The sequence below is a fragment of the Pollachius pollachius genome (assembly GCF_949987615.1).
Source record: "Pollachius pollachius genome assembly, chromosome: 4".
Taxonomy (NCBI): Eukaryota; Metazoa; Chordata; class Actinopteri; order Gadiformes; family Gadidae; genus Pollachius; species Pollachius pollachius.
Genome location: NC_136937.1, coordinates 8,494,646 through 8,614,910, shown reverse-complemented (window position 1 = coordinate 8,614,910; position 120,265 = coordinate 8,494,646). Strand labels below are relative to the sequence as shown.

Sequence of the window (120,265 nt, the reverse complement as noted above, 5' to 3'; positions counted from 1 at the left end):
AAATAAAACACAGTATGAAATACATGCATCCTCATACACACAGGGTTAAAACACCTGCTTGTGAAACAGCAGCCTAAAGTATTGATGAGCTAACAAAACTGTTAACAAACTATACCCAACTTCTGAGCAAAATAAGATGGGATATATTAATCAACAACAATGCACAATATAACATGCTACATTCCTGTACTCTAGGTCTGCAACCCACAAACAACAGTAACAGCATTAAGAACAGCATCATAGCCTTCTCTTTTAGAAAATTGTGAACAGATAAGATACAAAACAACTATATCCTACATTTAAAATTAAGAAAAAAACACTCATGTACTTACTTGCATAGCAACTTCATCTTCCATGTATACAACATTTAACATATTTCAACTTTTACGTAATTCTACGTTTATTTATGTACGCAACAGTACATAAACAAATCAAAACCAGACTGAAATCACAACTTAATGTGCTCATCTACCATACTAGTCAGTCTATATGTTTTCATCGGCTGAATGAGATTATACTTAGTGTGTTTATATTCCTGGATGCCTGTGTGTGTGTGTGTGTGTGTGTGTGTGTGTGTGTGTGTGTATGCGTGTGTACGTGCATGTTTGTGAGTGTGTGTGTGAATGGGTTTTTCTACGTTTGTGTGTTTGTGTGTGTGTTTGTGTTTTTTCCCTTTTTACTCAGTTACATAAGAGAGGATTATTGTATCAACGCAATCACAGAGACTCAAATTGAGCCTAATCCTCCACTGACGCCACACGTACGCACAATCACACACACAAACACACACACACACACACACACACACACACACACACACACATACAGACAAATCCAATGGTCAATGCTTTGCTTGAACATGGATTGTTTTGTATGAAAGCGGTTGACAGGGTTAATACATTTAGAAGATAAGTCATATCAAAAGAACATACGCAACATGGGAAGTTGTATTTAAAAAACTGCTCCGATCTCTTTGGTAAGTGCTGTTTTCTTTCTGCATGATTACTTCATTTATATGACTGTAACTGTAAGAAGAAACGAAATGAAGAAAATCTGTCGCAAATGCTGAAAAAAGAGTACTGAGTAAGAGCCTTATCGACCCAGAGATAACGAGGTGTCTCTTCCTCTCCCTCTCCTGAGAGGGAGAGGAAGAGACTGTGTGAGATCAAGACTGCATACTTTGCTCCTGTCAGAAGATACCAGTCTTAGCGACACGACATTTAGCACTGTTTCCTACAACAAGCCTCACCCTATCGCCGTGCCGACACACTCCCTCCCTAACACACTTCCTGGTATAACTGCACTCATAAACACTTCCCCCTGGAATGACTCAACTCACCGCAGACGCCGGCTGCTTCTGCCCCCCTGCAGGGCACTACGGGTAACAAGAGGGAACGCGGAGCAATGAGAAGAACAACAAGCAACAACAACAGAGGTCAGGTGCTCTGAGGATTGATGCACAAGTGCCCCTTTCCACAGTGTCCTCTGGAAACACTAAGAGCTGCCTGAGAGCCGGTTGTTCCTCTTAGACGTGTGGCAGGGAAGCTGCATTCCGCCACAGCACCGTAGCTGCATGCTAATATCACAGTAAAGACATTAAATAGTGATGAAGAAAGATAGTGGTCTTGTATTTGTGTATATGTCAGTGGGGAGGGGGGAGGGGGGGGGGGGGGGGGGGGGGGGGTTGAGTCATTGTGATGCTCCGGCTCCTGAATGCATGATATATTATTGAATAGTGGTGAGCATATTTTCTTATTTCCTGTAGCGAGCATACTGTTCAACTATTCAATGATATGTAGTGAATACATTCTACATGTTTTTCTGCAGTGAACATTTTATTTGTTGCTCTAACACCTCAGTGGATCTGATCAATTAAAAGACATCTTCTGCTTTCTCCAGCAGCCTTACGATTCATCCAGACCAGAATACAAGGACTTTCTGAGGTTGCATTGTCCTCTCCTTGTTGTGCCATGTTGTGATGCCGAGGACCACGGCCCCACAACACCACACTGGCCCCCCGGAAGGATCCACCCAACCTCTCAGCTCCCTGTTTTAAGGGCCACCGTGGTGTCCGAGGGGCCTGCACACACCCTAGTGCCTACATACACCCTCGTAAAGGGAGAGTATCTTTTAAATGAGGGCAAACATTCACTAAATGTTCGCTAGGAAGGTTCCTAACTGAGAGAAGTTTCTGTCGGGGGTGGGGGGTCTATTGGGAGTTAGGGATGTGACCGAGTAAGGAGGATAGCTGATTCAGTTCAGGGGAGGTGGCCTGACCGTCTCCCCACATTGCTGCAAACCTACAGTATTACAGTCCTCCCCAGCAGCACTGGAGCCCCTCCATGCTTTGTCTTGCGTGGGGCAGCTTTCTAGGTGTTGAATGGGTAACAGGTGTATCCCTTGAAGAGCAGAGGCAGGACCTTGAGGGCTGGGTCCGCTTCCAACCATAACCTTGGTGAAGGTCTACTGGCTATTTTGTAGTTGGATTTAGCATTGGATTGTGTTATCATAATGCTTGTTTACTGAGCTCTGTATCTTTTGTGTTATTCATGTTTCTAATGTTGTTATTTCATTCATATAATTTTGGATTGTATTGGTGTTGCAGCCTGGAATGTAGACCAGAAACCATGATATGATTTAGTTGCAATATCCATCTATCTATCTGTCTACCTGTCTATCTGTCCTTCTGTCTGTCCCTCTGTCTGTCTTTCTGTCGACAGTCAATAAAAAAGAAATAAAGCACAAATTCAATTAAGGAAGTAGCATTGCAGCATGACTGTTTAAAGCTGTATAATTTTATATCTAATTTTGTAGTATGAATAAGAAAAATATATTGATGACTTTAAACCAAGACTAACCACTGTTTATAAAAAAAATATCTTACCTGTTTATTTGTGGTCTGACTTCTGTTTCTCTCATGCCTTGCCATTTCCTTTATCTTCCATTCCTGAGCGAATGAAACGTGAATCCTTTTCTCTCTGGCCACCAGTATGGACTTCAAGTTTGTTTGAGAGCGAGGATTCATGTATAACTCATGCATATCTCCCGGACATCCACGTTCTCTTAAGCCCCACCTCCACTAGATAAAGGGTCAGTGTGTATTTTAGGCAGTAGGTCTAAGTAAGTAAGCACAGTACCGGGGGGGTTTAGAGTCACTCAACTCCCAAAGACGTTTACACTCTCTGTCCTCAGAGAGGCCTGCTGTGTGAACACATGGCCTACGTAAGAACACAAGCCCAGACACACAGGGAGGAAGTGGGTAAAGAAAAGATGAAAAGAGAGAGAGATTGCCAGCCATAATGTCGTCACAGTATCTAAATTTGGACCTTTCGGATCCCCTGAACACTTTATGCGATTTGAATCTATGCTGTGTCATTTGTGTGTTACTTTATTATCTAATGGTCAAATCCGACCAAATTACTGTCAAATATATTATCACATATAAATTGGAATAACCAACCTATATGACAAAATTTCAATATCTTAACTTTCTTTCAACCTTTTTATTTTTTTCCTATTATTTATTATCTATCCATCCATCCATCTAAAATAATTTCCCGATACAGGAGAGATACCTATTGGAAAACAACCGTGCCAGCTACCCTGACCACGCTGCAGTGAGTTCTTCAAGTGAACTCTAAGAATAGCCCCTGGCCCTGTCCGTGGCAATATGCATTGAAAAAGGTGGGAACACAACTCATATGGCGATGAGGCCAAACCAAACCAGCTGATGCTGCATGACAAATTACGTTTTGCATAATAAATATTTTTTTCGTTTTTTTTATTATATTTGTATTTTTTTAAATATTGAAAAATATATATATATTTATCTATGTAGCTAAGCCAGACTGCTGCCCACATCCTAGTCTACAGTGCTCCGAGACCAGAAATGACGTCACAAGTGCAACTCGGAAGGCTGCAGCCTCTATGAATTCTCTTTTTTTGCATTGGAAATTCCCTTTCCTAACGAGATGATCCAGAAGTACTTGGAGGAAAGGTGGTTTGAATTCTAAAAATGCTTAGGAAAGGAGCCTCGATGCATCCTTTAACCCTCCTTTAGCATAGGTTATCTTGAGCAATCTTTACGAAAGGAAAGGAGAAAGTGGTATCCCATAATCCTTTACAGCGGCAATATTTAAAGCAACATGCCACCAACAAAGTTTACGCATGAGAGACGCGGTAAAGCAGTAGAAGAAAAGAGAAGAAAATACAATTGATAATAATGGATACCAATTCCAGAAACATATTTTTTGAATCAAAATTAATTCATTTATTGCTAGTAATTAAAGGGAGCCATTTGCAGTATGGTTTGTATCGTTAGAAACCATCATTTCCCCCTGAGACGGGAGAGGTCCGTATCTACCTCTGACACTGCCTGCTTTAAATGACGTAAACAAAGCAGGAAGTGTCGATTTTTGCGTCATTTAAAGCAGGAAGTGTAAGGGGGGGGGCTCCAAAAATTACAAGCACATTACAGATCAGTGCCAGTGGCTGGGACTTAGGGGTGTATGGTGTAAACAGTATAGAGAGTACACCACTGTGTATTTGCGCTACGGTATGGATTTTGACGTTTCTTCCCCCAATTCCTTCTCCACCATGCCTATTCTCGGCATGGTGGATTTTGCAAATCGCACCCACCTGCACCCGGGAATTACATTCCACACCCTACTAGACCCGTTATAATTTGATACCGACGCCCGACCCGCACCAGAAGGAAATCATTAAATGTTAATCACTTTAATTTGTAAAGGTTCAGTATGATCTATGAAGCAAAAGGAGGGTGGATGCCCTGCCTGGAGCGACCGGCCCTTGGGCAATGTGTTGTGACTTCAATAATGGGCAGGCGTGGCCTCCGTAATGTGCTCTGATTGGCTAAGCATGGTGCTGAGCTCCCGCCTCCTGGATACCCGTATGTGTACTTGGTGCTTGTGGCTATGTGCGGGAATTACAGTTGTTTTTTGGCCTTGAGCGTCTGGGTTTCTCCGACACCTGGCCTGCTGGTATCTTCAGAATTGATACATGAATGGATGGCTCCTCACATGAGCCAGACGCCTCTCTAGTCGCCAAGGACATATGTGGCCAGTTAGTATGCGTCACAATTCCCTCCTTTGTCATCACAGATGACCATTCTACAAACCATATGAAAGTATAAAATATATAAATTAAAAACCTCATGGTTCCACTACCATGCAACAATCATCAACACCGCCAACTCCCTATTGGAAAAACTACGTCACGTCCCCCAAATGATGGAACAGCATTCACCTTGGTGGGTCACATGGAATACACAGTGGGCTGCAAGCCTCACTCAACAATGAAGCAGTAAACATACAATCATCACTAAATCAGTAGCCATAAAATAATTATGTGATGAAATCATCAATCATAGATTCAAAAAAGGCACACATATAGGTTAAATCATAAAAAACACATAATTGTAAGTATGTGTGACACAAAATTGTACACTTTCAGCATGCATTGAAAGTCAACACCACAAAAATAAGTGACATAAGAATACATTTTAGGCTTAAAAAATCCCTTCAGATTTGCATAGATTTTGAATGATTCAGGGGATCTTCATGTATTGGTGGGCTGTATGTATGTGGAGGGTTTTGGACATGTATGTGGTCCCTTTTTGTCAAGGGCGCGGCTCACATGGAGAGGTTACTAGCATGGTCACATGTGAGCCACCTCCTGGCGTCCAATCGTCAGCTTGCCCGTACCAGAAGTTAGGAACATGTTCCCAACCGTCCAGCCGGATCAGGTCGGGCCCCTCTGGCGGATCCTCATCTGTGTTCACCGGTTCATACTTGATCTCCATGTAAGCTTGGATGGCACCTGGCGCTCCTTGAGCGCTCACCGCAAACATTCTCTCCATCCATCCAGTGAAAGGATCATTAATGCCGGAGTTCTCTACCAACTCTAATCTGAGGGACTGTAACCCTGCCAGCGCCCTGGCCACCGACCCCTGTGTTGTTGGGGATAAAAGTACAACATTTCGTCCCCATCATCCCACACACCCCTCCTTGCTCTGCCAATAACATATCCAAGGCTAGCCTATTCTGATAGGTCATACGGGAGGTGGCATCTAATTGTTCTGATAGTCCCTTGATGTGGGGACAATGACAAACTGTTGCTGATTATAGTATATATAATTTATCCAATCAACATTTTTGTTCATGGTGGACCTTCAAAACAGAACTGATCCAAACCCTGCCGCTATTTGATTGCATCATGTGACTGTTGCTCCTGGCTCGGCTGGGTCTGGTCCTGGAGTAGTTGGTCGGCTCCGGGCGTATCTGCATCTGGCTCCTCCTCTGGCTCTGGAACTATGTGTTTCTCTTGTTGGAATACAAACTCATGTATAGCAGTGAGTTGTAAAACATATATTTCTTAATTCTATTTCTAATGCTCTAATGGAAGTCCCTTATGGGGCCCTCGAAATGTAGGTGAAGGCATGGGTCAACCCGTAAGCATTTCATGCGGGGTTAGATGAGTCATTCTGTTAGCTTGGATGTGATAACTCATTAGCGCTAGTGGTAGTGCATCAACACAATTTGATTGAGTCAAAAGTTTGATTACAGTATCCACACCATGATTTAATTTCTCACTACTTCCCTCCTTGCGCATGGCCAATGCCATGCACATTAAATGATAAGCAAACCTAACAACACCGTTGGTGCAACCAACTTTAAAGTCCCTAACCTTAACTATCTATCGGGAAGGGAAATGGAAGCCAGTAAATCCAAAAACAAAGGTCAATATTGGCGGGTTTACCATTAGCCGCCTTGAAACCACGCTGTTCCCGAGATTTAACAAAGTCATGTACTAAACCAAAAACGTTACATGAGTCAGTATATACTGTGAGGGTTTAATAAACGGAAACGCGACATGCCCCGTTCTAAGTCCACTGCTTCTGCTCCCTGAGCTGACATATCTGACTTCTGTTCCTCCTCCACCTTTCATCCAACCCAGCTCTTCCTATGATGGTTGCAGCTTCATGATCAAGTGCTCACAGTGACTCTGCCAAGTAATCGGGACTGTGCCTGCCTTAGGTTGTCCCTGGTTTCAAGGTGGGACCTTACCCGTTGTTGGCTAACCAGCCTTCCACACTGGCTTATTGCAGGATGCCGTTCCTGGAACACAATCAAGTCCTAACAATAAGATGGTTGCAAAGTGGAGGGATGGAGATAGAGTCTTCAGCCCCAGCTACCCAAGCAGCCAAGTGTGTGCATAATGGATACACAGCAGGGCGATTACCCTGTGTGTGTGAGGATGGATAGTGGGGGACGATGGGGGATGATGGGGCGTATCAAAAGGTAACTTTCTATCAGAGTTAAAAATATCAAACTGTTATAGCAGTAGTAGTGGCATTTGAAAGGTAAACCCACTACTTCTGAATGTAAATTGAGAACCTAGCATGTAGGATCCCTTCCCAGCAGATGTAGCGCTAATCCCCCTGTTGTCCTTGACCAAAAATATTTAAAAAAATAATAAAAATAATAAAAGATAAAAATTTGCATTTTCAATATTAGGCGACTCACTTCTGTGAGTTGTCGTTACTCTTAATCACAATTACTGCTACTCATAATCAGAATTCCCTTCATTATTCTACTCGATTGTCCTTCACTAACTATTTTAATTGGATGACCTAATCTTCTTTTATTCTACCTCTTGCTCATATTTGATGTTGTCCACACTTTGATTCACTTCTATGTACCTAACACGTCCCTCCTTATTCTCGACCGGTGCATACAACAACAAACGTGCATATGACTTATTCTAATAAAGTAAAACCCAGTTTCATCTTTAGGTATTATAGCTACACGAGTCCCTGACCTGTTGTAGCCCCCACCGTCCCCCCTCTGTAACCCGCAGGAATGACCGTGTGGCTCGGAGGTCCCCGAGGAGAGCCGCAATCCCAATGTCTAAACTTGGTAGAATAAAGAGTCATTGGGTCATAACGGTACGGTGACATACAATAAACAAAACAAAAACTGAACCGAAAGAAAAATAAATTAGCCATAATGTGAATATCTGAACATCTATTGCAAGTTAATAATTGGTTGACACAAATGTAATTGTAATAAATTATAGTAAAGACCATTGCCTGATTAACCTTAATGTTTTGAAGTATGTTTTCAGTACCCCTGTGTTCCACCACTCTGAGTAGCGTACTAACCTCGCTTACCCACACTAAAGGACCCTTCGCTCCCGCAGGGTCCTTTGGGCGGGTCCCATTTCCTCAGTTTAGTTAGGTGGGGATCTACTTTGTTTAAGAATGCTTGATTCTGATTGGCTTGGAGCAGGGCATTAACCCCGCAGGTTGCCCTCTGACTTGTTGGTTGTACTTGCGGCTGACTGAGCACAGCATCATCAAATAGTAGATCAATACGCCGCTTGTATTTTTTTATATTACAGAAATTTCAAACATGAAGTCCATTGTAAAAATAAACCTTGTTTAAAAAGTTTCTAAAATGTGTTGGAAATCTATCTGAGGGTCAGTCGATGCATAGTTTCGCAAGCGAGATACAATGTAGCAACTACGTTATTCAAGGGGAACTATGCAACTTTTTTTGGCTTAATTTACATTAACATAAAAGGTTAAGAGTCATTGTGATGGTTCTATAACACTTTATGGGTCGATTGGTCGCTGTTTCGACTCCCCCTAGCGCATCTTGGCGGAAAAAGGGAATATGCAAGTTTCTGCCGGCGACCCGCCGCCCAGTCTCGCGGGAGTCTCAGGTCTCGCGAAGCACCGAATTGCTTTACGGCACTACAGACCCACAAACACGGAGCCGGGCGGCTCGATATAAACCGAAGTAGTGAAGGGATTGTTACATTCATCATGGATCAGCCGACTAAAAGGACAGAGAAACCCAATGTCAGAGAGAGAAAAGGGAGACTGACCGACAGAGAGGCCAGACACGAGTAAACGTTGGGCGAGCTTCTCAGGAATAGCGTGAACTGAAAGAAAAAGAAGACTGCAAATCGGATGCCGACTTTTTTACTGTATTTTTTCTAGGCCTACACACATTTACTATGTTGTTGGTGTTATATGTTATATGGAGAGATCTTGCATATTTTTGAAGTTACCAGATCAATAAAGTTATATCTCTTATTATTTGAACTGCCTGTATGTCCTCTTGATTATAATTTTTGTTTTTGAAAACTGACGTGGGGCTGGCATCATCATATCTGTCTGATTTATTGCATTCACACGTTCCAATCAGAATAATGAGGTCAACAAACCAGTGGCTGCGTTTTACAGCTCTACAGTGCCTTCACCAACATTTTGCCCCTTTTATTTTGGAATTGCTCATCCCCGAGAATTTTAAATCACACTGAAGATAAACTTCTTCTACACTCACTTTAATCCATGATTATTCGTTTTAGAATCACGTTATTTGATTTAAAATGTGTAAAAGTTCTGGTTCCATGGCTTATAATAGGTCCATGTGGGTCATTACAGACTTCCATGTGGGTCATTTCAGATCCAGCTGATGGGTCTGTGTATATATTTGGTCATTTGATTCTCGTTTCAGAAACAGGAAACGATATTAAAAAACGAGTGGTAATTATGTGTTTTTTTTTATTAAGTGGTAATATTTTTGTTTTAAAATACAAAAAGGAAAATGTAGATACAAGGTTGTTTTCTTCAGGTCAAAAAGGGGCAAACTAATCTAAAATAATAATATGAATAATAATTGTATAATATAAAATAATAATTGAATAAACAACAGAGATATTTATAAGCTATCATTTTATTGTCATCGCAGTTTTAAAGCTTCGCCACCAGGGGATGCTGCAGCACCTGCCGCACCCCTACTGGTTGGTTTCTATTTAACAAAATCGAAAGTCAAGTCATCCTTTAAAGGCACAGTCGCTTTGCCTTCCGCCACACATTTGCGGAGTTTCTATCTCATCAGGGAATTCCTGCCCATTTCCCACATGCAGTCCATGGTAATGTTATTTTACACATGAGTCGTATGCATATTGTAACAGTGTGTTTTATCTCAGTTTTTAACACTTTTTAACATTGAACTAACATTGCTGAATAATTTCCCTATATGATTTAGATGACACAGTTTAATTGTTAATAGGTACAATGTACGTCGAACGGTTACAACTCTACCCGGATGTTATAACGACCTGCGATGGCCTCTGTCTCGCCCTTTGCAGGTGCCTCTTGGTAGAACTTTGGTCTTCTTTGACCTGGTGACCATGTTTGGGTCAGGTAGGCCAACTGCACACGGACACCTTTTCATCACTTTATCGCTCGTGATATTACATGTTCTGCCCCTCTGAATGCATTATGAGGTCATCACTGCATGCTTTTCAATAGGCCTACGTTTCCCAGAACTCCACATTTCAAAGCCAACTCCCGGTGATTACATGCTAAACCGCTTGCTGTTTAATTGTAGAGTTATTCTATGTGTTTCAACTTTTTTTATCTCACGCACCCCTCCCCTCTCAGAATCCAGGGGGCGTGATATCATCCAGCTGGCGGCCGTCAGCGGAAGACACAACTTTAACGTGTACATTATACCTCAGGGCGCCATCGACCGTTTTACCACGGACCTCACAGGCTTCAGGTACCTACAAGGCAAACTCTCCCAGGACGGTTCAGACGTTGCCACCATCACCACCGTCACTTTGCACAAGGCTCTGACCTCCTTCATCACCTTCCTGCGGGACTTAAAGCTACCTGTGCTGCTGGCTACGCACAACGCCAAAATCAAACTTGTACTGGACAGAGCATTATTCAGGTGTTGCCTCACCGAGCAGTTCCAGCACCTGGGCCCCAGATTTTTGGACACCTACCTACTCAGTAAGGCGCTCTTTCCGGGGTTAGACAGCTATGAACAAAAGGATCTGTCGTACCCCTTCCTGGGAAAAATCGACATTAACAAGAATGCATTGAGGGGTGTTACGGCTCTGCAGGAGCTGTACGGTTTTTGGAATCCTGACCAAGAGTCTGTGATTCAATGTTCATCATAGCAGCCGCTAGATCAATTTGGTATTGTTGTTTAATAAACAAAGCTTAAAATCAATCGATCTTTGTTAATTGTCTGATGAAGGTCAATGGATGGCCCTATGCAATTGGTTTGTCTCCCTGTATTCTCCCATACCCGTAGACCTACCTGTAGTGGGCTGTAGAGCACTCTAAATGTGGAGTTAAAAATAATTATGAAAGACTAATAATGCTACCTCACTATTCTTTTCAATTAAGCAATGTCGAACATTATAAAAAATAAAAAACTGAGGAAATGTTAATATGCCCAATTCAGGGTTCCCAATCATGTTATAGATGCCTGTCTGGGAGTCTTTCCAAAGATTTGTAGTTAATTTCACAAATTCAAGTCAATAATAATAATAGTAGTTGCAAGCAACCATGACGGGGTCCTACAGTATGACCGTATGAACGACATTGTGACCGTATGACCGACAGTATAACCGACAGTTTGACCGTATGACCGACAGTATAACCGACAGTATGACCGTATGACCGACAGCATGACTGTATGACCGACAGTATAACCGACAGTATGACCGTATGACCGACAGCATGACTGTATGACCGACAGTATAACCGACAGTTTGACCGTATGACCGACAGCATGACTGTATGACCGACAGTATGGACGACAGTATGACTGACAGCATGACTGTATGACCGACAGTATGACTGACAGTATGACCGACAGTATGACCTATTTTGAGAAATAGGAGTCTTCCGTACGTGGGGGTATGCTGAGCTTGGTCGGTGTGGTAAGATGGCATTGGTATGCCTTAAAATCTGGTTTACCGGAAGTTAACATAACAAAACGATCAACAGCCATTTTTTTAAAGCATACTGGTTCAAAATCCATTGTCGAACGGACGTTTGCGAAATTACGTGTGTACCTTTTTAAGGACCAGCCTGCATTGTAGAGAGGCCGCAGTTCAGAAGGGAGAACTTCAAACGAATGCATCCAATTTCAGATACAGACTTGAAATTTGGCATGGGTATACTATGGAATCTATCCTTTGTAGCCATATTCGACAGCCGATCATATGTGTTTTTGACGCAATGTTAGAGCACTTTAAACATCAGAGATATGCATTTATTTCACTTTGAAATGTATATCTCTGGCGTCTTTAGCCTTCTTGCTATACATTTCACACCATATAGTCCAACGCTCACCTGGTCCATGTGTGATGAGTTTGCAGCTTTTACCACTTTTGGCACCGAAGCCGTTTATGTGTGTTTTTGGTCAAGTAGTAGCCATTGCATGAAGTCTAAATGATCTGACTGTATGGGTTGTGATGTGAAAGTTGTTCATCATGACAAATGGTGCATGTATAACAAGTTTCATGCATATTGCACCTTGGTAATGCACCATAAAGCCAACTGCTAATAACCGATACGAAGAAGAGGCCATGTTACAGCAAGAGAAATATTGTCCTACGCAAAACACTGCAACACGTTTTCTTTTATGGTTGTTTACTACTGATTGCAAAAGATAAAAACAAATATTTTGCGATATTCAAGGATTCGGATTTGTGTAACTATTGTGTTACTATGTGATACCCAATCAATCAAATCGAAAAAACAGCTTGATATTGGTAATATTCACGGCTTCAGACTGATTTTTTGTGATGAAGGCCATAATGATGAAATGACAAATAAATGTACATTTACATTTAGGGCATTTAGCAGACGCTTTTATCCAAAGCGACTTACAATAAGTGCATTTGTTACAATAAGTACATTTGTCATAAGAAGTGAAACCTCTGAAATAAAGAACTGAAATAAATACATAATTACAAACACCAGTACAGAAATAAATGGGTTGCTTCGTATCTTTATATTTTGTCAAACTCCATGTATTAACCCAAATCATTTATTGAATGCATAATTTGGCTACAAAACATTGTATTTAGAAACAAAAGGTGTGTACGTTGCAATTTAAGCTTTTTGGTATAAAGTGTATTACCCAAGTTGACCACGGGGAGAAGCAGTGAGCATACCCGTTGACCGCTAGAGCCGAAGACGCTTTCCTGTTATGCTCTGATCATAAAAACATGGCGCCGGCCAAGAAGCGTAACGTGTGTTCCAAAACCACATCAGCCAATGCTGCAAAAAAAGCTAAAATCGACCCGAGTTTACAAGTTAAACAAATTATTGACAGCCGAAAAAACGCTAACGATGTTTTTGACGTTCTCGAGTGTCTCCAGGTATGTTTTGGTCTGCAGTGTGTCCATTCAACGTAGGCAAACGACTCCTAACAATTGAAACCCACGCTTCGACTCGATACTGCGTTATATGTGCTCTGTAGACATGACATTAACCACAAATTCCCACTTTTATTACAGTCAGAGAAAGAAAAGGAAGTCATATCTGCCATCAATGCATGTTGCAATTTATTTGTTGCTCTTCTTGAGAGAAAAGACCTGTTCATTGGGAAACTTATTGATGAAGAAGCGATGTTGACTGGTGAGTTGGTTTGTTTTCTTCATAATCTAGAAAATGAAGAACTGCATATCGCTAAACAAATGATGTGTTGCTACAAATGAAAAGTCCTACTCAGTTGTTTAACGCATGGGAGTTTCTTCAACGCCTGTATGTAGGTGAATAGGCCGAGTCCTATTTTGTTTCTGAGGGATGTTTTCAATTGTCTAAAAGGACCGAACCCCCCCGCAAACAGCTGGTCTCAGCTGAAGATCACGCTAAATCACACATCATGTATACGTTATACGTTCATGCGTGTATTTAACATGGTTAGAAAAGGATTGTTGCTGCTATCTGTGAAAAAAAATACTTTCTGACGAGCTTAACATAGGATTACATTTGTAACAGATTCAGGGTTTCCTCAATGTTCGGGGCTTAACCCACAAACCCACCGTGTGTGTTTATGTTTAACAGGGGAACACAATGCTCAAGATAAGTATTCCATGTTCATGCGGCATCGTTATAACGACTGTGTGGAGACGTTGCTTGAGCACCTCGTCCACAAGTCTTACGGAGTTAAGGTGAGCTGGAAAGTCTTTGGATACTTCAAGAAAACATCCCATAATCTGGTAGTTGCGCGGTGTTGTGCTAATGCAGTCGGTCCTTTACAGGAGTGTTCCCTCGTTGCCCTGATGAGGCTGGCCTCTGCGGAAGGACAGAACCCTCTGGAGGATTTGGATTGGAGCGAACACGTCAGCTTTCCAAGAACACTTATTCTGGTATATTTATACAAAAATATATTGCTATTAAAGGGAATAGTGTGCATATGTATAGCAATTTATTTAATAGACTGCTATACCTACGGTACTAGTTAATTCCAGGCAGTGGTCAGGAGGCTCTGATGATACTAGTGCTGCAACGAGGAGCAGATTAATCAAGTCGATCAACAGAAAACTTATCAAATCAATTATCTTAAAATTGATCAATTGTTTCAGTACAAATGACAAACACTTGCTGTTCAATGCTATAGTACAGTATTCAAATATTTGGTTAATGGATAATCCTTGGTGGTGAATGGTTTAGTTTTTCTCTGCTGCGTGTCAGATAAAGCAAGCCCCGTCCAACACTGTTATTTGCGGCCCTAGATCACACTATGTTGGCATGTGTTTCCAGGGGGTGGTTGGAAGGCTGCTCTCCAAGGCAGAGGACAACACTATGCTGATCTCTAGGTTCACGGAGTACTTGGAGATGGTGGACGTCCGCTTCTACGTCATGAGCTCCGTCCGGGAGAATGTGGGCTCGGTCATGGTTAAGAGCAAAGGGGTAGGTACTAGCCTTGTGCAACATTGAGAGGAAGCGCACGTACATTGTGTGTCAGGCCGTGGATGTGTTTGGATTGTCAGTCTAGCGCCCATTCACCTCTGGCTTTCTGCTAAACCTTCAGCGGTTTGCCGCTTATTGCCGTCGCATCCGCTGTTCAATTTTTGACTGCTTGACAAGGTGCTCATTTGGCCAAAGAATCGTGTCAGAGACTGGGGATACATCAGTGATTCTTTCGTGATTTCTCGACTGTGTCATCCGATACAAACACATCATGCCGCTGAATGGCCACAAATAACAAATGGGATTTGGTTACGAGGTCTGAAGGTTGTGATTGGTCAGATAATTAACAGCAATTCCACATTTTTACTTTACCGAGATACTGCTGGTGCTTGAACTTAGTGCGATCAAGTCTCCGCCTGAGCACTAGGAATAAATATTGGAACAGACCCTTGTTGCTTCATGTTCTAAATAATCCTGTTATGTCATACAGGAAGTGATGCCCGTGTACCAGAACAACGTGTTTACGTTGGTGTCTAGCATCATCATGCCGAGCCAAGAGTCTGAGCTCACAAACTTCATGGTCAAACAGAAAGGTTTGTACATAATTACTTGTTTATTGATTGTACAATAGTTATTAGTTCTAGTTCTTTAGTTACTTCATGCTTCAACCAGTTTAGAACAAAACCTACTACTACAAAACGTATTTAACTTGACCTCAATACCGCTTAATGTAAATAATATTGGTTACTAGTTTATATAAATCATTCATCGTTTTATTTCCAACCAGATAAGCATTCTGAGTGGAAAGCAGCTAAATTAAACGTGAGTATACCTTTTTTTTTTTAGCATTATAAATATGTGTTGCTCAATAGACTAATATGCTTTCCGGTGGACATTCAAAGCAACGATATGCAATCATTTGACTGGGAATCGCTGGACTTGTATATATGGAGCTGAGAAGTGATTTAATTCAGAAGAGGTTGAACAATAGTAACCCAATGACACCATGTTCTTCTACATCGCAGGAACACAAACGCTCCTTTGAGAGGATGTGGCTCGGATTTCTAAAGAATAAGGTAGGCACCGTTATTCAAACATCTTTTGGTTTCTATACTTTCTAAGGTACAAGTTATATACTATATTATAAGACCGTTTCTCTTATGTTGTTTCCCATCTGTTTGCTGTAGTTGCCAAGCAACATGTACAAAAAGATCCTGGTGATTCTCCACGACTCCATTCTCCCTAACATGAGCAACCCAACGTTAATGATTGACTTCTTGACGGCTGCCTATGATGTCGGTGAGTAACGGCTGAGTAGTGAGCGCTGTAGAGCAACTTCATCATGTCTACTTATTCAGAAACCATCTCCATCTTAAGAGTCCCCAAGGTATTAAATATTTTTGTAATGCTCTGACTAGTTCTGTTAACCCCAGCCATATTGTATGGCTAACCCCTAAATTGCAATAACCCGATTACTATGGCTTTCTTTTTTTATTACTTTTACTCCGCTTTTCTTCGGTCTTGAAACATCTCAATTCAAAGTCATTTGCTCTACTGTTATATCTTTATACAATGCTTTGGAAGTATAGGAAAAACAACTGTGATACCATCTATATTAAATCAACCTTATCCAAAATGACCAGAATTGTACTTTATTCCACTGAATGTGCTATGCAGGAGGAGCAATCAGTCTACTAGCCCTCAATGGCCTGTTTATCCTCATCCATCACCATAATCTGTAAGTATCTCCTTGTTTAGATCCATGGGGAATTATAAAGATCCATTCAATTCCAATCCCCTGCCTTTTAATGTATAAACAGTGATCAGGAGATGATCTCTTTGTTGTGAATCTATAGCACTGGCTGCTGAGTTCTACGTTGCTCATTATACGTTCTGGTGGAAAGCACACCTCGGATGCATTTCATGTGCCAACTGTGTTAGAATTACTGTGTTTGCAATAAAAAAAATTCTTCTGAAGAAACACAAATAGTCCACTCATGGACAACCGTATGACAACCATCGATTTTGGCTTTAAGGGATAATGTTTTGTATTACAGAGATTATCCGGATTTCTACAAGAAGTTGTACAACTTACTAGAGCCCTCAGTGTTCCATGTGAAGTACAGGGCTCGCTTTTTCCACCTCGCAAACCTCTTCCTCTCGTCCACGTAAGTTACCATTTTTTTTGAGTCCTCCCATTACAGTCCTATAAACAAAGTTCAATTACATATATACATCACATCAACGTTAACAGCATTGTGTATTAGAAGGATTTTTGTATTGTTTTCTGAGTTCAAACTAGCTACACCTATTCTAAATGGAGACAACCCTGTTAATAAATTGGAAATCCATACACCATTCAGCATGCACACATGTACCATATATATTGTCTTTACCACATACATATTTTTTATCATTACCCTATCTATTGTGTATATCCACCACATGTATGTCTGTTTTATAAACTGGATGCCTGTCCCCCCTCCAGCCACTTACCGGTGTACCTAGTGGCGGCGTTTGCAAAGCGCCTGGCCCGCCTGGCTCTCACGGCGCCACCAGAGTCCCTACTCATGGTGCTGCCCTTCATCTACAACCTCATCCGCCGCCACCCCTCCTGCAGAGTCCTCATCCACCGGCCCACCACCGCAGACGGTAGGCACGGGTCTGCAGAGAGGAGCCTTTAGCATGCCGGACAGTCTCTTTATCGAGAACTTTCTTATTGGTTAAGGTCTGCGCTTAGTTAAGCATGGTATAGGAGTTGGCGCTTTTATTAGGAAATGTGTTTGAAGGATTGTCTTCCACGTTTAAGAGAATACGTAGCAGTGTATATAGTCGAGACGTTAGTGAGCCAACCGGTACCCTTTTGTTACAGAATCATGTGAGGACCCGTATTTGATGGACGAAGAGGACCCTATCCTGAGCCATGCCTTGGAGAGCAGCCTATGGGAGATAAAGGTGCGCGCATGCTCTTCAATGTCCATTTGCTTTAGATCACTTTAGCGATACTTTTCCAACTAAATTAGCAGTATGTACATTTAAGTCCTACGCCAATGTTTTTGTATTTCCCCGCAGACCCTCCAGAGTCATTACCACCCAGATGTGACCAGAGTGGCCTTGAAAATTAACAAGCCTTTGTCAGTGCCAGAGGAGGACATAGATGAGCTGTTGGAGATCACGAATTTTGAGGTAATGTGGCATTTAATCGGAGTCAACATTCTTAAAAGGAATGGTACTGGCTGATAAGCTTTGCCGGCTTATCGTTCATCTTTTTAGTTATGTCTGCATATTAAGTATCATTTATATTGTCAAACTGTGCTAGCAGTGAACCAAAAATAACTCAAGTTTTTCCATCCTTTTTAGCTAATGGAAAGAGACTTGAAAGCGACTAAGAATGTTCCGCTGGAGTTTGAACCGGCAAAGAAGCTTCTCCAGGGAGGAGGGGGCATTCTTGGTCAGCACTTCTGCCTGGAGTAGGAGTGTGTTGGTGGTCCTTCTTTTGAAACCAAAACCTTTTGGGTCTATTGTCATATCTAGCCCCCCCCCCCATTTGAGAACATTTTGTAAGAACTGCTGTGGAATAAATGCTTTGTCATCTTGCACCTGATTTGATCTGCAATATTTCCTATAATTCACATTCCATTTAAAGGGGACATATACCACCAGGTGTGAGTGTGATTAGCCTTACAAGCCGTTTGGAAAATCTGCCCCATATGACATCACTATAGTGATGTCATGTGGTAGATTTTCCAAACGGCTTGTAAGGCTAATCACACTCACACCTGGTGGCATAGTATGTCCCCTTTAAAGTTTTCTAGTTTCTTATTTTGAAATCAATCTATCCAAAATTAGAAAATCCAACATTGCCTCCCTGTGCATAGATAAGGCAGTGCAGAACTGGCTTGGTTCTAGGCAACTGAAACCACAAGCCTGTTCAAGAGCGCAAATCCTGCTACCGAATGATCTTGTAATATACAGTATTTGTAAGTGAAGGTCCATTATACAATCTTCGTTGGGTTTGTTGTTCCACATTTGATTGACATGATAAATAAAATTGCCTTGAGTAAACACAATCAGGATTTAACAAAGAAGGCTTCTGTGTAAGTCAGTTGTAAGAGAACAGGTTTTTATTTGACCGCACAAAAATAAATCACGTGGTTCGCCAAAATAAAAATAAACTTGTTATTGGTCTAATCGGATTCATTCCCCACATCATTTTCCTGTAGAAAAAGAAAAAAAATAAGCAAATGAACAAATTGAGTGTATATAAATAGATCATGTATATGCCTTCGTTCTGCCCTTTATTTTCATCACATTGAACACGTTACCTGTTTCTGGTCCTTCTCCCGGCGATCCGCCGCCGATGCCTCATAGTCATGGATGGGAAGGGAGGCCATCCAGCTGATCATCGAACGCTCTTCCGACTCCGTGTCCACGATGCTGGGGTAGATGTGGGCCTTCTTGAAGCCCTTAATCGACTCCTCCTCCGCGGCCCAATCCAGGCGCTGGTGGAGGCCGTCCCCGCCGAAGCGCTGGTTGTAGCGGTCAAAGTGCACCCTCTCCAGCACCAGGCCCAGTCCGGGGGCCCGGGGGATGTCCACCTTGTCGTTGCCCCAGCTGCGCTCGAGCACCTCCTCCTTGGCGTAGCCCTTGATCACTGCGATCACCAGGCCGATCATCTTGCGGATCTGGTGCAGCATGAAGCTCTGGCCGCGCACCGTGATCACGGCAAACTCTGAGTCGCCGCTGAGGAAGGGCTCCTCGCAGGACATCTCCGTGATGTAGCGGCGGGCGCTGGGGTCCTGGGGGCTTTTCTGCGAGGTGAAGTTGTGGAAGTTGTGCGTGCCTTTGTAAAGGGAAAAGAGCGAGTTGGCTCTGGTGAGGGTCTCTGGGTCCAAGCGGAAAGCGGCCGACTTCTGGGTGTCATAGTCCTTTGGGGCAAAGGCCACAGTGGGAAGCATGTAGGAATATGTACGCGCATCACAGTTGTTTTTGGAGTTGAAGCCTTGGGTCACTCGTTTGAAACCTATGGAAAAAAGAAAAGGCAAAACATTTGAAGGCATGTATGCATTATATTCATTTAATCAACTTAAGTAGCATTGTGTAAGAATGAACCCCTCCCAATGAGTAGACGAGTGACATTCAGAAATCAACCAATTCAGTCTGCTGTCCAATAACTGGTGTCAGAAATGTGTGACTCCAACTATCGTAAATCATCTGAGTGGCATGAGTAGGACGAGTTTTGGGAGTGTCAGTAGTGCGATTATTTTAAACAAACAAGGTACAGGTAGGTTTTATTTGTAGGATATATCAGTATAGCATGTTCAACACTGAAATCACTATCAATCAGCATTGAATACCGATATGTTCAGGTTATTTTAAGCTAAAAGCTAGTTGAAGTTATACCCATCGTCAATTTAAAACGGGTCAGCCATAATTTAGAAGTAATTTTTTGCCATTGGTTGAAATAAGGCTTACAACCAAACGGCAATCAAATAAAAAGCCTGTCCAATCATTTCATCCAGCCCAAATGAAATGACTGCATGGTCTGCTTGTCGCACTTATTGTGCATGGCCGGTGCCCCCACAAGCTAGGAAGACCTTTTGCTAATAGCGAGCTTGTTACGTTTTTTGGGGGAGTGGTTTTAGAGGGAGGGCTGATGGGAGGGTTGGCAGTCTTTAAAAATCTAGCTGACCCTGGCTGGTTTCTCAAAATTGCCTACCCTAGCTTTAATACTTTAAATGACATTATGGTGCGTTCTGATGTGAACATCTGTATAGCCAGAGAAATACAAGTAACGGTTGTTCCATTGAGTGCCAACTACTCACTCAGTACTATGACATTTCCCAGCTTGTGACCAACTTTATGAAACAAGTTGTGTGATCCCAGTAAGACCAATTAACTAACTACTGCAAATCAACGCCTGAGGATTTGAACAAATGAGTGATGGATGGTTGTTCAAATTTGGCAACCAACCATCTTAAAGATGGAGATAGTCTTTCAGTTGTCTAAAGTAGTTTAACATTTCGATAACATGCACATTTAATTTGTTAAATCCCCTGTAAAATGAAAGAGTGAAATCTCACCTAGAATTCTGATTTGCGCAGGAAGATGCTTGTTGATATTTTCCATTATGTCTTCAATCAACCGCAGCTTAAGTGACACCACCTGGCCTGCTGCAGACACACCCTGACAATTATAAATGTTCAAGCATTAACAAGTGTACCACTGTAGACTATTGAATGTAATACATGAAATGAATAAATCAAAACAAAATATTGTTAAATTCATTGACCACTTTTGTTTCTCTTTTTGTAAATACAAATCCTAATTTTTGAATGGCTGGATACAACATTTGATAACATACCTTATCTGTTCTTGCACATCTTTGGAAAGACATTTTCTTCATTTCATCTCCATGGTTTTCAGGAATGCAGCCCGATTTAATAAGAGCGGAGACTAACTCATCTTCAATCGTTCTGAACTGCGAGGTTCCAGTATTTCGCTATAATACACAATTTAAAAACAATTTAAATAAATGCATTTCATATGATTATTCATGATTGATCTTGAGTTTGGCTACATACCTGCATCCCATAATATCCTTTTCCAGAATACGCCACGAGTAGAACCACCTTCTTTTTAGGATACTTCTTTTCATTGTCAACGTTTTCTTCTTCTAACTTGACCTTTTTTGTTATCTGCTCATCTTCAACAGAGATTGCCTCCTCGTTGACTCTTTTAGTTGACATCGTGGTTAGCAGCTCCCCTTGGCTCATCGTGCAACGTGATCTATGTTGGAAACCTGCACTCAATAGACAATCTGGTCAGGCCAATTCTCCTTTATCTCTCCATATGCCCAGTATATTTAGGCTTTTTTGACCAATTCAAACTTGAAGAATACGATAATTAAAACAGCCTACTGTCATCAACAATAAACCGGCGAGATTAAGACAGTGTATTGATTTACTCACCTTTGTAATTGAAATGCAAGAGTTGCGGGTTAGTTAAGGCACGAAGAAGATGTGGTATTTTCAGCATCACTCATTGGGTGGCCATAAGAGACTTTCAACAGAATGATGATAACGGCTGGACAAGTAGTTGCTAAAGCGTGGATCGTTTATAAAATATTCAAAATGAAAAGCATTAACACTGCTCCGTATATACTAAGTCCAGAAAAAAAGATGGCGGTCCTTAAACACAAAACATAATCTGGTTACCAATAAGTTCCCAATGAACTTATAGTATACTTTCTAAAGCTAACATTAGCACTTGCGGCCACAACATTCACATGGCGGTGGCAGCATTCAACTTTGACCCCTGATGGAAATATCGCGTGATTTACTGTAAAATGCATTTTTTTTTGACGGGATTTCATTGCTTTATGACTGGACGCAATAAAATGTTGGATTTTTTGTTACGGCAAGTGAGTCAATGTCATATATGTTTTATAAGAACAACGGTTAAAGCTCACATTATACGTAATTTTCGATGTTGGTACAATGATGATGACTATAATAGCTATTAATAATGTTGTTAATGATAAAATTGTCAAGTGCACATGGGACATTGGGGGTGATTTTGTAATGAAGATCTGCATATATAGGTCTACTCTGATTAAAGATAAAGAAAATTGCTTCTCTATTAACTTTTAAACATGCTTTATTTTAGGCAAGTTATTGTCTTATATGATCATACATGAGTTCTACAAATATTACAATAACAGGATCATTAGTCAAGGAAAATTATACTATAGTTATCTCAAAAGTATTTCTAGTATTGGTAGCAGTAGCTTAAGGAGGGTTAGTGGATATACACAAACATTGTATCAAACATTTTTATGTAACCTTTGAACTTTGCTCTGGGATGAGCTGACTTGTCGGTGTGATCCATGGTCCATACACCTTTATATGGAGTGATGGTTTTCTGTTTCTTCTGCAGAGCACGTCGTACCAAACATAGACCTGCTGTACTATGGGAGACTTTCGCAGTGCCGATCCATTAAAGCACTTGAGATACTTTTGTATGCAGAGAATACCGTTTAAAACTGTCATGTCATCGTTTTCCTACTCCATTCTGTCCGCATTCTGTTACTCCTTGCCGTTTTGCTTACATATTTTAGTTATCATTTTTTTTTTTTTTACCTAGAACCATTAGAGTTATTACAGGTTAGTTATGGCAGTATTGGTGGTTGGACAAGACAAGGGCATATATTGAGGATATTTATAACTACAAAAGTTTTACTCCATTTCAGTGTTAAGTAAAATGTAAATGTAAATTTATTTGTAAAGCACATTTAAAAAACAACAGTTGACCAAAGTGCTGTAAAAAAACATAGATAAAACAAAAAACAAACAACGATAAAACCAGTAGCAATCGTACATTTGAGACGACAATAATAATAGTAACAATAGTAATAATAATAACAGTAATAAAAATGATAATGTTGGCTAGAAGTTGCCAAAATGCAATGAATCGATATGCAATCAGGATCAAAAGACAAAAAGATGAGATAAAGATGAGGTAAAAGAAAGGTTGTACTGAATTAAAGGCAATAGAGTAGAGATGGGTTTTAAGATTTGATTTAAAAATAGCTACAGAGGGGGACAATTTAATATGCAGTGGCAAGCTGTTCCATAGTTTAGGGGCCACAGCAGCAAATGCCCTATCTCCTCTAGATTTGTGTTTAGTTTTGGGAACAGCCAGTAAGAGAGGATCTGGGACTTCTTATAGGGGTGTATTTGACTAGTAAGTCCGATAGGTACATTTTTTTTTTATTTAAATGTTAGTAGCAGTATCTTAAAATGTATTCTATGGTGGACAGGGAGCCAGTGAAGGAAATGAAGTAGTGAGTAAACAGTAATGTGCAATTGTACATAAATGCTGAATGACCACCAAGTATTGAAGTATAAAGCTATGCGATCTTTGTCAAGCAACGTTATTAATGTTGTATCAAAATAGCTTTCTAATGAATACTCTTTATAAAAACTGTCTGTGAATAAAGTAACAATATACCAGCTACCTAACCCTTTGAACTTGTGCTGAAGTTTTAGATTTACGTGAACCGTTATGTGTTCAGAAGCCTCTTAAAAAGCAGAAGAAGAGACACAGAGACAGGTCATCATTCCAGCTTTCCATCCCATCCCTTTCGATTCAAACTTCTTATTGGATTTGTTGGTATTAACAGAGCATAGGGATAGAGACATTGTCTTATTTCAATAACACTGTTTGACCCCTTAAGGTCCTGAAATTTATGACTTGTCACGTCATCATATTTAAAGAGACCCTATTTTACCACCAGGCGGAGTGTGATTGGCCATAAAAAAACGTTCAAAATTGTCCCAACAGTTGCCCTTTAACCAAATTATTATGTCGGTATATGTATACAATTTTGTAATAAATGTAGTAATTTCATGTTTAATTTTGATAATGGACAATTAATATATATATATCAATAGTATTAGAGAGAGAGAGAGAGAGAGAGAGAATATAATGGGATTTCCGGAATTTTCAACCAATGAGCGGATTCCACATGCGGACACGAAGCACTGCATGCGACGCACGCGAGAGGTGCAGCGGAGAGAGGCGATTGGTGCCCTATACAAGAAGACCCTAGCGATTCCGCAATAGTCAACCACAGCGGACGGAGAGAGAGAGATCTTAACGGGAACTTAACCACATGTTTAAATGAGCGTCTTGCGCACATTATTTAGGATCACATATTCACAGGAATATCCTGTCGTCGTTGTGGGGATGTGAGGATTCAACCATTTCTGTCAAAGATAGAAAAACGAAACCGGCGAGTTATCCCAACAACTAGCTAGCCAGCGTTTACTTAGCTAGCGTGCTAACCGTTAGCCTTCAAGCTTCGCAACCACCATTCAATTTCGGTCCGGGCACCAAACCAGCCGACCATCCCGTGTCGGTGTCCAAACAGCAAGCAAAGTGTGTAGCGGGACACTTCAAAACAAGCTACTGTGTCATTTAACGGAAGAAAGCGCCTTCAAAGGTGAAGGTTGGAGGCGTAGGACGAAGGGAAGCGGTGTCCTCAAGTGACCATTCACCATGGACAACGCACACACAAAGACGGTGGAAGAAGTTTACAGCTTCTTTAACGTTAATGAAAGCACCGGTCTGGGTCTAGAGCAGTTCAAGAAACAGCGAGAGAAATATGGACCCAACGGTAAGGATTGACACTGTGGGTCAAAAGCGAATGAGTTAGAGATCCCTATCGGCCATGACTTGGATGTTTTTTAAACGGGTGACATTCTGTGCTATCCTAATTGTCAACTCAACCGGCACGATTTAATGTGGACGTTGCATATTGAAATACTCTGCGATGAGAGGTCCGACACACGGCACTTGTAGATGTGTCTTACTTTTTAAGTTTCTTTAGATTTGTGACAACTCAAACGAATGTGCAATGATAGCTAAACATTTATTTATGTCTGTCTCTCTTTTGTCCATGGGGTGAACCGCAGAACTGCCAGCGGAAGATGGTAAGTGCGACACTATTTTTAATTAATTTAAAATAGGTGGTATTCTGAACCAATTGTATTGATTGCTGATGTATCGCAATAAAATGTCTTCTTGTATAGGTAAATCTCTTTGGGAGCTGGTGGTTGAGCAATTTGAAGACTTGCTCGTGAGAATCCTTCTTCTCGCTGCCTGCATATCTTTTGTAAGTACAAAGTATATTGTGTTATTTCACTATGTGAAATGTGTAAACGTACTTCAGTACACTGTGGTTTACAGTGACATGAGAAATATTTGAGTCATCTTGGCTGCATACCATTTCCTCAAAAGAGGTACAGTTAGTTGTGTGAGGACAGAAAAACCTGGCGTTCTTCCAGATGGGAAGTGTAATTCAGTTTATCGGACATATTAATCTCATTGACTATGTGCAGAACACAATCTACTAGTGACCTGGACATGGAGTTGGAAGGATCTAAAATATGTCCAGTGACGGAACATGGTTTATATCTGAAATTCAAATAGTCACTTCACATCCTACCTCCACTTTTTCTATTTTGTCATTGTGAGTGCACTTGCTCTGGTAGCATATCGTTGGTAAATGATCATCAAGGCATTCATAGAAATCACTGATACATGGGAAACGTTCATGTTCAAATCGTAGTATGTTAAGGATCTGTGGTTTGGCTCTTAAGGATCTACACCCACCACACTAGTTGGGGAACAGATCATCAGTCATCATTTGGATTTCAAATCATCTTTTGAAATTAACCGATTTCACTGTTTGCATTATTAAAAGAATTCTGTGTGAATTGTTAGTAAAAACGAGAAGCGACTGCTGACTACTCACTGTTCCTTTTTATTGTGTAATACTCACACATGCCATTTGTGCTTTATTCATGATAGTAGTTTGTAATGTCAGCAATAGCATCTGATTCATTTTGGTGGGGATTTGGTCAAGATCTTTATTGTGTATTCCCACTTCAACGCCTCAAGCCCTACCAGTTAGAAAATGCAGGGTAGAGTTTTCTGTATCACAAATAATAATTGGTTGAATCAAATCTTGACACCAGGAATTATTATTTAAATTCCCAAGTCTAATAAATGCTGAAAAATTCAGTATGATTTGCGATTCTGGTTTTTATGGAAAGCCTGAGGAGGTTTTGAAAATAATAGTCGGAAAGGTATGCTATCCTACTAAATTACAGAAAAATAGACTTGTTCCTGGAAGTTTTGTATTGTACATGCTGTATTTGAAAAGGGCATGTATGACATGATCTTAGAACTTTTGCCATCTCTTTTGTATTTTGTTTGTATGCAAGCGTGGTAGTGTGAATAATGCATCCTTGTTCAAACATGTCAATATACATTTCTTTATAGTTTTATAATAAAGTTGATATAATATGATCTTGTGCAGTTCCACTGCAATCAATTTCAGAGTGAATGAGTATTTGTATAATTCTGTGGTCTGAACCATTTTTCTTGTGTAGGTTCTTGCTTGGTTTGAAGAAGGAGAGGAGACCATCACAGCTTTCGTGGAGCCCTTTGTGATCCTCCTGATTCTGATAGCAAATGCTATTGTAGGAGTATGGCAGGTATGCATACTTTTTTCTTCTTCTATACCTTACTTTTTCTTTGTCCAATGCACAAATATGACAGACTGCCTATAATGCAGCCTATCTCTTATCACAGACTTGTAACTGCACCCCTCAGTCACTAAGGCAGTGAGCTTGCGCAATGGCGACTAAACACAGATTCTGGATGTGCTTACCTGGGTGGGCAGACAAAGATACAGCCATGGGAGCTGCTAAAAACTTGTTTGGAATATAGTGCATGCATGTCAATCGATTGCATAATACCGAATGTGTCTATACCGCAAAATGGGATGAGTTGAACAGAAATCATGGCTGATTTACATCTGGACATAGACAATGTCGCAGTTCTCCTGGGTGCTTAACAAACTTTCCTTAAAATTTCCTAGGAATGGTTCTGCCTTTCAACTTTAGTTGTATCCACTTGATAATCAAATGTAAGTATGGGGTAGTTAGTTTGAAATAAGTGTTATCTTTCATTTATTCTGTTATGTGGGGGATACTGGAGCACTCGGAGGCAACCCTCGTGAACCCAGCGAGAACATGCAAACTCCACATAGACATACCAGAATGGAACGGCCATATATTCTATTTTGGTATTCCATAATTGCAATCAAAGCTTGGAATGTGTCCAGTTGGTCCAAGTGCACCTTGATGCTGAAAGGCTAATGAGCTGATCCCTCGCATTAAGCTCTCCAGTCACAGCTGTTTATCTTGAGGGAATCTATCATTGCTAACTATGTCTACAACAAGCTATAGCAGTGCATAAGCAAGAACCCAGAAAATAATTAAAAATATAATTGAGAAATTGAAAATGAGTTTCACAATGCCATTCGTTTCCCCATAGGGCTCTTCTTTGAGTTGTTGCCTTGTGCTTGAGTTAATCTGATGGCTGCAGTGTGTGACTGAAAGAATAGAGGGGGAGAAAAAAGGACATATTAATAGACCTCATTTGAAGGCCTGCGGGTCCACACAGCGTTCCCCATCCAGGGTAAGGATAGATTTAGTGTCCCAACGGACCCCTCGGGGCAGCGAGACCAACCTTATACATTCTGATTTCCTTCTTTCAGTCAACGAAAGCCCTTTCCTGTCCTACTTTCGCTGGCCTGGGTTGAAGTAGTGTTATTAATTAACCCTGCTGACCTGGGACGTCCTAGTCTTAACCATTCACCGACATGGACCCTCTTAATTATAAATATTATAAAGACGACTGCTTTAGTGTCCGTCAACTAACCGGCTGCCTGAAACTGACTCTTATTCTCAAGTTTAGTCGACAAGGTACTTGGGCTGGCCTGACTACCTTATTTCAAGCTTTGGATAATCGTTAAAAAGAACAACGCAATTCAGTGTTTCCCCTAGGATGGAGTTGCATCAGCGGAGGTGAAATGTTTATTTTTCTGCTCGCAATTTCTTTTTTGTGCTCGCAAAGCGCACCCTGCAGGGAGGTTTCTATGTGTCAACCAGCACCAGAAGGGTGTACATACAGAACATTTGTGCACAGTAATGAGCAAAGGGAAATATGGAGAGATTGAATATAATACAAGTATAATCTTTTAAACAATTATTTACATTTATTTAACAAACATCACATAACACAAATACTGCAACAATCGAAAAGGTCTGTGCCTCCAACCAATGCGTCTTTCCACTCCCTCCCCTCTCCCCATCACAAAGATTGTAGTGGGACCATAAATTAACAACCCTCTATTGAACAAGTTTTGGGGATCTAGAGTCAATAATGGTGACACTACTGAAATTGTTGCTTAAAAAAAATGCTAAAAAGAAATTCCTTAAAAATAAGTAGAGATATATTTTTCAAGATCAGAAAGACCAGAAAGAGCCCATGCCTATATAGAAAACCTTTTGGGGCTCTACAGTCAATAATGGCAACACTATTGAAATTTTTCCTAAAAAAAAAAATCCTCAAATGTGATGAGATATATTTTTTTTTAACTGAAGGTTTTAGTGGGACCATAAAGAGGCCATGCCTCTATGGAAAACGTTTTGGGGCTCTAGAGTCAATAATGGCAACCCTATTGAAATTGTTCCTAAATGAAAAATCCTCAAAAATTTGATGAGATATATTTTTTTAAACTGAAGGTTGTAGTAGGACCATATGGAACAGGTTTTGGGGCTCTAGACTCAATAATAGCGTCGCTATTGAAATTTTACCATTGTGGTCGTTTTCAGTTTCACACTATGCAGACAGTCCCTAAACTCGCGGCGGAAAGCCTACAGCTCATAGAAGCCAATGCACTTCACCGTTCAATAAAGACGGCTCGTTTGGAGGAAAACAATGTTGTAGCTGGTTCTCCAGGTTACTACATTTAGCTAGAGGTGTCAATTGTGTCGCAACGATGTTTCACTGATGATCTATTGAACCGCAAACTCTGAATCTGCCAATTTATTTCCAACTTTACGGAAGTTCCTCTCCATTTGTATGCTTTACTCACAGGTGTGTGAATTGACCTGGATATGAAGCGTCGGTTGCGCAAAATAATATAACATTCGTTTTTTAAAGAGATAAGACGGAGCTCTCCTCTCCTCTCCTTTTATATGCTTTACTCAAGTGTGTGAATTGACCTGGATATGAAGCGCATATCCAGCGTCCGTAGAGTACGGAATGTTATATTATTTTGCGTAGCGCAAAATAATATAACATTTGTATTTTAAAGAGATAAGCTGAAGCTCTCCTTGTTAAAAAAAAGAAATTCAGCACCTAGCAGCGGCATATAGGGGATACACTGTCAATTCATTGTGCTTATCTTTTCCTGCGTGAATTGTAGTCAGCGGAAACCTCTGCTGCAGAATCGTGTCGATACATTTTTTTCTTTTCAGTGTCACAATTCTGTTTCAACCAATCACAATGCCACCTGAGAAAGAATCGCTAAGAAAGGGCGATCACTGGGTTCGGCGGTGCGCGTGGGCTGTGAATACTTGTAATGTATACTGCAGGACTGCTTGCAGTATACATTAATTTTAAATAAAGCATTTGATTTATTGATGATCGAAAACATACCTTATATTTGAAAGTTCAGCCTCAGCAAATCGATTTGTGTGTCTTTGTAAAATGACTAAATTATTTTTAATGCCTCGAACATGTTCTTAAGCCACTGAGAACTTGAATGTTCTTCAAAAGAAAGTATATGGATGACTGCTTCCCAGAAGGTCCTTACAACCATCCAGAGCATTGCAGTCCTGTATTTTATGGGTCCATTAAATGGTTGTGCTAATAATATTGTGTGCCTCACAGCAAGCAGGGTTGGTGCAACAAAAGCGGTGCAGGTGAATGATAATGACATCGAGGTATCATCGGCAGGGGCTTTAACCGAATACCCTTACGTTTCAGATGATGAATGGATTCTAATTGGATTCTAACTGGTTTTCGGCAGTCCTATTGACTGTGTCTGCACAGACCTGGTCGCTGGCAGTTTGAAGTCCCTTTTTATTTAGTTTTGACACTCACTGTTAAAACTAAATAATGACACTTGTCATGAACATGACTGGGCCAAATATTTGCGGACTTGTTGTACAACCAAATGAGGGATGTTTAAGTGTTATGACTGGGGTATTAATTAGGCCAGTCATGCATGTGGGAGTTGAGATCCTGTAATGAAGTGGTGTCCCATTTAGGCTTTGTTGAATCCTGTGATCTATATTGTGGCACGAAAACCAGCAATTAGTCCTACATTTACATAAATAATGATCTTCCAGTCTTACCGGCTCGGGTGAAGCAAATTAAACAAATATAGACCATCCAACCCTGCCTGTTATCACAATGGTTTTGCTAGTGTTTGGCTACCCACAAAACATAATGTATACAGTGTATAGGTACATACTAATTCTAAATAATAGGCAACATTTTAACATTAAAAATTGTTATATTAAAAAGGAATGAAATTCAAATGGGATTATAGAGGAAGAATGACAAATCTAGTCCATATGTTGAATCCAACACTTCTCAATGGCGGAGAAAACCAGAGAGGGAGGGAACATTTTTGTGGTTTCGTTTGAAATTTTGCTGTCTTCGCTACTTTCTTTACCCCTCTCGACTCTTACCCACATCACCCTTTTTAATTGTGTTTTTAGGAGCGCAATGCAGAGAATGCCATAGAAGCGCTGAAGGAGTATGAACCAGAGATGGGGAAGGTTTACCGCCAGGACAGGAAGAGTGTCCAGAGGATAAAGGCCAGGGACATCGTGCCTGGAGACATTGTGGAGATTGCTGGTAAGATGCTAAATATTCTTAAGATAGTAGTAAACCAAAATATGTGCTTTTAGACCCATGGGAATTGTTGCTGTGTTGTATATTATCTTGACTATCGGAGGCCTTGTAACATGTTCAGGGTGCCCAAAACCTTAACATTGATGTACGGTCTTACTTATCCCCTGAAATATATTTTTTTGCATCTGTAAATAAAAAACTTTTGTGCATTATTCCCTGAACTCGGTTGCTCCTTGATCTCCTGAACTCATAGCCTGGTGGAGCACAGTTCAGCTAAGAGTAAGAAGAGTCTTGATGATGTATGACGGCATTGCTAACGTGCAAAGTGGCCTGTCATAGCAAGCCTCTGGGATACATTTGTGGTTGAGCATGAATTATTTTTTGTTTTATTTTCCTGAAATGGTTAAACTCTAGATGTAGTATTATGTGTTGAAGCGTTAAATGTAGGTAGCCAGATTTGGTTTGCTGATAAACCATTTTGTCCTTTAATAGTTGCCAACCAGGGGAACCTATTTTTTTCGTGGTTCCTGTTGAAGGCAAGCCAGTTTAATATCAGGACTTCTCTGATGCATGGGGGTCCCAGGCAAGCTTAATCCCTGGGTGCCAGACTGGCAACCACTCCTGTATGTTTGTATTGAGTCTAGTATTTTTCAAACAGAGCTTTGGCTGAGTCAGAGCTGGGCGCTCCTTTCCGAGATAGCCTCTTTTAGTACTTAAAGAACTGTGTTTTTATGAATGCGTTTGTTCTCTCAAATCATTCATGGTCTATTTTTGGCTGTGTTGCCGACCCACTGCTGAAAAAACTCACCTGCATTTATTAAGGTGTCTTCTGTAGATAATTCCAGACAAACATTGGTAAATAGGCCGCAGTGGCCTGACAAAACCAGGTTATGCAAGTAAAACGGATAGTCATATCCATTTAATGATGAAGTCAGTAAAAGAAAAGAAACAACCCTTTTTTTTATGGGAGGAGCTTGCCATACACTTGGTCAAATGCAGTTTGCGTTGTTTTCTGAGCGTACTTGACGTCACGGTATAAAAATAATCGTTAATATGGATTTATCTGGCAGTCACCTTTTTTAAATGTGACGTCAAAGACTGTAATCTGTCACCCTGTTAGTGGGCCGTAAAGTTTTCTGAATCTGAATCCGTAGGTGTTCTGCAGCAGACAAAGGCACATGGTACTCTGAGAAGCCTATTCCTGGAAGAGAGAGGTCCCAGTACGTTTACCCTTTCAGTAGTGGAAACCAGAGAACTCCTCACTAACATGCTGCCCTAAAACACTTTCCAGGAAGAACACCGTATAAGATTGGCCTATAACAAACTAAAATGACAATGCATAATCATTTGGATGAGGCTGTTTTTTAAGCTTTATATTTCACAATGGTCATGCCTGCTTAAAAGGCTTCAAGCCATTTAAAATGTACATCCAACGGTCAGCTATCATTTTAGGTTGATACACAGCAACCTTATTTGGGCAATTGGACTGAATTCCTGTGAAGTAAATGATTGGGAAAAAATATGTTACGGAATTTGCAGGAACCAAACTCTAAATGGAGAATGTGCTTTTATTTGAAGTAGGCTGTCTTATATCAGGCATTGCTGACTGGGACCATCTTTCCAAATTTCAATATTCAAACGGATTATGTTGTGCATTTCTTTGTTGAATTGGCTCCACACACACAGTCTTACAAACTGCTTGCTTGTAAGAACTAAGTGTGTTCACTAACCACGAGAGTTAAGCAAATCGTATTCATGTCATTCTTTTTCAAATGGCATAGCATGAATGCCTGGCTACAAATAGTTTTTACCGGTTATCTTTCCCCCTAAGAAATCCTTAGGAGAACCCTAGAACAGTTGAATAAATAGCATTACCTCCACTAAGTTTTTAGTCTTCCCACACTGCAGATTTCTTTGTCAACCGCTCAGTCAACCTTGACGATCGAATGGAAGGTGTCAAAGTGGTATCGAAGTATTTAAAAAGTATCTCACCACGAAACTAATAAAGGATTACTTGGGTTTTTTAACATTTGGGGCCAGCCATTAAATATATATATTTATAGCCACATCCAGTTTTTTTTTTTTACCATCTTGGCTCCCAACACTGCCTGGATGGTGGATTTATCTTCTCAGAGGTTGTCAACGTTCACTTTGTCGCCTGGGGGAATAGAAAGGCAGGAAGTACCATTTAGAAAGGCCACAGATTTGGAATGATAATTAATTTGTCCTCCAGATGGCCACTCTTTTCCCATGTGTTTAAGAGTGTCTGATAAGTCTGTCTCCTGTCCTCAATCAAGTTATCCATCTGTGTTTTATCTCTGTTGCCGGTCCCTTCCTCTTGTCCCTGTCTCTTGTTTTAAGCCTCGGACAATCACTCACTAACTGCATCGCTCACTTTGACTTTACACATTCTTTTCTTCACGGAGCCCCACAGTCTTCCATGGGAAACCCATAGGGGTTACCACTGTTGTTAACAGAAATCAAAAGAAAACATGCATATAAAGTGTGATGTCTATTTGTGTAAACTGGAGGTTGCTCCGATGAACTTCCTTTTCATGAGAACAGCAGGAGAGTCCCTTGAGTGCTGCAGACTGTGTGAAAAAGACCCAGGAAGCTGTAGGCCACATGGTAGCATGGGCATAAAATAAACCGCCCTCTGAAGTTTGTTTTTTCAAAAATGTGTTCATGCACTTGTCGTGTCACTTTAACCTCCAGGATATGTGGTTCTCGTTTGTTAAAATGTGCTGAAGTGTATCAGATGGTAGTGGTGGTTCCCATTGTGTCAGGTGTCTATGGTTGTTGCAATGGTTTTCTCTGAGGCAGCCTTTTCTAACGGCAAGTCTGGAACACAGTGATTAACTGTCAAGAATGCCTACCTGTCAGGAAGAGGTCTTGATCGACATGCAGGCACGACCAATCACGGCCCGCACAGACAGTATTTACAAAAACAGACTATGGTGAAACAAATGTGATTCAGGGCGATTGGTCAGCGCTCCAAGGATAAGATAACACGGCCCACTGAATAGTCTGTGGATGTAACCAACGATTGATGTCAGGATGAGTTACATGTTGAGGAAATGCAAATGAAGGCAATAGGGTGAGTAGCGGTATTGTAGCGGTTGTCCATGTCATGGTTGCTATGTTAACAGATGCCTATGTGTTAGCAAGGGAGATATTGGAGCCCTAGGAGTTGTGATGAGACTATTCATTTAGGTATTGTCTTTCCTAGTGCGACTATTAAAAAATTGAGTCTTGACATGCGCCTCATCTCTGAATTCTGCAAAGGTAACATGTAACATGTGTGTAACATGTAACAAGACTTCCTTAAGCCATGCAGCCTGGGAGTGAGAAACATTTGAGGTGAACAAAGCGGAGGAACTGACGGTATCTTTTAGGAACCGTTGTGTGCACATATTTTGCAGAAACATTCGATAGGTGTCATATGTCCTCTGTGCTTTTAACCGATAATGTGACATGTCATGTAGTAGAATAAGACCACAAAGCTTTTAAACCATGCGTCATTAGAATTAGGGATGTTGGCTATTAGTCAAATAGTTGTAAGTCATTTCTAGGGGAAACCAGAAATAGAAGTCGGTTACAGAACTAGACGTCTTTCTTCCTGACATTGTGTATCCTTGTAGACTCACGGTCTGTGCTCTACTTCAAACAGAAAATCATTGGATAGTGCCACAGCCATTTCATAAAGGGGTGATCAAGCAAACAATAGGGACATTTATTGAAAGCAAAACGTAACACAGAAAATTGCATACAGGAAACTGAGTCAACACCAGAAGAAACATGGTGTAATTTATAGGCCTTTCCCTCCTAAAAGCCACGCAATGCTGAGACATCACTCATTTTGCACCCTCATCCTCCCTATAGAAAGCTTCTAGAAATACACATTTTCCGACACAACGATTCAACCATTAAAGACTATGTTCCTTAATTGTTCAAAGATTTGAGTTCAGACATACTATACAATAATAAAACATTGTACATTAATGGGGAAATCCTCGAGGTTGTGCATCCTTTTGTTGTTAATCCTGTTTGGATGATGATACTGCCACATTGGGCCTTACTGGCTAATTTAGTTGTCATTTTCATTGTCAGCTAAAAAGTCTGTTTTTGTAAAATGGAGAGATTACCTTTTTTAAGCTGGATGGTCTTTCCTGGTGTGTTTGGAAGGAGCTTAATTTACCATCATTTGTGAATATGGGGGATTGGTCTGAAAACCATCAGTTTCAAGTTTTGAGTGAGAAGTTCTTTACACAATGAAGCTTTTGTTATGAGACTGAATCCCAATCTTTGTTTTCCCACTTTGTCACATGCTAGCAAACATCAAGTTCTGTTTTGTGTTTTGGTATGACAAAGTGTTTGGTACTCTTTCATGACAATGTATGTTTATTGCATGTAGAACTCATGCCTTCATGCTCTCATTGTCAGTAAATTTAGGTTAGGCTACGCCTTGACCTCCTTTCTGAACTCTTGGTTTATATTGGGAATGTAATCCACTATTACTCTAGGGCCTATTACCTGAGCTTTTTTGTGGGTTAATTGTCATGGCAGAGATTATATAACTAGCTTATATAACCACTCTCCCATGGCTCTAAAGCCTGGACGGTCTGCAGACCTTTTATCTAGTATGATGGAAGTATGTTAATGACGTTGTTTTTGATAGCACCCAAGCTAGAAAACGCCCATATTTGGTATTAACCTTTTCATCACTAGGCCTCTTTCTCAGGGTTTTTTGCTGTATTAACCTACCCAATTCTAAACGGAGTATATCTCCACAATTATAAGGAATTTAATGTGTAATCTGGCTAACAAAAACATGTTAGCAGCTGTGAGATTGTGTTGCAAATGAAATAATGAATTTGCCTACTACTTGGTAAGATTGACTAAAGCTAGAATACAATCAATGTCATGCTTTAAAGTGAATACCACATAGTTCATTATCATTAGGTAGCACTGTGATAATGTATGGCCATAGCACAGCATCTGATTACATCTGAAACTAAACCCAGGGCTACGATTTGATGCCAGTAATGTGGATCAAAGTGTAGTAGGTTTAGAGCCTCAAATTAAATAAATCCACTGTTAAAGAATGCATATGTACAATACGAATGTGTCAATTAAGGCAGTTCTCTTTAATATAGTTTGTGAATTGAACACATGTTTATGAATACTGCTGGTGGAAGAATGGTATTTTCTTTGAATGTATTTCGTATTTCGCCACCTTCAAAAGCCAGTGGGAGACAGTGATATCCAGTACATTAAAATCTGTTCCATGGCAACAACCATTCCGCGCTCAAAGTTGTTCCTAATCAGTGGATGCCAGTGCAGTATCTGATCATCCAAAGCCCGCTCCAGGTCAGGTTGTATTATTATTTTATAGACTTTAAAATAAGCTTTAAATTTGCTTGCTGTAAGAGCCCACACAATGAGGGAGATGTTGGCATGTTTTCAACATTTTCTTCTTCACTCTGACACATTGTCTAATTTGGAGGAGGCAGTGTTAGTGTGTGAGGTCGGATTTCGTTCCTGATTGATAGAATTCAACCTACATTTTGTCTTTACATAAATCACACAGTCGAGAGCCCCTATACTACGAAACGGTAGACGCACCATCCATCTGAAATGGCAAGAAGGAATGGTTCTCACAAATAGTGTACTGAAACTTCAGGCAGTGTTTTCTAATCTGTTTCAGAATTCTCAATGAGAAGAATCGTAAGGGGTATATATCAGCCATTTAAAACCCTCGGGAATGGAAGCGGTTTCCTGGCCACAGAACCTCCATTTGGAAAGCCCCCCCAACTCTCTTGCTGCGCATGCATTACAACTGATCAAAATAGTTTTCCCATTTTTGGACTTGTGTTCTGCAGGTCTTCTCTAATCCCTTGTTCTCGCTTCTAATGCAACCCCCCCCTTACACACACACACGTACGTGTGTGTGTGTGTGTGTGTGTCTTAATAGAGAAGGTCATTGCAGGGGCCTAGGGTTTGGTTTACATGCGGGTCACCACTCTATCCTCTGTGGAGAGGGCTCTTGCCTAAGCTCCCTGGCTGATGGTTTTATTGCTTTTACCTTGCTGCATTTAAAAGCTGCATGACGCTGTCAGCAAAAGCTTACATTCTACTCTGGCACATCTTTTGAACCGCTGCACTGTTTGTTTCTGGTAATTAAGAGGAAACAGCGACATTTGTTGACTCATGGTCTGTATTAGAAAAAGTAGTGTACCAAAGATATTGGTTGAAAGAAATTAGACCTACTCTTTGAATCTGTTAATCAATGGGGAAAAAAGATTGCATCTCTAGATTAACAAAATTTGCCAGAGATCACTGAGTGCACCCTACTCTACCTGCTAGCATCAAAATCATGCAAGTGCTGTCGGAAGAATAAATTCATGTCTTGTTTGTGTTAATAAGCGGAGATAGTAGTGACTTTCTTAGATTAATGCGTAAACATTTTTTTGGGGGATAGTATCCGATAATGACAACTAGCTTACCCTCCTTATAGGTTTCATTATGACATTATCAAGGGGGAGCAACATAACGCCTGGTAGCTGATATGTCTGATGAGGAACCTTTAGCCTATGAAAGCATAACATGAAAAGAATTGTCCTCTGACGGGTTATCATCTCAACTGTCTATCCAGGCATGCCCCAGAGCTGCTCTGCAACTCTCAAACAAAGCTAACAAACGTCCCTGGCTTAAATAGGCCCCCTTGTCGGTGTCCACCCCGGGATGTGCAAACGCATGTATGGAAATCGAGGCGCTGTTTACATTGAGAATTCGTTTTACTGTGATTTACCCCCGGCCTTTCTGTTAGTGGAAAGAATGAGCGGCCATCTATTTCCGTCCGACGCCGGGTCGAGTGGAACATTAATATTGTTTTATCCATTGCTCACATGGAGCCGCGCTGTAACAGATAGTTTGATTATTTTATTACTCGCAAGAAGCATGAGCTGTCCCCACAACGCCGGTGTTGCCGCTGCCAAGCCTGCTGTTGTGTTTGTGTGTGCACGGGCGATTTACTTGCCTGCGTGTCAAAAACTATGCTCAACAGTTGCTGTTTACACTGTGACAGCCTGGCTGCACATCTCCCCGTATTTTAAATTCTACTCCTCAATGCGTATTATATTGTTTAGCCTCTCAGGAGGAAATGTCTCTTGTTCTTTATGTTGCACTTGTATGACAATAAAAAGATTCTCATTTGTATTTTTCTCTTGGTTAACAGTTGGTGACAAAGTCCCCGCAGATATCCGGATATCGTCTATCAAGTCCACCACACTGCGAGTGGATCAGTCTATTCTCACAGGTAACCACTTCCTCCTCTTGTTCACTGTGCATGCTACAGGTCTGTCGGTTAGGCCCTGTGGATCGCACTGGGCCAGGGGGTGGGTCGCACTGGGCCCGGGGGTGGATTTCACCGAGTTTGCCTAAAGTCTGTGGCAACCAAAAGCAGCAGCACGACACATTTATTCCAGAATCTTAAACTGAGGCAAGCAGCAGAGTGAGAGATGTGTGTTATTTATTTTGCTTTTGTTAATCATCATAAATCATAAATAATATTTGTCATTTATAGAAAAAAAAATCGGTTTGTTTTGAAAAAATCAGATTTTATTTTTAGGCCGAATCGCCTAGCCCTACCTGTTGCACCCTGTGGTCATCATTACCGATAAGAAAAGAGGCCGATGAAAGCAGAGATGAGAAGACGGACTGATGAATACAAGATGGATGCAGGGATGGGTTGCCTGTTAGTGGCAGAGATGATGCTTAAAGCAGCCGATGAATACAGACGGGAGGTTTATGAAAATCTTCTCAACATTAGGTTTCCCAGTCTGACTGCACCGCCTTAATTGGTATTTTTGTAGTGTTTTCCTTTCTTCTTCCCTTTCATGGTTATATCGTATAGTCTGAGGCTATCTCTGTTATCCCGTTGGAGCAGTGTGTTCCTTGCACGGGTTTTGACACACACGTCTCTCTCACTCTCTCTTCCCCCAAAGCCTGCTGCTGCTACTGGCTGTCACATACGCACGCACGCACACACACACACACCCTGTGTTTTCTTTGCGTGTTTTTTTTTAGGTTTGCACAAACAATTGTAGGCATACACTAGTCATGATTCATGAACACATCCCATGACTTGAAACTACAAGAGTATCTATTAGCAAGGCTCAGCTTATTCATTCTGCTTTGTGTGAAAGTAACTAGCTACTCACCTGCTGTCATGAAAGATGAGCCAGAGCGATTTCCAAAATAATTGTCTATAAACGGCATGTTTATAGACACATTTTGGGCAAAACGATTTGCTCTGCACAATTCCAAAGCAAATCGGTGGTTTGAACGTTGTGCAAAGCTCTGAGATTGCACGGCAGGGACACGGCTTTGTGAGACAATTATACCAAGTCTCCCCGTTTTCTTCCTGCCCAAGTCTTATTTCTTACTACTCCCTGCAGGAGAGTCTGTGTCCGTCATCAAACACACGGACCCGGTGCCGGACCCCCGTGCGGTAAACCAGGACAAAAAGAACATGCTCTTCTCGGTGAGTCCCTTCAGCACCAACACTGGACTGGGTTAACCATCCTTTATCTCCTCTATCGCCGCCCATTCGTTCTTCCCTCTCTGTCTGGCTGTGACCCAATCTCCTTCAACAACACGCCCTCCAGGTCATCTCTATCTACTGGGCTTGAATTTATATTATTAAGTCTTAATTTGCCTTAAATACAACACATGTCATGAGAGGCCTTGCACTGTAAAACATCACATCTTTGTGAAAGCGTATGTGACAGTGATAAATATGACTTGTGTAACTTCTGACATTTCTGTGTGCCTGACCTCAGAATTCAACAGGTTCTAATGTATTTTGGCAAAACTGCTAACTGCTGTTCTTTTATCTCTCGGCTGCTCTCTTCTCCGCAGGGCACCAACATCGCCGCCGGCAAGGCCATCGGCGTTGTCGTGGCGACGGGTGTCAACACAGAGATTGGTAAGATCCGTGACGAGATGGCGGCCACGGAGCAGGAGCGCACGCCTCTGCAGCAGAAGCTGGACGAGTTCGGGGAGCAGCTCTCCAAGGTGACCTTTGGATTTCAAAAAGGTTGAATCTAACAAGTCGAAATATTTCCCATACCTTTGCTTTTTTTTTCAACAAAGATGACTTTTACTTTTCTGACTTCTCCACTGTAGTGTAATGGCAATGGATTATTAATTATCAATTTAAGGTTGTCAGTAGACTAAAAATAGAATACAAATGTTTAATCGGCAGAGATCTTAAGTCCCTCCCCTTTCGCTGTCCCTATAAACTATATGTATGGTAGTGAATGGCGAGAGACCATTTTTAATAATAAAGCGCTTTCATAGCATATACATTTCCTCTTCCAGGTCATCTCGCTGATCTGCATCGCGGTGTGGATGATCAACATCGGGCACTTCAACGACCCGGTCCACGGAGGCTCCTGGATCCGCGGGGCCGTCTACTACTTCAAGATCGCAGTGGCTCTGGCCGTAGCGGCCATCCCAGAGGGTAAGCCACAACATCTGAAGAATGGGTCTGAAGTCTCGTTCTGTGTTTTTAATATTATGGCTTGCAATGGATGGCGTTGCGATGCGCTCCAAGATGGCATTTCTGATGCGTTCAAACCCAGAGCCTTTCCAGCGTTTTGAGGTGTTATACTTTTGTTTTGTTTTCGTCGTCCCTTTTAAAATATGTTGCTAGACCGACGACGTCTTTGGCAAGGTGTCCGTTAGTTTGGAGGCGAGTAAATGTTCAGTAAGTTCCGGCTAGCAGTCTTCCTTAGGTTGGGCGAATTCAAAGGTTAGAAAACGGAGGGTTTAACTTTCTTCGTCTTATATTCTATGAAATCATAAGCATTTGGAAATCATAACCAAATACATTTATTGAGTAAGATATATATATTTTTTTTTTTTCACCCTTAAATACATTGCTCTGCAAAAGTCCCCCAGCCCCCTGAAAATAATGGATGAAGAAACACTTTACTCATTAAGAACACCAGTGATCGTCCGACCAATGAGAATTTGTTGGAACAAGGGCATATCTCCCACTCTACCAGAACAAGTCAGCCCTGCTTATCTTACAGCCCTGGTTTCCCTGGTGGTCTCCGTCCAGGTCTGCCTGCCGTCATCACCACCTGCCTGGCCCTGGGGACCCGCCGCATGGCCAAGAAGAACGCCATCGTCAGGTCCCTGCCCTCCGTGGAGACCCTGGGCTGCACCTCCGTCATCTGCTCCGACAAGACGGGCACCCTCACCACCAACCAGATGTCTGTCTGCAGGGTGAGAGAAGGACGGGTCTAGAGGAGACCGGAGGAAAAGCAGGCAGAAAGTGACCGGCTTGAACATTGGGAGATCGGAAATTTCTCGTGTGTCCAAATCCAAAAGGCTTGTCTTTGTTTTTTTTGTTTTTTTTCTCCGTTTAGCAGTGGAGAGCTTTAAGAGTAACTTTTAACAACCTTGTTATTTTCAAATAATGATGGCCCTTTTCTGTTGAGCGGTGGCAGAGGTCTTGACATGCCCCATTGTGGTGCGATTCTGTCATCGTCTAATTCCCAGATGGTAGTCAGCTCTGTACCAAGAGGTAAATGGCCTGACGCACAGCATTTGTGTTTCGCTTTATCGTCCGTTTGAAGGCATTTCTCCAGACCGTTACTCAGTCAGACCAATCTCATAAATAGGCATGAACAGATGATCTGCAATGAAAGATAAATTAGCTTGAGAGGGGGGGGGAATTCAAGGGTCAGAATTTTCTAAAACATAATTTAAACGTCTTCACAAAAATGGTGGTAATGGCATTTTCCTCTAATGCAGATGCCAAACACTTCATGTAATTGATTAGTCTCTCAAATACTGTGCATCAGAAGGAGCAACTGTTGGCTGCGTCGCTGCAGATGGAGAACAATCAGTTAAGAGTATTAACTTTTTGCTGAGCAGTAAAGCAGGCTTGACAGCCTTTCGCTGACACCAGGGCTTTATCCCCAGGCACCATTGATGTTTAACGGCTAATAAAGGATAGTGAAAGCTGTTAGTTTGTATGCCAGCCTAATTTAAATTAGATTGGAAAACCACATGGCACTAAGTTCTCAGGTGGTTTGATTGGATTGGATGTGTGGTGTAATGTTGCCTTGATTCAATTAATTATCCTGTGCAGATGTAACATATATATGGCCTGGAGGTTGATGTTTTGCCCCCCCCCCCCCCCCCCCCCCACCTTCATTATCTATGAGATAATGAAAAAAATGCTTTTTAGGCTGAGGGTTCAAGGATGGTGGTGTGAGAGGTGTTATCCCCACGGCAACTCTGTGATAAAACATTTTTTTAAGCTAGTACGCGTGGCATGAACATGATAATGACCGATCGTGTCTCTGAAGTGTGCCACAAGCTCAATTATAGCTGGCACCATTATAATTGTCGGAGAAGGTCTTGGATGCAGCCAAGAACATAAACTGCTCCCCAGATGCAGAGCTCAGCACAGCCCTGGCAGACGCATACCCTCTCAGTATTAGAGCCGAGTGTAACGTTCAAAAACTGTTGATGGAGGCTGGCATAAAGGCAGGGCAGTAATCGATCTCCAAATACGACTGCGGTCTTGCGTTGTTAAACTGTTCAGCCAATCATAGTGACGTTCTTGCTTTCTTCGCTCTTGCCGGAACCGTTTGAAGCATAGACATATTCTAATCTGAGATGCCTTCCGTTCAGTTTTATGTTCATCCTCAACATTGTTATGCAGTCTATTTTGGGTAAAACCTTTTAATTTATCCGTAAAGTGCTACACTTTCCAAAGGCCCTGCCATTCTTTTATTTGGTCAACCCTGGCACTCAGTGTTTGTCATTAAGTTGAAGTCCCCCCCCAAGCACTGAGTGATCCTATCAATATTGGCTTGATCCTATCAATAATAGGCTTTCAACGGAATCAAGGCAAGATTGGTCTTCTGAGGCTATCTTTCATAGTTAAATCGATAGAAAATCTGTTCATAATACATAACATAATTTACTTTGTTAATTTCCCCTCTCTGAAATCGGGATTGTATCGGTAAAAAAAAACGACGTATTGGCTACAGATCTTTAATGACAGTCAAATGTCCCCATGAAATAATAATTTATCGCATGAAATTATATTCTGGCTATTCCTTATTGGCTGAAAAGGTTCAAAATGAATCAGGGACCATAAATTGAAATTGACCAAAGGCTGTTTCCCCCGATAACAAAAGCTATAAATGAAGCCATTAATAACCTCAGACTGGCAGCAATCCTGTTCCTCTTTCATTTAAACACTGAAAAGGGATAAAAGACCTCTATCACTGTATATTACCCATTGCGCATCTCTCGCCTTTTTTCCGTTTGGGCACATGTAGAAAAACTGATACTGGTCCAGGAAATGTGGCGATTATACTAAGCTTCAAAGTGGTTATTTCAGTATTTCTGAATACATTCCCTCCACCTCATCTCTGAAACACTGCTGATCAGTATGCAGCAGTCAGTCACTTGCAGCAATACCAGCAGTGGTTGCATAACTGACCTTGAGGTTTGAGATTTATTATTTCTCGTGGTGCGTGCGTGCGTGCGTCTCTCCCTCTCCTTACACTCAGTATGCCCTATTAGGATGTAGTCTTTTAGAAACGAGTTAAACCTGAAGGCACAGCGAGCCTTCCTTGGTAACAATGTGTCTCAGTGCTGCTAGTGGCTCAGATCAGAGTAGATTCACATGTTCCACTCTGCTGGTTCAACATGCACTCTTTTTTTTAAATGGTGCATAATCTTTAATAATTCCAACCACACCCCCTTTGTCTGATCGGTACGATAAGGTCTCAGTGTAGTGAGTGTGTGTCAGGGATTTTAAAGGGCAGGTTGAGGTCCAGCAGCTTGTATTTTAGATGCGTCTCGCGTATTATCCCCTCCTGTTCTACCACTCTCTATTCATTGCAGCCCACTGCTAGTTGTATTGTGTGTGTGTGTGTGTAGGCAGTAGGGTTATCCCTTACAGCCCACTGTGTATGCGTGTGTGTTCCCTTTTTATACTGGTCTTATGCCCACGCTGTAGTATCTATCTCTTTTTCCATTCCTTCCATGTTCATATTGGGCTGTATATGCTGTCCTGTCATTGCTACCATGGTTGACCACTGCTTATTACACGCATGCAAGCTATTGTTATAGTATAGCACACAGTAACATGTTCCTATATAGTGCTTTAAAAGCTCAAATATTTATTTTGGATTCACAATCACAACTTGCTTACAGAGCAATTGTGAAGGTACAGATGAATATGCATCCAATAAGCACTCCCTCACTAGCCTATAAGACTGCCCTGTCTCGGTCGTTGGCCTTATTTTGGATACGTGCTCTGTGTGTTTTTTGTTCCAGATGACATCTATTGGGTCTGCCCACCCGGGTGTTCAGTGCCTGTTGAGTTTCAGCCTCGGCGCTCTGTATTGTTATTCGGTTGACGTCTTGCCTGAGCCGCACAGTGGTCTGCTGCTACCTTGTGGCTGTTGACTGCATCAACCTGCTGTGTCTCAACCTTTCCATCTGAGTGCTGGGACACAACCTACCTGGGCCCCCTCAGTCTCCTCATAGTGTGGGATTACCTAACTAAATGTCCTGACATTAAAAAACCCTCTCTCTCAATCTCACTAGATGTTCATCATGGACAAAGTAGAGGGGGATGGTTGCTCTCTCAAAGAGTTCACTGTGACCGGCTCCACATACGCCCCCGAAGGACAAGTGTAAGTATCGACCTACAATCTATACTTCTTGGTGTACATCCCACAATGTGTTTTTACAGTAAGAAGTGGACCGGCTTTCTAACATGTGCTCGCTGTCTAGGTTCCATGATGGTAAACAAGTCCAGTGTTCCCAGTATGATGCCCTGGTGGAGCTGGCTTCTATCTGCGCACTGTGCAACGACTCATCGCTGGACTTCAACGAGGTCAGTTCCTCATCGCTGAATATTAATAAAGGATTAAAACCTTTTTATATTAAATTTTTGGTTAGCCAATTACATAAAATGATGTTTTGGTGTTCGACCCAAGGGGGACATGATGTGATATTGTCTATGTTGTGTTTGTCTTCAGGCCAAGGGTGTGTTTGAGAAGGTGGGAGAGGCCACAGAGACAGCCCTCACCTGCTTGGTGGAGAAGATGAACGTGTTTGATACGGAGCTCAAGGGCCTGACAAAGATTGAGAGAGCCAACGCCTGTAACTCTGTAAGTAGAGCAAACACCTGTAACTCTATATAGAACCAACACCTGTAACTCTATAGAGGATCAACACCTGTACCTCTGTAAATAGAGCTCTGTATAGAGAACCAGCACCTGTAGCTCTGTATAGAGAAACAACACCTGCAACTCTATAGAGGACCAACACCTGTAACTCTTTATAGAGAGCCAACACAGGTAACTGTATATAGAACCAACACCTGTAACTCTATAGAGAACCAACACCTGTAACTGTATAGAGAACCAACACCTGCAACTCTATAGAGGACCAACACCTGTAACTCTTTATAGAGAGCCAACACAGGTAACTGTATATAGAACCAACACCTGTAACTCTGAATAGAGAACCAACACCTGTAACTCTGAATAGAGAACCAACACCTGTAACTCTGAATAGAGAACCAACACCTGTAACTCTGAATAGAGAACCAACACCTGTAACTCTGTATAGAGAACCAACACCTGTAACTCTGTATAGAGAACCAACACCTGTAACTCTGTATAGAGAACCAACACCTGTAACTCTGTATAGAGAACCAACATCTGTAACTCTGTATAGAGAACCAACACCTGTAACTCTATATAAGCTTAAGCTTGCTTTAAATTCTACTTATTAAATGAGATAAGATGGTCAATTCCAAAGACTTCTTTGGTAGCTCTATAAAAGCCCATTTCTAACTGCTCGTAATGATTCTCCTCCAGGTGTTCAAGCAGCTGATGAAGAAAGAGTTCACCCTAGAGTTCTCCAGAGACAGGAAGTCCATGTCTGTGTACTGCACCCCGAACAAAGCGAGGGCCTCCATCGGCAAGATGTTTATCAAGGTAAGATATGAGCAGTCAATCATGAATCATTAGTGTCACCATATCCCTTATCTAGCAATGTATCGCTCCGTCGTCACATTTTGGTTTATGTCGATTCAAGTTTTATTATGATTTGTGTGAGAATGTATTGCCTAAATCAACCATACTGCACTGCTCTGTTTGGTATTAGTGCTGTACAAATCTGCCTTGTACGACTGTTTATCTGAACATTCCTCAAAAGAGTCGGAAAGAAGTCTTTAGCTGTTATATCGATTAAAAATAATCTGTTCATTATTAAAGTCCATTGATGTCGGTCTCTATTAATATCCAGGTGTAATTGAAGTTGTTAAATAATAAAAGGCGCACGTCTGACTCTGCGCTTTTTTGTGTTTCTGATCGGACCCCTTCCTGCTGTCCGCCGTGTGTCCACCTATAGGGAGCTCCAGAGGGCGTGATCGACCGGTGCACCCACATCCGAGTTGGCAGTAACAAGGTTCCCCTGACCGCCGCCATCAAGGAGAAGGTGCTGTCTGTGATCCGGGAGTACGGCACCGGCCGGGACACGCTGCGCTGCCTGGCGCTGGCCACCCGCGACAACCCGGGCAGGAAGGAGGACATGGCGCTGGAGGACTGCAACCGCTTCGTCGACTACGAGGTGGGAGAACACGCTTGTTTATGTGAACCGCTTCTGACATCCTTGTGGTTTTTTGGGGGTCTGTAATTGCATCTCTGATTAGGGCGGATTGTGTCATTCCCGTTAACAGACGAATGCATTGGTGAAGGCCAGTGATCAAAAGCTTGGATAAAAAGTGGATCAGCATTTGACTTGGCCTGATCTATAATCTCAAAAATTCTGAAAAGCGTTTCCATCTGTGTCCTCCTCCCGTAAAGAGACTTCGCTATTGCTTTGCATTAAAAAAAAAAAATCATAGTCCCAACCTTTACACAGCAAACCGATTTTACTCAAAGTACAATCGATCGTCTGTTCCAACGTTAGAGCAAACAGAGTATTCCCTACGATATGCTATATTTTTTGATTGGAGGGTGTTAGTGGCAGCTGCTACCTAGGTCCATCTAACTGAGACGCGGTGGGACACTGTAGCACAGCAAGTTTTCACACACAAACAAATCTATTGAAACAGAAGTTTACATTTTCACTCCCAAGCGTGTGGTACACTAGTCCATTCATTCTCTTGAAAAAATCTCACCCACCAACTTGGACAAGGCCCATAAAGTGTTGCTTGGCCCATCCCTCATGTCTATACATGCTCTCTTCCCCCAGACCGACCTGACGTTTGTGGGCTGTGTGGGCATGCTGGACCCCCCTAGAGCAGAGGTGGCTGCTTCCATTAAACTGTGTAGCCTGGCGGGCATCAGAGTCATCATGATCACCGGAGACAACAAGGGTGAGTACAGTGCTGCCGTCCGACCCCTCCAAACCCCTCGTTGCTGCCCCCTCTCGTTCTGTTTTTCCTAACCATACCTGGGCCTCCACAGGGACCGCCGTGGCCATCTGCAGACGCGTGGGCATCTTCAGCGAGGACGACGACGTCTCCAGCATGGCCTACACCGGCCGCGAGTTCGACGACCTCACGCCCGCGCAGCAGCGCGAGGCGGTGGTGAAGGCTCGCTGCTTCGCCCGGGTGGAGCCCTCCCACAAGTCCAAGATCATCGAGATCCTGCAGTCCTACGATGAGATCACCGCCATGGTAGGCGCTGAGACGCGTTGGTGGAAGAACACGGTGGATGTTGTGCGGATACTGTGAACTTTTGAAAAGATCGCATTCGATTTTATGGATCAGCTGTTCCTACGCTTTTTGGGCCTGTGACCCCGTTTCTAGTTCTGAAAACGTTTGTGATCCCAAATTTAACCATTTTTGTGCATGTGCTTCAACTCAAATAGTCTTTACCCAATCAACATCTACCGGTAATATCAATTTTCTGGTGATGTGTTCTCCTCCCTCTACTACACACTAGGTGATTAGAAGTAGTTTGCTCGCAGCTTATGCAGTCAGTTCCTGTATAAAGGATATCTATGAGACTTTTAAAAAAGATACATGACTTGCTATAGTGGATTATCAAAAATCTATAGCTTATGTCAGCCATCTCCTCCGACCCCATATGTATATCAGGGGAGCCCAAGTGGGGTCCCGACCCAAAGGTTGGGAACCACTGTTATAGATGATATGAAAAAGACCGATTTCTATCATCCATCTCCCATACACATTCTTGAACTGATGATCTTAATATACACTGTAGAACACTAGTATACATTAAAGCTCTGCTCACTCTAATGCTCTTCTCTCTCCAGACGGGCGACGGTGTGAACGACGCGCCGGCGCTCAAGAAGGCGGAAATCGGCATCGCCATGGGCTCCGGCACGGCCGTGGCCAAGTCAGCCTCGGAGATGGTGCTGGCCGATGACAACTTCTCCACCATCGTGGCGGCCGTGGAGGAGGGCCGCGCCATCTACAACAACATGAAGCAGTTCATCAGATACCTCATCTCCTCCAACGTGGGGGAGGTGGTCTGGTCGGTACTCTCTCACCTGCCTTGGTTGCTCCACCTTGATTTGATTCCACCTGAACAGTGGGGCATAGAATAGTCTGGTGGTCATGGTGTCCGACCCCCAGCCCAAACGTCCTGAGTCCAATCCCCATTGTCCCCAGCATAACTGTAGGTTTCCTTGATCAAGATAATCTGAAATCAACCTGCTCTGTTACGTCATTGGAGTCACTTTGGGTCCATGCAACCGGGATTTTACCAGTGTAGTAGTAAATTGCCGGTAAACATTTACATTTAAGCTGGAATACAACTGAAGATGGCTGTGTTCTGATATTTTGGGGGTAGTCTGGCGTGTGATTCAGGTTTTTACACAGCGTGTGTGTGTGTGTGTGTGTGTGTGTGTGTGTGTGTGTGTGTGTGTGTGTGTGTGTGTGTGTGTGTGTGTGTGTAACGTGTGCCATGCCTTCACAGCATCTTCCTGACCGCGGCCCTTGGCTTCCCCGAGGCTCTCATCCCGGTCCAGCTGCTCTGGGTCAACCTGGTGACGGACGGCCTGCCCGCCACCGCCCTAGGCTTCAACCCCCCGGACCTGGACATCATGAGCAAGCCCCCGCGCAATGCCCGCGAGCCCCTCATCTCCGGGTGGCTCTTCTTCAGATACCTCGCCATCGGATGTGAGTGGGGAGTTGGGGGTTCAATGTCAAAGTGGTTACGGTTGCACGGTTTGGCTGTTTGTGTGCTCTCTGTGAAAATCAAACCTAAGGGTATAGTGAGAAGTTTTTGCTGCAATGCCACTAAAATCCAACTAGTAGCCACCTCTGTTGGATCAATAAATAGTGCTGTGCTTTTGTTGCTTTCGTTGTTCTGTTTGCCTTCGTTGACCAGTGATGTCCGCAGTGGGATGTATCGGATTTATTAATAGTTTGGTACTGATGTGTTTTAAAGTGAGAGTAAGATTATTTTCGTTTTTATATTTGAAAAAAGTTCAAGTATAATATATCAACGGATAATTATGTAAAAGCACAAAGGGCAAACCTAAGGGATATCTTGGTGGGCAAAATCGTAGACTTTAATCGTGACTATAAATGATTTTACGGGTCAAATTAAATGGAGTGATGCTGCATGTTCACCTGAGCACAGCTAGTGGTGGCCTCCTGCTCATCAGACCCTGTTGTAAAGGTTTCACCGTCCGATGCGCCTGTGGTATGATATCTAACCGACTCTGCCCCTCCAGGTTACGTCGGCGCAGGCACAGTCGGAGCCGCTGCCTGGTGGTTCGTAGCTGCCGAGGACGGGCCCCGGATTACCTTCTACCAGTTGGTACGTACCGGCCATGACCAGCCACTCACACTCAGAAAGCTGTCTTACCGTCCACCACTATGCGTATACTCTTGGGCATACATTTTTACATGCATACATTTTTCTTTTTGCGTTCATGTATATTTAAAATTTCTTTGTGAATCTCACCATCTGGAAGATATAATTTTTTTTTTGCTGTACTATGTGCAATGACAATAAAGATAATGATACTATTTTCTAGTGCATACTCGTGTGTGTACTCTGAATTGCGTGTACTCTGCGACTCTAAACCACCGCCTCCCCACAGAGCCACTTCCTGCAGTGCGGCGCCGACAACCCCGAGTTCGAGGGCGTGAGCTGCGAGGTGTTTGAGTCCCCGTATCCCATGACGATGGCCCTGTCGGTGTTGGTCACCATCGAGATGTGCAACGCTCTCAACAGGTCAGCAAAAAGAATGACCCGACAAAGCACCAAACCCCTTGACCAGTGCTGTGCCTGCCATTAAACCGCCTTTAAATCGTTGACCTTTTTTCAGCCGTTTAATTGAGAACGACTCGTACCTTGTTATTTGAGCGGCGGTTGTGTTCTGCTTCCAGCGTGTCTGAGAACCAGTCCCTGATGCGCATGCCTCCCTGGGAGAACGTGTGGCTGCTGGGAGCCATCTGCCTCTCCATGTCCCTGCACTTCCTCATCCTCCACGTGGAACCACTACCGGTACGTCCAGCTTCCGTCCAGTGGACTCGATGTGGTCGTTGGGTTACTCTTCCTCAAAGAAATGGGGCCTAGCTTTAAACTCTGCAAACCTGACTTTACGACTTTGACGTCATACTGACAGTTTTGTGCCACAAGACTCTTGACTAAGCAAGCTTTCTACCGCAAATAACGTTTCGTTAAGGCAATGCTAAGCGAATGAGCCGTGAGCAACACGGCAATACAGTCCCTAGTACGGGACTGTACTGACTTGCAAAACGCCTGCGCTTAAAAATGGGAATTACCGGACCACGGTAGTATGTTGACGACCCCCATACACGGTTGACGAGTGAAACGCCCTTTCCCCCTTCGCAGATGATCTTCCAGATCACCCCCCTCAACCTGACCCAGTGGCTGATGGTGCTGAAGATCTCCCTGCCCGTCATCCTGTTGGACGAGCTGCTCAAGTTCTCGGCCAGGAACTACCTGGAGGCCGGTAAAGAGCAGGAGAAGCCTAAGGGCTGCCGCCTGGCTGCATGCATGGAGGGCATCTCCTGGCCCTTCGTGGGCCTCTCCATCCCACTGGTGCTATGGATCTACAGTTCTGACACTAACATGGCCGACATGTTCTGGTCTTGACTGACTCGAGCACCCCAGCACTGAGTTTTCTTCCGACACACCTGCCCCTTTCCTCACCACCACCGCCCCCACCCCACCCCTACCCCAGTCTCTGCCTACCTATGTGTGCATAGCTAGTATGTGTGTGTGTTTTGTGTAGGAGTAGAGTGTGTTTGTGTAGAGCTAGAGCGTATGCTTGTGTGGTTTTGCTGAGTGTTCACGAAAAGGACCAAGTTTAACACACACAAAAACGACGTAACCTATAATCTAAAATCGTGGCAATGAGAAGTTATTTGTTAATTATTTTTGTTTTATTTGGATAGATGAGGCTCTATAGTGGGTTCACCAATGAACATCACTCCCATAGCTGTGGACATATACGCTGGTTCAAACGAGAAAACAACAATGTATCAGGTTTTGTGTTTGTTATTGTCAATATTGCCTTTTTTTAAATGTATATTTTAAATGATTTGGGAATATTTTTCATCTCATTTCACTACAGTATCAATTGCAAACTCCCGTGTTATGTTAAGTCACCCTTTTCATACAAAACTAGATATTCCTCAGCAGTACATCGACCTGTACAGAGATTTCACACTATTTTATGCAACGGTTTTTGTTCTGTTTTTGTATTGCTTTGGTTTCTACCAAGCGTGGCTTATTAAGAGCGCCTTGATTTATTTTCTAATGTTTGCCATTGTGTCTTCAGTATAACTTTAGAAGTCTTTCAGAGCCAACGGACAAAGATCGTGCGGCAAGAAGGATGGGAAAGGTTTGGGGAGTGAGCGGTTGAATGCGGGAAAACAAATGGAGACATTAGTTATGCTCTAAAAAAACGAAACTAAACAAAGGAAAGCTGCATGTTCTGTGACCAAGCATGAACTGTATGTGGTTTCTTCATTTATTATTTTAAATTGACATGCCCCCCACCCCTCCCTTGTTAATGTAAAAGCTACTTCCGTGGATGTTAAGTGTTTTAAGAACTATGATTTGAAAAGCCAGTTTTTCTGCAATAGGCAGAGCACAGCTACCTCAGTACGACAAATTTTGCTCCTTTATAGATGCCTAATACGTGGCATTCCACAGTCGATATTTAACAGTTCGTTCAAATGACAGTATAGGATATGAGGTGTGCTCCTATTGGCTTGTGCAGAAAACAAAATCATCCTAGCCTCAAGCCTTTTAAAAAGAAAAAAAAAGTATTTGTTTTGATTGTTATTTTTCAACTACCATTAACTTTATTTGTGTTAAGAGACTGGCCTGGATATGGTTTAATAATACTAATATTGCCATTTCTTGACGGCAAGGGGTTTGATTCAAAGGAGACTGTGTTCAAAACTGCAAAAAAAAAAGGAAATATATAAAGTACTCTAAATATAAAACTTGGATTGCAAGTGAGATCCCAAATGTATTTTCTTCCATCTTCTACGAAAAATACACTCATGAACCCTTTGAATCAAAGTGTTTTCTGTCTTCATTTATTAATTCTATAGGGGTCTAAGATGATTAGTGTTTTTGTATGTCCATACAATACTTGAAACGGATCATGCACAGACTGATGAATGATTCACCTTTACTTGACACAAACAGGACTGGCAGGGGCTATTTGTAATTCAAAATAAACACAGATCTAGTGTATTTTCACCCTTTCCAGGGGATTAATTTAGAGATCTGTACTGGTCATAACCCTTGTAGTATCGTGTACATTTGCGTTGTCTCATTCCATCCACTCACAACCTCTTGAGTGGACAACTTATGCTTTTGTACATAAGTCAAAAACCCTCGAAAACAGCATGGTTTGGTGGATGTCTGGGTTTCTTTACATTTTGTGTTTGGTTTACTACTCACAACTGTGATTTCTTCCTCAATGCCTTCCACTAGTGGGCCCCTGTCACTTCAGTGAGTATATTCCCTTTACAAGTAAACACCGTATACATATGACATTACACTTACAGTGACGCCTAACGTTACACCAGCTAGATGAAGTCCTACACTTTTTTGACCTACACTATAAACCACTGAATGATGCTGTATGAAAACTTAAAGGTACAATTGAATTTGGGTTTAAAGGCCCCAATTTTGCCATAGGGTCCCCTTTACCGACACAGCAACACAGTGCAAGCAGCCACCTGATAACTAGTCGGTCAGAAGCCTCTTTAGCTTAACTTCAGTTAGACTTCAAAACTTGCGAACGTCCCCACCATCACTATAATCGAAGTAGCTCTAAAGAGATATCGCGCATTTTCTAGTCCCATCTCCATCACGCTTCACTCTTTTCACTTTTTTAAAAAAAAATTTACACCTGCTTAAAATCACACAATGAGTATCCAGGCTTTTCTTTTTTCTTTTCTTTTTTTACCAAATTGTATCAATGAAATGTTGATCTAGTTTGACTAATTGTGTGTCATTCCATAGGTTCGTTCTCATAAAGAAGTCCATTCCATGCACCGAAGATGCAAACGTCCAATATGGTAAACGGCATACATGTCAACACTTGTCATAATCAGCAGATGAAGGAACATGTGGTATGATTGTTTTTCACCGTTGGTTTTCAGAATGAAGTGCTGCAACGTGTTTCGTTGTTTTACCTGTTCCCACGTATTTACCCCACGCATGTTTTCCATTTATCCGGTTAAATGCTGTTTTGATGACAAGAGTATCGCGTACAGCCTACGGGGCAGTACGCAAGAGCCCTGACGTTCATCCTTGCATGAAGAACGACTGAAACCTTTCCAAATTCTCGACTTAAAGGACACTGTTTTTGTTTGTGTGGTTAGTTTTATATTCTTGTAGGCCTACTATACACTGTTGTGCACGCGCTTTTAGCTGTAAGTATGCTTGCGATTTATATTTATAGATTATCTTGTACAATGCAATAAAAAGGTACGTGATTGGTTTTACAGAGGAAGATACATCGTTATAGGTAACCACTGTTTTTTTATAACAATGCGTTGGGGACTTTGCACAAAATATTTATCATGGAGAAATGAACGACTTGACTTGGTTGAACAAAGAATGACGGATGGATGGGGATCACTGATCGACTTAACCTTTAGCATTTGAGATCATTGACACTCCTTCATCGGTGTCTTGCAATACAATACTGTGGGTCGATTGTTGAGTGTACTCTTTTCTCTGCATAGTTTTCCACCTTACAACTCAAAGTGCAGTAAAACCTATTGGAGAGATGGGTACCTCCTCACTACCTTGTCAAAGAACAATATCAACCGTATATGTAAAACGATCATTATCTGCGCCTAACAATGATTGTCCATGCATTACTGCAATTGTTCCAGGTAAATAAAAACCTTTATGTCTCACTGCCGTGTTTCGTTTGTCCTTCTTCAACCTATAAATCGTGTAAGATTAATAAGATGGGCCCGCAACGATCGTTTTCGAGTACGTCGTTTGCATTACAGAGCGGTAAACTATTTTAAAGAAATGTAAGCGTTCCATTATGACTGTCCCGTAAATTTGATAACACCCATTTGGCAAGTTCATTGTCACAACTCAACCACTAGGTGTCATTGTTGAGTCAGATTCCACCAAGCACTACCTGCACTTAATAACCTGAGGATGTGGCTCGTCGACAAGCACTAGTTGAATGGTATTTTAGTATTTTGATCTTGAGACATTTGGAGCTTAATCCTATACGTCTGTAAAAGGCGTAATACCCATCTAATCTTAAGTCAATAATGGTGTAATTATTTAGAAGTCATACAGCCTATATGTGTTTGGAACATCTGTGAACATAACCCAAGGTAACGTATTAAATTTAATTTATAAATATCGGTAGCCTACAAAACATTGTCGAGAATAAAGATTTTTTCAAAAAATATAAGCAGTAAACACTACATTTCGATTTGTTTTGTTGTGAAGCCAATAGGAAAAAAAAACCTTCAGGTAATGACCAAACACATTTTGCCCTGTCTCTTTAACCAGCAAGACTGTCAATCATATTTAGTCTGGTCCCTCCCATTTCTTGCAGCTCTCTGCTGCTACACTGAGATGGGGACACACAGCACCATCACAGCCAAGGAAATGTCTGTAAAACCACATATATCAGGATGGGCCACTGAAATGGGATAAGACGGCGGAAGAAAGACAAATTCTTCCAGGATATTTGAACGCGAGGCAGACTGGATAATCTTGATTTTTCTGCGAAAAGTGATTTTCTTGTCGCTTATTGCCCGTTTCTCCACCATTCGCCTTGGACGTTACTGGTAGGTACAAAGGGTTTCAGAAATACTGTGTTATGAATGAACCGTGGGCAAGTAAATGGCGAACGGCCGCATCGGCTATGTGGTGTGAAGTGTTGATGAAGAGTAAATAAATAAGGAGCCTTTTGGTTTTACTTCTCCCCACACCACGCTACAGTCAAAATCCAGGTCTGAGCGAAGACAGATGCTGTCATTGTGTTGCGTCTGAGATTTTTCTCTCTACAGATCGCCAAGGGACTCTTTTTTTCTTGGAATAATGCACGACCAACGGGAAGCCAATTCACATTTTCCCGTGTTATACACATCCCCCGATAATATTATACACAGGCAGCCGCTCACTTCTGCTCAGATTTATTATTGCCACTGCGAAACCGCGGATAAGTGTAAACAGTTAGATTGTGCAGTTTGGATCGGATTTGCTGTATTGTAATTATTGTTGGGTTGTGGGATTTTTTTTTCTTCCGTTTCGATACCGATTTCCCCGTGTCGAAAGCAGGACTGTAAGCAAGCGACCGTGCAGCCTGCCGCTGACATCATCCCCGTGTGGACAATGGTGGAACCGGTGGGATTCATCGAAGCGTGGAAAGCTCAGTTCCCAGAGTCTGAGCCCCCTAAAATGGAGTTGCGGTCTGTGGGGGGCATCGAACAGGAGCTGGAGAAATGCAAAGCCACTATTAGACGGCTGGAACAAGAGGTGAACAAGGAGCGTTTTCGCATGATCTACCTGCAGACTCTCCTGGCCAAGGAGAGGAAGAGCTACGACCGTCAACGATGGGGCTTCCGGAAGACGCCGATCAACGAGGGGGGCGACCCCAATGCCACACAGGGCGCCGACTGCCCGTCCCAGCAGCCACACATGCAGGAGACCGGGGGAGTCGGCGTGGTCGGCGGTACCGGGGAAAGAAGCCGCTTCCAGCCTGTGGCAGAATGCGGGAGGTCCAAGGCCAGACCCCCTCCGGCGAGGAAGTCCGCCTCCCACGGAGACGGCCTGGAGCTCCAGTCTGCGTTTGAGGTCCCCCAGCAGGCAGAGTCCTGCGACAGCCTGGACGGCCTCTCGCCCTCCAAGCAGCAGAGAGGGGGCGGAGCCTCGGTGTCCCCGCGGAGGCCCGGTCTGCCTCCCGACAAGGACCTCCCCATCGACCCCAAGGACAAGCTGGGCATGGGCCTCGGCGTGGCCGCCCTGCGGTCCAACTTCGAGAGGATCAAGCGGGCCAACTCCCACTCGGCCGGGGACGTTGCCAAGGCGACGGACAAACCGATGCAGCAGCCGCCGCCGCCGCCGCCGTTCTACACCAACATGGAGTTCCACCACGACCGGGGGCTGGTGCGGGTCAACGACCGCGAGGTGTCGGACCAGATCAGCACCCTGGGCACCCAGGCCATGCAGATGGAGCGCAAGAGGTCCCTGCACTCGTTGCCCGGCAACCTGGCCACGGCGGCGGGCGAGCTCCGGACCCGGCCCGTGTATAGAGGGCGGTCCACGGAGAGCACCTGCGGCTACGACGCCGAGTACGAAGACGGGGAGCCCAACCCGCGGCACCCGGCCCGCGCCAACGGCGGGAAGCCGCCGCCGCCGCCGTGGCAACCGTCGGACTTCCAGGTGTACTCCAGCGTGTACGTGGGCGGGGTGATGATGGGCGAGGGCGGGGGTGCCGGTGGTGTAGCCGTAGGGGGAGGGGGGGTGATGATGAGGGAGCACGGAGGGGGTGGCGACGACCACCTCCTCACCTGGCCGCGCCGCTCCTACTCCCCGGGGAGCTTTGAGGACGCGGGCGGCGGCGGCGGCGGCGGCGGCGGCGGCGGCGGCTACACGCCGGACTGCAGCTCCAACGAGAACCTGACGTCCAGCGAGGAGGACTTCTCCTCGGGCCAGTCCAGCCACGTCTCGCCCAGCCCCACCGCCACCTCTGCCAACACGGCTGGCACCACCGCCTTCCGCCGGCCCTACCGGGAGAAGAGCCGCTCGCCCTCACAGAACTCCCAGAACTCCCAGCACTCGTACGACAGCAGCAGCCCGCCCACGCCGCAGTCCCAGAAGCGGCAGCACCACCGGCCGCAGGGGGGCCACGTGGTGATGTCGGAGGCCACCATCGTCAGCGTGCGCAAGACGGGGCAGATCTGGCCGCCCGCCTCCCACCATGACGGCGCTCCCCACGGTAAGGCCGTGGCCCACGGGAACGCTTTTCCCGCTGGGTCGTTTGGTTGGTTTGCGGTGGATGTGTGTGTTGTGTTGAATCGGTCAAAGTGCTGCAAATGTTACAATTAACTCAATTGTGTCCTATTTGACTCAAGTGCTGAATGTCTTTTTAAAGGGAAATGTGTCACTGTTAGTAAAATAAGGCGTGTAGGAGAACCAGGGGTAAAATCCTATATTTTTGACAGTCTCCACTGCCAGTTTGTGAACGTTTAATTAGGCCTTGCATGCAGGTGAGGGCCTTTTCGTGAGGTCAAAGGGCCTTTTTAACATCAGGATGAAGGGACACCGGTGGTGAGGGGTGTGTGTGTGTGTGTGTGTGTGTGTGTGTGTGTGTGTGTGTGTGTGTGTGTGTGTGTGTGTGTGTGTGTGTGTGTGGCTCCGTCTGAGCAGGAGTTGATTTGGATATCAACCTACGAGAGAGAGTTAAGCTTCCCTTACAAAGCTCATACACAATACCGGTGTTAAAAAGAATCTCAAATGGGTTGCAACCAAGGGGATAAACCATCCCACCTTCTTCCCACTCTTGGCACATGAAGCCTTTTTTCAATCTCAGTGTTCCTGTTAGGGCTGAAATGGGGTTCACTTACACTTCAATAATACCTTTGTTACATCCTACCCTCAAGAGACTGTATTTTCCAGATCTTTTTCCCTAAAACATATAAAATGCTTGACTGATATATTTAGTCTGTTCTAAGTATATTGGCAGGCTAGTTCAAGTGTGTGTGTGTGTGTGTGTGTGTGTGTGTCTGTGTGTGTGTGTGTGTGCGTGGTCCTGGTCCTGGTTCCCTTTAGGGACTTTATTTTATAGATAATGTCACCCAACACAATCACAACCTGACCTGCCTTTTATACATGTTATTTTCAACAGCTCAATGTGTGATGTATTAATGCCTGTGACAATTAGAACACCAGCTTCTTGGCTTTCGCGGCCTGTAAGGCTCTGTTCTCCACACTGCTCTTTTTTTTTGACTCTGAACAAGTATCCCTTTAATACCTAGCTCATCAGCTCTGAGCACGGTGCCTTGCAGAGTCCAATTCAAACCTCCCACACTCCTTCTCTCCTCTTCCACGCTCTCCAAGCCATTAGCTGGAGCGATCAAACCTCTAATTTACCAGCTCCCTACAAATAGAACAGCAGCTCGTAGTGGCCTAGCAACATAGCCTGGAGCTACATGCATGGGCCAGATGCCCGGCTAATTTACTGCCAGGTGAACTTGGCCCTGATCTTCATAGAGGTATCCAGTATTCAGACCACTTAAAAAGAGATGAAACGATGAGTGGAAGATCAGATGTTTGATTTTAAAACATACACCCAAGGTTTTTTGGATTTGTTTTATGGCAGATGGAACAGAGGAGCGCTTTTGGAGAGGGGGGTGGATTGTTCAAGGAGGCAGGGGTTAAAGAGAGGCACAGATGGAGGGAACTCTCCCGTTGCACAATACATGCGATGGCAACCATCAACACATGGGTGACTTCATCTAGATACCTCTGTGTGATGACCAGGTGCTAAGCCTATGTTTTCAAATGCTCAGATGTTGGCTGGATGTTACCTTAAACTCGACTCATCATTGGGCCACACAGTTTAAAAAAAAAAAAAAAAAAATGGATGAATACATCACAAAGCATGTAACATTACATTGCAGTGGTTATTATATGCTTACATAATAAACCATTTTGACCCTAGATAGCAGCAGTACTTCTTAACCATGTGCACCCACTCGTCTGAAGGCTAAAATGTGTGAGGTTGTGACTGCCAGTGTGCCGATGCTACACGGGGAGAGCTAAAACCTGCTCGAGTGCTACTACCATGTGACTACTAGCACATGCCAGGGCTCAAACGTGGATCTTCTATGGGACAACCGGTGCAAATACACGAGAGAGCTAAAATATGCTACAATGTGACTACAAGGGCATGGACGGAGTACACATTGGGCCTCCCCCCCCCCCCCCCCCCCCCACTCCCGCTAGCATCTCATATTTTTCTATTTATTTAATTCAATTTGTAAGCGGCTACACAGGTCAGCTGTCGTGTTTGTTTGTGAGAATACGCATGGAAAGCCCTACATTACACTCTGAGTTTGAGAGACCTGTTTGTTTTAAAGACATTTAATACATTTTGTCCAGGCCGGCCTTAAAGAAGGATAGACCCTGATATACACACACAGACAGAACCCAGGTGTAGTTCACGGTGGTGCTGTCATGACTGCTCCCCTCTCCTCCAAGCAGAGCCCTTCTATTTGGCGAGGTTTGGGCTTGGGTGGCGTTTCTGCGGGCCCCGGCCTTGGCCCGCCACACCTTGTCGGACATTTCGTCCCGTGTCTTTTTTTTAATGGGGGCAACGCGTCTTTTGATCTAGCACCAACGGGAGCCCTTTTCCCCCGCGAGTCATTTTTCTTTGCACGCCTGGGGTGTGTCCACTTGTTAAACTTCTACGTGTTTATTTAACTTACACGGCCCCTAAAATAGCCGTACTTGTTATGGTTACATGTGGCATCGCACCGGTACAAGTTTTTTTTGACAGAACCTGAAGAAAAGGAGCTTTCATATAACACTGCCATTACATGGGTAGCAACAGGCTGTATAATGTTCTATTTGCAGTGATTCACAACATACCTGTGGGCGGGTTGCTGCAGGACAAGCCTGGCCTCTGCTTCAATGGCCACATTGTCCGTCCCCTCCGGCCGCGGCTGAGCCCTCGGATTGGCTCGTTCATCGTGTGTGTGTGTGCGTGTGTGTGTGCGTGTGCGTGCGCGTGTGTGTCCCTGAGGGATTGTTATTTTATTTTTAAAGCTGATGTCACCAAACACGTTCACATCCTGACTCGCAAAAAGAGCCACCAGACCTTCGGGTAAACTCTAACCACATGTGTGTAAAATATTAACGATTTGGTCTATTAGGAGTATCTTGGCTGTCACGGTCTGTAAAGCCTTTCTTTATTTTTCAAATAGAAACACTTAGCACTACTGCTGTGTGACACAACCATTAAGTCATCGTTTTCGAAAGCGGGTGAGAGAGATAGTTTGTGAATAGGAGGCAAGTAGAGATGTTTTCGCCATCTAAATGGGCTTGAATGGTTGAGAGGGAGAGGGAGAGGTGGGGGAGTTACCATAGCAGGAGGTAACCTAGTTCCCAGGCGTTCTCATCTCACGGAACGCCGGGAATGGGGTACCTTCTTGGCCAGAGAGAATGAAGGGGTTCCCAGCATGCTCGTGAGTCAGCATTGGCTGTTTTAGGGTACATGGTTAAAGAAGTGCACAGCATCATTTCCACCGCAAAGCCATCATCTTCCGCTGGAGCAGATAGGCTAGTTCTGGAGGTAATCCCAACATTACCGCTGAATGTCTGAATGTGTGTACTCCAGAGCACTGGACTGCAAAGCAGGATGTGGGGTTAGCGAAGGTCATGTCAGGTTGAAGCATGGGTTTCACTGTCCACAATGGTGGTTCCCTTTTTCTGACACTGAAAGCCCAGGATCAACTCTGGGTTTCTCACTAGCTAGTTTGGGAAAACCTGGGTGTATTTAACCAGATGGAACCACGGTCGTCATGGCGATTTTGCGTCATTGTGGTTGCTAGGCTTACTGAAGCCAGCTAATGAAAAAATAACCTGGGTATGTTGAACTCGCTTCGTGGTATAGATCCCAGGTCAGACGGAGCAAATCTATTTATCAACATCCCTGGAAAATTCTGGTGACTTGTTTCCTCTTGTGACCCGTTTGCCCTGATTCTAACATCCGCCATTTTGGCCCCGAGTTCAGAGCCAGTGGTGTCCCAGTCGTTTCGATTGGCTGCTGTAGCAGGGAAATTACTAGCTGGCTTACATGTTTAACCGCTCCTCGCAGGCATTGCCTGGGTCTTCTGGGTTTTCTGCATTTCTGAAGACATCTCTGTGAGCTGTTCATCTCAGGAAGTCCTCCCCAGAGACTGGGTTCAGCGCAGGGGTCAGAGTTCAAACCACAGGAACCGCTGACAGTGTTGGATTTGGAACCAACATGGCCGCATGGCATCTGATGTTAACGTCAAACAGACCTACCTCCTTTAGAGTGGTGGCCAGTCTGGTTTAGAGAGATCTATCTAGATCTCTGTCTAGTCATGTCAAACACTCCTCCTTAATCCCTAATCTCCAACCTCTAGTCTAGAGGATTACAAACTGGATTAGAAACTGGCTAACAATCAGATCAACATTAGCCATCTTCCTCAGATAACGTTTCACTAATACATGTTGTTCTATTGTGTGTGTGTGTGTGTGTGTGGACACTTAATGGACACCTAATCTGTATTTAAAGGAGGTGTAAAGTGATTGGGTTTCACTTAATCCTTAATGTATTGAATCTCAACGGCTTTCACCAAAATCTTGGAGCTAAATGGCAGTTAGAAATGGCAGAAGATTCAACAGTAACGGTAACCATGTTAAGCTGTAAATACAGCTTGCAGGTTCAGCTTTACCCTAAACTGTCGGTGTTCACCGGAGTACGGTGCATAGATATCATTTCCATGGCAACACTGAGCAGTTGGTGATGGGGGCGGGAGTCCTAGCGACACTTGGCTAGCAGTTCTAGCATTGTATACCCATTCCACTGTCAGAAGACCACGCACACTCACGCACACACACACTTTTGCTAGCAGTACTAGCAGTGTACCCTTTCCACTGTCGGAACGCCTCCTATACCTACACACTTTCCAGTCCCTTATTACCTGCTCCTCTTCCATCTTTTTTATCTAGCTTTTCTATAAATATAATTTACACAGCCTGCTGCTATTCCTCTGACACAAGCAAACATCTATCACACACGCACACACACAGGTGCATTTAAATGGGCATGTAAAAACACAGACATGAATCTGTACATGTAGCCACTAACTACAAACCTTCCTCGTCAAACCTTAATCTCTCTCTTATACGATTCTCTCTGTCCCCCCCCCCCTCCCGCGTACAGGCTCTTTATTCACTGTGTGTGTGTGTGTGTGTGTGTGTGTGTGTGTGTGTGTGTGTGTGTGTGATGCTGTGTGTGTGTGTGTGAGGCTGTCTGTGTGTGCTTATTGGTTGAGCTGATGCAGATAAGATGGGGATACAGGAGCGGTGTGTTTTGAGGCTGTAAATGGGAGCAGAGTTAATGACTAACGTGTTGCAGCCGAGCGCTATTGAGCACAGCGTCACGGAGCAGGGCAGTTAGGTCACTGTTTAAAGTCCTATCTGAATCGTTACTTCAAACATATGTTGACAACATTTCTATATTATTGAGGGGAAGGGGAGGAAAGAGTAAACAGGTTGGAATTTCCGGAATTTTATAGTGTGTACACAACCGTACACACCATGTCTCTATACTACATGTGAAGGACAGCTGTGTGAGTGGAGAAGTCGAGTGTTTTGGGGGCTGGGCTAGAAGATGGCCCCGGCTAACCTTATCAGAGCACATCACATCTTTGTGTTCAGAAGGGGAGGAGGAAGAGGAGAGACCGCAACTCACATTCAGATGTTTATTCAGTTTGGTGTAGGGAGCAGTCAGCATGATCGTTATAGACCTCCTGTTATTTGTAGAAAGAGGGAGACAGTGGGAGAGGGGGAGAGGGAGAGGATTGCTTCTTAATCTTTTCATACGTGTGGTGGCAAAGCTAGCCACAATATTGATATTTTGTGTGTAATTATAAGTGTGGTTGCAAAGCAAGCCCAATATGGTAACATATTCTAAGCCCAGTATCTTTGGATACCTATTGTATTTCTAGAAATTCCTCCTGTTATAATTCTGTTCTAAAACACACAGCTCTGGCCCCTCATCCACTCAAACACTTGGGATTTGACAATTGAAACACAACCGAAAGGAAGGAGGTCTCCAAAAAGTTTGGTACCACTTGACCACAGGGGGCTCTATATCTGGCGTTCCAACCCTAAACGGCCATGCCCCCCCCGCCCTGTTTGAGGAACTGTTCTGAAACTTGGTATAAGGGCCTCATTTGATGTAAAGTGATCCATAAAGTCGAGCTGGTTTGATGTTTCTGTAGCTTGAAAGTTTTGGAAAAGCTTGCCGTTTTTTGGCTTAAACCCAAATGACAAACAATTTGGTAAACATCCTCCCTAATCATGATATTTTACTTATATTAGCCTTGCTAGCGTTAGCATGTGAGCATGCTGATGGAAAAAACTGTGCATGCGAAGAGGTGGCTCATGCAACTTCACACCTCTTCTTCAGAAAATCCACGTGGAGACAAGTCTAGTTTTAGTTTCGCTCGGCTGTCGTCAAAGCCTAGAGCCACTGTGTTGGATGCAGTCGCTGTACCTCCCTACTCCTTCCGTCTGGCCTTACCGCCACCACAAACCAGTTCCCCCCCCACCCCAGCTCTTATTCTAACCGGCTCCCACCACAAACCACCTCTTTTTCCTCTTTCCATTCGCTCACTGCGTTTAAATGCCATTTACAAAATACCAACCAGTAGTTTGAAGTGTCGTGAACGGTGCACCTGCTTGTGTATCAACAAGGTGTTTTTTTTTAAGGTATCTCTTCCGGAAATGGTTCTGTTTGTCCTATTTTCGAAGTGGACCTGTGCTAGTTTTAGCTAGTTGAAGTGGACCTGTGCTTGTTTTAGCTTGTTGAAAAGATTTAGGGTTGTTTGATTCCCATATTCAATGTTTTTAAAATGTTACCGTTAGTGTTCATATTATTGATATTGAGTAAGGCTTTATTTGTCTATTCCTTTATGAAACATGTTCCTCATGAATTTGCCTTCTCCATAAGCATTCCATGTGGAAGTCACGTCTTGACTTGGACAGGTCTGTGTCTTTTCTGACTCGTCCAAGTGTAGTTTTTTCTGGTCCTGCTCTAGTTTTAAACATCTTCTACAATGCATTTCTTCTCAACAAGTCTTTAGTTTGTCCCAATTCACAAGCCTACACATGAACACCCAGTGAGTAGGTGATAGACTGTGCTGAATGTATGCAGGCTAAACGGTCAACTAGGCTGTTTGTAAAGGTGAAGTTTTGACGTATGTGGTTCATATGTAAACACGTCAATTATGCGTAGCAGGAATGTTGCTGGGTTAGCATTCCAGTATATTGTTTCCATAAGGTACAGCTTTGGGGTTAAACCCGCCCTTGCCCGAAAGCTGATTAAAAAGCTGCTGTATTCTGAATAATTCATATTGATAATGCATTATTAAATAATGCATTATAATTTTGTTTCTTAGTTTGTTATCGCGTTTCCATCTCCCCATAACATATGCATTTAAATACATGTTCCCAATGTGCGGCCTCTGATTAATTTCCACAAATCAAGAAAAGAACACACACACACACACACACACACACACACACACACACACACACACACACACACACACACACACACACACAGAGTTGAAAGGCCGCTAAGTATTCAATATTTATATTTTTTCCTACCGTGACACCACCCTAACCCCCCCTGAAAGGAGAGGGAGTCCCAGGAGGGTTGTTCATCCATTATTGAAGCCTGCAGCCCTCCTCTTGCTAAACTGGATCTGAGTGTGCTGCAGGGTTGTCATGTTCCCTGCCATGAGACACTGGGTCACAGCCACAGAGAGCCACTCTACCATGACCAGAAAGAGAAAGGCACACACATAGACATATACACCCACACACATTTTCTAGTGTTTGTGCGAGTAACTTTTGCGCTAATCACTTTGGCTGAATTTTTGGGTTGGGATCCCCTAGGTTCGTTTCCAATTGGTGGTCCTATGTAATGTGTCAGCTCACTTGTCGTCACAGTCCTGTCCATAAAGGCAAAAAAATAACCCCTGGTGCCCAGGATAGGAAAGCTGTTGTAGGGGATTCATGGTGGTCTGGGTCTTGGTCAGGGGAGATGTTGCAGATAAATGATTCCGGTGGTCTGGGTCAGGGAAGTGTTCACTTATTGGATAAGGGAATCCATTCTGACGTACCTCAACGCAGAAAGGCCATAAATGTGAAAGGGTAAAAATATCATTATGACTAAGGCCTCCCTACATTTTATCTCATATTTAGGTTATGGTTTGTGTGACCTTCAAATCTCCTTCGAAGACCTCAGCCTAGCCAGTTAGACCGCTCATTACATGGACTACATCATGACCCCTATGTTTCCTTGCTGCCACCTATGGAAGTCTGTATTTTGCAGAAGGGGGTCTTGAACCTTGCGGGACAGGTATGGAACGATAGCCGAGCAGTGGCTGATCTTCCAGACCCAGGGGAGTTAATACCGTTCCCCTACGCAGCATATAGACAATTTGTTGTGCGGCAACCTGGAGCCCTTGGAGTCGTCATATCCAGTTTCTGTGTGTGTGGAAGGTACGCGAACGTTGCCCAGAGGTTTCGTCCCGAGTAGCTTGCAAGCTAAGCTATAAAAGTATGGTGTAAGGCGGTTATTTACATTGTGCAAAACAGATATTTATTATTTATTTATTTTATATATATATATATATATTTATTTATTTATTTATTTATTTATTTGTATTTATCGCTTTACATAATCTGGCTCCGGTTGTTTGGATAAAAACATGAAGATATCTTTTTTTATTTTTTTAGAGCGGAAAAAATCGAGCCATTACATTACATTGCTCCACATACTGCATAAATAATGACAACCAAATGGGGTATGGTGCACGTTTATTGTATTACTTCTAACACAATAAAATATATAACATAATACAGAAATACTTTATCCTCGTATATGATGGGTATATATATATATATGATATACAAGAAGGAAGAAAAGCAGTGTCCACTGTTGATTCTAAACACAGGTCAGTAATGGCTGACGGGTCATGCTTGCTTGCATGTGTCTTCACATGGGTGCTGTGGTCATCGTCTTCTGTTTTGGCATTGGCTGTCCTGTCAACACATGTTGTGTTCGACAGCAGTTTGCCATCCAATGCCAGAACTTCTTCCACTGCCCTGATACTTGCATGCAGATACAGTAAACGAGAGGGAAGTGTCTCTCTTTCTGTTCAATACACTTCGCCGCACTCGTGTTAAATGTTTCACGGCCGTCTTTCCGTTAACGGTGCTAACGGAAGTTAGAGGACTCGCCGTAACGAAGCAGTGATTTTAATAGTCCACACTGTCTACATCTCCTGCCTTCACCCTGCATGACCCCCTCTCCTCACACATTACCTCCCTAGGTCTTGTTTTTATGTTCTCAGTGTTATGTTGATGTATTTAATGTGGTGCTACATGATAAATCACACAGTTGGCAGGCGTTCTCTTTTCGCTCTCGGTCTCTTGCTCCCTCGCTCGATTTCTTTTCAGCCAAAAATACAGCCCTCGGTATACTTGTGCATTGGTCCGTTAAACTTGTATATTTGCACTCTGTGTGCCTTGGGCTTGAAGCATTAATGTGTGGCCTATCAATATTCCATTTATCAATTGGGTTTTATTGGGCTTTTTGCGTTATATTGTGGATCGATGGTGGTTATATCAAATAGCATTATGCATATTCTCTTTTCTTCTATCGTGGCTAAAAGCTCCTATTGGATTTATTTGGACTTAGATGGACTGGTTCTATATTTGGCCCCCAATTTTCTCTTTGGACTTAGATGGACTGGTTCTATATTTGGCCCCCAATTTTCTCTTGCGCCTTTACTCCAAAGGTCAAAAGGACACCCTAGCTTAACTAGCTAATATTTATTTGACAACAAAAGCGTTAGACAGGCATTCAGGAACTTGCCAAACGCGTAAAGGGCCAGTGAACCCAAAAAACGGGGCAATAATTATATGTTTCTGCCATTCCTCGCCAACCAGTTTATGAACATTCTAGTCTGCTCCGAGCTCCACTCCCGTTCATTTGGTGATGACAGAGGGCCTTTGTGGAGGCACTTAGAGAGTATGTGTGGATGTGTGGAGCTCCCTCTTGGGAGCGGTTCAAGTTGTGGGCTGCGTACAAGAGGGCTAAGCTTCTCTAACACTCATACTATAACGCCATGGTCAACATGGCTCATTATAAAGCACACACTCAATGACGGGTAGTAGCCAAAAACTGTCAAAGTAGCTGAATCGTGACCGTGAGCCGGAACTGTGGGACCCCGTCCTTCCTCGTACTCCCAGGAGGGGTTGACTGGTACTATACTGCTATACTGGTCCTAATACAGTTCGATCTGGAAAGGATATTCTAAACGGGAACAGCAGACCTTTTATAGCTATTGGCTGGGAAGCTCTTAGTCATCAGAGGGAAAAATAAAGAGTCTCTTTTTAACTTGATGTGTTCTGGACTTCCCTGTCTCCAGCTTATTCATTGGTGTGTGGGTGTGTGTGTGTGTGCGTGCGTGCGTGCGTGTGCGTGCCTGTGTGTGTGCCTGCGTCTGCACGCGTGTGCGGCCACAGTTTATTTGTGATTTCCTATCAATCATCTAAATTATATAAATGCCTGTGAGATGCGTGGCCCCCAACTCTGTCACAAAACATCCAGAGCGCACGGGAGTCTGTCCGCGGTTGTAGCGTAGAAGGAGCAGAGCGCGCTGAGCTTGGCCCTGGGGCCACCGCGGTAGCAGCAGTTCTGGAACACATCGTGGCTCCGGACGTCCGCTTAAATAACGTTGCCCACGTCATCGCCATTCATCAGCAGAAGATACGCCCAGTTGACCGTGGGGTTAGGAGGTCATTAAGGGCCCCGGTGCCACCCCCCTCCTGGTACGGGCGCTCACACGCCCGTGCCAGGTACAGCGATAACATTTGACTCTCTTCACCGGTGTTTAGCGCGTGTTCACAGGCCTAAGGCTTAGTTATGGTTCAACGTCAATGCAACGCAAGGGGGTTTACGGACCCATTACGTCCTTGCGGACCCTCCTTTTGTCCAACGCAAGGGCCTGACGTGCGCCTCCCAAAAATGCTAACCTTGCGTCGAGGCGACGCAGCGCAAGGGCTGTGATTGGTCCGCCCTCTAAAACCCGACACCGAGCCCAAACAGGTTCAGGTTGCGTGGTCATTGCGTTGCGTCGATGTGGAACCGTAACTGAGGCTTTAGCCCTCAGGTGAGAGGCAAGATGGATGACCACGTGCCAGGGGGTATCAGCTCGGAGAAAGGAAAAATGCATGATGCCGTACATGCTTCTTTTACAGCTTGTTGTGTGGAGCCTAGTCGGGAGAGAGAGAGAGAGAGAGAGAGAGAGAGAGAGAGAGAGAGAGAGAGAGAGAGAGAGAGAGAGAGAGAGAGAGAGAGAGAGAGAGAGAGAGAGAGAGAGAGAGAGAGAGAGAGAGAGAGAGAGAGAGAGAGAGAGAGAGAGAGAGAGAGAGAGATTAACTGACCACATGGGGCTTTGGAGCCCTCTCCCATACCCCTCCCTGCTCATGTCTTTCTCTTTGTTAGCCTTTTTGCCATTTTTTTACCTATTCTCTTTGACCCCCTTTCCCTGTCTCTCCTCTCCTTTCCTGTTCTTTCTTTCCATCGCACTCCCTCCCTGCTCCTGTCTCTCCGTTTCACACCCGGGCACACACACACACACCCACTCAGGGCTTCCTGCCTCTCCCATTGTCGTGTTTGATTGACTGGTCCACTTATGGTGGAAAGTAGGTCGCGTGACGACTTTGTCCTATTTAGTTAGTTATCGCTTGAGTTTGACAAAGCATGTCGTTTTGTTCTTGAATAGAATCTGTCTCTTATCTCCCTTTGTTTCACTCTCCTTTCTCTGTGTATCCCTCTCTTCTCTGTTCTCTTGTCTCTCTCTCTATATATATATATATATATACTGTAGCTTTCTCGATCAATTAAATCTCTCTGACTCGGCCTCACTCTCTCTGCCTTTTTAAGGTGTTTGAAAGAATATTAATGTTTTAAAAGGACAGGATAACCATCTTGCATTAATACACTAGGAACTATTTCAAATCTCTCTGTCCCTCTCCCACTCTCATTCTTTCTATCGCCATGTCTCTCGCCCACCTCTGGCAGACTAATCACTGTTTGTTGCCTTGGGCTCCATGCCAGAAGTTCACAACTATGTCCTCAAAGGTTACTTTTGTCACTACAAGTGCCCCAGTAGCATGCCTCACTGAATATGTTAACATTGCACATTACTCTGTGCAGGCTTGTTATTTTTTTAACTTAAAATGTAAGATTGTGGTCTTTCCTGCTCTGCCAGTTAAGATGACATATTTACAGCCCGTTGTAGTGCATTTTAGGCCGTGATTTATCGATTAACATCTTCGTTAGACCAGGCCTTGTGTAAACCTTTTTGCTTACAAACGGTACTTATTAAACTATTTAACTTAAATGCCAGTGCGTGACGCTGACCATTTGACCATTCCACTTGAGCATTTGTGCATTCTGTTTCATGTTATTGCAACGCTTAAATCAATAGGGATTCAACGACTTGTGTATAAGTGAGTTTCGGTTGTCTATTGAGACTTGCTGTGGTCAAGTGCCTTCACAGCATATGTGTGAGCTCAGCAGCAGCTAGCTCAGCCTGCCTGACTCGTCTAATGACTTCAACTATGAGGGGAGGAAAGAGACACACAGGCAATAAAAAAAAGAGCTCTGTCTGTGTCACATTAGGTGTAAACAAACTCCTCCATACTGAAAATGTCAATATGCTCTGTTACTCTGCTTTGTTTACATTGCATAGTATAAACAGTGTCATAATTAGAGGTTGAGGGAGACTGAACAAGTGTGCTGATCCACCGCGCCCTGTTTTTGTTTCCTCGAAACATGTTAGATTGCTCTGTCTGTCTGCTTTCTGTCTGTCTGCATGTCTGTTGTGTTGGTCTTTGTCTTGTGTGTTAGTGTGTGTGTGTGTGTGTGTGTGTGTGTGTGACTAAACGTATGTCTTAACCAGTTCTTCTGCTTCCGTTTCCACATGTGTTTTCCCGTTCGGGTGAATCACTGCCCCTCTCTGTGCTAGTGGTCCCTGGTTGTTCACTGATGTTTATTTTTGAGTAGGCCCCTGATAACAACTTGGAGAATGTTATTTAGCAGATGGTCAAGTGACGATGAGGATGATGATGATGATGGTGATCATGTAATGACTCAGCTCCATACCCAGACAGATACGGGAGAAGGATGAGCTGCACATGAGTCTCAAATGTGTCTCGAGCCAAAGTCTTGCTGCCATATTTTTAGGTGTTTTTCACAAAAAACAACTGTGTGTGTGTGTGTGTGCGTGTGCGTGTGCGTGCATGGTCATGTACACATATGAATTTGTGTCTGTCCATATGTTAGTGGCTACATGTCCTGATTCATGTGCGTGCGTTGACATGTTCATTTAAGTGTCTATGTGCACGTGCATACGTGGTCATGTACATGTATGCACACGTTAGTGGCTACATCGACAGATGTAGACACAGTTTTCAGTGTGAGTGAGTACATGGGTGTTAGTGTGAGTCTCCGACCACGCGTTTTACTCCTCCTCCCTCCTGGCTGCCCTCCCTCCTCGAGACGCTCTCATGAGCAGATTAATGGGGCATGCGGACCCTTCAGGGAAATAGTTTGTTTGTTGCTAAAAATACTCTTGTGATAATAGGCTCTGCTCTTCTCCCTGCACACACTCATGATGGTCTGCATGTATGTGTCATGTGTGTATCATCGTATTCCTCCTCGATTTGCGCGCATGAGTCCCACGAGCCACGCACATCTTCCAGATGGTCGTATTGTAAAGAACACATTGTCCGTTGTATTATCCTTCCCGTCTTTAATGGGGTAACGTAGGGGACATACGATGGTGAAAAACAAATCCGCCTTGCCTTGTGGAATTGGATTAATGGAACTATAAATGGAGAGATGCAGTGTATTGGGGAATTGAACGGGGAAATGTGATCTGTGGTGACGTTTCGTGAGCCAGTCGATAGGATTTGATCCTGCTAGACGCCTCCTGCTGCTTACGTCATCGTTTATTGTTAATTTTCCATTTTGGTTTACTTCCAGTAATCTCATTTGGATGGAGCAAATTCCCCAGCTCTGTACTCATGCATATGTGCGGCATTGGATCTTTATTTCTAGTATTACATTGGAGTAGCATTTGGCTGAATTAAGATTATGACAATACATATTTATCCTCTTTCTGTATATTCCATATTATAAACTGGAATTATCTAGATTCACAGTGATGCATAATGGGAAACACCCATACAAACTATATTCATGAATTGTATTTGTTGCCTGTTTTGTAATGTAGAAAATTGTGAGTAAATTCTGATTCGGCTGAACCATAAGCTTGCACATGCACGTAACACTATGTTGATTTGCCTGTTAGCAATCAGTGCGATCAATTAGTTTCATCCTATGCATGAACAACATGGAGAATTCTCAACCGGCGTGTAACTTCTGTATGTGCGCTATTGTAAAACAACAGAAGGAATAGAGCTGAATGTAGCTCTTTGTTTAGCACAGGCTGCTGTAGTGTAATTATGTGTAAGTGTTGCTCTTTGGTTGCATAATGACTTTCTAGCTATCATTCATTCTCCACCCTCACACACACACAAACAAACTTCTCTCTCCACACATCCCCGTGTTCTGTCTGTCTCTCGGTCCTTTCGGCTGTTTTTTGTATTGCTGACTCCCAAACTAGCAATTTGTTTTAGCTATAGGGCTGTACGGTAAACAATACTCTTTGTTGAATGGCTTTCTGAAGAAACATTAAAAAAAAGGCTCCAGGGTTTAAATGTTCTTCTGATAACGAGTACACAATAATAGATAAAGAATAAATATAACGGATGCTGGAAAGTAACGATTGTTCGAGAGTGAGGCAAAGAGATGATAAAAAGTTTAAAGTATCACCTCCCCTCACATGATAACAATATCAATCACCCAAAAACATTGAGCAACAGAAGCTAAATGCCGATAGAAAAGTATTCTCTTCTGATCTACATACAGAATCTATCCTAATGCTAATATTCACTTAACCCAATTGGTGTATAATGGATTGTAGTCTTGACAATCTGGCTATGTCATCAGTTTCCCACTGTGTGATGTGTATCTCACAACCCTTTGTTTTTGCCTGTCAATCACAAACAGGCTTTGTATACACGCTTTCAAATACCTCTTCAGTTAACGGTGGATTTCCGACGATGTGTAGAGGGAGGTGACGTGGTAGAGTTACATTAGTTCAACACGCACACATACACCAACACACAGACACACACACTGAAACACACACCAACAGACACACACACACACACACACACACCAACAGACAGCGCGGTCGCATATGCCTGATTCATTATCACAAGCTCTCAAATGGCGGAAAAGTGAGTCCTTTGTTCTGCCGGGTGCCCACACGTCTTGTGCCACTCGTCCTCCTCTTCCTCCTCTCCCTATTCTGTCCTTCACTGTTGGGCCTATCTCTGTCTGATTCCCTTCCTCCTGTTTCACCCTTATATCTGCTCAGCCCTTTTCCTATTCTTCCCTTGTAGTTGATTAGCTCCTCGCTGCTCTTGTCTTCAAGTGTATTCTCCTCCCCGTCTCCTCTGCTGAGATATGGGTCACCTGGAGTTCAATACAGATTCTCCACAGTGAAGAGTCTTTGTATGTTTGTGTGTGTGTGTGTGTCTTTGTACGCATTAGTATTTATTTAGTAGCAAATGAAATATTCACGTAAGAGAATGTTTGGCAATTGACTACTAATTTGGAAGATACAAGGACAAATCGAGTCCTCAGATAGATTCTACTGTGGGTGTGAGGGTTTGCGGGCGGGTGTATCTTTAGCCCTTGAGCGACTCCGTTCTTGGCATGTGCTAAGCGTGTGGGACCGCGATCACCATAGCTGCACATCTGTCTAATGAGCGGCCTTGTGCTGCAGTGGACCGTTACAGCCCGGGAACACCCCAACCCCCACCTGCATACCCCACATCTGACTTGTACACCCCCCCCCCCCACACACACACACACACACACACACACACACACACACACACACACACACACACACACACACACACACACACACACACACACACACACACACACACACAGAGTTATTGGCCTTGCATCTAACAATAACTAGAAACCCAAAAGTATAATAAGGACTAAGGACAGGCATAGTCCAACGTCTTAGAGTTGCTCTTCTCTGCTACATTCCCAATGCTTTACTCCATCTTCATGTTGCATGTGGGGTTTTGGGGATGACCTTTCTGAACATTGTGTTTGGAGCGCGCAAAGTAACCTTACTTTGTTTAATCGAGGCACTTGTTTGCCGAAGTGTAGGGAATATGTTGGCTAGATGTACCCTCTACTTGTAACCGCTGTTCTTTAGAGTTTGGATAACCTCGTTTTAGATCCGCGCCAGTCGCCTTTGGAAGGAGGATTAAGTGGGCCACTGGAGTTGGTTCTTTTAAAAGCCTTAGTAATGGTATAATACTGCGTGCACATGCTCACACGGGCTTCCCGCAGCCAGTCGACACATGACTCAGACAATGCTAGATTTTAACAAGTTAAGGTCTTTTTAAATCTGTTAAATGAAAGCAAATAAAATACGTTGACTTTGTTTTTCATTCAACTTTCAGTTTTAAAACTCCAGATAATGGTGATGGCGATCAGATGTCGATTCAGATATACCTTCGGGAATGTAACCATAACCAAAAGCTTGACATTTAAAGCCAGCCCTCCATTCAATTGAGAAAAGACAAGTAATTAAAAAGAAAATTCAGTGTCTCAAACCTCGGCCCGTTCTTTATAGTCGGCTGCCTTTACTCTGACCTGTTAATGACCAGCTAATGAGTGTCCATTGTCGTTCAAATTGTCTAAATTACCATCCGTGAGGGGGTCATGTAGGCCATGCATTCTGCAGGGAACAATGTTTTCTTTGTCTTATATGTATTATATTGCATTTTGTACAGAAAAGGTGTATCCGTGCTATTGAGCAAACTTCATTTTAGGTTTAACTGTGCTTTTCTTTGTACATGTATAGCGCTGATATGTTTGTTACAGGGTAAACCTTCCTCCATGTCATCTTCCTTTGAAATATCTTGTGGGAGAATCAAACGTGCAATCGCCAGGCAATGTCACCGATATATAAATATATTCATATGTATTACATACATCATACATAATATATTCAATATAAATTACCTCACAACAAACAGAATACATAATGCAAATCCATGATTGTCGGTACAATGCAAATATGTGTTCATTGGTACCACGTCAAAAAGAGTTGGTGTGTATAGATGGACGCTATGAGCCAATAGGGACCATCCACGCCCGCAGTAACGTGCTAGTGTTACATAAGGTGTCTAAGGTTTCCCCAGCTAGTATGTAACCTGCACTGCTACATGCCTCATCAATCTACAGCGCCAGAGAGAGGAAGATAATGATAGCGAGAGAGGAGGGAGATAAGAGTAGAAGAGGACGAGGAGGAGGAGCCTTCAAGTGGTAGGGAAGGCTTTTACAGTAAGACAGGATTTTGGGCACAGGAGTGTTTGAGTCACAGATGCAAGCCAACGTTTTTCATGTTTTTTAGAGATGTGATCTCGAGGAGCACTTTAGTTACCATCACACAGTGAATCCAGGCAGAAAACATGAATCTTCAAACGTCTGTCTTTTCATTGCTCCGGGGCCAGTTAGAGCGAGTTTTTACCCATGAAAATGTGATCTTAAAAGTAGGAATTGAAATCTCATCATTTCAACCCCCCGGGGGGTGCAGATGAAATAAGAGTCGTTCTGTTTCTCCCCATACTTCATTCTCCGCTGTTGCTCCAAATGTCGAATGCAGCCTCCATCTCGCCTCATCTTTCTCCAAAAGTCTAGTTTGGCTTCTGTCTCCGGATCTTTCTCTAGAAGTCGGGTGTAGCTTCTGTCTCTCTCATCCTCCTCTAGAAGTCTAATAAAACTTCTGTATCTCCTCATCCTTCTCTAGAAGTCTAGTGTAGCCTCTGTTTTTCCTCATCTTTCTCTAGAAGTCTAGTGTAGCTTCTGTCTCTCATCTTTCTCTAGAAGTCTAGTGTAGCTTCTGTCTCTCATCTTTCTCTAGAAGTCTAGTGTAGCTTCTGTCTCACATCATCTCTTTCTCTAAAGGTCTAGTGTAACCTATTTCTCTTGTCTCATTCTTCTCAAGATGTCTAATATAGCCTCTGTTTCTCCTCACTTTTCTATAGAAGTCTAGTGTAGCTACCCCCTCTTATTTGTAGCTCTAGAAGTCTAGTAGCCTCCATAACTCCTCTCTACATGTCTACTCTGATTCTCTTCAATTCTATCCCCATAATGTACTTTCTTTCAGAATTGTATTTTGCTTTTCTAGTATACCTGGTTCTGTCTTGTATCACTCGCAGAGAGTTGTACATTTGGAGAAAATGTTGGACTGGAGTGCTATTTATTATGGAACAGATGCATAAATTGATTATGATGTTTTCTTTATCAAATACACATTTAGTGTGTGTGTTTGTGGGAGGCGGGGGTGTGGGCGTGTGTGTGTGTGTGTGTGTGCGTGCGTGGCGAGGCTGTGCTTTTCTGCTGAGGACAGGAAGACACTTTGTCACCTTAAAGACACACAAGCCATTCTGCTCTAAGCAGCCCAGTGGTTCTCTGCTGGCTGTGTAGTTGCCACGGAGACGAAGGTCCTGGTCTGTTTCCGTCCTGTGCATGCTTAGCAGGACCTGGGGGGGTTGTGATGTTATGAGAATCCTCCTCCTTTATCATACCACACATTGCAGCTGACAAGGACACTGAAACCTGCAATGTGTTTTGAAGCCCAATATATATTTTTGTAAACCTTAAAATGAAAGGCATCGCGTTTATTCACCACATTGTTTATTCATTATCATAGATTATTTACGCAAGATAGTACATAAAATATCTGGATTTGAGATTTAGCGGAGAGATTGGCCATACCCTTCCGGAGTCTGACAGTCAGAGGAATAGTTGAAAGTAGGATAGTGGAAAAATGTGTCGGTGCAGGATTCAACCCTTTGTTTATGCTACTAATTATCCCTTGGCCTCATTTTGATGACCCGAGTTCCCAGTTGGTTCCCACTCTCGTAGATTGCCTGTCTGTCTCTGTCTGGCTGTATGTCTGTTTGTGCCAATATATATTTCGAAACTCAAAGCATAGTAGTATACTAGCTCTAGGTATGCATGCTAGTATATTATAGGGTAGAAGGTAACTTTACTCTAGATTATGTGTTTTTGGAGCTAAGGCAACCATGATTGCATCCAGAAATTCAAAGCAAACCAACTTAGAGTTGTAGGTCAGGATTATATCATATTTCAAGGGTGTATACTTGGTTATTAGCAATTTTACACAATATTTCACAAACAGTGGACTCTCATAATGTGTCACATGGATTCAGTTTCATAAAAATCAAGCCAGGCTGAAATTAAGCAAGAATTGGTTCTAACTGTAATAATTAGTGAATGATAAAGCAATCATAATTGGTACCAATTATATTTGAAACCTAGCATGTGAGGATTTCGTTATCAAACTCCCATTTCACATATGGGAGTTAGAACAACAACGTTGTTGTTCTTGACAGCAACGCAAATCATACATTGTTTTTGCCTGTACAAACCACTGTAAAATGTGGCATATGTGCTTTAACGTGCACGTATACTGGTGCGTGTGTGCGTGTGTAAGCGTAGTTGTGTTTTGACTCAGCGCATCGGAAGTAGGGAGATGGAGAGTGAGGGACTTTGGTTTTATCATTAAAAGGCCGGTCTGAATCTGTATTCATTAGTTTATTTCTGTGTTAAATTTTTCTGCAGTGTCATAGCACTCTTACACTCAAGGCCTCAGAAGGTCACGGAATAAAACACACAAATACAACATGTTTATCTTGACATCCATGGTAACCAAGGAAAAGGTGTCCCCTGGAGACAGACTTTTGTACAGTCCATTTAGCAGAAGCACATGTGTGTCGCCTAAGCAGCTCCTGCATAAAGCGAGTCTCGTTCCGTGGCCCCGGGCAACAGGGATGCTGTGACTTGTGTTGGAGCAGAGATTAGGGGCAGATTAGGACCTTGTCTGGCTGGCTGCCTTGCTGCTGGCCATTGATAAGACTCGAGGCTAGCTGGGCTGGTGCCAGGAACAGAGAGAGAAAGGGGTAGAGACATTTCATTGAAACTAAAATAGTATGTATTAAACTCCGGAGGTTGGAAGGCTGGATCCGTCAACTATTTTTGTGATAGGCTAGTGTTAATACAACGGTAAACGGAACTAAACTACTATTCTGAATATATTTCAGATGGATACAATTACAGATGATGTGCTCTCATTGCAGGCTTTGCGGTGGACATGCGTTCTGTTTTAGTGATTGCTAAGGACTGTCTCTTTTGTTTGAGTGTTTGCTGAGGACCATCTTGGTGCATTAGTGGTTGCTGAGCTTCATCTTTATTGGCTGAGCAGCCTCCCCAGCAACAAGGTAACAAGGCCCTGAGGGATAATAAGCAGGTGTACTGTGTGGTTTGTGTATTGCAAGAGAACGTAGAGAAGCTTCACACATGGACACGCTATGGTCCGTAGTGACTTACAATAAGTGTATTCAAACATGAAGGTACGACCCAAAAAGATGTCGAATCGCACGCAAACATAAAATTCAACAAATAAGCAATCTGCTTCAAGGACTTCATTATTGAAACATAGATAGAGAATTCTTTTTTTTTTTTTTAATGGGCCAAGATGTGTTCTGAACAGATGGGTCTGCAGTGGAAGATCTGTAGGGTTTCTGGTGTCCTGATGTCAGTGGGGCCCTTGTTCAAACTGGTAGAGCCTGGACGGAAGAAGTGTGTGTGTGTGTGTGTGTGTGTGTGTGTGTGTGTGTGTGTGTGTGTGTGTCTGTGTGTGTGTGTGTGTGTGTGTGTGTGTGTGAATGTGTGTGTACAGAGAGATGTGCAGTATATATTGTATTCCCTACCTCTGTCTCCCACTTAAAACAAAAGCAGCAACAATACAAACTACTAAGGGCATCTAGACTACTCGTTCCCAGTTAAAGAAACAATAAATCCATTGTATAGACTTCTTCTCTCTTTCTCTCTCGCTCTCCCCCACTCTGTCTCCCCCTCTGTGTTTTATCTGTTGGTCAGTGTCGCGCTCCGTCTCTCCCCAATGTGTTTCCGTCTGCTGACCCAGACACCCGGGGCCAGCCCAGCGCCGGAGAAGTTGCCGGGTTAGATTAAAGTGCCAAGGTCCAGCACAGGGAGTGTTCAGAGGCCCCAGACTCAGACACACACGTCCAGACACGGGATCTCTCCAGACACACATCAGCTCACATGAGATGGCCCAGGGTGCTCACGATGCATTATAGAATCTGTCAGGAGGCTTAAGTGCGTCTCCTGATTTATATCCGCTGTGACACCAAAGACCTGATGCTGCATAGAGACGAGGGAGCGACTGGCTGATTGCATTAGATCTGATTGGCTGGCTGATTATTTGACTATGTGGCTGACTGGCTGGTTGACTGACTGATTGATTGAGGGACACAAAGTGCCCGATCAAAGACGCGGAACAGAAATTATTACGGAAAAAGAGAAATAGCTAACAAGGAAGTTTAGCTTTTGTGTTAAGGTGAAAGGATCCACGTGCTCGGAGGAAAGAGAAAATAGAGTAGATGTTTCCCCATCTACTTTCTTATGCACCATTACTGTGATTATCTTCATCAGAACGAGAGAGGGAGAGAAGGTACCATTTATGTACACCCGAGTGCATCCACTTCAGAGTCTAGACCCATCACAGTGCCTCTTGTAAAAAAAAATAAATTAAAAAAAGTCACATAAAAAAAAACCTCTCCTCCACCATTCACGAGGAAAGTGATTGAATTCCTCATCTTACATTACCGCCGTTGCTCGTAGTAACGGCGGTCCCGTAATGAGCCCCTCTCTCCCTGTGTTTCTATCCAGTGTAGCGCCGGGCTGATTTACAGTGTTGTATTATTAATCAGTGTCTCTGTGTGAATTTGCAGCAATTGAAGCACTTATTCCACCGTGCCACCCACCCGACACTACCCCTCCCCCACAAGGCTTTGGGGGCTGGAGTAATGACTCTCCCTCCTAATGACTTTGAGCAGTCGACAGAAAGGCACGTCGAGCACTTATTGGGGGCTTTAGCTGGCGGATACAAGGTTGGTGGGGGGGGGATACAGAGACACGCACACACAGACACACACAGAAACACACAGACAGACAGAAGGACAGACAGACAGACAGAGAGAAACAGACAGAAACACACAGAAACACACACACACACACAGAAACAGACAGAAACACACACACGCACGCACGCACGCACGTGTGTGGGCGTCCTTGTTTCTGAACTCATTTTTCCCTCTGGTCCTGCTCTCTGTGTGAGAGGCCAAGTGTGCCCCCTGTGTGGTTGTTTTCCTTTCCTCCCACTGGCCTGTCTCTCATCCCTCCCCCCTGAAACAAAGAAATTAAATCAAACTGTAATAATCTCCCTTGCTTTGGCAACCTTCCAAGCCTTCCAACAGAAAAAGGATTGCTCAAAATGCTTCCACAGAGATAATCGACGGCCCGGCTAAAATGACCACATTGGCTTTGTTATTAATTGATGTGGCTTTGGTTTAAAATATCAGGCAGGGCGGTGAAGAGCTTTTTGGAATTTGCATGGGATAAAGAATACAGCATAAGTTTGTTACAACATTCATTCAAAGTTTCTTTGGATTGAAGTAAATACATTTTTGCAGGGATGAAAAAAAGAAGGGTAAGCCAACTGTCTTAAGGGTAAGATAGCTAGAAGCTACATGCTGATATTCATGCACAAAAAATGGCAGACTCGTATTCAATAAATCCAGCGTGTTCCCTAGGATTGAGTCGTAGCAGCGGTACAAAAGTACTACTAAAGTACATACAATACATTTCTGCACAGGGAAAATTGCCGTCTAGTTTACATATCAGATTTTCAAAAATGTAAGTAAATACACTTTTAATGATTGAACATAATTGGAACATAATAATAAAACAAAATGTAATCTTTTAAACTTAAATAACAATAGAATAGTATTAAATCTATCTAAAACAAAGCCTCAGTGGTGGCACAGTTGGCATCCTGCCGGAGAGTATTTAATCTTTCTAGGGCTCTGAGAAAAAAATCTCTAAAGCGCCCCAAAAGGGAAACTCTCTCATTGCGGGGGCCATTGATACTCAAGCGCATACAACTGGCCAGGTTTGACCATGTAACCGGTTTATCAGGTCAGTCTTCACCTGTAAACACAAAAATAGCAAATCAACAGACGAGTGAAGGTGGGACCAATGGGGGTGTGTTTCGAATCAATTCAATTAGTTATATTTCTTTCTCAAGTATCCTAACCTAATCATTAAAAAATATATAAATTATTATTTTGACACATGCAATTCATGGCACCACATCCACAACTAATAACCACAGACGTTTATCAAATCACAAACAAAAAGCCTGTCTCCCCTCCCCAGCTGTGCTCTGGATCCGGCTTCACTCTCATTTCAAAGGCTTTGTATTTTCCGTAATTCTCCCCTTTCTCCCCTCATCTCCCATCCCCTCAAATCGGGATTCAATTGACTCTTAATTGGATAATTAGGAGGTGTCCAGAGTCAAGGGAGGAGACACGCACACACGGGCACACACGCAAGCGCACACTGCAGAAGGATCTATTGTAGCTCCTGTCTAATGAACACTCGTAGCTCTGCAGTGTTAAATTTCATTGTGGAGCGTCTTATCCTAGCTATCTTTGTTGTGTACGGGGAATGGGTTAACCTAGCAATTGTAAGTGCTTGCCACTTGTTTCCTATGAACATCTTTACTGTACCGACAGCGATATATTGTTCTCTGTCTTTCCGCGGACAAATGTTATTTATTTGTAAGTCGCTTTGGATAAAGGTGTCTGCTAAATGCCCTCAATGTAATTGTAAATGTCAAATGTTTTCAGAACATAATTTAATAATCAGACCATGGTCCTGGTATCTGGTCTTTAGAACTACAGGCAGGCACACACTCTTTCTATAGGTTTCAATAGACAAACCCACTTGGTCTAATTAGAAGTGGCTCATGTTGGGTTAGCTACTAATCACATACATTCAAGAATGTTGTTTAATTGAACCTAACTTCAAACGTTCACATAATTCCATGTGCTGCATGTCTGTGTGCTTTAAGAGGCATGTGTGCTGGCATGGTGTCATGGTTACGAAATCCTGTTTTTAACATTGTGTTTCCCACCTGCTTTTGGAAAATGACCACTCCCGAGGGTGTGGGTGTGTGTGTTGGGTGGGGTGTGGGCAGGGAGAGAGGGGGGAGGAGAGAGGGGGGAAGAGAGATACTTGCAGAACATTCACAACAAAGAGGTTTTGTCAGGACATGTGGGTTCATTAAAAGGTCAAACCGCAAGGAAAACGACCAAAGGATACTTTGGTCGCCATTATTAGCTTTTTATTTTATGCACGGGTTCTGTAGCTCTTTGCTCTAATGCTGTGGTTGGATTCCCCCCCCCCCCAGGGCTTCTCTACACATATTCTTGGTTTGATCTTCTGCATTTCTGGGCTCAGGGCCGTAGTGGCACAACAGAGCTGCACAGACACAGTTATTGTATGATGAAGATCCTTGCTATGCTAACACTCGAACGCGTTCATTTCAACCAAAAGTATTTATGTTATTTGACCAAAATAAACTAAAGCTGGGAATTTTAAAAGCTTTTTTTGGTAAGGCAACATGAAATACCAGCTTTTGTCTCTTTGCATAGAGAGTGGTTGGGTGTTATGTAGCGTGCACGCACTAACACAGACGTTCTATATTTCCTGGCCTAAATACTCCCAGAGGGCAGTTGGTTAAAAGAGAATTATCCACTGGGACACACACACACACACACACACACACACACACACACACACACACACACACACACACACACACACACACACACACACACACACACACCAGCAGACTGTGGGTGGGTTAAAGGTCAGACTAGCCCTAGACACTGAGCTCTTTCTTACCTGCTTGCTTTCACTCCTAGTGTAGCAAACATAATAATTAGTCATATTTCATTTTACGTGAATGAGCATGGGGAAATAGATTCTTGACCCTTAAATGTGGGACGAATGAAAACATAGGTGCAGAAAATATGCTGTGTGTGTGTGTGTGTGTGTGTGTGTGTTTGTTTGTGCTGGAGAATGCGTATGTGTCCTTACGCTGAAAATATGGCCTGAGTCAGCTCAAACGTAAACCCGCCCATCGTTCTCTGAGGAACGGCATTCTTGGGCGAGTAGCGGTGGGAGGAGAAGATCTCCATAATGTCTTGTCTGACATTTGGAGATTTACACGTCTTGTGCTGCTGGCTTCCTGTGACTCACTCCTCTATTCTCTCACTCCCACGCCTTTGAGGTTTCCTTCCTAGCCTATCATCTAATCCGGCTAAGACTGTTTTACTAGAACCGCAAAATATAGGCTGGTCCTTGACACGACTTATGACGAATGTTTTGTGGGTTGGTTTCAGAAGAAAAGGACGACAGAACGTTGAAGTCTGATGCTAGAGGATGTGCCGGAATCTGGGAATGTTTCTCACGTTGGAAAACAACAATGTTCTCTGAATACCGTTCATTCAGTTCCCCAGCATTCAATATTTGAATCGTTTAATCTTCCTTAAAATGAGTATAAAACACAAACTGTATAATCCTAAACCTTAACTAAAACGAAGAGGTAAAATATGCAAGAATAGCTCCAGTCTTGAATTTAGAAAAGAAGCCACATTTGTCCTCCCCCCTCCCTCTCCGTACTCTCTGCACACACCGCCCCTCCTTAAAGAGGAGGGCATGGCTGCCCCACCTAGATCTCTGTGGCCTTCAAGTTAGCTCTACGGGACTCAAAAAAGATAAGCTGGCTTCCGGTTTTGCAATACTTACGTTATTTGATGTGGCGTGTTCCAATAAACGATAAAAAAAGATTAGCTTAAAACTATCGATTTTCTTCAATCCGGTTTATTCTTCAATGAATGAATAACAGTCCCTCCCCCCCCCCCCCCCCCCCCCAGACGGCCCTCCGAGCTATGGCTACGATGTGGACCGTGCAGAGGAGCAGCGGCGGTACCACGACATCCTGCCCTACATCGACGACTCGCCTTCCTCCTCGCCGCACCTCAGCTCCAAGAGCCGCAGCAGCCGGGACACGCTGTCCTCCGGCTCCCTGGAGTCCTCCAAGTCGGTGAGGGTCCTTCAGACAGGGGGTTACACCACCTCCAGCTTCAGACAGGGGGTTACACCACCTCCTGCTTCAGACAGGGGGTTACACCACCTCCTCCTTCAGACAGGGGGTTACACCACCTCCTGCTTCAGACAGGGGGTTACACCACCTCCTGCTTCAGACAGGGGGTTACACCACCTCCTCCTTCAGACAGGGGGTTACACCACCTTCTCCTTCAGACAGTACACCACCTCCTCCTTCAGACAGTACACCACCTCCAGCTTCAGACAGTACACCACCTTCTGCTTTAGATAGTACACCAACTCCATCTTCAGATAGGATAGTACACCACCTTCTGCTTTAGATGGTACACAACCTCCAGCTTGAAACCCAAATCCCAGATGTTGATGGTGAGGGGCCGATGGTGGTTGCAGGGTCTGTTGAAGATCCTAAAACCCATTACGTCTCCACCCGCCATTTGTCCAACAGCTTTGTGCTGAGAATGTTTACATTCACTGCCATGGGAATCTTTACATTAGCTCCCCTGTACTTGTGGCCTACTTTATGCTAAAACTATGCTCAGAGAGCATTCCCACATGATGACAGATCTTAGCTTTGATTTGGTTAAGCTGCATGTGAGCGGGGGAACGGTCTCTCTGAGCCCCACCACAGGCACCACACACTCAGAGAAGTGGGCCTTTGAACTGGGATAAAACGTTTATTACATTTTGTATTTATTTAATACATATTTTGTAGAAATTTCCACGACCTCAAATTGATCAATCATATAAAATAGTAATACTGGCTACAATAATAATAACAATATATAGCATTTCACTGCGGAAACGGTTTCCATGGTTTCCGACATCTGGCGTTCCTCAACGGTTTCCATGGTGAGGGTGAACACATGCCACCTGCAGGCTGCCTTAAGCAGGCATCAGCAACATCCAGCCTCCCGCCCGGACCCATCACAAGCTCCAGTCCTCAGTGACACTGAGTGGCATTTATTAATTACGTTATATTTGTTTGAGAGAGGACTTATGAAGGCGTTATGAAACACTAGGCTAACTGCCTGAGATGCTCGCTTCCTCATGACTATATAGGTGTCAACTCAATACATATAATGCCACACTGTGTGGCATAATGTAATATATATAATATGTGGCAGTATAACACACAATACTGGGATCTGACACACACACACACACACAGACACACACACACACACACACACACACACACACACACACACACACACACACACAGAGCCAGATATGCTCTGTGGGAAATGTCTGCCGTCTTTGAGTCGCCCTCAGTTCCTCCTTGACCCATCCTCCCCATCTCATCCTCATCGCGATGAGTCAGAGCCCTGAAGAGCACTGATTGGCTGAACGGCAGCCAATGTCAGCAGCTGTGTGACGCCATCGACATGAGTCATCACCGCTGATGATGGAGGCGGAGGACGATGATGTCATTTTCCCAAATGCTCAGCTTCTTCAGCTTTGCTCCGTCAGATCCCCGATCTCTCGCTCACACCAACACGGCCTCACTTATGTTCTAATTAACGTGCAAATTAGCCGCACTGTGACCACACGATTGGCCGGTTATATCCGTCGCAAACGATTGCCTGACTGTGGGATCTGTTACGACCGTTGGTTAAGACTGCTTGAGACAAGCAGTCTTAAGCGCTTGTGCATAACAAGAAGATACAAATAAATAGACAAAGAGAAGTCGCACCCCTTCTGTCTTCCCTCCTCTGCCGAGATGTTGGTCTGCTCTTCTCCTCCCCTGTGCTTTAACGCCCCGGCTGCAGCCTCTCTTCATTACCAGACGCTGAGAGACGGAGCCACCCCCAGCGCTCTTATGCAGTGCTTCTGCATATTTAATGATGGGGGGGGGATGCCTTCACAAGGCAGCAGCTTCTTCCTTCAAAATAAAAGGGGGGGGATCTGAGATGCAGCATCATGACACGTCAACACGTTCCCCGCAGAATAGGGTTAGGGTCCCATCATTGATTTTCTGACATCACTCTGGTCCAGCTAGAGCTGCGTGGGTTGCAGGTTTAACAAGGTGATCACTGTTCTAACAACTGTTGTCCTTGTTTCTCTTAAAGGCCGTACCCAACGTAAGTCAGGCAGCATTATTTTGTGACATTGTTTTGTGATCTGTCACCCACGAGTCGTCACCGGCAATCACACAGCGCCCCAGGGGTTGCCATGCAAACATTTCCGCTGTGCAATTTCCTTAAACTTAAAATTTTCCAGCCACCTGTTTGCTTACCGATACCTAGAAGTAGGCCTACTCTCATGCTATTGAAGTCATGTGGCTTGCGAAACATTTAGACATCACTGAATCTCTTCCGTAACCCAGTCAGACTCGGACCGATGGATCTGAGAGCCACTGACGTCCAAGTAGCAATCGTACCCGATACTGTAATTTTTTGCGTTATCAAAGTAACACTGCCAATAAACTATTTGTTCATAAAAATGTGATTCTGCTGCAGTTTTCTCTACTGGCTCTGATTCAGGCCAGATTCAGATCTAGCACTATGAATTGAATTGCATTTATTCTTCCTCTTAATCTTTGTTCAGAAAATTCAGAAAACATAACGATTATCAGAAGCTTGAAACTATATATTCGGGCCAGCCCTGGCTTGGACATATTCTTGGCCGTACACACACAGTCAGCAGGCAGAGAGATCCGATGAGATCTGTGGGGATCTAGCGTTGAGCATCAGGGCCAGATCAGTGCTGATGGGATTCTCCTTCCTCAGGAGAGCAGTGTTTAGAGTGTTGCTTCGTGCTGATTTGTTCGAGTCTCTTTCTGTGTGGAGCCTCCAGGCACTGTGCTTTGCCATCGCTCCAGCGGACTGAACACTGTTTGTATCGATCTCTTTGTGAACATAATCTTCCTTGTAGACACGGGAAGGAAAAAATAAGGAATATCACATTTCCCTCGAATTGGATTACCACTGCTGTTACTGTAAGCAGCTCTGCATTGAGTTCAGGAGGACATAGTTTTAAGTGTGGTCAGAAATACTCTATTTTTATGTGGGATGTACACAAATGACACCACAAACACACACACACAGACACACACACAGGCACGCATTTGGATGTGCATGTTCAGCAAACTGCTGAGAGTCCAGTATTTCAGTTTTTTACCGGTGATCTTAACACAGTGTGTCTAGTGAGTTGCCATGGCGATGAATAAGTAATAGGCTGAGGGGTGCAGGGGGAACCCTCGAGGTCATAGGGAGGGAGGGAGGGATGGCCGGGGTCTTAAACACCATGAATAAACACTTTCCGTCTCCCTACCACAAGCCAATCACAGGGCTGTGCTTTATCTTTCATGTATTTTATTGCTCAGCCGTGGAGTACTACCACTACCAAGTGTGTGTGTGTGTGTGTGTGGGGGGGGGGGGGGGGGGCTGGCTATGTGTATTTATGCTATTGTGCTATTGTACTTTTTGTGTGTGTATGTGTTTATAAGGATGAATTGTTTTGCCTGGTTGTCTCTAATTATTCCATTTATATAGAGGCCAATCCGCCTTGCAACACAAACTGCCACAGAGCTTGTGTATATTGCGGTACAAGACAAAACTCAGGGTTAAATAAAGTTTCTCATATACAATTTTAACCACTCGAGCTCACACTGCTGGACAGCTACATGGGAAGTTAACAGAATGATGCATAAAACATGACGTCCATAGGCTGTTAATTTATTCAGAAGCATCCTTCTCTTACATAAGACAAAGAGGCCGAGTTTGTGGTTTGCTCCAATACCGTACTGTAGCTCTCCAGACGGTTATTCTTTTGTCGGTTTGGATCATCAATAATGGAAGCCAAAGGCAACTGATGCTAGTGTTTCGCTTTTGCTATATGGATTGACCTGCCTGGCTTATAGCCAGCCAAACCAGTCCCCTCAGCTGGATAACCTGTTCGCAAACGCCAGTGTTAATGATTAATGGTCCGTCATTATGAAGTATTTCATCCTGAATACCGTAGGGCATTTGAGGGGATGTTTTCTTATTATTACTTCACATTATTCTACGCATGAATAATGTATTGTCACTCTGCCAGCTTGTTTGGGTTTGAACTTGTAACAAATTGTTCGGATTAACTTGATAGAGGGGAACTTTATGTATTCTTCTTGAGCTGGCCTTTTTGAGACGCATCAGCCATACCATAATATACACCATCCACTATATACCAGAGGTATAGCAGTAGCTGCTTATCTTACCTTGAAGCTATATGTATGTTCCATTCCTGCTATAGCCTTTTCAGGGTCTATATAAAGTATGGAATCGGGTTAATTAAGCTTCCTACTTAGATACGTGCGTGTGAAGCCACAGAAACCTTATCTAACATTGTCCAATTCACACATCCATTAAAGTACCACACACACACACACACACACGCACATAGAGCTTACTCCCTTCTGGTTAGAGTCTTAAGCTGGAGAATTATTCATAAACTGCATAGCCTTTTGGAATTTTCTCTCTCATGTCTGTCAGCAGTGCGCTCACTGTCCAGAAGGCAACGTTCGATTACACAGGAGATTTCCTAGACTTTTTTCCTGGAGGTATTTAGATGTGTACTTAGACTCCCCCTTGTTTCCCGGCTTTGACTTCTGCAAACTTGGCACGATGCTTCCACGCCTGAGGTCGGATACCTTCCCTCTTTCACTCTCTCGCAGTTTACACAATGCTATTTATATGTGCACTGTCAGATATTTATCGTGTGGGTAAATGCTGCACTCTGCAAACGCTGCTTGTTTTGCACTACTTGGGAGTCCTTCATCTGTACTGTGTTGTTATTGTAGGGGCTTAAGAGAGTTTTAATGACGTCTGATGTGTCATTTAACCTTTTGAAATGGAGGAAAACGCAGCCTCACCCCATTTGCAAAACCAAACCAAAAACAAAAAAGTCAAGACGTACAGTATGACCAAGTGTGTTGACATGCAACTTAAAATGATCAGCAAAATCTTGTGGTTTTATTTTTGTCCTGAAATGAATTGTAAGATAACTCTTAGACTCCTTTAAATTCAAATCTTCCGTTTTTTTAGCTTTGAGAAATAAACAGATGTTGAGGATTCATTTTAACAATATTGTGTAACACCATTCTAATCTCTCTCTCTCTCTCTCTCTCTCTCTCTCTCTCTCTCTCTCTCTCTCTCTCTCTCTCTCTCTCTCTCTCTGTCTCTCTCTCTCTCTCTCAGGCGGAATGTGACCTTGAGAAGGGCCTGGAGATGAGGAAATGGGTCCTGTCTGGTATCCTGGCCAGCGAGGAAACATACCTCAGTCACCTGGAGGCCCTCCTTCTGGTGAGACCACAGTCTGTTTATCTCTTCTTATTATTTATTGTATTAAGTCCATTAGTTGCCCACTACGGTCACCACACCTCAGTTCCTGCTGGTTGGCTTCTCCTTGTGAACAGCTTTGTGGAATTACCCAATTGAATTCCTTACTTAATACCCTGTTTGAACTTTACTTCAATGTCCATGAGGATAGGATAAAAGTTACTTTTTCATCCCTACCTCCGTAATAGATCCCCTATCCTACCACTTCTCTTGCCCAGTATGTCCCAATACTCTGACCCCTGGTTCCATTGCCAAATCCCACACCAGTCCTTACTAGAAATAGGGAACAACAACATAAACTACTACATAAACTACAGCACAACTACTGTTTATTGATTATGAGTCATCGGCTTTCCCCACTCTTAAATTGGTATTTAAATGTCAGGTCTCTAACCACGCATTTCATCCGTCAATATTGTACCATGTCCCATAACATATAATTTCCTTATTTTCACTGAGACCTTGATAGGCCTGGAGGTCATTGTTCCCCTCATCAATACAACCCCCCCCTCCCCCTTCTAATTGATCTTCCTTTAACCTGCCTAACCCAGCAAGGATAGGTGTTGGAATTGATCATAAATGTTCTCCCATCTCGTCCCCACTCTCTCCGCAGATTTTTACGAGTCTGATTAAGGTGTTTGATTTAACACCGTTTTGGAATGGGGCCAGTCACTCTAAGAGTCTCACACTTCACTTAGTGTTTTCGCTGGCTCAAGCTCTCACTAACTCGAAATTAATGGATGTTTGTGTGTCTGACCACAAAGCTTTCCAAGGTTTTCAAATCTCCCCTTCCGTGTCCTCTCCGTGAGTCCTCTGATCCTATTAGATCCCTTGTTTATTTTAACTCTGAGTCTGCTGGTGCTTTCCGAGATGCCTTCATAGCCCCTTCTTACCCCTGTCCCTCTGAGCTTTAACAGTGACCACAGGATTGAAAATTGTAGCGATAATTGCCGGCCTATCCTGGGTCCATTGTACCCTCAAGGATCTGAATGCATCATAATAATGCACAGTGGTGGGTCAGCCCTACCGCATCCATCAGGAGATGCAGAAGAGCCAACACATGCTTTGTTCATGTGTTCAAAGCATCACCATTAACAGTAAAAACTCCAGGTCCCTGTTTAATGTGACTCATTCAGTGGCCCCCTAAAAATCTCAGTTGTCATCACTGACAACCTCGCTGATTTAGTGTAACAGCTTTCCTAAAGGCTAACTAGCGTGAACAATGACGTTTTCATAAACTACAACTGTACGTTTTTGAACAATATTATAATGTCAAAGCTTCAATCTGATCTGTCATTTGTATATTTTGGGCCAGCCCTTTATTTTTAAATGTGCAACTTGAACAAAAACTTCAACACAAGTTAACCCAACGCAACCCCACAGCACACACAGGTAACCTCTTTGCTGCCTGTTCCCTCAGCCCATGAAGCCACTTAAGGCTGCGGCCACCACCTCCCAGCCGGTACTGACGGTGGCCCAGATCGAGACCATCTTCTTCAAAGTGCCTGAACTCTACGAAATCCACAAGGAGTTCTACGACAGCCTACTGCCCCGGGTTCAGCAGTGGAGCCACCACCAGAGGGTTGGGGACCTCTTTCAGAAACAGGTACGTGTGTGTGTGTGTGTGTGTGTGTGTGTGTGTGTGTGTGTGTGTGTGTGTGTGTGTGTGTGTGTGTGTGTGTGTGTGTGTGTGTTCTAGCCAGCCTGACAGCCATGACGTGAGTTATTTTCCTGGTGTTCCGCAAGGATACGTCCTTGGTCTCCTTTTGTTCCCCATCTACACCCATCCATTTGGCTGCATTGAGGTTGACATGGACAGCACAGAGGATTCCTATCTTGCTCCCTTGGTGACCAGGAGATATCATTTATCTTGGCGGCCCTCCTGTTAAATTTTCCCAGCCTACAACCTACCACCTCAAAAAAGACTTTGGGACACTGAATATACCTCCTCAGCGCCAGCTGCAGAGCCGTTATGTAATGCCTTTCATAATCTCCATGCAGCAGTGCTGCAATGCAGTTTACATGGAAATAACCTTGTATGAAGTAGTAGCTCCAGTGTGCCAGTGAGAAAGCCCTACATAGAACACTTTGGCAAGTACATTGTTTGATTTTTGCTGCATTTAGCTTTCAGATGACAAATATAACCCACCAAGATATTTATACTCATGTCCTCTCGTAGTCCCCAGTGACGTAAAAACAGGTCCCGCCTGTAGTGTCTGTTCCCAGGTAGGTTTTTAAAACTAAAATCACGACGGTGAGACTCCTGGTAGTGAATGTAGGAAAAGAACACACCAGAGAAGGTCCCTATTTTTATCTTCTGCTCTTTTCTTGTTTCGCCGAGCTTTTTTCTTCTGAATTTGGAACAAAAAAGTGTTGTTACTCTAGTTTCCCTTACAACATAAACAGTTTCTATGGATCAACGATCTGCAGAACAGCAGAGGACCACAAGCCTCACAGTACTACACTACAGACAACAGTGAACATCCTCCCAAGCCGTCTTACCTCTATGGAGTCTGTAGCCAGGGATAACTTTTAACGTCTAACAGTTGCGGGGTCCCCCATCATAACGCTAAAAACCCAAAACCCTAAACCAGTCTCTGATGGACAGGCTCGACCAAAACCTCAAGAACAGAGAGTTCTGAAGGTGAATACTAAACATGAACGTGTGCTGATGCATGTGTGCTGATGCAACAGTTACTCTCTTCAACTCACCAAATAGTTTGACGTTGTCTCTTGGATCTCGAACGCTTTTGTCCCACTCTAACTTAATTGTTCCACGGTTCCCTGCTGGAGAGCTAGACAGCCGGGCTGCTAGGCGCACCCTGACTGGTAGTGTATCCTCTGCTGGGAGTGTGTATATATACATATAGTCAGCCCAGCCAGCCTCAATTCCAACTGGTTTATTCCTCATCCCCAATATCATGCGGTCCTCGCTAGCTGCTATGGTAACCGCCTGCCTCCTGGGAGCGTCGCCACGCCAACAGCGTGTTGTTTCCTTAGTCGCCCACTGACGCTTGTTTCCATTGTTGTGTGTGTGTGTGTGTGGTTCTGTTTGTGTGTGTGTTTATGGGTGTCTCAGTTATGTAAGACTCATATTATCTCTGCCATCCTGGCTACAGTTACTCTGCAATTATTTTCACAAATCAGATTTAATCTCAAATCCGGCTGAACAGGGCGTTTCTCTTTCTTTTGTTTTTCGAACTATCACGTTGCTCGATCGTGAATCTGTAAGGCATGTAATTGGCTCATTTACAGCAAACACAAACTCGGCCAGACTTGAAAAACAGTAAAAAAAAGTGTCTGTAAAGCTTTCAAATCAACACCGGGCAGACTGACCAATGTAGAAATAAAGCTTCTGAAAGCTTTGTTTACTTGTGGGTTTTCGGTCGATTGTCTCCGGAAAGAAACAGCAATTTTTTTTTTCAACTCTGCCTCGTCAGTTTTTGGTTTCCGGCCCAGACTCTGAACATAACATATCACAGCAGAACTGTTTGATTGATTGTTAGTGAATTTGTGACCGCAAAATCATTGTAGTTGTGTCTGGTGACCCTCTATAACATTGTGTGTCCTCCCCCCGCTCTCTCTCGCCGTGTGCCAGGCCAGCCAGCTGGGGGTGTACCGTGCCTTCGTGGACAACTACGAGCTGGCCGTGGAGACCGCCGAGAAGTGCGGCCAGGCCAACACGCAGTTTGCTGAAATCTCTGAGGTGAGATAAAGGGTTATGTAACACTTGGGCCGCAGAGGAAGCTTTCACCTGAGTGCTTGTTCCGTTTGGAGGGGGGGGGGGGGGTGCTCTATATATATTTTTTCAATCATACGCAATCAAGGTTTGTCGGTTTATAATTATGTCCTGGTAGTCGCTAAGGTTATGTAAGAACATGTCGATGAGATGGCCATCCTAAGTGAAGTGTAGGGCTACATTATTATTTTATTTTTGTTTTTTATTTACATTTTTTAAACACCAAATCTAATACCTTATTTATAGTGCTATTTGAGGACTGATCTGAATGATGAGCAAATTCTTACTGCCGGTGGATACGATAGTATAATTGAACCAGGGCCTGTAGTTATCCTAGTAGAAACTGCTTGGAAGCTGCTTTCAGCTGGGAATCTTTTTATTTTTTCCGGATATACCTGCAAAATTGTTGGCCTTGCACATTATTTGGATTGGATGTTCGCCTTCTGAGAGAGGGTTGTGTTTCTCGGACACTTATGTATAAATAATACATATGCGTAAAATTCTTCTTTGAACATACCCCAAAGGCAGAATTCAATTTTGTGTCTTCTTTTACTGTTGATATAGTTTTATTTTAATATTCCAACTGATATGCTTAGAATAGAGCGCTGTTGTGGATTTAGTGGGCAAACATTTTGTTTAATGGAATAGAAGTAAAAGTTACAGGCACTCATTTCGAAATTGTGAATCCAAAACCTCATGAATTTACGGTTTAAAGACCTCATAGCCAGTCGTCAATCCCAAATCAAAATCATATCAAACCTCTATTACACCTCATTACATTATATTCCTTCATACATTTTTTTACGAGGATAATAAACATGCTTAACGCGGCCATGTATGCCTGATTTGAAACAGGACATCCATCACACGCGGCGGCCATGTTAATGAACTCCGAGTGAGATGCTGATGGCGGCGGAGAACAGCTGACAATAGCGCTATCCATCTGTACCCCGTACACGATCGTGGCCACAGCGAATCCATAATACCAGCAGTCCTTTTTTTACTACTGCCTTAATCACTCTGAACTCTGCTCTACTTACGTGCTCGTTAATTGACCGTTCCCCGCTCACACGGGCACGCTGTCTGTGGTGATGAGGTGTGCATACAAAATAGAGGCTTTCCAGCTCTCGCTCGCTGCGTTTCGGTCAGGGCTAGTTTTTAATGTCAAGTGTGCGCTTGCCAGCATGTTGTCCACAAGCCTGTGGGCTTGTGGACTGATCATACTTCTGCATAGTGATGGTCATATTCATGAATATGAATATTGTCATTAATATATTAATATATACATAAATGTATGCCTTTTGGTGCACGCGTGTACTGTCGGTGCCGTGCCCTACCAGAAGGGAATCGAACCCCTAACCCTAGTAGGGTTAGTGTCTTGTTCTACCAGTGAGAAGCAAAGTCTTCCCTAACACAGTGTCGAGGGCGGACACAACAGTGGGAATCAAACCCATAACCCTAGCAGGGTAAGTGCCTTGCTCTACCAGTTGAGCAAGATAGGATCACTATCACCCTGTCCTGGACCGTTTTTTAAGTGATGGTTTGAACTGAAATGTGTTTTCCCTGCGTGCTCCTCCTCCCATGATCCTCCACAGAACCTGAAGGTGAGGAGCAACAAAGAGGGCAAGGACCAGTCTGCCAAGAATTCCCTGGAGAGTAAGTTCCTCTATTTCCCACGTTCTTCAAAATTATAAATTCAGGTGTCTAACAGCCATGTTGTGCATTTTCCTTGAAAATGCATTTAATGCAATTTAAAGACCTAGATATAGGCTGCCATTATTTGATATTTATCAATGATTAATTGTTGTAATTTCATTGTTTCTCCAAAGCGTTGCTCTATAAGCCGGTGGATCGGGTCACACGCAGCACACTAGTCCTCCATGTGAGTATGACCCAGCGCCATGACGTCATCCTGTCCATCCATTATGGTGATATCCGTTCATAGAGAGGCTCGTTGGATCGGCGCCGTCTCTCCCAGTCAACCCTCGCCTGACCTCGAACAAATAACACGGGTTCAGATCTGATCCTCGTTTCGCTGTTTGATTTACCGTTTGGACCGCTTTGAAACCAAAGACTGTACAGGATTCCATAATCCAACATACATGGTTTACTGCTGCCTAGTAATGCGGATATTCACCACAAATAAAAAACTTGTGTGTGTGTGTGTGTGTGTGTGTGTGTGTGTGTGTGTCTTCAGGACCTGCTGAAACATACGCCAGCCAGCCACCCGGACCACCCGCTGCTGCAGGACGCCCTGCGCATCTCCCAGAACTTCCTGTCCAGCATCAACGAGGAGAGCACCCCTCGACGCCAGTCCATGACCGTCAAGAAGGGGGAGGTGAGCGCCTCACTCATGTACTATTCATTCATTCATTCATTCATTCATTCATTCATTCATTCATTCATTCAGCACGTCTCCCCACTGCCATTTGGCACTGGCACTACAGACACAGGTCATCAAGGAACTGGGAGGGGTGAGGCATCTTGCTCAAGGATGCGTATACTGTATGTCATATGGCTTTGGACCTTGGGGATCGAACCTAGTACCCTTTGTCCTGGTATCTGCTATCTGGGAGTCGGAACCCGAGACACCTTAGCCACCCTAGCCTAGCCCCTACGCTAACCTCCCCATGCGCTTTTTGTGTTTCATCGATTTCTCATCGTCTGCCTGCAAAATATTACCTTTTTTGTGACTCAGGCCACAAGGATTCTATAAACAGTGTTATTAACACTACATTCTTCCACAATGTCCTTGGTTTGACCTACACTTTGTGTCATTTCTACCCCGACACACGTACCTTAATCACCTCACTGGCCAGCATGTGACCTTGAATTCCCGACCAATGAAATGCCTCGGTGGCTGAGAGAACCCCATAGGGCTTTGGAACACGTGCCAAGGCCTTATATGGTCATGATAGAATCCCTGTATCCCAGTCGTTTTGGGAGCTGCTCCGCTGTTTATGCTCTAATGGTATACTGTGCGTCAGTCATTCCTTAGTCACACGCACAAATGCACAAGCACGCACGCACACACACACACACACACACACACAGACACACAAACACACACAGGAATATGTGCATGCTCACTCTTTCTCACACACACTTGCCCTGAATGGATGCGTGTTGATTGATAGCATGCGGGACGGAACTGTACATAATGCTCTGTAATGTGCCACCGGTCCGCTCTGATTGGCAGATCCCTACTTAATTATTCATGAAGGGATAGATCATCATTAACCCCACATAGACATAATATATTCTCTCTGTGTCACCATTCCTTCTCTTGTGTTGCTTTCTTGTCTCTCACACGCGGTTTTCTCCTCAACGTGCACAGACACAAACACTCTCTTACACACACACACACAGACAGATAGACTGGCAGACAGATAGACAGACAGTAACTGAGTTGATAATAGGGCAAAGCATCTGTTCTTAAGGTTTAGGGTCTGCACACATAGAAATCAGAACAACCCTGCATGTACGTCATATGACAACCATGCATGTACTGCATATGACAACCCTGCATGTACTTCATATGACAACCCTGCATGTACTGCATATGACAACCTTGCATGTACTGCTTGTATCCGTTCTTACTGTATTCAGCGCAGGGCCTGCTATGCAGTGGACCATGACTGCTGACAGAGCACAGATCCTCACGCTTACAAGCACACGGTCTATATATAGATTATATCGTTTTCTCCTCTTTTCTGTTACTGCCTTCGTGCACCCACTCAGCCAAGGTTCTTTGAGCTGGTCAATATTTAATTGGTACTGTATGGTGTGTGTGTGTGTGTGTGTGTGTGTGTGTGTGTGTGTGTGTGTGTGTGTGTGTGTGTGTGTGTGTGTGTGTGTGTGTGTGTGTGCTGCTGTTACTGCTGGCACTGTGCTTGTGTTCTGCTGTCTCATTGAGGATGTTTCTTTTCTCAATGGAGATGTGATCAGACCACAAACTGTATCAAATATGGACATTTTGTCCGGGACTCCTCACCTATTGAGTTCAATGGGGCTGCCGAGTTAGTTTTTCTGTTTGTTTGGAAGGCGGAGGGGGCTTCATTTTTGCAGAAAGGTGTGGGCTTGGCAAGGCGGCGAAGAGAGCGTCCAGGCAGAGCTAACCGCCAAGACCCACCCTGCTACCAAGGGAACATCTTTTTACCATCTGGAACGAGACCGCTAACATTTGCGATTATTTCAGCACTTATTTTCATCTTATGTTATGTAAAGCATAACACTGTGTTGAATATACTTACTTAGTTTCCACATGAAGAAAATGGTTAGCAATAGACATACACCAGGCTTATTTTGTTGTACAAAATACATGATATTCATGCTTTCAGAACAATTTTTTACATGTCCGTTTCCCACAGTACAATGTAACAGTTTTCACTCGTTTTTAGATGAATTGAGCTTCGAGTAAATTACAGAGTGTAGCAATGACCATGATACACGCCATCTAGGTGGATGCCACACTTCCCCTAGATGGCTTTTACTGGCTTCCTCCATGCAGGATCGTGATGTTGAAAGACGGTTGATTGTGGAGTTTGCGACTCAGATACATGGAGATGGTGCTCCATGCTGACCTGTAGAATTCCTCCCTGCGTGTGTGTGGTGTTGGCTGGTTCAATCTGTGCACTTTAGTTGCTCAATGTACAACAGGCTAGGGCTTGCTTAACGGATTGTTTTGGGTAATTGAGAATATTAAGTCTTGTTTATCACAGCCTTACCTGTAGAATCTTCTGTCTCATGTGTGATTCAGTAATTTAGCAGACAGCTAATTCATATACATTTCATTAAGGAGCAGGTAGGGCTCAAGGCATCTTGCTCACGAATGCCTACAGGCTGCAGACATTAGAGATCGAATAGAGTTCCTACAGCTTCTGCTCTATCCTGCCCTCGAAACACTGCTTCTCTTGGTTCAAACCCCAACGTTTTTTTTGGGTTATTCTTAATTATCAGGCGATGAATTAAACGGGCTAAGGGGCTTAGCCCTTCCTGTCACTAATGATCACAGTCGACAAAATGGGTTGATCATCATGATCCCCTCAGAAATTAATATTGAACAAGCGTCAAGTGATTTACGAGTGTCATATTATATATGTATATTATATATGGTGTTCGTTGGGTCTTAACTTGCTCAGCCCATACAGCCCGTAGACGACAGAACTAACCGGAAAGGAGAGAAAGAATAGAACTCTGAATGTGGAGCAGTGTGTTTACGTCCCAGGAGGAACAGAAATACAATTTAAAGGAAGAAGTCTTTCTGGAGGTATTGGCAATGGAGTGTTTACACCAGATATTTTCATTTGAGCTGCACGTGGTTATTGAAATGGCTTGATGGATCCAATGAAACCCGAGACATTGTCGTTCCGCTGAAAACAATAATTCTGTTCAATATATTCTGTTAAAATATCCTTGGCACTATTGAAAAAACAATTTTTAATGGTTTTGTATGGGGAGGCAAGCTAGAGATTGAGCCCAAGGGAGCGTCAATAATTTACAAGCACGCAATTTAATAAAACATAAATTCACCCAAGAATGAATATAAATAATTTCACTACCTCTATGATACTTCATTTTGGGTGATGCATTGTTGGCTTGTGGGAGGGAAGTCGAAATAAAAAGGCTTGGGGCTATGCTGTCAATCTCTGCAATTCACAAGAGCTCAATGATTTAATGATAAACCTGTTTGATTCTCCTTGCCACCGCGGCCTATTCCATAGTTTACCTGTCGGCCATGTACTAGCCCTTAGTTTTTTTGGGCTGCCACCCAACTTCAGCACCAACAACTGAATATAAGCATATACAAATGACCTTCATGACGGTCTGCCATTCAAACTTGCTATTAATGCTATAAGTATACAAGGACAATCATTCCATCACTGCCCCCTTTTGGCCAAAGACTATACCACATGCTAAATTACACATTTACGTAATGTAAGCTTTCAAAGGTGCATTTTTGTATATTCTGCCATCAATGATATACAATAATGCCCATAAAACCAATATTCTCCAATGTGTTTGCGGGACTGAATACCTTAACGGTGTTGTTGATGAGCTCGTTGTCTGTGGCGTCTGTAGAACCGTCAGCTGCTGAAGGACGGCTTCATGGTGGAGCTGGTGGAGGGAGCCAGGAAGCTCCGGCACGTGTTCCTCTTCACGGACCTCCTGCTGTGCGCTAAGCTGAAGAAACAACTGGGAGGGTGAGGACATCGGGAAGCTCTGCCTCATGCCATCATGTCATTTTCTCCCAGTTGGGCCAGTTGTTTGTCTTTGTCTCCAAAAGGCGACAACAAATGAATGCTGAACATGACATCCAACCAATTGAGTTATGTTTTTTGTTAAATGTATTGCCGGCATCGACATTAGTTTTCTTTCTCTATTTTTCTGCCTCTCGGCTTCCTTCGCTCATCGTTTTGTATGACTTTATTTATCATTTATAGAATGTATCAGTTGTCTCCCTCTACCCCCTCCCTGTTTTGCATAACTTAAAGTAAAATACAGCAGTACACTTCTCCTTCCCTCCCTCCCTCCCTCTGAAACAGCAAAAGTCATCAGTTTGACAGTAAATGATACATCCCTCTTTCTAGGAGGGACACACACACACACACACACACACACACACACACACACACACACACACACACACACACACACACACACAGAGTTAAAATCAACAGTATGACAGTGAACGTTACATCTCTCTGTCTCCGTGTCACTCCCTCCCAACAGTAAGAGCCAGCAGTACGACAGTAAGTGGTACATCCCTCTGTCAGAGCTGAGCTTCCAGGGGCCCGAGGAGTCGGAGCCCCTCACCATCCCCCAGGTGCCCGACGAGGAGCTGGACGCCATGAAGGTGAAGATCTCCCACCTGCGCAGCGAGATCCAGCGGGAGAAGGTGGGTAACATGACACCGCTCACTCACTCTGACACAGAGACACGGGAAGTACACAAACACAAACGGATGAACACGGAAACCATGGAGACGGCTTTTAAAGGTTGATCAGGGGCAGATAGTCCTTAGAAAACCAACAGAAACAAAGTGAATCACTTCTTATCTTTATAACATCCCCATACAGTATATTAGGTATTCGTTCTAGGGTGTCTTTCTTCATTGAAATGAGATGTTATGGATCTTCAGATATGAAATGTAGCTAGATTATTTAACCTAGGTTAGTTGCAGGCTTTTTCCAGTGTTCATGTCGCACACGCCGTGCACAGGCACTCACTCACACTCTATAACTTACTCACTAACTCACTCTCCACTCAATCACTCACACACACACACACACACACACACACACACACACACACACACACACACACACACACACACACACACAGTCTTATTCCCCTGCGGTGTGTGTGTGTTCCAGAGAGCCAACAAGGGGTCCAAGGTGATCGAGCGTCTGAGGAAGAAGCTGTCGGAGCAGGAGTCCATGCTGCTGCTGACCTCCCCGAGCATGGCTCTGAGGGCGCAGAACCGGAGCGGCAAGGTCAGAGGCCACCCGCACACTTCCTGTCTGATTTGAATAGACCCACACACTTCCTGTTGATAATAGACCCACTCACTTCCTGTTGATAATAGACCCACTCACTTCCTGTTGATAATAGACCCACTCACTTCCTGTTGATAATAGACCCACTCACTTCCTGTTGATAATAGACCCACTCACTTACTGTTGATAATAGACCCACACACTTCCTGTTGATAATAGACCCACTCACTTACTGTTGATAATAGACCCACATGCTTCCTGTTGATAATAGACCCACTCACTTCCTGTCTGGTTTTAATAGACCAACACACTTCCTGTCTGGTTTTAATAGACCAACACACTTCCTGTCTGGTTTTAATAGACCAGCACATGTCCTGTTCATTGTGGACCCACACACTTCCTTAATATATTATCATTGTGTGTGTGTGTGTGTGTGTGTGTGTGTGTGTGTGTGTGTGTGTGTGTGTGTGTGTCTGAGTTTCACTGGTTGCTTAATCAATGAGTCCATTTACTTCAGTTAACTGTGTTTTGTCCGTTCCAGAGTTACATATTCCTGATTTCGTCCGACTATGAACGTGCGGAATGGAAGGAGATGATCAAAGAGCAACAGAAGAAATGTAAGATTTAAATTCATTGTTTGATTTATTTATTGCATCGTAAGTCGTTTTCCTTCACGGATGAGGTCGTTGGAAGGCTTTGTTGCTGAGAACAATAAAAAATAACGGGGCATGAATTTTTCCAATAACTAAAACATTATGCTGAGAAGAAAAACAATATGCAACCCATATTATTTAATCCACAAAACTCTGCCACAGACTCTTTGTTTATTTCGATCTCCTTCAAACCTCTCAAACAAACAGAGCTTTGCTTGAAATATACCACAATTAAGTCTCTGTATAATTTACAAAATAGTTGTTCTCTGGAAAGATAAATGATTATTCTGATAAAAATTGATGATTGGGGTGCTTTCATTCATATTGTATCATATTATTATTATAGTCTGCTGAAACCTGTGAACATATGAAGGTCGTGCTTTCAATCACAATATTTCATAGTATTAGTGTGTGACTGTATGGACGTTGTGTTGGTCCTTCCAGGTTTGAAGAGCTTCTCTTTGACCTCCCTGGAGCTTCAGATGCTGACCAACTCGTGTGTGAAGCTGCAGACCGTCCACAGCATACCTCTCACAATCAACAAGGAAGGTGAGGACAGCATGCACACCTATATATTGTATATAAAGGTACCAGGGGGATCTATACTGTATATAAAGGTACCAGGGGGATCTATACTGTATGTAAAGGTGCCAGGGGGATCTATACTGTATATAAAGGTACCAGGGGGATGTATACTGTATATAAAGGTACCAGGGGGATCTATACTGTATGTAAAGGTGCCAGGGGGATCTATACTGTATATAAAGGTACCAGGGGGATGTATACTGTATATAAAGGTACCAGGGGGATCTATACTGTATATAAAGGTACCAGGAGGATCTATACTGTATATAAAGGTACCAGGGGGATCTATACTGTATATAAAGGTACCAGGGGGATCTATACAGTATATAAAGGTACCAGGGGGACCGTTATACAGTATATTACTGTACCAGGGGGACCGTTATACAGTATATTAATGTACCAGGGGGCTCTTAATACAGTATATTACTGTACCAGGGGGACCTTTATACAGTATATTACGGTACGAAGGGGATCTATACAGTATATAAAGGTACCAGGGGGACCTTTCATACAGTATATTATCACAGTACCTAGCAGATCTATTGACGGTATATCACAGTACCAAGCAGATCTATTGACAGTATATTACAGTACCAGGCAGATCTATATACAGTATATAACAGTACCAGGGGGTATATCACAGCACAAGGTGGATCATACAGTATATCACAGTACACGGTGGATCTACATACAGTGTATTAAAGTACCAGGTGGATCTATATACAGTATATAACAGCACCAGGTCCTTACATTTATGAATTGACTCCCAAACACTTTTCCTGGCCACAGCTTTTACAGTAGATGTCCCCATGGACATTCTGACAGAAGCTCTTAGCCTCTGTTTCCCCTGACTGAGGGACCCTGCTCTGCTTTGTTCCGGGGAAGTTGGCGCTATGACTGTATAGATTGGATAGAAAAACCTATTTACACTGGCACACTTATCTACTGTCTACACATGGTGTAGCGCGGGATTGTTCATTATGAATTGTTAATTGCGACTGCGTCTTCACCATACTCTGCTCTGACAATGGGCTTTCTTAATATTTCCCTCATTGTTTAGCGATTAGGTCGAGAATTAAAAGATTTAGAGATAATATATTTTGTGATTTTGGGGAAGATTTTATGAAAGCTTATGATGAGCTGTTTTTACTTTTTCTAATGATTCAAGTCAAGTACATTTAAGATGTCCATCTCTTAATCACAATTGGTGTGTGTGTGTGTGTGTGTGTGTGTGTGTGTGTGTGTGTGTGTGTGTGTGTGTGTATGTCTCTCCAGAGGATGAGAGTCCTGGACTCCACGGCTTCCTGAATGTAATCGTCCACTCGGCCTCCGGCCTCAAACAGAGCCAGAGTGAGTCACACGCCGACCTCATCATATCAGCCAATAGATAAAGAGACAACCGCAGTGTCAGATGTATCAGTCTAGAAGCTTTACCTCATACAATGGGACTACCAAGGTCACCCAATTAGAATTATTACTAATTAACTTATCCGTGATAATCATAATAGAAACATCCTGTTGAAACTGCTGGTCCATGCGGCATTGTGTTATTCATTGTGTATATATTGTGTATATTGTTTCTCTTTCTTCTGACAAATGTACTTATTGTTATTCATTGTGTATATTGAAGTTTAATGTAAATGTAATTGTGTATCTCCTAGATCTCTACTGCACCTTGGAGGTGGATTCCTTTGGCTTCTTCCTCAACAAAGCAAAGACCAGAGTGTACCGCTACACCACCGAGCCCAAATGGAACGAGGTGAGGCGTCCTGTCGTCCACAAGCTCAGACTAGGATACGCTTTTAAATTCTGCGCGTGTTTTCTTTAAATATAAATCGACGTCCCCCTCGTACAAAAGTGTTTACTTTCATCTCTGCGGTAACAAGCTGGTCTTTTTCCAGGAGTTTGAGATAGATCTGGAGGGCTCGCAGACCCTGAGGTTGCTGTGCTACGAGAAGAGTTACAACAAGACGAGGCAGAACAAAGACGACTGGGACAGCGCCGACCACATCATCGGGAAAGGACAGATCGCGGTATGGCATAATATTACCGCTCTCTGTCTCTCTCTCTCTCTCTCTCTCTCTCTCTCTCTCTCTCTGTTCGTCTCTCTCTCTCTGTCTCTCTTTTCTTCTCTCTCTGCCCCAAAGCCACCATGAGTCATAATGTCTGATATGCTATTATGTCACTTAGCATGCGATCCAGATTATGATTTAAAGGGGTTGATTTAGTGTGTGTGTGTGTGTGTGTGTGTGTGTGTGTGTGTGTGTGTGTGTGTGTGTGTGTGTGTGTGTGTGTGTGTGTGTGTGTGTGTGTGTGTGTGTGTGTGTGTGTGTGTGAGATAAGGCTTTCAGCTGAATTGATGAATTAGCCGGAGGGATGTCAATCGGATTATACTGTTACACATCGGTAGTGCTGTCTTTAGGGTAAAGGCTATAACCTGCAACAAATTGACATATTGTGAGTATTATATAGTAAAATAGGCCTTTACCATGGGCTGTTTCTGGTTATTTCCTTTTAATTTATACTGTTTGTTTCTCATTGGAATACAAAGACTGAAAAAGACAGAATTGATGAATGGTCATTGTACCTTGATATAGTTATCTGTCTGCACATGGTGCTTATTCATATCTATCACCTTCTTAACCCCAACCCTTACCTGGCTGGTGTCCTAGATTTAAGAAAAGGAATAATTATCATGATAATAATAAACACATTAATATCATTATACACACTGATAATTAATGTCAAAATATTGTGGCAACAACAATTCTTTATTTTATATATAATACATTTATTAATAGGTTTTCTTATTTTACCACTTACACAGTTGTCCCTCTCGAGCATTGTAACAAAATGTCTTCTTTTCTCTTTGTGTTGCGGTTGTGTTTCTCCCAGCTTGACCCCCAGTCCCTGCAAGGCAAGGACTGGCAACGGACGGTCATTCCTATGAATGGGGTGAGTCTACACCACACCACACTGACCTGTCCAAAGTATCTGTACTTATCTCTCATATGGTAGGATTACCATAAGCACCTAAACAACGTCCCATCTATAGTCCAACACTGCGGCCAGTCTTTAGCATATGCCATCCGCCGCACCCCTGTTCATCCCTGGGTAGGGCTAACCCTGCTCTGTCTTACTCCTCAACGTGCCTTCCCTTGGATTCTGGGAGTTTTTATGTGACTAATAATTGGCTAAGGGTCCAAGTCAAGCCTTCCGGTGCAAGTCTTTCGGTCTCAAGTCCTACGAGGCTATTCCAAGTCAAGTCTTTCAGACTGGACTTTGCTTAAGTATTGGCGTTCAGCCTCAGTGTCTGCTATAGTAACATTGGAGATTTTGATGTAGAGTAGTATCGTTTTGTTTTTGACTGAGTTACAAAGATATTTGTGTTGGACATTCAACAGATATCCTTGAGCCATATTAAAGCAATCTAAAGCAGGAAGAGATGGAGACACTCAGCAGTCCTGGTGGTTCTAGCGGTGTTAACCGATGGGCTACTGAGATGACAGCTCTGTACTGGGTCAAAAGAGTCTCCAGAGAGACTTGAGTCTCAAGGGTTCAATTCTCAGATAAGTCAGGCTCACAACTGGAGCGTTTCCCAGTTTTTCTGTCACAAGGTCCAAGTTTCAATCTCTGCCCAATAGTGAGAGAATAATGAGAACCACTTCCAGTGACGCTTGGACTAACTTTGCTGTAGCTAGAGAGCCAAATATTAGAACAAAATAACAGTATAGGACCACCCATTCACATTAAAGTGTTATAGATGCCATTGCATTTGGCGACCCCCAGTGGCGACAGAGTGAACGCCAGCCTCCACAGTGGCAACATGTTGGGTTAATGAGTCCAATCAGTGGAAAACAAACAGCTCACCCCTACAATTGATTTAAACCCCTCAGGATTTTATTAAGAACCTTAAAAAGCTGCGTTGGGTGTCGTGTTTACATCTCTCCGTCTCTCTCTCTCAGATCGAGGTCAAGCTGTCCATGAAGTTCACCAGCCGGGAGTTCAGTCTGAAGCGCATGCCTTCGCGGAGACCCATGGGCGTGTTTGGAGTCAAGATCTCTACAGTGACCAAGTGAGTCTGTGGTCTGAAGGTCACAGGAGGGTGCCATGCACCGCACCCAACAAACGTTTTTTTTCTGCGTTGCCATGGAGAAACGCAGCTTGAGCACAGCCCCCCTGATGTAGGACTCTTCATGCCAGCTAGTGTTTAAGTAGAAAATATGTAACGTGAAGGAGACTTACGGCGATAAGGTGCCAAGACCAGGCGAAAGCATTCAGGGAGACAAGACCACTTTGCAAGAACACAGATGATTTAGACTTGTCCGGGGACAGGAAGGAGGATTATTTCTGTCAAATAAACTACCTTGATTAATACCGAGATACACAATATATAATACAAAAATAAATAAACAAAGGATATTATAAACAAGCGTTGCAATACCGTTCCCCTCCTGTCGGTGGCAAGTGCAAATTGATCCAACACGTGTGTCGGATATTGCTTCTGCATCCCATGACCTATATTCCGGTGTGCGTCCAGACGGGAGCGCTCCAAGGTACCCTACATAGTCCGTCAGTGCCTGGAGGAGATCGAGAGGAGGGGCATGGAGGAGGTGGGCATCTACAGGGTGTCCGGCGTGGCCACTGACATCCAGAATCTGAAGGCCGCCTTCGACACCAGTGAGTCCGACGCCTTGTTTTTGTGCCCTTTCATCGGACGCGTTAAGAGAACACACACACACACACACACACACACACACACACACACACACACACACACACACACACACACATACACACACACACAGACACACACACACACACAGACACACACACACACACACACACACACACACACACACACACACACCAACTGTGATTAAGAGATGGACAGCGTAAATGCCCTTGAAACATTAGAAAAACGGCTCATCGTATGACCGGACAGCCCGGTAAAAAGAGTTTAGCTTCCCCTCTCCACCACCTTTTTTTAACATGACCCCTTTCGCTAACAACAGACCACAAAGACGTGTCGGTGATGATGAGCGAGATGGACGTGAACGCCATCGCCGGCACGCTGAAGCTCTACTTCAGGGAGCTGCCCGAGCCCCTCTTCACTGACGACCTCTATCCGAACTTTGCAGGAGGCATCAGTAAGTCCCGGGACGTTGTATTGGTCACGATGGTGAAGAAACCATTGCTTCTAGAAATCAATGAGTGGATCAAAATTCTGCAAACGTTTGATGAACCGTTTGAGGGCATTTGTCCGTTTTATCGACCACAAGACAAGGAAAGCTAATTTCAGACGTCGCTTCAGGCTAAAAAAAATACAGCCGGATAAATGTGAAAAAGCTGTTTTTCGTGTATATTCGTCATGGATCTGTAGGAAGAGATATCATAGGTTTCAAAATCAAGAATTCAACTAAAAACGTAATACATGTGTTTACTTGATTGCCCCACTACATACTACTGCTCAATAGAATATACATTCACGGTGGCAAGAGGGAGGCACTAACCGAAGAGAGAATATTTGCGCCTCTCCCCAATATTTATTTCGGCCACTGCTTTGACAAATTCTCTGTAAAAAAAGACTGGGGATTGTTGAAAACGGATCACAGAAAGGAAGAGAGAAAATTTTAATGGTTAGTAGGAGGGATTGGAGTGGACCATCCAATCACAGCATCCGCCCCTAGACTAACTGTGTTCCAGTGTTATGCGTTGGTCAACCCGCCCTTGTGTCTCCCTGCAGCCCTGTCTGATAGTGTTGCCAAAGAGAGCTGCATGCTCAACCTTCTGCTATCGCTACCTGAGCCCAACCTGGTCACCTTCCTCTTCCTGCTGGACCACCTCAAGAGGTACGACTGCCTTTCCCCTCATTTCCCTTCAGTCTCTCTCTAAATAGGTTTGGCTGTGCGTATCAACGGTTGATGTTTACCTACAGGGTGGCAGAGAAGGAGTGCGTGAACAAGATGTCTCTCCACAACCTGGCCACAGTGTTCGGGCCCACCCTGTTGAGACCGTCTGAGAAGGACAGCAAGATCCCCACCAACCCCACTCAGCCAATCAGCATGGGCGACAGCTGGTCCCTGGAAGTGATGTCACAGGTGAGACCAGTGTAGCTTATAGTATCTTCTAAGGGGCTGATGCTGTTTTAATGGTCCATGGTCTCAAATGTTTCATGCGTTGCATGAACATAATCAAATAGTAATGTTTACATATGAGAAGATCATTGTTGACCAATCATGGATTACTGGTTCTGCAATTGATTTTATTTTCTACCTATGTGTTTCTTCAGGTCCAAGTGCTGCTCTACTTTCTCCAACTAGAAACCATCCCCACACCGGACAGTAAACGGCAGAGCATCCTATTCTCCACCGAAGTGTAGGGCCAAACTGTCTCCTGTCTCTGATATTTCCGAGTATGAAGGAGTGAAAAACGGACAGACGTTTGGCTCAAACTGAGCCTCTTATAGTATATATGTATATGTGTGTATATATATATATATATATATATATATATATATATATATATATATATATATATATATATATATATATATGTATATATGTATATATATATATATATGTATATATGTATATATGTATGTATATATATGTATATATATATATATATATATGTATATGTATGTATATATATGTATATATATATATATATATGTATATGTATGTATATATATGTATATGTATATATATATGTATATGTATATATATGTATATGTATATATATATGTATATGTATATATATATATGTGTATATATATATGTGTGTATGCATATATATATGTGTGTGTGTGTGTTGTTTTAGTAAAGTATGTTTTTTTAAATTGCAAGACTAGATTATGTGATCAGATCTTGTTGCTCCACAAGCAAGGGGGTCGAGGTTGGGGTGTGGGGGGTCACAACCACAAGAGGGCACCATTGGGCCAGGAGAGTCCCCCTTTCAGTCCCCCTCTCCCCCACATCAACCCATGCCCTCAGCTTAGGTCCTCCTCCTGAGAAACTCTCAGTACTGTACATCACAGCCAATACTTAGGTTATACTCTGTACCTCCAGTGAAGACGTTTGGATCTGCCTTTTCCCCCACCTCACTAACGTACGTCTCTCTTCGTCGCCTCCGCTATTGACCTTTACTGCATGTACACTGGTGCGCTCGATGCATTCACAATTTGCTCATTCCTAACAAAACATTGTTCATGAGTAGGTTAGGCCTCTCCATCCATTTTTTTGTTGGAGACCTTATGGTCCATACCGCAAACGCTTTAATGCAATGTACACAAGTGCATCTGCAATCCTAATTTGACACGTGAGTAAGTTATTTATGGGAACCCACCACAGAGTAATGCCAAGGAGTCTGATCCTCATCTTCATCGCAAAGAGCCTTGATTCTGTATTGACAGGTCGCTGGTTCAGGCTTTTTGCGGGTGTTCGCACTGTTCTCTCGTTGTCAATGAGAAAGAGGCGATGAGATGGACCTGTGCTACCTGTGGGAGTCCTTATCTGTCCATTACAGTGGTAGGGGAATGAGTCGGAACGTAATGATTTTTTAATACAGTAGAATCAGACAGCCTTTTCCTTGTATATTTGGATACTGTAGAATCTGCCTTTTCAATGTATATTTTAGTTAGATGATCATCAAATCGAGTGTTCAAATTTGTATTAATGTCCAAATGATAAGTTATGTATGATTGAGAAGTTCCTAATGAGCTCATATTTTGTATAATTTTTTAAAAATATTTTGGACAATATTCTATGTTTTAATAATACATTATTTAAAAGCACCACTGGAATCCAAACTTTTGAAATATAAAAATGTTTACAGTGTAAGCAAACAAGGAACAGAGGATTTAGGACTTGAATAACAAATTGATGAAGCAATACAACAAAACAATAGAAACACATGACGAACAAAATGCATTAGACCACCTGCAATAACTCCCAACAGAAAAAGCAACTCTATCCTCTCCTTTGTTTTGATTTTTTATCAAGTACGACTTGTCTAAGTATTTCCATCTCCATGCAGGATTAAGCCTTGTTCTTATAGAAACAAACTTAGCTGTTCATCCTAGAAATAAAGTTTAATTTACATAACATGACAACCCCCCCCCCCCCCCCCCCCCCCCACACACACACACACACGCTTCGTTTTATATCGTTCTGCTATTGTTATGATGTTAAAATCTCTTTAGCTGCTGGGTCAGAAGTAAGCAAGCAGTGCGTTTCCCTTCCAGAGAGTATCATCCATGCAAGCATGACATCATATCTTGACATCATAATGCAGACACCCACACACACAAACGCAAACAACCTTAGATCATTGTTTTTGTTATTATATACGTGTCCACACAAGTGCACTCCTGCAATTATGGAACTACTGTTTTTTACTAGTGGCCTGAATGCTTAGCAGTTATGTTCATGAAAAGACCATATCTATCTATTCTTGAGGTGATGTATTTTTTTGGTTTATGGTTGCATGTGCCCTTTAATTGGTTCCTCACTCTGCCTAAAGTTCAATAACTCACGGTCCAAGGAGAGCTCTTTAAACATTGTGTTCACGAGATATTACTGTACCTTGAAATTAACATGCAGGCATGTTTCGTTTGTGAAGATTTTGATTAATCTTTTCTTTTTTTTCTGAAGAGGACTTGACAACATAGACCTATGTTCTACTAATAGCTTTAGATGATCTAGTGACTTAATAAGGAACTGGTTTACACTCTGCAGTATGCCCTGCAATGGCCCATTTTACGTGATCAATAGTATGTTCAGCTGATTATTATAACTTGTTTTCTTCGTGCAAAACTCCACTCTGCAAGGGAGTGATTGATAGTGACCAAGCATAGGCTATTATATATAGCGTGTGTGTGTGTGTGTGTGTGTGTGTGTGTGTGTGTGTGTGTGTGTGTGTGTGTGTGTGTGTGTGTGTGTGTGTGTGTGTGTCAGTGGTGTATGTGCGTTGCTGATAGGTGTGTCCACAGGAAGGAGGAATTAATGCTATACATGAGTAATAAATAAATGCTGTATCATTTGGTGAAGGTGGGGAAATCGTTACTTTGATAAATGTATCAACCAATTTAAGTCTTAACACTTTCACAAATTGTCAGTTTCTTACACACTTTTTTTGTGGATGAAACTATAACAAAGGAGCTTATAAGCCCAAATGGATTGAAAGTTGTAGCCTATCGTATGATTACTGACTCTTTATTACTTATCTTAGGTTAGCCATAACCCGGTCAAATCCAATATTTTCAATGCTACAATAATTTCCGAACTTTTCCTATTTATTGCCTCGTATGGCCGCGGCCTTACGTAAACTTCATCCACTCGAATTAAATAACTTGGTCAAGGTTGCTCTCATAGCGCCTCCCGAATCATAGGGCAACAACACACGCTCTGGGGAATCCTCCGAGCCTTATTCTTTTAACGTCGTCATTCTGTTTCATTTTGGATGAAACGGTTAATTAATCGCATTTTCAAAAAACGTAGCTACTCTCTCCACATAGAAACATTGACTGTCATAAAGGCTCCCGCTAGCGTTCACTGTCTACTGTGGCTCAGAGCACACAGCCCCGCTGTGTGCCGGTGATGGGGGGGAAAAAATGGTATTCCGTCTGTCATGTTTTTGGCAGCAAAGGAGTCGTCTGTTGACTAGATACCAAGCGACTTTGTGGACACCCGTATTTCAGTTTTTTTTGTTGCGTATGATTGACTTGTATAGGAATTTATATTCCGGTATGGTCTGAACTCGTAAACTGTGCTTGTGCTGCTTATCTTCCTCATGGGACTATAATGCTGTAGATTAGGACCTAAGCATTGCATTTTTTTTCTACACTAATTCAACAGGATATCTTGCCCAAGGCCTTGTCTCATCACCTAATGTAAACATGATCTGTGTCTTTATTTTTGTCCAAATTGTGTATCGAGGGGGATTTATATTTGATTGTTTATATATAAAATAACTCATGGTATACATTTAAATTAAAACTAGAACTTCAGTCTTGTACGGTACAACTTTGAGGCAACAGAGTCCTCTGCCACTGTATGTGAAGGAGACATATTGTCTCACTTCTGCTTATCATTTTTTAATTGTAAACAGTTCTATCGTATTTATTGTATTTGGATGGCAGAAACGTGTACATGCTTTGACCACTTGTATTCAGCCATGACTGATCTTGCGCCTTCAGTCTATTAATTTATTGTGTTCAGCTGACTGGCCACTGTGACTTCTGGGCTCACTGGTTTAGATAACCGGCTTATATGGAGGAGGCTGTCGAGTCAATTAAATCACATTTCCTTGAGCTTTTCACTCCTCAAAACTCTTAACTTATCCTGGGAAGTTTCCTTGTAGAATATGTATTATACAAAAAAAAATGTAATTTGGATGGGACATTTTGTATTTATTGTGGCTCCTGATTAAGTTTTAATCAATTGATGGAAGGTTGATCATTGCTTGTATAGTTGTAGTTTCTTTTAAGTAGCCATCTGTCATTATCTGCTAAGGGAGGGGCAACCTTTACGTACTCTCAAATAAAATAGGGTTACCCTCAAATCAACCCATATTTTTGTCTGTTGAAGTGTAATTGCATGTGTCCTCCATACATCACCCCTGTACATGAAAAGTCAATATGCCGACATAATTTGAAATTAAGCAAACATGTGGACTATAGCCCTCTATATAAAGCTACCATTTGAGTGTGGAACTGTGTATGGAACGAATTAATTTAATGTAAAAATAAAAATATCATCACATCAATGCATACCCTTATCACGTGTCTCTTGAACATCTTGCATACGCTACAATGCGCCAATCTCCCTTTGTCTGCCATGTAAACTTGAGTTCACTCCCACTCATGAAGACAGACCTGTCCTTTTATTCATGATACAATTTGAGATATAAATGATGATGGGATTTGTTTACTAGAACAGAGTCTTTTTTATTTTTTAAAAATGTCCTGTTTCTGTTCCAGCATCAGTGCTCCTGTTGTAGAACTGTAAACAAATTATGTATTCTGAGAGCATCCATGTTTGGTAGGCATTTGAAGTCTACGTTTGTACACGAAAATGTTAAATAAAGATTTCCTGTATTTATGAAAAACTTTTTATGAGTTTATTTCAATCAAAGCAATTCAAATCTAACAATAAAATCTTCAATAATATATTGGGGGGAAATAAATGTATGTAGAGAGATAAATCTACATAATAACTGATGAGAAAGTCAGCTGAGCCGTGCAATTTGTGACAAACCGAAGCGTAATAAAAGTGAACAACTTCACTTTTAAATTATATTCCAGTAAAGTCAAGTGATAACAACGATGGACACCCCCTCCATATTTGCATGAATCGTTCAGGCCTTCTGCCCTCTCCAATTAGCTTGAACACTAACTGTAACCCGGTCAAAACGATGGATGGCTTGTGTGATTTTTGACCACTGATTCACGTAGAAATACATTGACGGACCTGCCGGCGGACTTCTGCAGATGTCCACGTCATTTTGTCAATGCGGGACCAATCAGACCCTTGAGACCAATGAGACCCTTCTCTATTTGTTATGGCTAACGAGTGACCTTGAATCCAGGCAGTCATACATATTCATGATGAGTTTCTGTCAATGATGTCGAACAATAACGCAATTATCTGCACTTTGTTTTATAAAACAAAAATATTCACAAGTATTGTGAATATTCAGCACTCTACAGTGACCCCCGGCGGGGAGTCACTTACCTAGGAAACATAGCCACTAAATCATCTGCGCAATTAGGATTTGGCATCCTCTCTGTCTGGGGGCCAGGACGCAGTCACTAAGTTGGACAGCGGATCAGGTATGTCTATTTTTTTTTTATCTAGCGGACGAGCCTGTGCTGTGTGTGTGAAGTCATGTAAGCTACCCTGCAGCTAAAGTGGTGACTCATCGTGTGGATCGGGGTTAGTTATCAGACACGAGGCAAGGCTAAAAGCCTGCTGTCGTAGCCCGCCAACATAGCGTGACCTTCAAACAAAACAAAATAAACACAGTATGTCATCGTTTAAAGTCCAAAGAATCCATTCTGACCCCACAGGTTGGCTTGATATATGTTTTATTATTATTTATACAAAAAATAAATTTTAATGAGCGTCAACTACTTATTAGTAGTCTAGTACAACTCTGCCAAACAACAACTCAGCACATTAACACATACGTTTTCAAAGATTTTCTCTATGCTACTTCTCTGCTATGTTCACAGATACAATTCTACACACAATGCATGATTTCTCTCTATCGATCTTTCTCTCTCTGGTTCTATTTTTCCTAACTCAACCCTATACCTGTGTATACTGTATAGGGTGTATGTATACCTGTCTGCGGCACCAAAAAGGGCACCAACAGGTATGGTCTGGTCTGTTTCCAATCACCGAGACATAATTATTATGAAGGCCTATCTATTTATAGTCCTAGTCAAGTGTATGTAAACAAAACGCACACAAACGTTTCTGCCAGAATATAATTGCCAGAGACTAGTAGGCCTAGGCCTACCACAATTAAATCCAACCGCATTATGTTATCTTCTTTTTTGTTAGAGTTAGACTGTTCTTTCCGTCGTTCATCTGTATTGAAAAGTACCTTGAGCTACATTCTTATGTTTGAAATTTGCTACATAAATAAAGCGGACCGTTTAAATATATACAGTTTCTGGAAGTTTCGGTTGCGACCAGTAGGAAGCAGTACAGGGACATTGTTGTATGGACTTGAGGAGCCCCAAATAACACGATTAATTAAAGACTGAACTTGAGAAGGGGCTTAAAAAGAATCGACATTTTCAATTTCCTGGTAGTGGTATGACTGATCTGCAGCGAGAGACCTAGTAAACGATGCCACGACATCCTCGTTCTAGTGCAGGGTTTCTCAAACCATGGGGCAGGGCCCTGGTGCACTGGCTACTGAGCCAGGCTCCAAAATAAAGTCATATTATTGACTGTCTAAACCTGCGCCTCAAATTTCAGATTACTCTGAAAACGGAATGGAAACGGACACCTACTTATTGAGATTAATGTTAACCTTGGTATCCTACTTAAAGTTCTGTAAGTATTAGCTAACTATTTATTTGCAAAGTACAGCATAGGGGGAAATTACATGGTAATACTTTACAATAAGGGTATATTAATTAAGCTTTAATTAACAATAGTTAATTCAGTATAAGCAGGCACGGCGCCAGGATTCCATTTAGGGTTAAGTTACCCTCCTATTTGGTGTTTTAATCCAGTTGATACTGGAAAAGACGTGTTCAACTAAACAGGATGTCATTGGCAGTGTTATCAGAGCTTGTCTGGCACTGTCTGCTTAACTTTCGCAGAAACATCAACAAAGACAAAAACAGTATTTTTTTCATTCGAAAAAATAATATTTAGGTTATTTAATCACAAATTATGAGATTATTTGCCGATTTTTAATAATTAAAAAAAATAATTAAATATATTAAACCTTTTTTTTTCAAGAACAAAAGTTTTGGGTGGGCCTGTTGAACAGTGGGTGGTGCTAGGTCCACCCATAACGCCGTAACTGTGAATTATTCCATACTTTTTATCTGTATGGAATAGTTCACAGTTAACTGGTCATCATAGCGAATTATAAAACGGACAGTTCCAGTACCTTATATTAATTGAGGAACTACATTACTTGGCGGAAGTGTTTTCAATAAATTATGATATTTTATATTGCTCTGTGACTATTTTGTGAAATCGAACTAGGTAGAATAAAGGTACCGTTTTAGTAACCGTTTTATAAAAGCATAGAATTGAATTGAAAATATTGAATTGTAATAAGGGTTAGGGGTTGTAATGGGATACCCTCTAGCCCCCTCCTTCCAGCTTGGACTGAACTGCCAGATCGCCCTTCTGCCAGATGGTCACCAGGAAGGGGAAGCACTTCAACATCCCGTCCCTAGAGAGGGGTTTCCGGGGGAACACCTGGACACAGAAAACCGACCCCACTCCATGGGACTCCCTGGGCGTATCCTGGTAGACCGACGTGACGTCATAGCGGAGGCCGCAGTCGTCGGGGAGCACAGTCGGACCTTCGTGTGCGTTCAGTGTCCCCTCAACAGGCTGAATCCCATTCACCGTCAGGTCCCCATGCGTGACCACATATTGATCCACGGGCATGACCACAAACGCTTGCTGCAGGTGCTCCCCCACCGTGCACTTTAAATCCAGCGGCCAGCAGTAATCCGTGGGGTCTTTGGAGGGGAAACTGATGTTAGAATTTGCACACATTTTTGCCCTCGTGCAAAATACGTTTAAATGCATGCAATATTTTATTTTATTTGATTAAATCCATCACTGATGGAGTGTAGCTACACTAATATCTCATCTCATATATATACGCGGGGGGGGGACAGTTGATGGTAGAAATTTCTAAAGACTTTTTTTTTTTGTAGAATCCTTACAAAAAAGCAAAATTTTTCAAAAACACATATTTGGATTGCTTAAGCATCAAAATCTTAAAAAAACGTCTTTAAGGTGTGCTCCCATGTGGCACTGGGGCCTATTAGCTGTTGCTTATACAGTTTATAGCCAGCGACGGCCCAGGAGTGGATAAAGCATGGTCTAATATTTGGAATATAGTAACAACTAGACCTCTTTGCTTCAGCACCCGGCCAATCACTGTCGCAGTTATTAAAAATGCCATTCTTACTTTGTTCTTCCTGCGAAGAGTCTTTCATCCGTATGCTCCTGTTATCTCCCAGTTCCATGATCTTGGCAAAGGTCAGAACAGTGCAGTCCATCAGGCACTGAGTGGTCTCCACGATGGAGATCTGTCGAATAAGAGACTCTTGATCTGTACATTCCATTGTCCCCACGGCAATCAGCACCAGAGGCAGGCAGCCGACGTGCATCCATAAGCTCAGATATGGTGACATGCTGTCCAGTTGAAAACTATCCAAAGTATCCTAGAAAGCGGAAAATGTTGAAACGTTTCTTGGAAGTGCGCAACACCGTTTGAAGTTGTGACTCTGTTAGCTGAGGAATATATAGAGGGTGTGTCAGCATTTTTATCTCTTTTCCCTTTAATAGCTTAGCTGCAACTGCCATGGCAGTGACAGCTATGACATATCATGCTTACACCCCCCCCCCCCCCGAGTTTATTGGAAAACACTGAAACACATTCAAAGTAAAGTCATGTTTATTTAAGTGATGAGTGCACAATTTTCAGAGGTTATAACAGACCAGCTAACAAAGGTAGGTCATTTTCAAACATTGCATAACATACTTGTAAATATTGAATTGTCAGTATTAGCCGTATTAATATTTAAGATATTAATGGTTTTGTGAGAGATATATGCTCATGTTATATATCTATAAATATAATGTGAAGGGATTAATAAAATCAATTTAGTGGTTTAAAACTAAAAAGTAGTAAGGTATTAAGCTAAAACAGGAAAGCAAACACTTGAACAAACACAATGGAAAAATAAATTCTGTGCCATAGCCAAGACTAGAGAAAATGGAAGACGACACCATGAGTTGCTTCATAAGCTTTATGTGTTCTAACTTGCTGTTGACAATTGCATATTCCATATTTTCTGCTAAAAGAATGCGTACACAGCAAAAACATGATTTAATTATTTCCAGAAATTGTATTATCTATCCCAGATATATAATTATCTGTGTTTAAAATAAAGGCAACGCTTTATGCAGCTGAATAGCGTGTTCTGCCTTTGCAGAGTGCCACGTCCCTGGAACATTGCCATGGGAATGAGAGCGCAGATGAAGCTCTAACTCAAACACAAGGAAGCAGGAAACATGGAAGAGCTGTATTATTTATGAAGAAAATAAAAATATAAAGTACAGCCTTTGCATTATGTTGGTTTAACGGTCAGTGCATCATGCATTATTGCTGAACATATACAAAGCTGAATTTGATTCAGTTTAAAAAGCTCTTTCTTTGTGAAAGGTTATGGACTTTGGCATGCTGCACTCTGTTCACATTTTTGGGGGGAACATTAGACCTCAGAGGGTTTGCAGGATTTATTCCCTGCCACTGACTAGTCAGATAGTGTTGTGTAATAAGACTTGGCTTTTAATAGCTCTGTGTACACACAGTATTAACAGCTAAACCAAACATTCCCCACAATTATCCAACATTACAAGCTAATGTTTTGGCTAATCTGTATTACTGGAGGTATGTTCTGTTTTGCCACTGCGACAGGTTTTCTAGTAGTTGCCCTGCAATTGGTTATCTAACAATTAAAACGAAACCATAACCCATTTAAGTATTTAGCTTTTTTTTATCAAAATGGACAAAAAAAGCAATCAACATTTCGGCTCTCAATGATTGACAGATTGATGTAGTCAACGTTTGTTCCTCCACCTAACTATCAAAATGAGGGGGAAACAGATACGAAAACATGAATGTATAACCAAAGCAAAGTTGAAAAGTATCAGCTTTCACAAAACTGCCCCCCCATTTTCTGTTAGAATTTTTTTGCAAAAAGAAAAAAAAAGGCCAACTGAGGAAAAGGTGTGAAACTCAGATTTGTTGGGGGGTTTACTCTTCAGTTGGCACTATGTGGACTCCGGCCCCACAGCCACACTGGCGGGTCAGAGCCATGGAAGAGATCACCACGGAGTTGAGCTCGTCCATGTACACAAAGGGCACCGTCTCCTTGGAGATTGGCTCGCAGCACTGGAGCTAAAAGTGACCGTTGGAAAAGAGGGATGGGTGGGGGGAAGGGTTGTGGGTATTCATTGGCAGAACATTGTGTGATTGGGGATAGTCTTGAGTGACTTTTTACTATTTTTTTCAATCATGGTCAATAAGGCCATAACTACTGGAGACATTTCAGTTGTAGGATATGGATTTGATGTGAATTAAACCGACAAAAATATGGTTCAGGTTTTCCTTTTTTATTTCTTTTGGTTTATTCAATGACCCATTTTCCAGGTTCAATTTAGACAATTGATCCAAAACGAAACCCAACCCGAGTGTGAACTGTACCTGTGAGGGGACGTCGTGCACGGCTAGTGGTGGATGGCCTGGGCAGTGCACGTTGCTGGAGTTGCAGGGTGTGCACTGCACCACCGTGAAGCTCTCGGGGTAGATCACCCAGTTGTCCCAGGCCAGATCTGACACACACAGCAAACGACATTGATTAATACTTCCACATACATCCACACATGTGCACACACACACACACATGCACACACACACACGCACGCACACACACACACACACACACACCCACGGGTTGTACCTTCCAGGGAGATTAGAGATGCCACCTGGCAGCACTTGAATTCTGTGCTGTTGCCATCTCCAGGTGCCACTGCAGGCAAGTGGTCAGACGGAGCTGAACCTGAGGGAACAAACACACTCATGAACAACTTCTTGTACAATCTAGAGATCTTCTAAAGTAGAGCACAAACTCAACTTATTGAGCAATAAGTCAACACAGATATTTTCTTTGTAAGAGTCGTTTTGAATCATTTGGGACCGGGATAGGTTTAATGGTTTGCCTGGGTAAGCCTCTGGGTTCCTAACCACAATGTTGCAGAATCCCTAATCTCTGCAAGGACTGCAAGGGGCAGAGTAACGCCCATTTGAAAAATGTTTTGTTAGAGAGACATTCTACAGAAGAAAACAAATTACCGTTAGTGGATGAAGCTTTCGGGAGGGGATTTTGTTATAGGTTTATTTCTGAAGTGGTCTGTCTACACTGTGTCGCCTCGATACCTTTTCAGACTCTTTTTACTAGGACTGCACAAGTTTGTGTTTGCCAATTACACGCCTACAAATCTCCCCCAAAAAGGCCTGATCCACCAAGATTCAGACCCATGGGACATCAGGCTTTAGAGAGGTTCATAGTCTGCCTTGTTAGAGAGATGCACTAACCCCTACCAGCCCATAAACAACATGCATCTAACAAATAATCATTGCAACGTTCTTTGGATAAAAGCATCAGCCTAACGACTAAATAGCAAAGAAACTATTATTTACTTTTACACTACTGTTGTGTTTGGGTTGAACATGTCCTGTTCCATTACCTGTGGTGCCCTTGGATCTGTGGCCAATAGCGCTGAAGGTATTTTTCCACTGCGCTCTGATAGCCTCCAGCTGACCAATGGGCAGCTGGGGCTCCGCCCTCAGGTTCAGGGCCCTGAGCAGGTTCCTCCTGATGGAGGGCAGAGCAGCTCTCTGGCACCTGCAGACACAGCAACCCAGAACTAGACACAGCCATGCATTTTACACATGGGATCCAATCGAGTAGTAGCTTGATCCATTGCATTGAAAAGTCAACAAGCGGTCAAATTTGCAACAAGGTTTGATGTGTTATAAATATCTTTCAAATGTTTTTTTTAACCAGTAAAGCAAACTTATCAATGTGTTTTTTGGCTTGTCTCATATAAACATCATTTACACTGGTATTGCCTGCACCGAATTGCGTGCTATTACATTTGAGATGTGCCGTTGACACCATTCAATCATCGCCTCTGGCCTGATGCAATTTGTAATAAATAAATGTCAAAATGCAGATTGTAAAAATCCTGCTCTCCAACCTCATCACAATAATGATTGGCTGATCCGTCCAAAGTATATTTTACAATCTCTTGAGAATGTGAACAATAGCATGTGACCATAAGACGAAGGCATTTCAAACGCTAACCTTTGGTGTGCAGAGAGGGGAGCGACGGCGAGATCCCCTCGGAGGTCCTCCTTCGGCGTCTGCATTACGAACGCCACCACCATGGAAGAGCCCAGCAGGACTGTCATGGCGACAAAGGCGAGGGCCATTTTTTTGGACGTTTGGATGCGTAGTGTGTGAT

At 43.1% G+C, this 120,265-nt stretch overlaps 6 protein-coding genes across 7 annotated transcripts; 4 read left to right on the top strand and 2 right to left on the bottom strand.

The window, feature by feature from the left end:
• Nucleotides 1-9,888: 9,888 nt before the first annotated feature.
• Nucleotides 9,889-11,065, top strand: LOC307074093 (uncharacterized protein). Its single transcript, XM_079734097.1, has 3 exons — nucleotides 9,889-9,963; nucleotides 10,183-10,237; nucleotides 10,478-11,065. The coding sequence occupies exons 1-3, from the start codon at nucleotides 9,952-9,954 to the stop codon at nucleotides 10,999-11,001; spliced, it is 591 nt and encodes a 196-aa protein (XP_079590223.1). The 5' UTR covers nucleotides 9,889-9,951; the 3' UTR covers nucleotides 11,002-11,065.
• Nucleotides 11,066-11,800: 735 nt separating this feature from the next.
• noc4l (nucleolar complex associated 4 homolog) lies at nucleotides 11,801-18,257 on the top strand. Its single transcript, XM_079734901.1, has 15 exons — nucleotides 11,801-13,221; nucleotides 13,360-13,480; nucleotides 13,910-14,016; nucleotides 14,107-14,214; nucleotides 14,609-14,758; nucleotides 15,249-15,351; nucleotides 15,546-15,580; nucleotides 15,784-15,834; nucleotides 15,946-16,057; nucleotides 16,436-16,496; nucleotides 16,816-16,926; nucleotides 17,247-17,410; nucleotides 17,631-17,713; nucleotides 17,831-17,944; nucleotides 18,119-18,257. The coding sequence occupies exons 1-15, from the start codon at nucleotides 13,069-13,071 to the stop codon at nucleotides 18,230-18,232; spliced, it is 1,587 nt and encodes a 528-aa protein (XP_079591027.1). The 5' UTR covers nucleotides 11,801-13,068; the 3' UTR covers nucleotides 18,233-18,257.
• A 597-nt stretch (nucleotides 18,258-18,854) lies between these two features.
• On the bottom strand, nucleotides 18,855-22,054 carry pus1 (pseudouridine synthase 1). Its single transcript, XM_079734902.1, has 6 exons — nucleotides 21,730-22,054; nucleotides 21,343-21,560; nucleotides 21,123-21,260; nucleotides 20,842-20,944; nucleotides 19,084-19,781; nucleotides 18,855-18,975 (listed from the first exon to the last, which is right to left on the bottom strand). The coding sequence occupies exons 1-6, from the start codon at nucleotides 21,794-21,796 to the stop codon at nucleotides 18,946-18,948; spliced, it is 1,254 nt and encodes a 417-aa protein (XP_079591028.1). The 5' UTR covers nucleotides 21,797-22,054; the 3' UTR covers nucleotides 18,855-18,945.
• Nucleotides 22,055-24,345: 2,291 nt separating this feature from the next.
• On the top strand, nucleotides 24,346-54,480 carry atp2a2b (ATPase sarcoplasmic/endoplasmic reticulum Ca2+ transporting 2b). Its single transcript, XM_079734863.1, has 23 exons — nucleotides 24,346-24,938; nucleotides 25,237-25,254; nucleotides 25,354-25,436; nucleotides 26,719-26,823; nucleotides 30,910-31,048; nucleotides 38,283-38,363; nucleotides 39,505-39,590; nucleotides 39,968-40,123; nucleotides 40,430-40,571; nucleotides 41,175-41,341; nucleotides 44,696-44,784; nucleotides 44,885-44,987; nucleotides 45,133-45,264; nucleotides 45,979-46,098; nucleotides 46,514-46,732; nucleotides 47,360-47,483; nucleotides 47,575-47,786; nucleotides 48,389-48,609; nucleotides 49,054-49,256; nucleotides 49,817-49,902; nucleotides 50,189-50,322; nucleotides 50,478-50,595; nucleotides 50,947-54,480. Exons 1-23 carry the CDS (start codon nucleotides 24,821-24,823, stop codon nucleotides 51,208-51,210), a joined length of 3,120 nt encoding a protein of 1,039 aa, XP_079590989.1. The 5' UTR covers nucleotides 24,346-24,820; the 3' UTR covers nucleotides 51,211-54,480.
• A 753-nt stretch (nucleotides 54,481-55,233) lies between these two features.
• On the top strand, nucleotides 55,234-107,909 carry bcr (BCR activator of RhoGEF and GTPase). Of its 2 annotated transcripts, XM_079734596.1 has the most exons (24): nucleotides 55,234-55,412; nucleotides 55,906-57,565; nucleotides 83,470-83,639; nucleotides 88,840-88,944; nucleotides 90,401-90,586; nucleotides 92,579-92,686; nucleotides 94,315-94,375; nucleotides 94,549-94,601; nucleotides 94,917-95,057; nucleotides 98,801-98,922; nucleotides 99,452-99,617; nucleotides 100,096-100,215; nucleotides 100,760-100,835; nucleotides 101,316-101,420; nucleotides 102,732-102,806; nucleotides 103,118-103,215; nucleotides 103,358-103,489; nucleotides 104,352-104,411; nucleotides 105,422-105,531; nucleotides 105,997-106,136; nucleotides 106,472-106,606; nucleotides 107,203-107,308; nucleotides 107,395-107,557; nucleotides 107,749-107,909. In XM_079734596.1, exons 2-24 carry the CDS (start codon nucleotides 55,960-55,962, stop codon nucleotides 107,836-107,838), a joined length of 4,128 nt encoding a protein of 1,375 aa, XP_079590722.1. In that variant the 5' UTR covers nucleotides 55,234-55,412; nucleotides 55,906-55,959; the 3' UTR covers nucleotides 107,839-107,909. The 2 variants fall into 2 exon arrangements, with proteins under 2 accessions (XP_079590722.1, XP_079590721.1); XM_079734595.1 differs by having other exon boundaries at nucleotides 55,234-57,565.
• A 7,181-nt stretch (nucleotides 107,910-115,090) lies between these two features.
• Nucleotides 115,091-116,400, bottom strand: gsdf (gonadal somatic cell derived factor). Its single transcript, XM_079736008.1, has 2 exons — nucleotides 116,139-116,400; nucleotides 115,091-115,680 (listed from the first exon to the last, which is right to left on the bottom strand). Exons 1-2 carry the CDS (start codon nucleotides 116,362-116,364, stop codon nucleotides 115,295-115,297), a joined length of 612 nt encoding a protein of 203 aa, XP_079592134.1. The 5' UTR covers nucleotides 116,365-116,400; the 3' UTR covers nucleotides 115,091-115,294.
• Nucleotides 116,401-120,265: the final 3,865 nt, after the last annotated feature.

What these genes read in the sequence shown, in the direction of transcription:
- LOC307074093 (XM_079734097.1), top strand. An exon ending in GGTGACCATGTTTGGGTCAG is followed by an intron (nt 10,238 to 10,477) that starts GTAGGCCAACTG and finishes CTCCCCTCTCAG; the next exon opens with AATCCAGGGGGCGTGATATC.
- noc4l (XM_079734901.1), top strand. Translation starts at nt 13,069, where the DNA reads ATGGCGCCGGCCAAGAAGCGTAACGTGTGTTCCAAAACCACATCAGCC. An exon ending in TCGGATTTCTAAAGAATAAG is followed by an intron (nt 15,835 to 15,945) that starts GTAGGCACCGTT and finishes TGTTTGCTGTAG; the next exon opens with TTGCCAAGCAACATGTACAA. An exon ending in GACGGCTGCCTATGATGTCG is followed by an intron (nt 16,058 to 16,435) that starts GTGAGTAACGGC and finishes TGTGCTATGCAG; the next exon opens with GAGGAGCAATCAGTCTACTA.
- gsdf (XM_079736008.1), bottom strand. Translation starts at nt 116,364, where the DNA reads ATGTCACCATATCTGAGCTTATGGATGCACGTCGGCTGCCTGCCTCTG. An exon ending in CTCTTCGCAGGAAGAACAAA is followed by an intron (nt 115,681 to 116,138) that starts GTAAGAATGGCA and finishes TCCCCTCCAAAG; the next exon opens with ACCCCACGGATTACTGCTGG.
- bcr (XM_079734596.1), top strand. Translation starts at nt 55,960, where the DNA reads ATGGTGGAACCGGTGGGATTCATCGAAGCGTGGAAAGCTCAGTTCCCA. An exon ending in GCAGCACACTAGTCCTCCAT is followed by an intron (nt 94,602 to 94,916) that starts GTGAGTATGACC and finishes GTGTGTCTTCAG; the next exon opens with GACCTGCTGAAACATACGCC. An exon ending in GAAGGCCGCCTTCGACACCA is followed by an intron (nt 106,137 to 106,471) that starts GTGAGTCCGACG and finishes CGCTAACAACAG; the next exon opens with ACCACAAAGACGTGTCGGTG.
- pus1 (XM_079734902.1), bottom strand. Translation starts at nt 21,796, where the DNA reads ATGCTGAAAATACCACATCTTCTTCGTGCCTTAACTAACCCGCAACTC. An exon ending in GATGTGCAAGAACAGATAAG is followed by an intron (nt 20,945 to 21,122) that starts GTATGTTATCAA and finishes TATAATTGTCAG; the next exon opens with GGTGTGTCTGCAGCAGGCCA. An exon ending in GGGAGAAGGACCAGAAACAG is followed by an intron (nt 18,976 to 19,083) that starts GTAACGTGTTCA and finishes CTTTTTCTACAG; the next exon opens with GAAAATGATGTGGGGAATGA.
- atp2a2b (XM_079734863.1), top strand. Translation starts at nt 24,821, where the DNA reads ATGGACAACGCACACACAAAGACGGTGGAAGAAGTTTACAGCTTCTTT. An exon ending in GATCACCGGAGACAACAAGG is followed by an intron (nt 47,484 to 47,574) that starts GTGAGTACAGTG and finishes GGGCCTCCACAG; the next exon opens with GGACCGCCGTGGCCATCTGC. An exon ending in GGATTACCTTCTACCAGTTG is followed by an intron (nt 49,903 to 50,188) that starts GTACGTACCGGC and finishes GCCTCCCCACAG; the next exon opens with AGCCACTTCCTGCAGTGCGG.